This window comes from Periplaneta americana, chromosome 17, assembly GCF_040183065.1.
Source record: "Periplaneta americana isolate PAMFEO1 chromosome 17, P.americana_PAMFEO1_priV1, whole genome shotgun sequence".
NCBI classification, from domain to species: Eukaryota; Metazoa; Arthropoda; class Insecta; order Blattodea; family Blattidae; genus Periplaneta; species Periplaneta americana.
This window is the reverse complement of record NC_091133.1, coordinates 11,847,588-11,969,172: the sequence shown is the minus strand read 5'-3', so window position 1 is coordinate 11,969,172 and position 121,585 is coordinate 11,847,588. Positions and strand designations below refer to the sequence as shown.

The 121,585-nt window shown below is 37.1% G+C and overlaps 2 protein-coding genes and 1 long non-coding RNA gene across 4 annotated transcripts; all 3 read left to right on the top strand.

Moving 5' to 3' along the window:
* The first annotated feature begins 10,729 nt into the window (after positions 1–10,729).
* LOC138692668 (zinc finger protein 235-like) lies at positions 10,730–60,720 on the top strand. 2 transcript variants are annotated; one of them, XM_069815785.1, is made up of 6 exons: positions 10,731–10,971; positions 22,115–22,212; positions 34,378–34,515; positions 52,964–53,101; positions 55,644–55,726; positions 57,784–60,720. In XM_069815785.1, the coding sequence occupies exons 2-6, from the start codon at positions 22,120–22,122 to the stop codon at positions 59,168–59,170; spliced, it is 1,839 nt and encodes a 612-aa protein (XP_069671886.1). In that variant the 5' UTR covers positions 10,731–10,971; positions 22,115–22,119; the 3' UTR covers positions 59,171–60,720. The 2 variants fall into 2 exon arrangements, with proteins under 2 accessions (XP_069671887.1, XP_069671886.1); XM_069815786.1 differs by lacking the exon at positions 52,964–53,101 and having other exon boundaries at positions 10,730–10,971.
* Positions 60,721–62,832: 2,112 nt separating this feature from the next.
* On the top strand, positions 62,833–81,933 carry LOC138693246 (uncharacterized). The gene is made up of 3 exons (XR_011330262.1): positions 62,833–72,049; positions 72,222–72,401; positions 72,691–81,933. It is a non-coding gene; the product is annotated as an uncharacterized lncRNA (long non-coding RNA).
* A 6,417-nt stretch (positions 81,934–88,350) lies between these two features.
* On the top strand, positions 88,351–117,705 carry LOC138693255 (zinc finger protein ZFP2-like). The gene is made up of 4 exons (XM_069817091.1): positions 88,351–88,653; positions 90,713–90,850; positions 100,415–100,497; positions 110,523–117,705. The coding sequence occupies exons 1-4, from the start codon at positions 88,537–88,539 to the stop codon at positions 111,676–111,678; spliced, it is 1,494 nt and encodes a 497-aa protein (XP_069673192.1). The 5' UTR covers positions 88,351–88,536; the 3' UTR covers positions 111,679–117,705.
* Positions 117,706–121,585: the final 3,880 nt, after the last annotated feature.

Genomic DNA, 121,585 nt, shown 5'->3' with positions numbered 1-121,585 from the left:
CCCCGAAGTTCATTAGTATTACTTTGACAGGAACGGAAAAAAAAAAACAGTGGAAAACATCAGCCCGTTTTATATCAGACGTGCACTCGATGGGGAAAGTCAAGAATGCCACTAGACTCCGCAACGTTAGCCAGCTCGTTGAAACTTTGTCTCCCAAACAAAGTGAGACGCTGCTGAAGGCGAAATTTCTGGGGTCATATCTTACAAAGACAGAACGGCACTCCTCGCTGAACACCACGCGTGGAGTGGTTCATACGGATTCTTTGGATGGAATGAGTGATGAGGAGATACAACTCGAGCTTGCAGACCAGTGTTTCCAAGGCCTACCGTTTGTTGCGTAAGCGGGACGGACGTTTTCTTCACTTTCGAGAAATCCCTCCTACCTGAATACATTTTTGTCGGATACGAGTGTGCCCCTTTGCGTGCGTATGTGCCAAACCCAATGCGCTGCTTTAGCTGCCAAAGGTTTGGACATACGCAGAAACGTTGCACACACGAAATCGCATGAGCAAAGTGCGGCGGTGGTGACCATGGCGACTCTCCATGTCCCAACACCGCGCACTATGTGAATTGTGAAAGGGACCAGCCGCAAATTCCAAGGACTGTCCGAAGTATCAGGTAGAGAAGGCAATACAAGAGCTCCGAGTCAAAGAGAATGTAACTTTCTTTGAGGCACTTAAACGTTATTTCGGTCTCGATAAGAAACAGAAAGGAAAGAAATCCTAAGCTGCTGTTTTACAAGAAGGAACGGAGGGTACCGATTAGTCAACTCAAATTTCACCTCTTGAGTGTATATCTGGGAAGCGAGCTGAGACCGCAACCCAGACGTACGTGTACGCCGGCACCCAGACTGATGACTCAGACGACAGCTGTGGCCTTGATATCACGCCCTATGTACCAAAAAAAGACGGTTGCTCAGACGTCACAGATAAGTTCTGAGCATGAGAGAATATCACGACGTCGCACTCCTGGTACGGAAGAGAAATCGAGAACTCGTTCTCGATCCCGTACCCGATCACGGTCACGATCCGGAGCGCGCCGTACTGCAAGTGAGTCGCCACCGTCAAAAACTAAGCTGCCGCAGTCGGAGGGACAGAGTCATAGGAAAGAACAGAAGAGAAAACCCCCTGTAAAACCACCACCATGATTTAGCTCCTCGTGATGACTGATATTATACAATGGAATGTGAACGCTGTACGCATTTGATACGCAGAACTACAACAATTGATCTATCAAGAGAATCCTGCTACTTTACATCTTCAGGAGACCCGCCTCCAACCTGAAAACTCCCTGAGTATCTCGAGGTACCTTGTTCAACGGTACCATCGTCTTGCCAGTATTCGTGCCGGACATTGTGCTGTACTCAGCCAAAGTATCTTTTCCTCCGTCATAAATAGTTATATGACCACTGTACATCAATGCATAGCTGCCACAATAATATTACACAACATTCAGTTTTGTATAATTTGTACGTATATACCCCCTCGTACAACTTTCACAGTAAATGAAATTGAAGATATTCTGACGCAGGTACTGCTCCATATCTGTTAGTGGGGGATTTCAACGCATCCCACCACTCTTGGGGCTCCAATTCTGATGATGACAGAGGAAATAAAATAGCAGAGGTATGTGCCCGTTTTAATCTGATTATCCTGAATTCAGGGGAAGCAACACATCTATCTTTGGCTTACGGTACTTTTTCTATGATAGATATCTCCATTTGTAGCCCAGTTTTGTCCACGCATTTCGAATGGTCTGTCATTCACGACCTCCATGGTAGTGACCACTATTCCATTCGAATGCGTATGTCCGCTTTACGTCCTGCGGAATCTCGCTCTCCAAACTGGTTATTAAAAAGGCGGACTGGGTCGGATTTTCGGAGTCCATATCATTCGTTGATACCGGACATGAAAGTGTGGACTCCGTAGTAGAACATTTCTCAAATGTCGTTATAAAGTGAGCGGAATTATCTGGACCTCGTCCAGCATGCCAAAGCGCTTCTCTGTCCCCTGGTGGACGGACGCTTGCAGAGATGGCATCCGAGACTGCAAACGTGCTTTACGCCAATTTGAGCGGCATCCGACCCAAGCAAATTGTATCCAGTTTAAACGTCTTCCAGCCAAAGCTCGTCGCACTGTATGCGATGCTAAGAAGACGTCCTGGACTAACTACGTCAATTCATTGAAAAACAACGTCCCAGCTAACACCGTATGGGACAAAGTCCGTCGAATAAAGGGGAAACGTAGTTCTGTAATTCCGGGTCTTCTGAACAATGGAGTAACGACTACCAGTCCCATAGAAATTGCTGAAATATTCGCTAGCTCATTTGCACAGATAAGCAGCTCAAATAGTTATGACCCGGAATTTAAAAAATCAAGGGTACTGCAGAAAAACGAACCCTGAACTTAATATCTGTTAACACTGGACACTACAATGCACCATTCACATCCTAGGAGCTGGAGGCGGCAATAGACATCCCCTGACACCTTCCCTGGCCCAGATAACATCCGTAACCGCATGCTTTGCCATCTTCCGCCAGCTGGATATTCATTTCTTCTGTCTACTAACATTTCTATATTGCAATAAAACAATGGAAGTTAATTGTAACAAAATATCTTGTATGTTTATGAAAAAAAAATATATTGTTACCAAAAGAACTTTAATGCATTCTAACCACAACAGATTTGGTTGGTCATGTCTAATTCATTTCATATTTCACAGCCCTTTTCCTACATTCACTTCCTGGGATATCACGTTCTGAATATCCTGATGAAGTTGGATCAAGATCTTTGGTCCAAAAGAATAAATAAATAATTTTAATAGGGATGGTTACATTTCAAACAATGATATAAATAGTAATATAACGGAGAGAATTTGTAAATAATTCACGTGGAGGTGTAAGTAATTATCGGCGGAAGTCTTGAAATTGTAAATAATAATATTACTACTACAGAGGGGAATGATTAGAAATTTTTTTTTCCCGCAATTTTTTGCTTGCTTGTGGTGCTCCTCTGGTAGGTACGAGAAGCTTCATGACAGATTACACTTAATCCGGCTTATGAACCCCTCTCATATATTACAGTCTTCTTGATACCTGGGAAGCAATTTGAGCCCGCAACCCAGACGTATATGGTCTCTGCCACTCAGACTGACGAATCAGACGACAGCTGTGACCTTCATATCAGGCCCTAAGTAGCATGAAATATCATTGCTATAACTGCACAGACCGATTCTGGGCCTCATAGAATGTCACGACGTCGCTCTCCTCGTTCGGGAGACAAATTGAGAACACGTTCTCGATCAAGAGCGCGATGAGGTATGCGACAAGCTCCAAGTGAGTCGCCACAGTCGATAATTTAGACTTCTGTCTCGGGAGCACAAAATCGGTGCAATTTTCGTGAGACGTCGGAAACCTTCGGCAATATTCGTTTGTAGCAGAAAGTCAACGCGCGCGGACACGCGGGATCGGAAGCAAGAGGGAAGCTTGGCCAATTTTCGTGAGACGTCGGGGACTTTCGGGGGTGTTCGTTAATGTCAACTCTTCAGCTGTTACTTGTGAAGCGCATGTGAGGGTACTTTTTACTATTTACTCATATCGTTATATCCTATTAGCTACAAATCTAACCAACATTACACTTAAACTTAAGTCTATTGTGTAAATATTTGTTTAAAAACATGTCCCCTACCTACTTTTATTTAGTTTAAAAACAATTAATCGTATGCAGTTGAAAAATTTAGGGTAGAATATCGAACTAATTTACTTAGGTTTAAAGTAACAGGGCTATAATATCTAGTCCTCTTGGGTTGAAGCAAGGTCAATGGAAGAGAGGAAGAAGTGGTTAGAGTTAAATTCTACTGTTATAAAGAGTCTGGTGCTGGAAACATAGGCTACATTTTTTATATCTATTATAAGAACAGTATAGAGTGTAGGACGTAAAATCGTACTCACGAAATATGTTGGTCTTGAGAATTAAACATGCACTTGACGTCATCTAGATGGCTTTTTCTTTATGTTAACTATGCCGTCCATGAGTTAGATTTTATAATCCGGTACTCAAAATCACTAGTTTGTAATGTCATAATATAACAGCAAAAAAAAAAAAAAAAAAAGAATAAATCGCGCTCTTAAGTAGTCATAGTATTAAAATGAGTAACACATTGTCTTAGTTAAGAAATAATATCACTGAATACACTAAAACACAAGGAAAATATGAAACGAAGTCATTAATTGAGGAGTAAATTGACGGCAATGTTCTGTTGTTCATTAATAGTACGTTTTACTATTGCTGATGTTGGTTTGTTGTGGCGCCTTTTTGTTGAAAATAACTTCCTTTGAGGTTCAAATTTTGTTGCTTTGACTGATGCAGCTGATTCTGAAAGTAATGTTGACTTACGCTTCAGGGCCTGGATTGTTGGTAATATTGGATTGAGATGTTTTTCTATTATTTCAAAATCCTCCTCAGACTTTGCCTTGTTAAGAATGTACATGGATTTAGTCATTAGCTGTGCTTTCTTTGCTTCTTTATTCAGATTCGTGTGCGTCTTTTTTCTTAGTTCATTAACGATAATGTCCTGATTTTACATTGTTCTGGGCTCTGCAATCACGAGTTGGATATTGTTTTCTGTGTCATCAATTTGCGCTCTCTCTGTTTCAGACCTTACTTTTTTCGCCAGATGGATGTGCTTGCACATATTAAATAATGCATGAATCTGGGCATGTACAGGGAAATGAATGAGTGCATGTGTTACATTCTGTGCACTTAAGATCACAATTGCAGTTTTGTCCCAAATTTCTCACTTTATATATTTCATTACTATTTTGAGATGGTATTTTCCATACGTCTTCTTCGCCTACAACATTCTCGGAGGGCATTGTAAGTGAATGATTGTGTCTCTGACGTATTAGATGAAGTTTGGACGTTACTTTTCCTTTGTAGTGAGTAATCAGTTTCTCAAACAGCTTATCTCTTACAAAACGCAAAATGGTATGGATAGCAATATCAAGCCTCTTGGGTTTCTTTCCCTTGAAATACAAGTGTTTGATTATCCCATGCATTCGTTCTAAATGCATGTTGGTGTTTATACCAGCATGAAGGCGGTAGTAGTAAGCCCAGCTATGAACACGTGACTTATATTCATTTTCGAAGTAAAGTCCGAATTGTTCAGTGTCAGGATCATTCTTAACCCTAGATGGACCAAGCTTTTTTTGGTAACACGCTGGACCAAGGGAGGGTTAATTAATGTCCACCATTATATTTTACTTTTACGGTTATATTTACAATTTTTGCTTAAGTATTATCTCTTTATTGAGTGAATTAAGTAAAAAATAATGTATTTTAAGAAACAAATATTTTTTATATCTTGAAAATTTTGAAATCAAATTAATTATTGCAAGTTAATGCTTGAACAAATTCTTATACATCATTCACATCTTCATTTAAATTCATCCACCTCATTCACACACTCACAGCATATGTTTGTCTTGTGACTGTGTTTTCCACACACACATACAAGTTGCATTTTCCACAAACAATGGTTGTTTTTGCTAATTTGTTTAGTTTTTCACTCTTGGTGCTACACTGTTTGCTACATGTATGGCACCTCCCTTTCCCTGATGGCTGCTGCTGATTCTGGGTTGTTTTGGTGATTTTCTTCTTGAGGATGGCTTCCATTGACATAATAATATTGTTCTGCCGTCCATTTATGTTTGCAGCACGATGTTTCACATTTGGTTTGATTAGTTGTAACCCCAGTTTCTGTAGATGAAAGCGCCGCCTGTTTGTTTTCTTTTTGTACCAGTCTGGGAAAGTCATAATATGCAGTGTATAAGTATTTATGCGCGCAATATCAATTAGGGTGTAAAATACTGATAGCGGCCAATGACGGGTACCTCTCTTAGTAGTATACATCCTGGCCATTTGATCTATGGTGTCAACAGAGCATTTGGTTGAGTTATAGAATAAATTTATATCTGATTTTTTTTTTTCATTTTCAAAACTTTGGCATCTTTATGTGATGGCAGCATGGCTAGGTTCTTCTTAGGTTTAGGAATATACGGCACTAATGTGACAGGTGATTTTCCAGATGCAGCGTCAGTGAATGCGAACTTTCTTGAGTGCAATTCTCTTCCAGTTATGGTTTCAGTTGTTCAGGAATATGTTTGCGATTATTTTTCATGGTACCAACTAAAGCCATTTTACACTCGTACAGATCTTCAGCAAGTTCGACCGATGTATAGAAATGGTCAGTAGTCACATTCCGACCTGTGTCCTTTATAGGAGCAACAAGCCTTTTGACAGCTTCTCTAGGGCCTCTTGATTCAGGAGTTGTTCCTTCTTGTTTGTCAGCATAAACTTCCATACAATGAACATATCAATAGTCACAATCAGCAATAAATCTGATGAGGATCTCATATTTACCCGGTTTTTCTTTCAAAAAGACTTTAAATGGCCATCTGCCTCAAAACAGGTAAGCATATCATCGATGGTAGTGTTTTTACCAGCTGTACAGTACTTCGGAAATATGTCATTCAAAAGTTGAAATATTTCTCGTAAAGGAGCAAATTTGTCATTAGATCTCCAACCTGCCTTGTGTTCTTACCATCAAATCTGATGACAGAAGATCACGAAATCTGTTCCGACTCATGCTGGCTATGTATACTGACCTTCCAAGTTCTTGGGACCATAAGTCATGGTAATCTAGGTTGTTGTAGTTATTTGCGTTCATCAAAATGAGAGTACCTATGAATGCGAGGATTTCAGTTGGACTTGTTTCTTCGACACTCCTTCCCTCTGCTTCCTCGTTGGTGTGTCGCACAATTTTAGACACAACTTCATCAGTAAAGAACTGTCCAAAAGATTCTTGTATTGTAGTTACTTTACCAGTTTGTGGCAGTCCATGCTTTCCACGTATTATATTTACAGCAGTTCTTCGCGTGGGACAAGGCGGATTAGGTACAACCCTTCCACTTTTAGTCACATACTTCCTAATTCTTACACTTTCACTATTGTTGTTATCACTAATATTCTTATCAGTTTCACTGTCACTTGAAGTGCATATAGTAAAATTGGGTTCTGTGTCATCTTCAATATCACCATTATCATAATCACGGTCCATGTCTTCAATTTGATGAACTTCATCTTCAGTTTCACTAACACACTCATAAAAAAATATCATAACTTTCTTCCTCGTGATGTTCTAAAACTGCTTCTGATTCACTTTCCATGTTATATAATTATCTGTTCGTATTTCTGAATCATACCTCGGTCATAGACACAATAACACTCTTTATAAAATGAGTTTTCAATCCATGCAGCAATGCCATCAATGTACGAGGCGCGTCCATAAAGTAACTTTCCCACTCGTCCCACAGGTAGCAAACCATATGTTGCGCGAAGCGCATGGCGCATGCGCAAGTGGAACTTCCCGAGTGCTCTCCGTAGCTTCGTTTCTTTGGTTGAAGATAGACGCTCCTATTCCAGCTCCCGACGCGTGTGAAGTGCGATCAGTGAAAAAGTTTCTGAATGAACAGGGCATAGCGCCGATTGAAATTTATCGTCAGCTGAGCCAGGTCTATGGGCCTAACATCATGAGCAAGCAAATGGTGCGTTGCTCCACAAGATCGTCTGTGATGATGGTCGGCCTCCCACTGCGTTCCTCGTCATGTACATTTTGGCGTCCTGCTGGAAATTGTCTACAGCAGCGACGCACCATATGCTTGCTCATGACCTGGCACAGCTGAGGATCAATTTCAATTAGCGTTATGCCTTGTGCATTCAAAATCTTTATCACTGATCGCACTTCACACGCGGTGGGAGCTGGAATAGGAGCGTCCATATTCAACCAATGAAACGAAGCTACTGAGAGCACTCGGGAAGTTCCGCTAATGCATGCGCCATGTCAGGACATTCTATCACGTACACGCAGTCGCTTCGCGCAACATATGGTTTGCTAGCTGTGGGACCAGTGAGAAAGTTACTTTATGGACGTGCCTCGTAATATAATGTTGGTTTCCAAATAAGGCCATTGTTACAACATATGTTTGCTGTTTCGAATAATAAGTTCATTGTTGTAGTCCCTAACATAGTCCCGCGCCGTGGCGTCGTGGTCTAAGGCATCGTGCCTAGGATTCGCGTTACGGAATGCGCGCTAGTTCCGAGTTCTCATGGGGGAAGAAATTTTCTCATGAAATTTCGGCCAGTGTAGGGACCGGTGCCCATCCAGCATCGTGGGATCATCCTGCTCACCACACGATACCTACATTCTGGTTGGATGATCGTCCACCTCTGCTTCGGCATGTGGACGTAAGGCCAGCAGCCAGCTGGTCGGTCTTGGACCATCATGGTCTGTAGCGTCATGGATTAACTTTTTTTGTTGTAACATTCATTTATAATTTCGAAAAAAAGAAATTGTTACAAGTTGGACCAAGGGAGGGTTATTTTGTGACCACTTCGAAATTTGGTCCATATAATTAGGTTTTCAACCAAAAAAACTTGATTGTCTTTATTGGATCATAAACTTTATACTATTTCTGACACAAAATGAGAATACCATGGTCTGAACATGTTCTATACTATAATAGTAATAGTTCTAATAAAGTGTGGACATAAATTGACTCTCCCTTGGTCCGTCTAGGGTTAAATTCTCTGATCGCTTCTTCCAACATTTTACAAAATGCAGATTCGTCCCTTTCTTCCATTAGCGTTCTAAGAATTTGTACACTTCTGTCTGTTTCTCATGCCCTTTCACCTTTGAAAGGTTTTTCCTCCATGCTCTATCCACGTGCCATGTACAAAATAAATGAAATTCTAGAGGAAGCATTATTTTTAGCCAAGCGTTGTAAAATGTTGGCGCCATGTCCGACATAAATACCTTACTTTGAATACATTCTCCTAATGCCCCTCGAATTGTAGATAGAAATAGTTCCATAACTTGGATATCTATTCTGTTAGAAAACATTAAAGCACAGGGAAATCCCTCACAGAGGTTATCTAAAACAAGTAAAGTGGTCATTTCAAATCCATAAGGATTCATGTGTACCATCCATACATATATAATTGGAGCCGAATTGTTTTAGAATTTCTTTCTGTGCCTCATTCATTATTATAAGGACGAAATCTTCACTCTGCAACTGAGGATGGGTTTTCAGCACGACAGATTGCGGCTTATAGAATTGCACAACACCACCAGCTGTCTGCATTTCGTTAATCCACGATTCCATACTCGTACAATCATTACTATGTCTTATAGCTTCTACGTTTAAGTTATAATCACGTGCTATATTGTGCAGATCTTTACGCGTAATAAAGTCGGCACGCTCAATGTCATCATTACACACTGAATCTAGAATGTCGTCAAATGGTACCTTTAGTGCAAGTTTATCAGCAATATCATCTCTCTCATTTTTAGGAAGTCTTAAACGACCCAGTTCTCCCTGGTAACCAACATGAGTTTTACAAAATGAAACTTTCACTCGTCCTGAACTTTCGCGTATAACATCCATTTTCGCTGGACAGTGTCCATTTATTTTATTACTTCTTAATATTTTTATATGTCGAGTTTTACTTTGTGATTCGAATAGTCCATCACGATGACACCTGAACAGCACCCTTATCTCGTCACTTGCCTTCCTATTATATTTGTTTTTGCAAACAAATACACACACTTGTTCTTTTTCTATCTCTTTCTTCCAAAATTTGAAATTCTGATTCATTATCAAACTCTATAATTTCGTTCTCAATCACAATGCCATGAGCGATAACGTAGTGCCCTACAACAGCAGCAATTTTATACTTCTTTTCCGAACATAGAGGACAACGAATTGTAGGTTCCACTTTTTGTGTTGTAGATTCATGTCGACTGTTTATATGTCTGACTAATTCAGACTTCGTGGTTTTAGTTGTACCGTACATGTCACAAGATATTTTAAAGTTGTCTTGTTTTGTTCTTTTATGACGATTCAGACTTCGACTGAATTTGAAAACTGTATCACATAAATTGCAGCTGTATTCGTTCATTATTACTGTATCAAATGATTATGATATTATTATTCCACATTGCTATCACTAGCCTATATAAAAATAGTTACTAAACACCACACTAGACACTATTATCACAGTACTAATATACTAGAATAGAATATCACACTATTACTTACACACAATATTTCGTCCTGACAGTGTGACAGTAAAACGAGAAAATATAATAAAACTCGTGAGAATAAATTGCACAGATTGAAAAAAAAAAAAAAAAAAAAAAAAAAAACACAATTGCACCAAGAGATAAACTGGCTTGCTAGGTGTAAAATCTCGCGTGTCCGCTCTCGTCATTCTTCACTACAGCGTCATGACATTGTTCTGCTAAAAACGAATATCCTCGAAGGTCTCCGACGTCTCACGAAAATTGCACGGACTTTGTGCTCCCGAGACACAAAGTATAATTAAGTAGTGCAGCCGAAGGCAAGGCAAGCGTTGCCACCATGTGGATTTTAAAAACATTATTTTTATCCCTTTAAAGCATGTTTTTTTTTTTCATATCAGTCAACGACATAGGTTACTGAGTCTAAAAACGAACGAATTAACTTTTAATTTAATTTTATTATAGACTAACATTACAAGTTTCAAAATGATTTTCTCCCTTCAGTAAAATAGTCGTACAAAATTGCGTATATAGGCTTCCATACACAACCAAAAACAAGGAGTCCCACAGCCTTATTGATGATCGGTGTTTATCCTACGATCTAGAAGGGTTTATCATTATGGCGTTAGATGTTCCTTTTGCACTATTTTAGGTGGTAGGCTTAGGCTTATTTGTTTTCTCGTACGGTTTAGAGCATCTTCATATCTTTCAAATAATTAATTCTGTAGCATTTAATATGGTGCACATTTAACGTATCCAGTATTCTGGCATTCTTTCATCGTCATTGTAGACTGAAGAACTGAAATATTACAAGATTCGACTTCATTACCAGAGGTGCGTATGATACGAGTGTGGAATTTTTTCTTTATTGGGAATGCTCATTGATCTGCCACTCCTATGCAAACCGAGACATCTCATGTTATGTTTAATTTTTGCACTTGTGTATTAAAATGTTACTGCAATGCAAGTTTGAAACGAATTATGTCGACAGATTGTATCTCATATGGAATAGTTCACTTTTTCCTCCAATAAATTCACAATGATGTGCGTGTGTTTGTCACTGTGCAAATAACGAAAGCTTTGAAATATTCTCAATTTGGAGCCAATTATTGCATTTGACAATTATGATTACCATTCAAACTTTGGCGTAATAAATGTAAGGTAATGAACTTTTTTTTTATATCGCATACGTTTCCTATGGAAGTTAACCATAATACGACGTTGTGCTGCATTAAATTTTTGTCCCCCTTTCTCTTTCATCTGCTTTCCCCCCTCCTCTCTTTCGTTTTACTTTCTATTACTACAGGTTTGTTCCAACAAGCAATTCAGAACGCATTCCGACTAATGCCGACTCGTGCCTCAGTTGACTGTGGTGTCAGAACTGGTTCGGGATTTTACGTTGTTGAAACGTTTCTTGAACTATTTTTTCACAGTCTTCGGAGTTTCCTCTCAGCTCAATTCTTCGCAGAATGTAACGCCATCACCTTCCAAATCACTAACTGCCTAGTTTGGAAGCATTTTAACCATAACTTCAGACTAAACCATCTCCGCATGCGTCAACAGTTCAGAATTCCCAGTTCCTGCTCTCAATCGAGAGCCAATTTCGGCAATCTCACACTATATGCTGCGAGGTGTCATGGCGGACGAGCGCAAGACTATTACGTCCAACTCGTTGATTACGTCATACAAATTATGCATGTGATTTATGGCAGCCAACACTACACTATAGTCCCGTCGCTCTAATTTCCGGCAGCCAATCACGTTGCAGGTCGGCTACATTTAAACGTGTGCGTCTTGTGATTCGGTGATGAAGATGTGAAGTATTTCCTAAGGCTGGATAAATACTTAATATAATCGCCCGCCATTTTGGCTCTTTCGCTGGCGTTCGCAGAAAGCACACGAGGACATTATTTGCCGCTGAATTATTTGCTGAATTACAGTGCGTTTGATTTATTATCATAGGAGCTACGACATGATAATGTTTAACGGTGTGGCAAGTAGATCCCTCGTCTGGTAGCTAAGCAACGAAAGAAAAAAATGGCGAACGATATTAGCTACCTAGACTTTATAGAGCCTTGACTTCCTAAGACGTAAGCAAAGAGGAGGAGTCACGTCGGGAATAACAGCGTCGCGACTATAATAAACGATGAGAGAAAGGCAGCTATCATGTATTTATAAAGCCATTAAGTTGAAGACCTCCCTCAAAGAACGTTGTATATCAACGGCTTTTGCATATGATATACAACATTCTTTGAGGGAGGTCTTCAGTTATAACTCTATGACATCGTGGACGTAGTTTATAGACAAAACACCAGAGTTGCATTGATACGATGCCTCCAGCTCAGGAAACCCGTGCGTCAAAGGAACTGTTAACCAAGCACATTATTACCGGGGTTCGATTCCCGTATAGACGTAATTCCTTGGAAAATGTATAGGAGAATTGTAAATTATCGTAAAATTAGGAATTATGAAGATTCAATGAAGCGACAGGGAATGAATTGAGAAGACAGGGACTGGACTGAGAGGACATAGAGTGGACTTCGAGGACAGAGACTCGACTGATAGCACGGAGAGTGTAGTGACAGGACAGAGATTGGACTGAGAGTACACAGAGTGGACTGAGAAGACAAAGAGTCGACTGGGGGAGAGAGAGTAGATTGGTAGGACAGAGAGTGTAGTGACAGCACAGAGATTGAACTAAGAGTACACAGAGTGGAATAAGAAGACACAGAGTGGACTCAGAGGACATACAGTGGACTGAAAAGACAGAGAGTGGTCTGGTAGAGCAGAGGGTGTAGTGACAAGACAGAGATTGGACTGAGAACACATAGAGTGGACTGAGACAACATAGAGTCGACTGAGAGCACTAGAATGGACTGTAAGGATAGAGAGTTTAGTGACAAGACAGAGTTTGAACTAAGAGCACATAGAATGTACTGAGAAGAACGAGAGTAGACTGGTAGGACAGAGTATAGTGGCAGGATAGAAATTGGACAGACAGTGGACTAAGAAGAAAGAGAGAGAGGACATAGAGTTGACTGAGAGGACAGATACTGAACTGGTAGGACAGAGAGTAGTGACAGGACAGAGATAGGACTGAGAGCATATAGAGTGGACTTAGAAGACAGAGAGTGGACTGAGAGGACAGATACTAGACTGGTAGCACAGAAAGTTTAGTGACAGAACAGAGGTTGAACTGAGAGCACTTACAGTGGACTGATGAGACACAGAGTGGACTAAGAGGACATAGATTGGACGCAGGTGACATAGAATGGACTGAGAGGACAGAGGGTGTAGGGAAAGATCAGAGATTGGACTGAGAGCACATAGAGTGGGCTGAAGAGAGAGTGGACTGAGAGCACATAGAGCGGACTGAGGGGACAGAGAGTTGACTGAGACGACAAGAAGTGGACTCAGATGACATAGAGTGGACTCAGAGTGTGGTGAAAGTGCATGGTTTGGACTGAGAGCTTAGAGAGTGTAGTGGCGGAACAGGGACTCGACTGAGAGCACATAGAGACGACCGAGAGCACAGAGATTGGAGTGAGAGGACATAGAGTTGTCTCAGATGACATGGAGTGAACTGAGAGGACAAAGAGTAGACTAAGAGGACAAAATTGTAGTGATAGAACAGAGATTGGACTGAAAGCACATAGAGTGTACTGAGGGGACAGAGAGTAGATTCAGATAACATGGAGTGGACTGTGAGAACAGAGAGTTGACTGACAGAGAGTGTAGTGAGAGTACAGGTATTGGATTCATATGACAGAGAGTGAACTGAGACATCATAGACTGGACTGAGAGCACTGAGAGTGGACTGATACAGTAGGACAGAGAGTGTAGTGCCAGAACAGAGATTGGACTGAGACCACATAGAGTAGACAGAGGGGACAGAGAGTGGATTCAGATGACTTAGAATGGACTGAGAGGACAGAGCGTAGTGAATGCATAGATTGGATTGAGAGAACATAGAGTGCAGTGAGGAGGAGGGAACAGTGAAGACATAAGGTGGACTGATAGGACATAGAGTGGACTCAGAATACATAGAGGGGACTTTGAGGACAGAGAGTGGAGTCAGAGCACAGAGAGTGTAGTGAGAAAACAGAGATTGGACTTAGGGCACATAGAGAGGACTGACAGGACAGAGAGTGGGCTGAAAGACATAGAAAGGACTCAGATGATATACAGTGGACTGAAAGAATAGAGAGTGGACTGAGCTCGCAGAGAGTGTAGTGACAACAGAGATTGGACTGAGGGCACATAGAGTGGGTTGTGACCATAGAGTGTGGACTGAGAGAACAGAGATTGGACATAGAGTGAACTGATAGGACAGAGATTGGACTAAGAGAGCACATAGAGTGGACTGAGAAGATAGAAAGAAGACTGAGAGGACAGCTGAGAGGGTATAGGCTGGACTGAGAGGACAAAGAGTGGATTCAGATGACAGAGTGGACTGAGAGGACATATACTGAACTGGTAGGGCAAAGAGTGCAGTGACCGGACAGACATTGGACTGAGAGGAGGTAAAGGAGACTGAGAGAATAGAGAGTGAACTGAGAGGACATAGAATGGACTGAGAAGACATAGAGTGGAAACAGGTGACTTGGATTGGAGTGAGAGAACTGGGAGTGGACTGAGAGACAGAGGGTGTAGTGACAGAACAGAGATTGGACTGTGAGCACATAGAGTGGACAGAGGCGACAGAGAGTGGATTCAGATGACATAGAGTGGATTGAGAGGACATTGAGTAGACTGAGAGGACAAAGTGTAGTGAAAGTGCATGGAATGGACATAGAGAATATAGAGTGCACTGAGGGGACAGGAAGTGGACCGATACGACATGGAGTGGACTGAGATGACACAGAGAGGACTGAGAGTGGACTGATGGGCAGAGAGTGAGGTGATAGGCCAGAGATTGGACTAGGAGCACATAAAGTGGACTGAGAAGAAGGAGAGTAGACTGGTAGGAGAGAGTATAGTGACAGGACAGAAATTGGACTTAGAGCACATAGAGTAGACTGAGAAGAGAGAGTGGACTGAGATAGCAGATAGTGGACTAGTAGGAAAGAACGTGTGGTATCAAGACAGATACTGCACTAGGAGATTATAGAGTGCACTTAGAAGACAGAGAGTGGACTGAAGACAGATAATGGACTGGTAGGATAGAGAGAGTAGTGAGAACAGAGTTTCGACTGAGAGCATATTGAGTGGACAGCGAGGACATAAAGTGGACTGAGAGGACAGAGAGTGCACTGAGACGGCAGAAAGTGCAGTGACAGAACGGAGATTGGACTGAGAGCACATAGAATGGACTGAGGTGACAGAGAGTGAATTGAGATGACAATGAGTGGTCTGTGCACATAGAGGGGACTGAGAAGATAAAGAGTGGATTGAGAGGACATACATTAGACTGAGAGGACATAGAATAGACTCAGATGATATGGAGTGGACTGAGAGTACAGAGAGTGGACTGAGAGAACAGAGTCTAGTGACAGAACAGAGATTGGACCGAGAGCACATAGAGTGGACGGAGGGAACAGAGAGTGATTTCAGATGACATAGAGTGGTCTGAGAGGACAAAGAGTGCAGTGAAAGTACAGAGATTGAACTGAGGGCACGTAGGTTGGACTGATAGGTTATAGAGGGGACTTAGAGGATATAGAATGGGCTGAGAGGACATAGTGTGGACTAATATGACATGGAGTGGACTGAGAAGACAGAGATAGTAGTGACAAAACAGAGATTGGACTGACAGCACATAGAGTGAACTGAGGGGGCAGAGAGTGGATTCAGATGACATAGAGTGGACTCAGAGGACAGGGAGTGGACTGAGAGTACAGAGAGTATAGTGAAAGTACAGAGATTGGACTGAGGGCACATAAAGTGGGCTGAGATGACATAGTGGACTGAGAGGACATAGAGTGGACTGAAAAGAGATAGAGTGGAATCAGGTGACATGGAGTGGAGTGAGAGGACTGAGAGTGGACTGAGAGGACAGAGGGTGTAGAACAGAACAGAGATTGGACTGTGAGCACATAGAGTAGACAGAGGCGACAGAGAGTGGATTCAGATGACTTAGAGTGGACTCAGAGGACATTGAATAGACTGAGAGGACAGAGTGTGGTGAAAGTGCATGGTTTGGACAGAGATAACATAGAGTGCACTGAGGGGACAGGAAGTGGACTGATACGACATAGGGTGGACTGAGAGGACTGAGAGTGGACTGTTGGGCAGAGAGTGAGGCGATAGGCCAGAGATTGGACTGGGAGCACATAGAGTGGACAGAGAAGAAGGAGAGTGGACTGGTAGGACAGAGAGTATAGTGACAGGACAGAGATTGGACTGAGAGCACATAGAGTAGACTGAAAAGAGAGAGTGGACTGAGATAACAGAAACTGGTAGGACAGAGTGTGGTGACAAGAAAGATACTTCACTGGGATGTTATAGAGTGGACATAGAAGACAGAGTGGACTGAAGACATACTGGACTGGTAGGACAGAGAGTGTAGTGAGAACAGAGTTTGGACTGAGAGAACAGAGTGGACTGAGAAGACAGATTGAACTGAGAGGACATATAGTGTACTGAGTGGACATAGAGTGTACTGAGAAGACAGAGAGTGGACTGTGAGGACGTAGAGTGAATTGAGAGGACAGCGACAGGACCGAAATAGCAGAGAATGTACTGAATTGGACTGGGACACTGAGAATGGATTGAGTACATATATCGGGCTAAGAGAGGAGATTGGGTATAGAGCAGAGAGAGTGAACTGAGACTACAGAGAAAGGACTGAGAGTACAGAGAGTGGACTGAGATTATTGAAAGTGGACTGAGTACAGAGCTTGGACTGAGTGTAGAGAGAATGGACTAATAAGAAAGAAAGTGGACTAAGAGTACGCAAAGTGGACTGAGAGGACAAAAATTTGATTTAGAAGACAGATGGAGTGTAGACTGAGAGAACATTAGGTCCTGTTTATATTAATTTCATTACTTCCGAAACCTATTTTCATTTGTTGTGCCTTATTTTGCTTTGTTTCCCTTTTTTTGTCATTTGAGTGATAGGTTATGCTAATACATACAAATTTAATAATCGGCATAGAAAATTAGTTGGTGAGTATAGTATTAAAGGCATAAATAGAAACCATTTTTAATTTCATAAATGTAGCATCTGATATGATAGTCAGTCGATATTATCGCATAATTGGATTCTTTAATGGGAACTCACCCATTAATACTTTCAGTTACTAATGGCGCAAGTCTACATATCAGCTCTAGCTAATCAGTCGGCTGAGAGACTATTGTATCTCACAACCCATGGTGTTGGATTTCATTTCTCAGAGGTTCAGGATCTTTAGATTCCAAGAAAACAGTGCAGAGAGGAAAAAATAATAAAATGCCAGATAGCCTGATTGATGTAATCGTATTGTAAGGAAAACGTAAGGTTGACACATTAGTTTGAGCAATTGTCATTAATATAAGTCCTTACACACAGCATCATGTTTTAAATATTAAGTAAGCTGTAGTCACTTCGGAGGAAGTATATCTACATTTCTCCATGATGAGAAATATTCTCTCTGACAGGCGTCTGACTATGACAGTTGAGAACTTGGGGAAAACATCTTTTGGCATGTAACCAGGAAAGTGAAAGTACTGAAATATGATAGATAGCTTTAGTCAAAGAGCCTATATTAAATTACTAATTTCATAATTTTATTGTAGGCTATATCCTCGTAATATTTAAATGTCTATTTTCTAAATTTTAAGTATCTATTCACTGCCAATTTTAGCCAAATTAAATGCCTGAAAAACCGGACTTCAGCCACTCGCGTGCAACGGGCCTAAGACTGCGATGAAGTAATATTGAGAAAGTTATAGAAAATTATTATTGTAACATTAATGGGTTACTATCAAGAAATGTAACAATACGAAAACAAAATTAACAAAGTCATAAAATTTCAATTGCGCTAAATTTATAGGTTTTTAATCATTCAAGACATTTTGCAGCGCCTGGGCCCTACGGATCCAGGATGTCGGGATGAGGAGTGAAATGTAACCTTTCAATGTTAAACGCCGGCAATATAAGCAAATCTTCTGTGGCTACGTTAACACGTGAATTTCCAACAGTAATTCTGGCTAATAATTAACAATTATTTTTTTTGTTGCTTATTTAAGGACGCTATAGCAACTACGAGGTTGTTTAGCGTCGATGAGATTGGTGGGAGTGAGAAGGTATCTCTGTCCTGTCACTACACTCTCCGTCCTACAAGTCCACTATCTAATCTCTCAGTCCTCTCTATATCATCTCAATCCACTCTCTGTCCCCTTAGTCCACTCTATGTGCTCTCAGATCACTCTCTGTCCTGTCATTACACTTTCTGCCCTCTCAGATCACCCTCTGTTCTCTAAGTCCACTCCATGAGTTCAATCTATGTCCTCTCAGTCCACTCTATGTCATCTCAGTCCACTCTATGTGCCCTCAGTCCAATCTCTGTACTTTCACTACACTCTGTACTCAGTCCACTCTCTGTCCTCTCAGATCACTCTATGTCATCTCAGGTCACTCTGTCCTCTCAGTCCACTGTCTGTGCTCTCAGTCCAATCTCTGTTCCGTCTCTGCTCGCTCTGTGCTCTCCGTCCACTCTCTGTGCTCTAGGTCCACTCTTTGTCATATCAGTCCACTCTATGTCGTCTCAGTTCATTCTCTGTGCCCTCAGTCCTCTCTATGTGCTGTGAGTCCAATCTCTGTTCTTTCACTACACCGTCTGTCTTCTCAATACAGTCTCTGTCCTCTCAGTCCACTCTAAGTCTTCTGATTCCACTCTATGCCGTCTCAGTCCACTCTATCCCCTCAGTCTACTCTATGTGCTCTCAGTCCAATCTCTGTTTTGTCACAACACTATCTGTCCTCTCAGAACACTCTATGTACTCACATCCACTCTCTGTCTTCTTAGTCCACTCTAAGTGCTCTCAATCCAATCTCTTTCCTGTCACTACACTCTCTCTTTCCAGTCCAGTATTTGTGTTCTCAATCGACTCCATATTCTCTCAGTCGTCTCTGTCTTCTCAGTCTACCCTGTATGCTCTCAGTGCACTCTGTGTGCCTGCAGTCCAGTCTATGTTCTATCACTACACTCTCTGTGCTCTCAGCCCACGCTATCCCCTCAGTCCACACTATGTCATCTGAGTCTACTATGTGTGCTTTCAGTCCACTCTGTCCTGTCAGTCCTCTCTATGTGCCCTCAGTCCAATCTCTGTTTTGTCACTACACTCTCTGTGCGCTCTGTCCAGACTCTCTCCTCTCAGTCCACTCTATGTATACTGAGTCTACTCTGTCTTTTGAGACTACTCTCTGTCCTCTCAGTCCACTCTATGTCCTCACTGTCCGCTCTCTGTCTTCTCAGTCCACTCTATGTGCTCTCAATCCAATATTTGTCCTACCAGTCCAGTATGTGTCCTCTGAGTGTAGTCTCTATCCTCTCTGCCTTCTCTATGTCATCTCTGTCTACTCTCTGTCCTCTCAGTCCACTCTATGTGCTCTCAGTCCAATCCCTGTTTTGTCACTACACTCTCTATCCTAACAGTCCAGTATCTGTTCTCTCAGTCCACTCTGTGTCCTCTCAGCCCACTCTCTGTGCTCTCGGTCCACTCTATGTGCTCTCTGTCGAATCTCTGTTGTGCCACTACACTGTGCTCTCAGTGCACTCTCTTTCCACTGAGTCCACTCAATGTCATCTGATGTCACTTATGTCGTCTCAGTCAACTCTCTGTCCCCTTAGTACACTCTAGTTGCTCTCAGTCCACTTTCTGTTCCCTCAGTCCACTCTATGTTCTCTCAGTCCAATCTCTGTTGTTTCACCATACCCTCTGTCCTCTCAGTCCACTCTATGTCTTCACAGTCCACTCTGTGTGTCCTTAGTCTCCTATCTCTATTCTGTCACTAAACTCTGTCCTGCCAGTCCAGTATCTCATCTCAGTCCACTTTATGTCCTCTCAGTCCACTCTCTGTCTTCTAAGTCCACTCTGTATGCTCTCAGTCCAATCTCTGTCCTGTCACTACTCTGTCCTCTCAGTCCATTCTATGATCTCTCTCTCTCTCTTCCCAGTCCACTCTATGTTCTCTCTGTCCTACCAGTCCACTCTCGTTCTTCTCAGTCCATTCTGTGTGTTCTCAGTCCAATCTCTGTCCTGTCACTAAACTCTCCTTTCAGACCACTCTATGTCTAAGTCAAGTGTCGGTCTTCTCAGTCCACTCTATGTGCTCTCAGTCCACTCTCTGTCTTGTCACTACACCCTCTGCCCTACCAGTCCACTCTCTGTCCTCTCAGTCGACTGTATGTCCTCTGAGTGTACTCTGTGTCTTCTCAGTCCACTCTATGTGCTCTCAGTGCAATCTCTGTGCTGTCAGTGCACTCTCTGTCCTACCAGACCACTCTCTCTCCTGCAGTCCACTCTTTGTCTTCTCAGTCCACTCTGTTTGCTCTCAGTCCACTCTGTTTGCTCTCACTCCATGTCCTGTCACTACACTCTCCGTGCTGCCAGTCGAGTCTCTGACCTCTGAGTCCATTCTCTGTCCTCGAAGTCCACTCTATGTCCTCTCAGTACACTGTCTTCTCAGTCCATTCCCTGTCGCGTCATTGAATTTAGTGGTGTTTAAAAAGGGCGCGTTGGCTACTATGGCTATTTGCGCCTCGCTTCATTGGATCTTTATATATTCTAATTTTACAATAATTTGCAATTCTCTCATACATGATCCAAGGAATTACGTCTATATGGGAATCGAACCCCGGTAATAATGTGTTTGTTTAACAGTTCCTTTGCCGCACGGGTTTCCTGAGCTGGAGGCTTCGTATAAATGCGACTCTGGTGTTCTGTCTATAAACTACGTCCACGATTTCATATACAGTAGTTACAACTTATTGGCAGCGTTTCTCTCATCGCTAATTAGTGTAGTGTCGGCTGCCATACATACATGCATAATTTGTATGACGTAATAGCCTTGCGCTCGTACGCCATGACACCTCGCAGCATATACAGTAGTTTGAGATTGCCCCAATTTCACTCGTTCCGAAGGAGTTCTAAAGCACTATGGAACAGGAAACTGGGTGTTCAGTATCGGTTCGGAATCAGTTCTAGTCTTGTTGGAATGCATATTGTGCTACTGCACATGAGCAGGCAGTTCAGAATCGATTCTGAATCGTGCTGGAACAAACCTAATCATTGCACTTCAGTATGAATAGACGCAGACACATATTTTTTGTTATTTTACTTATATTGGAACCACCGAAAATCGATTCAGGAACCTTCTTCTTTGTAGTTGTGCAACTTAGACCATCACTCTATTGAAACTTCTCCGTTAAAATAATTTAGAATACATATTTTAGATAATGTTTTTAAAAAATCGACACAAATTAATTGATTCGTGTGATACTGAAATTATCTGAAACTAAATTTTACTAACGATATCCATATAGGTTATTATTATACTTCAAAACTTCGCATTGGCATTGACCCATTGATTAGATGGGAGTACAGTAACGTTGGTGAACTGTTGCTACAAGACATTCACATAGGTACTATCATAGACAAATTTCTTAGATATGACCAAACCAGTTTAAAACGATTTTTTATTTATTTAATAATAACCCTCTTCCAATGAAAAATAGTGCGAGTGAAAGTATTGAATGAGATAAGGAGAATACTGAAATCATATATAATTTATATACTGTAAATGTGTATTAATACTTACTCTACCTCCAAGCCCCTGCAACCCCATTATATTTTCACCATAACCTTTGTATGTCATGCCTAAACCGTAAACATCGATACGAGTGTTAACACAAAAATCTGTCATTTCAATGGAAATCCAGTTGTGAATACAAAAGCGACGTATGTGATTCAATGGCGCATTATGGTTACTATGCTAATAAATAGCTCATATACAGTATAGCAAACAGGTAATTTTCTGACATTGTGCTTTCAGTTGTAATGGATGTTATCAAGACAGAGACCAAGGTAGACCCTTTGACAGTACACTCATGTAATGACGCAGTTAAAGAAGAGGGAAGTCTATCACCAGATGTAAGGCAATTTTTATTACAATGTTTATTCTCTGATTTCTGTGTTACTAATTACTATGCCAGTGTCTAAAATTACATTGCCACCACAGTCTACTATATACAGTCACGAAGCTTGGGATGATTTTTTGCCAACGAGTTGCATTTCTCGCAATAGTTGCTAGGCACTTGGAGCGCTGTCAGTACTAGGAACAATAGACTGTGTCACTGCCATCGTGACTCGCTTAACCCGATCATGAAGGGCGGCGTTTCAACCATATAAATTAATTGGAATGCATAAAGAGTAACATATATTTCTCTAAAATGTAGTGTAATTCCATTAATAAAATTTAAAACAATGATTAGGAGACACTTCAGACATAATTCCTTGCGAGTTAAGATGTAATATTATTTTTGGTGTGAAAAGTACGTTATTCGTATGTGTAATACCTGCCTTTATTTCGATTAAATATTGCGAAATTTTTGTACATTCATTTATGCACGAGTCAATAATTTTCAGTTGCACCGCACGAATATTTAGATAATATGTTGAAATTATAGGTTATGTTTTCTGTACCAGTTGCCCCTTTCCGTCTATTTTAGTGGTCTCCAAAGCCCTGTCTACAATTAAGGAAGATAGATGTGCTAATTTAAAATTACAATATAAATTCGTTTTTATTGAACCTCAAAATAGCTTCCATTCTAAACTTAATATGTTGATGCGAACAGAATATGTTAACACGTAAAATTCTTTTCACATTAAAATAGCACAGTTTTGTAATTATTTCTGCAACATATTATTCAACAAGAAGTAAACGGAGCTTACGGACACATTACACTAAATAAAGCTTAGCAATGATAAGCAATAAAGTTATAATATAATATATCACTGAGCTACATACACTGAAATAGAAAACTCGATTACGGCCTGGTCTAGATCGAAAAGACATTGACTGTGCCATATTTCGCTTTGTTGTGAAAAATAATTGTGTAAACTGTGAAATGTTCGTTATCGGTTGTAATAACTGTAAATGGCTAAAATGCAATAATTTGAATAATAATATGGGACAAGGAGACGTTTGTGGTTCTATAAATATTGTAAGAAAAAGAGGTCAGAGTTATCCTTCTTCCGAAAGATCCAGGGAGATGAGTTTCTAAAATATAATATATACTGTACTTTATGAAAATAATATATAAACCTTATGTATTTCATATTTAAATAGTGGAAGGAAGGTGTTAATTTTTAATTTTATCAAAAGAATACGATATCGCAAGTACAATACATTTTATCGTCTGCTGGGGAAAATGTCTGTGATGAGGCGATAGTAGTGATCCTGGAGGTTAGCAACTATCTATGGATGCGTATTTCAACTGACTATTTTTGCATATTTATTAAGTATTGAGCTTCGTGACTGTATATAGTAGACTGTGCTGCCACTATAATTTAAATTTTCCAGATTTTTTACCTGAAATCAGGGAAACCTGTAACTGCACAGTATTATCACTGTATTACCACAGTCTAGTATATACAGTAGTAGTAGTAGTGGTGGTGGTGGTGGTGGTGGTGGTGGTGGTGGCGGCGGCGGCGGTGGTGGTGGCAGCGACGGTTAAAAAGGGCGCGTCAGCTACTATGGCTATTTGCGCCTCTATCTAAAATTCTTCATACAACAATGACAATACAATAATGAGAGAGCTAAGAGAACTAACAAGCGTTGTCACTGTAAAACAAGGTACACAAATGCAGTATACACAAGGTGATTTCTAAAGTCATAAAAGTGAGCAGTCCTATGACCCTAGGTAGTATTCAAAACGAACCAATAAAATGATAAAACCAAGGCCACTAGAGATAAATTGTGTATCACATTTCAAAAACAATAATATTTTATAAAATATTCGGATGTATAAGGCTCGAAATGTCAACTATGTAAAATCAAATATAAAATAACAAATGTAACCTCCAGATGTGAAGGGTCCGGAGGATAAGTAAAATGGGCCAATAAAAAACTAAATCACTTCCTCCAGTCCTGTATTCGATAAAAATCTCAGAACTGCATTTGTAGGCTACTAATTAAAATCATTTCCAAGAGCGTCACGTAGAGTTGGCCGAATTCCATATTGCCGATGGACACGGTCATATTTTCTGCAATGCAATAAAAAAGTTCCACCATAAGTGGAACACAGCACATATCATACTCCGGCTGAGGCTCGCAAGTACGAGATGGCCAATGGCCATGTGTCAGATGACAGTGGCCAATCCTCAACTGGGTGAGTAAAACCTCCTCGTGTCGTGACGCTCTTGTGGACGAATCCTAAATTCGAATACTATTCTTTATACTTCGTAATTTGTTTCCCTCTTGTGCAGACCATTCTCCTTCCCATTACCAACATACCTGTATTTTATATTTCAAGTAGTTTCGAATGTCCTGCCACCTCTTGCGCCAATATACCAGAGAGCCATTCAGTGCATCAGCCCTGGCTGCAGCATCTGCAGCCTCATTTCCTGGAATTCCTATGACCAGGAATACACAATACTCCAATCTCATAATCAGAGATAAGGAGAGTGTGGAAGATATCCTGAGTTCTTAACATAAGCGGATCATCACAATTTAAAGACTGCAAGGACTGAATGGCACTGAAAGAGTTGGAACAGATTAGGAATCTGCCCCAGAGTTGTCTGATTAAACGCAATAAAGCTCTGTAAAAAGCATAGAGTTGGGCGGTAAAAACACTAGTATATTGGCTCAGTCTGTATTTAAATATCTCTTCATTTGTAATGAAGGATCCGTCCGTAAACAACTAATCAATAATTTGGATATCATGCTAAAGTTCACTAAAACGAAATCTATAAACAAAAGCTGGTATAAAATTCTTAAAACATCGCCTCAGACTTACATCAAACATAGGACGTCGCATAATCCACAGTTTGCTGAGCCATAAATAAAAGAGCCATAATCCAGCTTTGATCGTATAAGAGCTCGGTAAACGTGGAAAAGCACTGTATGGTCTGTACCCCAGCGAACCCCTGACAAAAGGCTAAAATGTTTAAGAATTTCTCGCAACGCCTTCTCAAATTACGTTTATGGGCCTCCCACGTTAATTTATAATCAAAGATAAGGCCCAAAAATCCCGCGGTGTCTGTATATTGCAACTCCACTCCATTAAGACGCAGTTCAGGATGTGGATGCAGTCCACGTTGGATGTAAATGTGGACACACTGCGTTCTTAGAGTGCAGAATTTAAAGCCATTGCGAACAGCCCATTCTGATAGTACGTTGATGACCAGTTGCAACTGTCGACTGATGGATGGAAGATATCGGGAGCTGTAATATAAACTGAAGTCATCAATGTACAACAGAGAAGATACTCGGTCACCCACACAGTGGGCAATTCCATTGATCAAAATACAGAAAAGAAGAACGCTTATTACAGACCCCTGTGGAACGCCGTTATCTTGGAGATGTTCATTAGAAAGTGTGTGCCTACTCGAACTCGGAAATACCGCTCTGCCATGAACATCGCAATAAACATTGGTAGACTACCACGAAGTCCCCATTCATGCAGAGTTTGCAGAATTCCATAACGTCATGTGGTATCGTAAGCCTTCTCCAGATCAAAGAAGACCGCCACAAGATGTTCCTTCTTGAGGGAAGCATCTCTAATGGCGGTCTCCAGCCGAACAAGATGGTCTGCGGCTGATCTGTGCTTACGAAAACCAGATTGGATATTAGATAATCGGTTTTCCGATTCGAGTACCCACATCAGGCGTTTGCTTATCATTTTTTCCATAACCTTGCAAAAGCACCTGGTGAGACAGCCTATACCTGCCAGGTAAAGAAGGATCCTTTTGCGGTTTCTGGACAGGGATTACAATGGCGGAACGCCAAACAGATGGAAGTACACCCTCAGTCTAGATTACCTTGTATATTGACAGAAGAAAGGATTTTCCAGCTGACGGAATATGGCGAAGCATGCTGTAATTGATGTTGTCAGGGCCAGGGGAGGTGTAAGGGGATGCGTCTAGTGCCACCTCCAGCTCCTCGGATGTGAATGGTGCATTGTAGTTTTCAGTGTTATCAGATATAAAGTTCAGGGTTCGTTTTCCCGCAGCATCCTTGATTTTTAGAAATTCCGGGTCGTAATTATTTGAGCTGCTTATATGTGCAAATGAGCTAGCGAATATTTCTGCAATTTCTATGTGACTGGTGGTCGATACGGAATTGTTCAGAAGGCCTGGAATTACAGAAATACGTTTCCCCATTACTCGACGGACTTTGTCCCATACAATGGTGGCTGGGACGTTTTTTTTCAATGAATTGACGTAGTTTGTCCAGGACGTCTTCTTAGCATCGCACACAATGCGACGAACTTTTGGCTCGAAGACCTTTAAACTGGACAAATTTATCTTGGTTCGGATGGCGATCAAATTGGCATAAGGCACGTTTGCGGTCTCGGGTTGGATCTCTGCAGGCATCCGTCCACCAAGGGACAGGGAAGCGTTTTCGCCTGTAGGACGACCGGGGGATAGATAATTCTGCACACTTAATAACCACATTTCAAAAGTGCTCTACTACGGAGTCCACACTTTCATGTCCGTTCTCCTCGAATGATATGGACTCCGAAAATCCGACCCAACCTGCCTTCTTAATGACCCAGTTTGGAGAGCGAGATTCCGAAGGACGTAGATCGAACATATGCTTTCGGATGGGGTAGTAGTCACTACCATGTAGGTCGTGAATCACAGAACATTTGAAATGCGTGGACAAAACTGGGTTACAAATGGAGATATCTATCATGGAATATATACTGTAAGCAAAGGATAGATGTGTTGGTTCCCCAGAATTCAGGGTACTGAGATTTAGATGGGTACATACCTCTGCCATTTTATTTCCTCTGTCATCATCGGAATTTGAGCCCCAAGAGTGATGGGATGCCTTCAAATCCCCCACTAACAGATAAGGAGCAGGTACCTGTGACAGGATATGTTCTATTTCATTCACTGTGAAAGGAGTTTCTGGGGGCATATAGACAGACTTTGAAAACTGAATGGTTGGTAAAGTTATTGTACTGGCTATGCATTGTTGAGAAGTGTTAATATTAATGACAGAGGAAAAAATACTTTGGCGGAGTAAGATGGCGCAACCTTCGTTGGCCCGAATACCTGCAAGATGATCATACAGGTGAACATAGTATCCTGATATATTCAGGGAGTGTTCAGGTTGGAGGTGTGTCTCCTGAAGACATAAAATAGCAGGTTTCTCATGATAGATCAGGTGTCGTAGTTCTGTATATCTGCTGTGTACACCATTCACATTCCATTGTGTAATATCTGTCATCACGAGGAACTAAATAATGAATGTTCTTTCTGTTCTTTCTTATGACTCTGTCCCTTCGACAGCGACAGCTTATTTTTCGGCTGTGGCGACTCACTTGTATTACGTCGCGCTCCTGATCGTGACCGTGATCCGGTACGGGATCGAGAACGTGTTCTCGATTTCCCTTCTGTACGAGGAGTACGACGTAATATTCTCTCGGGTTCAGACGTCGCAGCACCTGTCTCTTTTCATATATAGGGCCTGATATCGAGGCCACAGCTGTCGTCTGACTCGTCGGTCTGAGTACCAGCGTCCACATACGTCTGGGTTGCGATCTCAACTCGCTTCCCAGGTATACACTGAAGAGGTGGCGTTTGAGTTGACACATCGATTCCTCCCGTTGCTTTTTGTAAAACAGCAGCATAGGACTTTTCTTTCTGTTTCTTTTCTGAATCACAATAACGCTTACGTGCCTCAAAGAATGTAACATTGTCCCAGACTCGGAGCTCTTGTATTGCCTTCTCTACCTGGTACTTCGGACAATCCTTGGAATTTGCGGCATGGTCCCTTTCACAATTCACACAGTGCGCGGTGTTCGGACATGATGAATCCCCTTGATCACCACCGCAGCACTTTGCTCATGTGATTTCATTCGTGAAACGTTTCTGCGTATGTCCGAACTGTTGGCATCTAAACGAGCACATTGGGTTCGGCACATACTCACGCACAGGGACACGGTCATAGCCGACAAATATGTACTCAGGTAGGAGGGATTTCTCGAAAGTCAAGAAAACGGTGCTCACTGGATAAGTCCGTCCGTCCCACTTACGCAATAAATGGTAGGCCTTGGATACGGACTTATGTGGGAGTTCTAGCTGTATTTCCTCGTCATTCATTCCATCCAGAGCATCCGTATGAACCACTCTCCTCATGGTGTTCAGTGAGGAGTGTCTTCAATAGCGTCGCGCTTTGATTGGGATTCAAAGTTTCGACGAGGAGGCTGCCTTTGCAGAGTCTAGTGTCATTCTTGTCTTTCCCCACGAGTCCATCAAGTGCACGTCTGATGTAAAATGGGCTAATATCTTTCATTTTTTTCCGTGCCTGACAGTGTAATACTTATGAACTTTGGAGGCGGCATATTAACATTCATATTCTCGGGAATCAGATCCATAGCTGTGTTTGTCATACGGCCACCAGTATCTGTACCTTTCTTTGGTTCTTCTTTTTTAGATTTTTTATGAGGGGTGGGGGAAGAAGAGCGCGAGGACATTTAAACTGGCTCCCCCTACGGAACCGTCGGTGTCAGCCTGCCACCGGGGTGGGGGGGGGAGGGCAGAAGAAAAAGACACCTAAAAATTCTTCGCAGTCTGTGCCTGCTATGAGGACCCCCCCACAGCGCGATCCCAAGCAACCCAACTCACGCAAGTTACCCTTCAAACTGGACATTACACACCTAAAGGCAAGTTTTACACCAGAGGCATGTCGCAGTTTTATGCTCCTACCACGGGAATAACCACCCGTGGCTCCCCACTCTACACTGAACACAACCGCTGAACTACTTGGCTAACTCTGACCCACCCACCAAAGCTGGAGCAATCCGAGACCGCAAGCAGCTTCAGGAGGCTTGTGGTTGATTACACTGCGACACCCATAATTCAGCGGAGCGATATATCTGCCCCGGCGAGCCGAGTCGGTCACCGGGGCGCCTTATCACCTTGGGCCCCCATTGGGGCTCTACGTGAGTGTACTTGACCTCTGGTCTGGGCTCGGCACGTAAACTTGCATATAGAGGCAGTATGAGGGGTCCACTATTGCTTCATTGCTGGACACCTTGTTGGGCTACACAATCCTGAAGTCGCGCTCGAAACCGTGGGACAGGACCACGGAGATAGGAAAGATCCCTTCTGGTGAGACAGGAGTTATAAGCATAAGAACCTTAACCTAAGAATGGATATAATAACTAGAGGGGGAAGGAGAATGAAGCCCTATCAGGCTCCCTTAACAAATCCCCTCTTAGTGGCGGACGTGGCAAAAACAGCAGGGATAAGGAGGTGAAAATGGCTGTGAAATAGAGCGATGAAAAGTACGAGAGAACGAAAAGGGCTGGGTGGTGATAAGTCGATTAATGTTCGAAAAGAAAAGCACGAGAGCCACCATTGCATCCCCCAGTAACCAACATGGCAGAACCCACCTCGACCAGAGTACAATGTGCGGCAGAGGAATCGGACGATTTTCGAATGGAAATAACTCAGTAGTTATGTCCATTAGAACAAATCTATAACTGCCAAAAAAAAAAAAAAAAACTGGCTATGTATGCCATTTTGTTGACATACATTTAGATTGTCTTGAAAATTATTTCTTTCAAATGGTGTTCGTCTCTCTCTCTATGCACTCTTCAAGTATTTCCCTGCAGTTGCGTGTCGCTCTTTTCAACATTTCACCATCAATGTTGGCATTTCCTAGGCAATGGTAATCTTCAGATCATCAGTTGTTTGGGGCCTGTTTACGTACACTTTGCACTTCCGTTAACCCCACAGAAAGTAGTCGCAGACGGTGAGGTCAAGCAAGCGGGGAGGCCAGGGAATGTCGTCACGCCAAGAAATGATATGCTCTGGAAATATGTGGCGCAGAACTGTCATTGAATTTTCTGCCGTATGAGCTGTGGCACCATCTTGCTGAAACCATACAATCCCAGGTAGATGCCTACGCAGTTCTGGTTGAAGAAATGTCCTCAGCATTTCGACGTAACATTCACTATTCACTGTCACCAGTGGTCCCATTCTCCTCAAGGAAATACGGGCCTATGACGCAGTATCTAGACACCAAACTGTAACCTTTGCACAGTGGAGTGGATGCTCGTGTAGTTCGTAACGATTTTCGGGGGCCCAGTATCTAAAGTTCTGCTTATTAGCATAACCATTTAAATGGAAAATGCCTCGTCACTCATGAACATAACAACTTCGTCAGCCAAAATTTCCACCGTTCTCTCGGCGAATGTCCTGTGTTGGACATAGTTTCCCTCATTCAATTGCTGAACAATCGTAAGTTTATATGGATGAAACTTAAGATCTGAATGCAATATTCGATGCACAGAACGTTCTGAAAGTCGCAGTGTGCTATAGCCTGCCATCTAGCTGATCGCTGTGGACTTGTTGTAACAACCACTCTTACTCGCTCAAAGTTATCTGGCGTTCGTACACTCCGAACGTGTTCTGGTGGTTTGTTCTTGCAAGCTGATGCTGATAATCGAAAGTTTTGTACCAATCTCAGTAAGGTATTGTGAGCAGGAACGGCTCTGTGGCGGCCAACATTAAATAGGAGATGAAGGGTACGCTGGGTTTTCACAACTGAATCACCATTCTTGAAAAATGTCTCGATAACGAAAGTATGATGCTCCGAGCTCCATACTTCCGTGATTACACAAAATAGCATCAGAAATGCTAACAAATGACAGTCGATCGATATCCATAAGCCCTCATGTTGCTCAGTAAATGGCCTTCTAAAACCGTCCGATTCCTTTGCCGCACAGTCGCGAAGCTTGAGTTGTAAGGGTACTAGGAACAATAGACTGTGCAGGTACTATTTTGTATTGTCTGTAATGAGGTAATAGTAGCGATCCTAGTGGTTAGCAACTATCTATGGATGCATATTTACTATGTATTGAGCTTCGTGACTGTATATACTAGACTGTGGTATTACTGTGACCGTTGTCTCTGCTGTTCTTGTTCTTGTTTTGCTATTATTGTATATTATTACTTACTTACAAATGGCTTTTAAGGAACCCGAAGGTTCAGTGCCGCCCTCACATAAGCCCGCCATCAGTCCCTATCCTGTGCAAGATTAATCCAGTCTCTATCATCATACCCCACCTCCCTCAAATCCATTTTAATATTATCCTCCCATCTACGTCTCGGCCTCCCTAAAGGTCTTTTCCCCTCCGGTATATTATTACTAGATTAAATTAAATTACTACAAGATTGAAACACTAATATCTAACTCTTCAGACATAAAGTCACACACATCTATTTTCCTGATGAATGTATCTTTTGTAACATATGTTTTGTCTTGATCATATCAAGGGAAAATTTGTAATGCAATGAACATGGATTGAACAGTTTTACACACAATTTTGAATGTTAAGAAGTCCACATCTGGTTCATAGCTGATAAAATCAATTACTTTCACTTTCGCCCTGGAACACGTGAACTTTTGTACATAGAACTCCTTCACTAGTCCAGATGTACAGTCCATAGACTTGAAACTCTGATGGTGTTATGGTGTGGAAGGCAAATGTATGTTCTTGTAGTACAGTTGATATGTCATTCTTGTATGGCACAACATTTTTTAAATGAATGAACAAGGACAACACTACACAAAACTATTCTTCTTTAGCAACAGAGTTTGCTACAGAGTACATGCAACGTGTTGCAGTAGGAGGAAAATGTCGCGTGCACTGTTTTTCCGCTCAGGTATTCAATTGCAATCATGTATTTCAATTATACATGAACGATACGGTATGCTAAAGATCTTGTAACTATACTTAAACTAGATTATAGCGACCACAGTTGTGCAACATCTGCAGTCTTTGGGAAGTATGGCTTTTATTTATATTAAACAAATGTGGTTCTTAATTCTAGTGTGATTCATTTTTAATAAGGTTCTCGCGTCTAGAGAAGCTAACAAAAGTGTAAATTCTTCAAATATTAATGTTCTATTGCATTAAACGGAGACTGTTATTGTGAGTAATTCGCAGTAGCCAGTAATGTCAGTGGCCAATACTGTTTTCAGTTACTGTGAAAAAAACATTTCACGTGCAAAGAATAGGAAATCTAAGACAAGATTGTAGGGTAGGCCAGACTCGTCCTTCTATCGTGCCAACAACCCCTTGTAAGCAATAGCAGGCCAAGTTGTATGCTGTATTATAGCCCTGACTTTCAGTTTCCGAAGAGGTGTTATATACAGTAGGCTAGAGTGAAGCAAATTGCAAAGAAATGAAAGTGTTTACTTGTCAAAGATTTAGTTGATGTTAAAGTCAAAACAAGAGTGGTAAAAAGAAAGGTCATGTATGCCGTGAATTTAGTTTGGTTAAGGAAAATATTAAGAATGATTTACAAATGCACTATATTGTAAAATGATAACAGAAACAAATTACAGAAGTTTTCATCTCACATTCTTAATTCGAGTACATATGCATTTTACTTATTGTACATTATAATATTTTACTCCGTATTTCACAATTTCTGTAGCCTGGCACAGTATTCTTATGTTTCAAATTAATAATAAAAATAGGCTACATGAATTATGTAAAATTTTAAAATGTTGCAGTAGGCCTATTCTCGGCCTATATGAGATTAGTAATGAAATTACACTAGGGTACGTATAAAGTACGTAATATTGTATATGTATATCTTCTTTGAATGTTACATAATCTATCTCCCTGCCTGTCTGCCTACCTACCTATCTGCCTAATCTAAACTAATCTAATGTAATATTATTTAATATAATGTAATCAGTCTATCCTATCTGGGTGTCTCTCTACTTACCTACCTACATACCCACCCATCTACCTATCTCAGATTGTACTCGAGCGCCAAAAACACTGGTTGGAATTTTTTTCAGTCGGAATGTACTTTATAAATTCACTTCTGGGGTAGTGCTGAGTGCCAAAGTAAAATATCCAAATTGAATACTTACTTACTTACTGGCTATTAAGGAACCCGGAGGATCATTGCCGCCCTCACATAAGCCCGCCATAGGTTCCTGTCCTGAGCAAGATTAATCCATTCTCTATCATCATATCCCACCTCCCTTAAATCCATTTTAATATTATCTTCCCATCTACGTCTCGGTCTCCCTAGAGGTCTTTTTCCCTCTGGCCTCCCAACTAACACTCTATATGCATTTCTGGATTCACCCATACGTGCTACATGCCCTGCCCATCTCAAACGTCGGGATTTAATGTTCCTAATTATATCAGGTGAAGAATACAATGCGTGCAGTTCTGTGTTGTGTAACTTTTTCTCCATTCTCCTGTAACTTCATCCCTCTTAGCCCCAAATATTTTCTTGAGAACCTTATTCTCAAACACCCTTAACCTATGTTCTCTCAAAGTGAGAGTCCAAGTTTCACAACCATAAAGAACGACCGGTAATATAACTGTTTTATCAACTCTAACTTTCAGATTTTTTGACAGCAGACTGGATGATAAAAGCTTCTCAACCGAATAATAACAGCCATTTCCCATATTTATTCTGTGTTTAATTTTCTCCCGAATATCATTTATATCTGTTACTGTTGCTTCAAGATATTTTAACTTCTCCACCTCTTCGAAAGATAAATTTCCAATTTTTGTATTTCCATTTCGTACAATATTATTCTCGTCACGAGACATAATCATATACTTTGTCTTTCCAGGATTTACTTCCAAACCTATCTCTTACTTGCTTCCAGTAAAATCCCCGTGGTTTCCCTAATCGAAATCCAAATTTAATAGGAAAAAAAAAATATCCTCTGCATAGAAATCATTGTCATCATCATTCTTACAAGTATTGGGCCTAATGACGGTCTCGAGCCATCTTTTTAAAGGTCTTCCTAGGGTTCTCTTTATTATTGTATAATGTTAATTGGACGCCACTACAGATTTGGACGTATTTTATTCAATCTCACAGGTGAAATATTACCTTTCCTCTGACATACGTTGCTTTTAAAAACTTTTCCACATTTTCCCTTCAATTCTTTCAATAATTATTTTCCTGTGCTGCAAGTGGTATTGAAGCTCTGGCATTCAGGCCCAGAGTGGAACCTGCAACAATTGTGATCAGCTTCTATCACATTGTAATAGGTATATTACTTATTCATTATGCCTCTTTGTTCTGCAGGAAGATAAGTTATTGGATCTGCACGTGACTAAGATAAAGCAGGAATGTGTGGACGAGAGCTACGGTGACACATCAGAGATGAAATTTGAAGAAATTATACTGCCCAATAATTTTCCCGTGGTGAAGTGTGAAGCCGAGGTGAGTGGAGCTCAAAGGGGGTGTACTGGCTTTTCTTTACAGCGTTTAACATATATTCTGTTCGTCACAGAACCCTTCTCTGTAGAGCTATGGTGACAGCGAACTTTGGCATTCATTGGGGACAATAAAACTATCTGCATGCTATTTATTACTTATCTTTCTCCAAGAATAGCCTAAATTTAAACTGCGGTATGACTCTTTTGTTTAAGTTTACAAGATAATTCTTTCAATGATTATACAGATATTTTTGGCAAGTTACGAGATCTTGCTATATAGAGTGAAGCACCTAATATTACCCTCTGGAATAGGTGCTGATTACTTTTATCTCTACCGCAGAATAAAAATCTGGATTTAGACCCACACATGTAGCATACACAAGATTTGTGAGATTTATAGCAAGGTGTGTTTCCTTCACAATAGTTATTTATGATACAATTTTATTTCGTGAGAAAAAATATATTAATTTTAACATATGTCATAACTGTCTTTTAGACAGTCATTCGTCTATGTTTGTAGGCTATAGAAATAATTCCCCATCTTATCCAATGCTCTTTTTCCCCCTTATTGTATTAGTGAAACTTTATAATATTAAAAGCAAGCAGTGATATAACTCATTGATGGAGCATTTGACTAGAGATTTAGAGGTTTCCGGTTGAAATTTGGGTGTTCCCAAAATTTTTGTAATTACATTTAATTCTTAATTGTTTCATGTATACTATTTTCGCTGTAAGAAATATCCTAATGTAAACATAAGCATGTTGCTGTCATACCCGTAATTGGTTCCCAGTCGAAACACTCACATGACACAGGAAAATATAGTTCGTATTTGGAAACCACAATCTTGTGTTATTTGAAAACAAAAAATTGAATACTAGTTGTTAAATACGATGAAACATATAACTTCACTCATATGTAAAGCGCTATGTAAAAGAAAACCTACTTTTATATATTGTTATGTACTATGAACGCGGATGAACACCAACAATAATGCCGCGGTAGTCTGTTCCTGTAACAAGCTGGCGTCACTTGAGTCCGTAGTTGTTCACGTAAGCATGCGGTACTGAAGTATGGCTTCTGCATCCTCGGTGTGTGTGGTTATTAAACATAAGAGTGGAAACCCTCTCAAAAGCGGAGAAAAACAAATAGTCTTAAATATATACAGTATAATAAGTTAAGTGAGTTGAATCCAACGTTATCTATTCTGAGCAAGTCAATCAGACGGCATGTTCCAGCTGTTGTGGACCGTCTCGTCATAAATCCTGCCGACGATAGTACTGACGACTCGATTTGGTAGGAATAACTCCTTTGTCAGCGATTGACCTTACACCTAAGTTTAAAATAATTTAATTAAAGTAATTATAAAGTAAATGTTTTCTAAGCAAACGAATGCATAGTAGTGAGGTTAGGCCTACTTGATGAGTAATGGGAAATGTTTAACATGAAACAGAATGTACAACAGTAGGCGGGAATGTGTACTGAGAATCTATGGCGCCAAACAGCTGCCAATGAAGCTTCACTTGTCACGTGCTATTGTTTACATTAGGATTTTTCTTACAGCGAAAAGGTTATATTTAGTTAGTGAAATAGTTGTTGAAGCAATTCATTAATTAATTTATGTACATTTGTTAACCAAAAACAGTTTTAACATGCATGTCTAGCATTAAAAGTTCTACTTTTATGAATGGTTGCCTAAAAAGTTATTTTGTTTAGATGCAACAATAGGCCTATATATGTTCATTACAAAAATTAAACTAGATAATATGAGAATGACAATGATTCTTGTTGCACTCACACAGTGCTGGTAGTTCTTGAGATGCTCATGATGAGGTTCTTTTACAAAAGACGTTTAATAGCAATATCTGCTTTATGATAAGTTGTGGCCTCTCCACATGCGCGTCTATGGCTCTCGTGCTAGTACTTTGGTTCTTAGTCCTACCGGTCTGGATTCGATCCCTCAGCAGGTCATGGTGAAATTAGTGGTTGACAAAACAGTCTTTGCAGAGGATACTTTAAAGATACTTCCGTTTCCCATTGTCATTTCACCAACACTTTATCTTCATCTATCCTTTACATTAGTTAAAAATAGGTTGTTATGAAATCTGGTGGTAGTACCCACTTCTGATGCTGATTGACGGTGTCAACGGTGTCGCATCGGAGCCATCTCCCTCTAACGTCATCTTTCTCGATAAAAATCTAAAACATTTTGTTATATACTGATTTGAAAGTAAAATCTTACGTCGCATTGGTACCTTAATTTCTTTTAAAACATATTTTTTTTTATTCCTGTTGTGAAGAAGATTAAAACTCAGACGTAAAAGTTATATGCTTTATTTCATTTAATTCAATAATAAACTCAACAAAATGCGATGTTTGACTCAGATTGACCATTCAAGCACTTGAGTTTGCAATTTAACAAGCTGTTAGATTTTACATTCTCTTTGAACTGTGGACGTAGTGGTCAGCCTGATGGTAAAACTGTTGCTGATCTGCTGTCATCTGCTTGCTCAAGACAAGTCGAGGAAAACTAAGTTACATAAAGGTTATAATAGAAAATACTTTAGCTATCGGAAAGTGGTGTTTACTTGTAAGGGGACATGACGAATCCATTACATCAGGAAATATTTAAAGGCAACTTTTAGAACTAAGAATAAAACACGAAGGAAAGGAAGTGGGCGAAATATGATATCCACTCCATTCTCACGAAAGTGCTCGAATTCAAAATGAATTTTGATAGAAGCAGTGAAACATGAAATGATGAAAGAAGGTGTGCGAAAAGTAAATGCAGTTTCTGCTTTTTCTGTTGTTTGTGATGAGAACTGATATTTCCACTGAAGACAAACTAAGTATTTGTGTTAGATATGAGTTGAAAACATCAGACTATTTCTTTATTCTGTGTGCATTTCAATGGTTTTCAGTTTTATCTCCATATTAGATACTCAGTGCTCTAGTTCCTCAGCTGCAGGTGCGCCATGTCTCTTATTTCCCTCTTTGCAGGAAGAGTCATGTGACGTGGGCATAGTGGAAGAAGATGTGATGCCGCAGCCATTCAAATGCTCTGACTGTGGAAACTGTTTTTCGGAGTTGGAAGAGCTGAATATTCATGTGCGCGTGCATACATACGAGAAGCTATTTAAGTGCACTATTTGTGAAGAGTGTTTCCCGAGTTCTTCAGAACTAAATAAACATTCTCGCAAACATACACGTGAGAAAACATTTAAATGCGACGTCTGCCAAAAGAATTTCTCGCAATATTCTAATCTAAAAAGCCATGCACGCATACATACCGGCGAGAAACCATTCAAATGCGATGAATGTGACGTGAGGTTTTCTAGGTCCGATCATTTAAAAAAGCATGCACGTGTGCACACAGGGGACAAACCATTTAAATGCGACATCTGCGAAAAGAATTTCTCACAATTTTATCTTCTGAAATTGCATGGACGCATACATACGGGTGAGAAACCATTCGTGTGCGATGAATGTAACATGAGCTTTTCTAGGTCGGATCATTTAAAACAGCATGCACGCGTGCACACAGGGGACAAACCTATTAAATGCGGCATCTGTGAAAAGAAATTCTCACAGTACTCACATCTTACAATGCATGCGCGGGTACATACGGGCGAAAAACCGTTCAAATGCGGTGAATGTGAAATGTGTTTTTCGAGGTCGGATCATTTAAAGAAGCATGCACGCGTGCATACAGGTGACAAACCATTTAAATGCGACATCTGCGAAAAGAGTTTCGCTCAGCATTATCGTTTAAGAGTGCATCTACGCGTACATACGGGCGAGAAACCATTCAAGTGCGATGAATGTGAAATGTGCTTTTCGAGGTCGGATCATTTAAAATTGCATGCACGCGTGCATATAAGGGAGAAACCATTTAATTAGGACGTGTGTAAAAAAGACAGGACTATTACGCAGTATTCTAAAATAAACGTGCATGCACGTGTACATAAAGGAGAAAAATTCGATAAAACCGTCGAATCCAAAAATGTGAGGTGTGTTTTTCGAGTTCTTATCATTTGAAAAGGCATGCATGCGTGTACTTCCAGCGAGAAGTCATAAGCGAGATGTGTATCAAAAGTATTTCATGTCTAAGAAGGCATACTGTAGTGCACACTAATAAGTCTTGGAAATGTGATGTGTGAGGTAAATGTTTCAGGGAATCACGATCCTTAAGGAACAGATCCACGGAAACACACAGGAGAGGAACCTTTCAAATTCGATGATTGTGGTAAATGTCTCTCGCAATCGCGACAGTTGAGAATATATTCACGCAAGCACACATGCGAGAATTCATTAATGTGTGATCATTTTGGTTAATATTTCTCGCAGTCGTGACACTTAGGTATACATTGCATCAGCAAACAGGCGAGAATTCGTTCAACTCCGATATTTGAACATTGTTTGTAAAGTTCGTCATAACTAAATGTATATGCAAGCAAACATCACACGACATTACTTTAAAATGCAATGTCTGTGATTAGCGTGCCCGGCAGTTTTCAAACCTAGCTACTTCTGAACGCGTACATAGAGGGGAAAATAATTTGAAATGCGATGTTTGTGGCAAGTGGTTTTTTTGTCGGTAGCATTTGAAAGCAATGCAAGAATGCCAACTGGCGAAATGCCATGAAGTGCGAAGTTAAAAAAGAAAGTTTTTCTCAAATTCTTCTGATGAGTGTTTGTACTCTTGAAATTTAAAAGTGCTTAATTTTGTGCACAAAACCGTGAAGACTGTGAAATACGATATCTATTATAACTTTCTTTCTCAACTGAGATATTTACCCCGGTACATTGGTTACAAGCTATTCAAGTATGGTATTTGTGAAGTGTTTTTTGTTTTCCTCAAATTACAAAATGAATGTGATCCTTCACACTGGCGAGAACATTTCAAATGCGATATTTGTAGTGAATGTGTATCGCTTTCTAAATATTTAGCTACACATTAATGCAAGCATATTAGTAAAAACCTACTGAAGTGTGGTGTTCGTGAACAGTTTTTCTCGTCGTCAGAATGTGTGAGGCGCCAGGCGTATTTATTTACATAGGACGAGAAGTCATTCATATGGAGTAGCAATGCTGTGGAACTTTCAAGAAGAACAATTTTATACATTGACCACAAAAGTTAATAAAACACCGAACATGTTTGTTATAACAATGTAATGCTTTCCAAAAATACGTTATTTGCCATTAGTTCCAAGTTATTAAAATGTATAATTCGTGTTCTTATATTTGATATTCCCATACTTCTACATATGAGCCCGGGTCACATATTAACAGATTGATCAGCCATATGGACTTCGAAGACAACGATTTGCACTCGACTTCACTATGTTGCCATCTAGCGATTGCAGAAGCAGTCACGTTATAACTTTTATTTGAATTTCAAAGAGCAACTGTACTTGCGGTGGTTACGAATCGATATTGCCGATCCTGTTAGTTGTTTTCTTCCACATGTTATCGTTTTTAACACGGAGATGACCAGTCTGTTATAATATATGTTCAGGAATATAAGGGAAAAGTGTATATGATACAGAGTGCACTGAACAACGTAAGATCCTAAGCGACATGTACCTATATTGTTCTGAGAAAATTCGGTTTGATATTTTCCTCAAGAACTAACTTTGTCTTGTACATAACTCTTCACCGCTTTCCTTTAAAAAATTGCACTGTATATTGCTAGAGGATATTCTTTAAATGATATGATTTAAATTTTGGAAGTTTAATTTAAAAATAAATATTGTTGCTTAGGTCACTTTGTCATATGACGTGTTCTACTGGGTCATCCATATTTCGTGGCACCGCAGCTGAATTGGGGTCCTGCTCGGCCAATACGCTATCGCTTCCTGCAGGTCGGGCAAGCTGGTGTTAGCAAGCTAGAGTGACTCTAATAAATTCTAATGTACTTCAAAAGTTATGTACGCACCCATGTCACTAACAGAGGTGCTGGAAATGCCTGTCTTCATTTTCAACACATTTCTGGCATTATCTTATGAAATTACCCATTACTTTTCTTAGTTCTCTTTGAGAAAATAGAATTGATTTCTTGGCTAATGTTATTCTTAAGTTCGTCTACGTTCCCTCTAAGTTAATTCAGCAAAGGAGGATTGCAAAATGTTGTTCGCATATCTATCACTGTTAATTGTGTCCTTAAAAAAAATTAGCCTATTATTCTCTCACCGAAAACTGTGCACCACACCCCTAACTTCTCGTCATGAAGAGGTTCCTCATGAAGCAGATTAGGTTTTTCGGCACTTCAATGTCGGCAGTTTTGAGAATTTACATACCCCCATAAATGAAACCACTCTTCGTTTGAAAAGAGAATGAGATTAGGATCAATTTTTCCGTCATGCATTTTATTCAAAATCCATCCACAAAATGTAATCCTACATACAGGACCACGGTTTTTAAGTTCTTGCTCCATTAACATTTGTAGGTTTTAACTTAAGTAACTTCGTAGCCCTTTGTACGCAAACATAAGAAATTCTCGCTTTCTGAGGAAGACAGCTAAGAGATTTCTTAGGGGAATTTGCCAAGTATTTTCCAATGTTATCAAGAGTTTCTTCTGTGAGCACTGTACGTCGCCTTCTTCTCTTCTTATCAAGAATACTTCCCGTTTCACGAAATTTATTAACTAATCTATGAATCATCCCACGAATTGGGAATCGAACACCTGGGAAATTCTCTTGAAATAATCCCCTGACAGCACGAGCGGATTCTGTACGGACATACGAATGTAAAATAAATACCCGATGTGGAATAAAATAAGTAGGCTCATCTCACTTCACTTCACGTGTTGCTCTCACTGAAACCCAGAACAAACTGCGTTGGGAGACCTTGTATAAGCCATTATTCCTGCAGACCGCTCCTCTCCCGCCTGCACAAACGTGTTGCTGTTGTAGACTGAGTGCTTCACGCAGCTCCGGTTCCGAGATATGTGAATGACCCAGTACTTCTAAAATTTTCATGGAAATAAGGTTTTCATGTTATTTTTCCCTAAAAAGAACACAAAGAAAATATGTTAAGGTACGATAATTAAGAATTAGACATGGTGATCAAAGTAGTATAAAGGCTGGTTCACAATAAACCGAGAACGGAAACGACAACGAAAACGGAAATATTGTTAAAATAAATGTATTTAAATGTGAGCATTCACAACTAACTATTGTGAATGCTCGTATTTAAATGCATTTATTTTAACATTCTTTCCGTTCCCGTTCTCGTTATCGTTTCATTCATTCATTTATTTCATTCCATAGATCTTACATGAACATTGAAGCTTTAAGATGTGGAACAAGTCAAAATTTTACAATATTGCAATCACAATTTTTACAAATTTTTATAGTTTTACAATTTAGTAATTTTCTACAATTTTTACAATTTTGTGCAATTTTTTACAATATTTTGGCAAGATGTAGTGAGATGAGGTGAGGTCCGAGGATTCGCCAAAATATTATCCAGCATTTGCCTTTTGGTTGGGGAAAACCTCGGAAAAACCCAACCAGGTAATCAAATCAAAGGGGTTGATGCCGAGGACTCGCCATAGACCATCCGGCTTCAGTCCCATGGCTGTGGAAAACCTCGGAAGAGACCAAAGACCAAAGGGGGATCCAACCCAAGCCTGAACGCAGCTCCGGATCAGCAGCCCAGCGAGTCTGCCGACTGAGCTACATTGATGGCCCTACTATAGTATACAATACATAGCCGATCAGATTATTAAATTTACAAACGCAAATGATCATTCATAAATTGAGCTGTATGTATAATACAAAACAAGTAAGTTAATTAAATTTAAGGCATAAACAATTCAACCAGTTGTGATATACAGAAATTGATAATACTTATCATGCAAACTACTTCAAATTACAAACACAAACAATTTATCAATAGAGCTATACAGATTACTATTCAATTTAAAGCATATGCAATTCATTGGCCAAAACTATACAAATATATACAATACAAAGTAAGCAGAATAATTTAATTTACAAGCATATTTTCATTAAGCTATACAAATTTGTACAATTAATATCAAGTAGATTAATTCAATTTATAATCATAAACAATTTATTAGTTGAGCTATACAGACTACTATACAATTTACAGCATATACAATTCATCAATTGAGCTATACAGACTACCATTCAATTTACAGTAGGCCTACATACAATTCATCAGTAGAGCTACACAGACTAGTTTCCATTCTCGGTTTATTGTGAACCAGCCTTAAATCTTCTTGGATTTGCAGAAAGCTTTTCATACTTTTAATTATAAGATATTTTTAGAAAAATTTATGTAATAACAATTAGAGGTATGGTTTATAAGCTATGGGAATCTTATTTAAGTAATAGAACTATGATTACGAAGATTTATGATTATATAAGTGAAAAATGAATGTGGCTATTGGGATTGATTATTCTAATGTAGTTAATGATTTATTAAATCGTGATTTGAAATTAGTACTGACTCCATACATTAACATGGAGATGATACAGTGCTATATTTAATGGTTATTTCTGTGATGAAATTTATAAAAATACTAACCTAGGTTTAAATATGTCAAAGTTTGACTAGATTTTAATTTTTTATTAAATATTTAAAAGACAACACAATCCCTTTTTCTTTAAGATGTATTGGTCAACAATCTTTAACGAAACATTGATCACTTTCTGTTGGACATCAACTAGTCAAGAAATGTTTAATCATCTTAGTGATATAACTTAAGTAACATATAATTGAATACTCCCCGGAATTAGAGTATATATGAATAGGGAAACAATGTACCACAGACCCTTAAGTAAACAGGGGATAAGTGATACACGTATCACTTATCCCCTGTTCACTTGTATAACGCATCCCCATGCAACACACAACATTATACTCTTACTCGAAAAAGGATTAGGAGAATCAAGGTATCATGGTTGCCAGGCATAATTACTTGAAAGGTATATAGATTCTAATCGCACAAAATGATTATCGATAAATCTTATCCATACCCTTATTCAATTGTAGCTCTTCTGTTTTTAATTGTAAATATAATCCTTTGAAAGAAGTTGCAGTTGTGTGGGCATCATCATTAATGAGCATCTAAAATGATATTCTCGTATTTCATACCTATGCAGCAGGTTACATAAGACAATAAAATTTATAAATGTATCACTGTTAGTAATTTTTTTTACCTATCATTGCTTTAAGTATAGTTTATTTGTAGCCCATTTTGTTAACAATCTAATATGACATTATTGAGTGAGGTGGAACTTAAAAATTTCTCCACATTCTCTAATTTTTTACAAAAAAAAAAAAAAAGAATAATGAAAATAAGCTTCAGAACTTATTGATTGCTCTTCTAAAGTCATCTGTTCTGAATTTCAAGTATATTATACAAATTCTCACAATGCTGGGTAGCTTAAGGTGCTGGACCCCAGACTCATTTCACCAGCATTGTCACCTTCATCTCATTCAGACGCTAAATAACCTAAGATGTTGATACAGCGTCGTAAAATAACTTACTAAAACCAATTCTCATTATTTAAGTGTTATCACAAAAATTTGTAAAGGTTATATAAGCTTAATTTTTTTAGTAGGTTATTTTACGACGCTTTATCAACATCTTAGGTTATTTAGAGTCTGAATGAGATTAAGGTGATAATGCCGGTGAAATGAATCCGGGGTCCAGAACGGAAAGTTACCCAGCATTTGCTCATACTGGGTTGAGGGAAAACCCCGGAAAAAATCTCAACTAGGTAACTTGTCCCGACCAGGAAACGAACCCGGGCCACCTGGTTTCGCTGCCAGACGCGCTAACCGTTACTCCACAAGTGACTATATAAGCCTATCTACCATTGTTCTTATATTTACAATACTACATGGAACAGTAACTTACCCCAAAGAGTGCAAATATTTTTCGCGTTTAAAACTCAGTATTGGTCTAGGGCCAAGATTATAAAGGATCTTCCAATAGGATTGTCATACTTTTGAAGTGAAACAAAATGTATTAATGAAGGAGGTTTATTTATCATTATTTTGAAGGACATTTAATGTCATTAGATATGGAAGAGAATGTCAGTTAAATGGCTTTGTTGGGTTGCACGTATATGGGTCTTGCAATTTTCAGTGGCAGACATAAACCAGGCTTAGTTTCATGACTAACTTGCATTATATTGTTCTTTAGGTCATTAACTGTTTTGGCTGTTAGCATAAACCCGTAACTTAACATAACCACATAAGAAGTGATTCAGCGACGTTAAATCACATGATTTTGGGGGTGAGTTAACATCATGACCACGCGAAATGATGAAGTCTCTGTACTTTTCCCTCAGAAGGTCGACTGTTTCGTGAACAGTATGACATGTGGCGCCATCATGCTGAAACCAGACGTTTCTGAGATCCATACCTTCCAATTGAGGCCGAAAATAAAGCCTTATCATAGCCGAGTATCTTACGCACACTGTACACTTTACTTAATGCATGGAATGCTTGACAAATAGATGAGCTATTTTGATAATAAGTTTTAACGATTTCTTCACGTTGTGGAATGGTGTAACGTTGCATAATTATTTGTCAATAACTGTAACCACGAGGAAAATATGACTGCTATAGCTTCGTAAACTCAGTAGCTATTATACAGTGTGTTAAATGTAGGACACTCTTTTTGGAAGATCGTTTATAACTCCATAATGAAATGAAGTCTGAATTTTCAAGATATCTGTATATGTTCAATAAAAAAATTAATCAACTGCTTATAAATGATACTTAAATTCTTTCCAGGTACCAGTATAGATTTCTTCATACCTTCTTTTTTTCTTTATGTAATATTTCTGTGTATTAACATTTGTATATCTTGTATTAAATGGAACTACACTAAATCACGAGGTTTGCTCATACAGGTGTTAATGATTTTTCGTTTTCAGTAATTAATTTAGCATAAGTAATATCAAAACATTAAATATCAAATATATGGTGTGTATTGTTATTATACCTGAAAGATATACGTTCTCTCTAGTCTTTAGCATAGATCTCCCTTCTACGCGTTTATATTTCAGTATATCCCTTTCACGACTCTGGTACTCTCACTGACCATGTCAGAGACTGCCTGATGATATCAAAATTCAAGTGCGAATGAAGGAATTATGTATGTATTTATTTACACTGCAAGTGGGCAAGCACCCGGTGGCAGTGGTGTACACAATATAAACAATACACAAAAAAAATGATAAGCAATACACAATAAATTTACAATACACAATACAATTATACAATGCACAATACAATTTTATACACAGTAGTACAATTTTATACACAATGATACAATTGTATACACAATAATACAATTTTATACACAATATATACTGGGTGTTCAGTTTAAAATGTGTCATGGCTCGCTGTATGCCGTCATGTGGCTAGCCGATGAGCCTAGAGAATTCAATCTTCCTACACTTCCGCAGAGGTGTATAACCTAAGAGGCAGAGAAGTTGCCTAGCAAGTACGGCGTTCATTCTGAAGAGTACGTACCGATACGTACGGTAACGCCGGTAGTGGCAGGAATGTGAACTGTTTGGAAATACGTACTGTCGGGATATGGGGAGAGGGTTAAGACGATTACTTACGTCTTTGTTGACATTAACTTCGACGGTCAACATGGACACGGAGCATTTGATTTGTGTTGTGGAATGTTACTGTACACAACCGATGATAACAAATACCCTGCGTACGACTTGCCGGCGCAAAACACAGTTCGAAAGAGGTTATGGTAGCACACAGATCGTACAGACCGCCATCTGTTGCTACGACGTTCAAGTTATACCGTACACATTCTCAAGTTCAGATTGAAGAACGCCTTAAATAATAGGCAACTTCTCTAACATATAAGTTGAAACTCGCTTCAAATCGGTGACCCAACAACAGTGACGTCATGACACACTTTGAAATGAACACCCAGTATAGCTATATTTTTGTTCTTGGAATTACTGCTTAAATATTTGTCGAATTGTACAATTAAGGTTTAAGAGCCCATTCATAATGAAAACGTTAACACTAACACAATGACATAAACGTATGACATGACCATAAGATTCGCCATGCGATTCAAAATGGCAACAGAAGCTAACGTCAAAACAAAACTGGACGATTGTTGCGAATAAAAATGGATGCTTCGACAACGAATGAAGATGTAGTAATGCAGTTATATTCCTAGGAACTATTAGCTTTGTGCCGTATGATATATAGGGGAGACTGAGAATGCTTGATACACATGGATAAAAAATGAATATTGTGGTCTTAAATATGCTTCCTGTAGCTTTCTTTACGAAACTAGACTACTTAGTTATGTAGACTTATTTATAACAATAACAAAATATATAATATAAAAACTATTTTTTATCATACAAAAAACAATCAAAATTTTTACCTGTATGTAAAATGTATCAATCCCTGCTATCATTGGGATATGTGATACACTCCTTGGGAATATACACTATCTACCAAAAAGTAATTGGGCACCCAGGATTTTACGTGTTAGATGGCATGTTTTGGTGCCTACTATGCAATGGTATGCAGACAATAATGTTCACCTGTTGGACTGGCCTGCACAGAGTCCTGATCTCAATCCCATTGAGCACCTTTGAGACGAATTGGACCGGCGATTGAAGTTTCGGGAAATTCGGCCAACTTCCATTGTCCAACTGAGTGCCATATTGCAAGAGGAATGGCGACGCATTCCAGTGGATATCCTACACAAACTAGTGGGGAACATGCCTGATGGGGTGGCTGCTGTTATAGCAACAAGAGGTGGTACCACGAGGTTCTAAAGGGGCAAAAATCAGTGCACAATACTTTTTGGTAGATAGTGTATGATACAGTTATTTTATATTCAGAATTTAAGTAAGGATTTGTTTACAATGCTAATGGTGCATTTTGAAAAGCTATTTCAAAGTTATGCATTGGATTTTCAATAACATTTTTGCTAAGACTATTCACAATACATTTTAACATCTTAATGTATTCTATAGACAGTCCTTCAAAATTTTTATTAAAATAAAAACAAATTAAACGTTCATTTTTATCTATACCTAAATGTAGGTTGTGAAAGTATAGTATCATCTTTTGTGATCATTTAAATTTTCTGCCACTTATATCTCGTGAATATTCTTCTACAGGCCCTGACTCTAAAAATGCAGCCAACAAATCTATAGATCATTTTTTTACCTTTGCATGAAACTACGACCCAATCAACTACTCCCACCTTTTCTTTAAATGGTTCTTCGGTTTCTTCCAAAATGTCATCATCACTCGTATCGACCTCTTCCTGTTCAGTTTCAGCATCATTCTTTCTTCATTCTTTCCAACACAGCATTTCTTACTTTGTCCATTTCGCATGTTCCAGTCTTCTCCATATACTCATTTCCTCTACAGTAGTCACGTCTTTTCACTTCGTCGTAATGTCATGTCTCTGCTCCTTATAATGCCATACTCCACACAAAGCACTTCACTGGTCTCATTTATTTTCCCATAGGTCCCTAAAAAAAAGGACCTTTTTCTTTTAAAAGCTTCATTTGCCATTCCTATTCTCCTTTTGACTTCCTGGCAGCAGCTCATGTTACTTCTTATAGTATAGGTATCCCAAGTGTTTGAAGCTGTCCACTTGTTCTACTGCCTCATTTGGTATTCGCACGTTTACCTTCTTATTTTTCTTCCGACAACCATGGTCTTCGTCTGTTTCTAGGAGGGGTAATTAATGCAAATGCAGTTTCCACACAGGAATGACTGATACACATATCACTTATTCCCTGTTCACTTGTATAATGCATCCCCATGCAACACACTAACATTATACTCTTACTCGAAAAAGGATTAGGACAATCAAGGTGTCATGTTTGCTGGACATAATTATTTAAAGGTATGTAGATTCTAATCGCACAATATGATTATCGATAAATCTTATCCATATTATTGAAAAATGATGAATATTTTACATAATATTTACTTTGATCGGTCAAGATTGCAATTCTAGCTCTAGATCAAATTCTTCAACTTCACACTTACCAGCCAAACTTTATCATGTATCATGATATCCCTGTGTATCGAATTTCTCCAGTCTCCTCTATATATAAACATAAAGAAAAGAAACTTAAATATTTAAATAGTACATAACCTATAAATTTTGATGTGTAATAACGGGGAAGGATAGTATTAATAACATAATAAGCCTACCGTCAGATTTCATTTCATATCTAATGTAATCACTCCAGTGAGGTATATTTAGCCAACATTTTTGTAACTAAATAACAGATATGCAAAGCAGTGCAATAATCTTAAAATGTTATTGGTTTAAAGAAATTTTAAAGAACATTTAACTTAGCCTAGTAGGATTTTCGAACATCTGGTAATCATAGGTCAGAATGGAGGGAATAACTTATCACGTAATATTCCAATTCCCACCAGTTTGTGGGTGCCTAATTCGCACTGGTGCGATATGAGAGCTGCAATTCCAATGATTTTTTTTCTGTTTATATATTCAGTAAAAAAATTGGAATAGCTAAACTCGTGTATGGAAAATGGAACCCTGAAGATTGTGTAAAACTCGAGAGGAATTTCGGAAACAGAAATGAAAACTAAATGGGTGCTCCCATAAATATATTGGCATGCTGAAGATGAGATTCCCATTCTGCTTTGAAGAGGTGATGACCTTTATATTCATGTTTGACTAAAGCATATTGTCAGTTATGTCCGTTGGGAGGTGTAGAATTTGTTTCAGGATAGGGTGACCAGATTTTCAAAATAAAAGACGAGACACTCATTAAAGTTGACATAAATTAATATTTTATCTAAACATTCATTATTAAAAGTGTTTATATAATATCAGTAAGCAATAAGGTCCAGTTTTATTTATTGTAATTTAATAAATACTACTCTGTTAATAATAACTAGGCTATAGGCCTAATAATAATTATACATAATAGAATAGCATGGATATTTGACTTACAGTACTTGGCCACACTATTGTAATCACTCACATTTTCCTTTATAATTACTTATTTGTTCCTCATTTCACCTCTGTAATGGATTTTTTTCAGAATTCGCATGATATATTTTATTTATAAACAATATTAAGCAAAATTACAAAGTTTAACGATGTTAATTCAAGATTATTATCTAATAACCACTCTTTACACATATTTACAGAAATTTCAGTATTTCGTACGTCCACCTTTAGCATCAATTACGACTTGAATTATCTTTGGTATGCTTGCAATACAGGTCTATATTACTTTCTGGATCCTCTCATTGTGATACCACACATTTTATCAGCCTTTCAATAAGTCAAGCTTTGGTGGTTATGGTTACCGGTACTTTTGCTATTTCTCTTTTTACGAGGTTCCAAACGTTCTCAATAGGATTTAAATCAGGTGAATTTCCAGGCCATAGCGAAATTGGTCTGTTTTTGAAGCCAGAAATGCTTTGACACTCCTAGCAGTATAGCAATGTGCGCGATCTTGCATAAAAAATACTTATCTCCATCTGGAATCATTCGTTTAGTTGTGGGATAAGCCTGTTTTTCAGTATCTGAATAAATTGGTCTTGTCTCATTGTTCCCTGTACAATGTACAGTCGTCCTGAACCTTTGCCTGATATCACAGACCATACCATGATTGATAGTGAGTGTTTGACTGTGCTAACCAAGCATCCAGGGGCAAACTTTTCGCCCTTTCTTCGACGGACAAACATTGCTTTGTCCAACAGACACTCAAATGTCGATTCATCGGAGAAGCAAACCTGAAAATGATTAAAAAACTGTTAAAACTCATAATTTTGTCTTTAAGTATTAAATTTTACTGTAAAGAAATGCCATACTCTTTTCCAATCGTCTACAGTGAAATGTTGGTGCTGCTTTGCCCAGAGAAAGCGTTTCTTCTTCATAGCATCAGTCAGTAAGAGCTTCAAAGAAGGCCGATGACTCTTGTAACCCATTTCATACAATCTCCGACGCACTGTTCTTTCAGATACATAAATAAATCAACAGGGTACTTTCGATTTCCGAGGGATCATAAAACGTAGTCAACAACATTCTTTAGTAGGGCTAATGTCTTCGTCTCTGTGTTGATAGAACAATAAAAATTAGCTTTTTTTTTTATTTAGACCTAATAAATGAACAGAATTTGAAATGTATTGGAAATTTTAAGGTTTTAGCAAATTAAATTTTATTGTTGTCCACATGCCTTTACTAAATTATTACAAACATATTACTATCAAATTTATCTTTGCAGCTGTCAGCAATGGGTATATAATGCGTTATTGTAAATTCATCCTTAATGTCAGAATTAATTTTATCTCACTAAAGCAAAGAAAAAAATATGTAACAATTAATTACGAAAAGTCACTAAAGCAAAGAAAAAAATATGTAACAATTAATTACGAAAAGTAATACGAAGTATGCAATATTTCTCATAATATCCAGCTTTGATACAAAATGATAATGTTGCATTAAATACTATTCAACATTTCTTAAGTGTCTCATATATTATTCCACATTAGTACCTCAAGTTTTAAACAATAGCTCGATTCCCGCTATGTTAATATTTGTATTTGTGGATGTAATTTCACACTTCTCCGCTAGATGTCAGGTCCGTGATATTTCGCACTCACGTCAATGCTGCTAGTATACAGCTGTCCAGTATTATTATAGTGAGGTATTTGGTGACATCTGATGAAAACAGTATAGAATTAATCAATGTTTTACGTGATTATTAAATAAATAAAAGAAAAAGAATTATCTTGAAAATAATTTAGGAAAACGGGACGCCATTAAAAAAAATGGGACATTCGACGTCCCGGGCATACATGTCTTGGGACAGGGGACAAGAGGGACAAACCCTTTAAAAACGGGACGTTTGCTCACCTTTTTTTTAGCGTTTTTTATTAGGTTATTTTACGACGCTTTATCAACTTCATAGGTTATTTAGCGTCTGAATGAGATGAAGGTGATAATGCCAGTGAAATGAGTCCGGGGTCCAGCACCGAAAGTTACCCAGCATTTGCTCATATTGGGTTGAGGGAAAACCCCGGAGAAAACCTCAACCACGTAACTTGCCCCGACCGGGAATCGAACCCGGGCCATCTGGTTTCGCGGCCAAACTTTTTTTAGCGTACTTTTGATAAGTCTGTCACTAGGGTGACCAGATTCACATCGATAAAAAAAGAGGACACAAAGCTTCAAAAAGGAGAACACTGTTCGAAAAGAGAGGACAGAAAATATGTAGCCAACTTTGATTTAGGCTTAGGCCTATATTATACTTTAAATTACGTCTATATACAGTACAGATTTAGACTTATATCATACTTAAAAGTATGTTAATGTCTTTTTTTTTTACAAAATAATTATGATGAAACTTAATAATAATTTAATAACAATTTTATTTATCAACTTCTAATGAGAAAGGGAAGAAATAATTAAGTTAACCCCGGAAAAAGCATAAATTAGCCATTTATTGAATAGCATGCATCAGCTTATTTACAGAGATAAACTTATAGATATTCGTGTTAATGTACCAAAATGTAAACTTTATGCAAAATTACAAATATTAAAATGTTCCAAGGTCGAATTTAATGTGAAAATAATAAATCGTAAAATAATGTTTCACCAGGTACCCAATGATTCAGTAAAAGAATATAAGAATTAGACAGGAAATAGAGGATGTCCTACTGAATGTTTTTTGATAATGTGGAACGTGAGGACTGTAAACCCAGATTAAGGCGATGGAGTCAGTTTCACTGTAAATATCTGGGTTGGTATTGCAGACTACAAGACCATATCATTGGATCATAACTCCTACCAGCCCGTCTGGATGGCCACATATATCCATTTAATTGTGGTTTCGTTAAAGAGTTTTCCCTTAGTTGATGGAAGATGTACCCTTAGCTGCTAGGGATGTTTGGGATTGTTTCTTCTTTTGCAGCAGTGCAATGGAACTAAAGCAGAAAGTGGTTTTGGTTTTTCCACAGCTACCCTTTCTACACAACTGTCCAGCCATCCATTACTGTCAAGGAAAAAATGTTATTTGGTGTCAGCAGGAGAATCCAAAAGCTTATCATTCTTTTTTTTTTTACAGAACGATGTAAATTTTTTAAGGTAATGCAACGAAATCTTGAAAATATATTACATTATATCAACAGTAGTATACTATATGCAGGAATGGACGAAATATGCAAAAAATATGTAGGGTCAACTTTTCGTATTCATCATCACAGACGTCCGTAACTCATCTAAAAATGTTTTTGCATGAAAAATTTCCATTTGCATATGAATTCTGGCCGTAATTAACATATTGTTGCGGTTTATAGTCAAGCTGTTGTATGAAGACACATAGAGAGCAGCTTGTAATGTTAGAAGTCGTCTTCTAACACCCTGTAATAAATTGCTCATTTAAGACGTCTCTTTGTACTGCAGGAACGGAATATCATGGATCAGCATGTGACTGATATAAAGGAGGAATATGTGAACCAGAACCAAGATCTCACATCTGAAATAAAATTTGAGGAAGATCTGGTGCCAATTGCGTACACTATGGTGAAACGTGACCCAGAGGTGGGTGTAGGACAAGGAATGCATTCCTTGTTCTTCGTGTGTTTAGCTTGTATTTTGATTGTAACATACTACTTCTGTACAACAGTATTTATAGTGTCTTTCCCTCTATGATAGAGACAAGAAAATCTCATCACTATTTACTATTACAAGTTATATCATGTTGCAGAGAACTCTAATGTTGAACTGTTGTCTCGTTTGAAAGGAAATTTTTTGTTACAGTTACTCCTAGCGGTTGCCAAGCTACACATTCTTACAGTGTATCTAATAATATGTCGTACCTAAGGTCACGACTTCTTTTTATTTTCTCTGTGTCTTTGTCTAAAATTCTCAATTCTTTTCACAGTTTCTAAATAGTTGATTTTTCTTTATCACCTGCCTACATTTATTTTTCACCCATTGTTTTTTACTATTTGCATAGAACATTATGTGGTCTATAGAGAAAAGATATTTTGTAACTTTGGAATAAATTATAAGGCTGATTTTGTTTATTTTATTTACTCTTATTTTGTCAATCTAGTAGATTTAATTTTAATACATGTAGAGAAACGTACTACTAAAAACTTTAATTTGTCAATCTTAAAATTACTAGGAATATACATAAAGTGTTTGAATGATCTTAAAATTACTGTGGGGAGACTCCAACTAAGTTAAAATTGTCGGGAAATTTCATCTAGTAGACGAGATGGTTGAACGAAATTTCTAACCAATTTTTATCTCTAGACTATAATGATCCTTATGTTCATTGCAAAGGAATCCCTGTGTACTAGAGCTTCAGTACAATAGTACAGTTCATGATATTGCCTGGCGTCGGCCTCGGTAGCGTAGTTGATATAGCGCTGGCCTTCTGTGCTCGAGGTGTGGGTTCGATTCCGGTCCAGGTCGATGGCATTTAAGTGTGCTTAAATGCGACAGACTCGTGTCAGTAGATTTACTGGCATATAAAAGAACCCCTGCAGGACAAAATTTCGGCACACTGGCAACACTGATATGACCTCGGTAGTTGCGAGCGTCGTTAAACAAACCATAATTTTTTATTACCTTGCAGAAATTATGGAATTGAACTGGAGTAAAATAGTTAGTATTAACATTGTTATCCGAATATGCGGAAAATTGCATTATCAATTGAATATATTTGTTAGCTGCTTTAGTTATGAGCGTGAGTATACTATCAAAATCCAACTAAATAAGAGTAATATATACCCGGTAATGTTAAAATATACGATCACAGAATGATATGTTACTACATACGGTATTGTTTGAATAAGGTGGATGCCATCAAATTCGTCCACCACTGTGCAGTAACTGTTAGCATGTCTGGCCGTGAACGATTGTATTAGGGTTCAAATATTGATTGGAATAAGTTATCTGTTCGAGATTTTTTTGCAGGGTTATTTCTCAACCCATTAAGAGTATATGAGGAGCATCGTTTCAAAACGTATTAAGTCCCCCAGCAGACGAAATTAAATTTGTTACATTCTATTTATTTATCTTTCATGCTGTGAAGTCTGAGGGTTCCAAGTCGTCATATTTGTAAACTATGAAACCAGTACTTAAAAATGGTTTTGTGTAGTGTTTTGAAAATTTCCCCGGTTTACGAGTAATCCAGTTTTTCGTCGTTCGTGTAAAAAAATTTGTAAGAGGCACATAATACGATTTGAAATGATGCTCCTCAAATACTGAGTAACGTTTGATATTGATCTCTGGATTCATTTTGCGAGCATTATCATCTTCATATCACTTATACGCTAGATAAACTTGCAGTTGATAAAGCAGCGTAAAATAAACGAATTAAAAGTATCCACCAAATTCTTGAATATAAATTGAATAAATCTTTCATTGATAAATCCTGCTACAGTATAGTAGTTAAATTTTCCATTACGCATTCATGTAGTTCATTTAGTAACTCTGCTATTTGGGAAGTTTCGAAACAGTACGATTTTTTTTCTCTATCTGTAAGATTTTTAGAACAAGATAACTTTTTTTTTTTTAAATTGGATTTGCGTTTGACCAAGGATATACAGAATGTTTATAACATGTTACGAGTTTGACAAAATAGTTAAAATATGATATTTCAGTTATTTTGTAATTATTTTCTTTAAACATCTCAAAACTAATTAAATATATAAAAGGAAACAAATGCAATCACAAAATTTTACTGTTTGATTTTACTTTGGAAATTAATCATATTCAAACTAAACTCTGTCTTTTCAACTCTTGAATGTTTCAATTATTTTTAAACTATGGCAGAATCTTTCTTCATACGAGTAGATACAGTACATCTTTTTTCTTAGGCCAAATTCACGAATTTCTACTTTAACCAACATAAAAAGAAAACCACGATTGAAATGATCAATCAGGTAACAAAGTTTAACTATGCTATATTGGCAACATGTAGATATTTATTTTAAAATGTCTCCTGCACTGTGTTGAATATTGTAGCATACAGATATATACTCTTTGTAGAAAATAATTATTGTACCTATGAGACTGTTAATATGGCGTGACCCTAATGTAAATTGTGCTGTTTGGTCTCTATTTTTAGAAAGAGCACAGTGACTTGGTCACAGTGAATAAGGAGCAAAGACTAGAAGAGACGGCAGAGTGGAACAAAGTTTCTGTCGAAAGGTGAGTATTGTGTGCAAATCTACACGTAGAGAGTTCATTGTGTTAGAAATTTCAATTTTCTTGACTGTCTAGAGCACCTTCTGAAGGACGTCTGTGTAAATCATCCAGCAATAATCATCCATCATATTCAGACTCCATGTTCCAGTCTATCGCAAAAAAAGTTTCTGTAGATGTGGAACGAAACAGATCAGTTAACCACAGCCGTAGCCCCATCGGCTAAGACACTTGTCTGCCAATTCGGATTTGCGCTCAGGTGCGGCTTCGATTCCCATTTGGGCTGACTACCTCATAGGGTTTTTTTTCGATGTTTTCCCCAACTGTAAGGTAATTACCATCTCGCTATCACCAGTCCCTTTGACGCCAAATACCCTAGTAGTTCATACAGCATCGTTAAATAATCAAACAATAAAAAGGATTAAAACAGAATTTCAACTGCTTTTAATGACCTTAAATTTTTTAACATTGATTTTAATATACAGGCTGCGTCAGAAAGAACGGATGGATTTCACAGAGCAAGAAAATTGTAAGGATTCATCAAATCAAAAATTTATTGTTAACAACAGACCCACCAATACATGCAGTTTATTTATGGAATACAACATCATCCATATGATGTCCTTGGCTTTCAATACAGGCATCGAGGCGTTTTCAGAAGTTCGCCATCACTTTCACAGTCATAGCTGGTCGGATTGCCGCGATTTCTTCACGAATCGCCGTCTTCAGTTCGTCCAGTGTATGTGGTCGATGTTTATAAATTTCCGCCTTCAAATGGCCCCAAAGAAAGAAGTCGCAGAGGGCGAGATCTAGCGAACATGCGGCCAAGGATGCAAAATGATATACCCCGGAAAGAGCTCTTGCAGGAGATTTATTGTTAGACGCGCGGTGTGAGAAGTAGTCCCATTTTGTTGAAATCAAATAATGTCCTCAGCATCAACAGCAAGCTTGTTCAACCTCGGTTGCAGGAAAGTTTGTAACATTTGAATGGAACGAGCACCTGTAATGCTTACTGCACGGCCGTCGTCATCTTAAAAAAAAGTAAGACCCCCAAACACCAAATACTGCTACAGCACACCAAACCGTAACTCTGTCACTGCGAAAAGATTTCTTGTGGAATTCATTAGGATTGGTTCCTGTCCAATAACAAAAATTCTGTTTATTGACACAGCTGGAGAGGTGAAAATGGGCTTCGTCACTGGCCAACAGAACGGTGGTAGGAGCCACGTCCATTATAATACGCAAACAATAATTAACACTATTCTTCCAATCTCCTGTATTAAGTTGTTGCAAAATTGCCATCTTGTATGAGTGGAATTTGATGTCTAAATGCAAAATGCGTCTTACCGTAGCATCGGACAATCTCAGTGCAATAGGATGTTGGCTGATCATTGAGGTGACCGGACAACCGATTGTCTCCACATTTCCAGGTGTACACGCGCTTCGTGGTTGTCCAGGTGATTTATTCTTCAATGTTGAATCTGTGGTACGAAATGAAGCCATTCAGTGCAAAATTGTATTCCAAGTTGGAATCCTAGTGTGACGTCCGATCGCGAAATGAGTCGTGAGTGGCGATCACAGGCTCTTCATTTTCCAAAAATGTCTACGATGAATGCACGTTGTACGCCAGACCACTACATGTTTTCAATTGAAACTTCATTCTCTCGCTGACCCAACAGTCATGGTCCCCCTCATTCTATCCCTCCTCTCGCTGCGTATCGATAGTTTGAAATCCATCCGTTCTTTCTGACGCACCCTTTACTATGTTTGAAAAATGATTATGCCTATAGTCTCTGAAATGACAGCTGGACAAAGAGGTTTCTTAAGGAAAAAAGACAACTAATATTTGACAGACATCATGTTTACTGATAAATATTGTTACACAGATGAAGACAAAAAAAAAATATGCAAACTTTTTTAAACTGCCAACCTTACATTATCTATGAGGACGTATCTGTAATGACAATGTACCTCTGAGTGAAATAGGTTTGTTTCGGTTAGAATATTAAAGAACTGAATGTATATTTCTTGTAACTATTTTATAATCTGAATATTTCCGTCAGGATTGCAGCTACCAGTGAAAGGGCAGTATCAGAATTCGACGGTATTGCACATGAAGAAAACGAGACTATGTGCGAGAATCCCAAGAATTTAGTGTCATCGGGATTACCTATGCGGACTCATGAAGATCAGAAGGAATTGCAATTCGAAGCGTCTAAAATGTGTTTCTCGAATTCGACAGAAATCAAAAGTCACACAGGCAAGAAACCTTTCAAATGCGATCTTTGTGGTAAGTGTTTCTCGAGTAGTCTAAAAAGACATGAACGCTTTCATACTGGCGAGAAACCGTTCAAATGTGATGTTTGTGGTAAATGTTTTTCGCAGTCCTACAGCCTAAAGATTCATGAACGCGTGCACACAGGCGAGACACGTTTCAAATGTGCTGTTTGTGACAAATGTTTCAAGAAGTTATGTAGCCTAAAAAAACATGAACGCCTGCATACAGGCGAGAAACCTTTCAAATGTGATGTTTGTGGTAAATGTTTCATGGACTCGATTAATCTAAAAGTCCATGAACGCCTGCACACCGGCGAGAACCCTTTCAAATGCAGTGATTGTGGTAAGTGTTTCTCGCAGTCGTATAACCTGAAAAGACATCTACGTCTGCATACCAACGAGAAACCTTTCAAATGCGTTGTTTGTGGTAAGTGTTTCAAAAAGTCGTGTAGCCTAAAAAAACATGAACGCCGCCACACAGGCGAAAAAATTTTCGAATGTAATGTTTGTGGTAAGTTTTTCTCAAAGTCGATTAGCCTGGAAAGACATGAACGCCGGCACACAGGCGAGAAACCTTTCAAATGTGATGTTTGTGGTAAGTGTTTCATGAAGTCTTGTACCCTAAAAGGGCATAAACGCCGGCATACAGGCGAGAAACCTTTCAAATGTGATGTTTGTGGTAAATGTTTCTCTGTGTCGAGTAGCCTAAAAAGGCATGAACGCCTGCACACAGGCGAGAAACATTTCAAATGTGATGTTTGTGGTAAATGTTTCTCAGATTCGAGTAATCTAAAAGTCCATGAACGCTGGCACACAGGTGAGAAACCTTTCAAATGCGGTGTTTGTGGTAAGTTTTTCTCGCAGTCGAGGAGCCTAAAAGTGCATGAACGTCTGCATACGGGCCAGAACCCTTTCAAGTGCGATGTTTGTAAGAAGTGTTTCTCCCATTCATTTACCTTAAAAATTCACCAACGCCTGCACACAGGCGAGAAGCCTTTCCATTGCAATGTTTGTGGTAGGCGTTTCTCGTATTCAGATAACTTAAGGAAACATAAACGTTTGCACACAGACGAGAAACCTTTCAAATGTGATCTCTGTGGCAAGCGTTTCTCGCAGTTGAAAAGCCTACAAGGCCATGAACGCCGGCACACTGTCGACAAACCTTTTAAATGAGATATTTGTTGCGAGTGTTTCCCAGAGCTTACCCTTCTAAAAATACTCTACTCCTTGCACGTAATGGAGAATATATGGTGGAGCGATGGTTGTAAATATTTATCATTGTCACGTATCCCAAAAGATCATGAACGCCTGTACACAGGCGATAAGCCTTACTAATACCCTATTTGTGATTAGTGTTTCTCACTGATATTCAACCTAAAAAGACAGTCAACCTGTCACAGAGCCGAAATACTTTTCAAATGTGATGATTATGGTGTTTCCTACAGTTAAATTATTTAACACGCCATTATCGCTTGTACACAGACGAGAAGCCTTTCAAACGTAGTTGTTAAAATGTTTTGCCGATAAACATTGCTTAACTAATCATCTATTGAAACGTGTTGGTAACAAACGACCTTAATATACTGAGGATAAAATTTTGTAATGCGATGCGTACGGTTACGTTTTTTGCAGTCCTGTTATCTAGAAGTTCAGGAACGCGAGCACAGACGAGAAACTTTACGAAGTCTGTCTGTTAAACTTTTTCTCGCGTAAGTTATGTTCGATATGTTATGCAATCAAACGATACTGACTGTACTGTGATACTCGTGGTAATTCTTTTTCATAAAAATCTAATCTGAAAATGAAGGGCTCCCTACAAAAACGAGATATCTCTGCTTTTACAAAGTTGTTGAAAACAAAAAAGACATTCTAAAATATTTAAATTTTCAATGTGCTTCTTTTCTTGCCTTCAGAATGTGTCCTAGGTACCTAAAAGTTTCATTTTTCACTACACAGTTATTACAATCAGTAATATATGAGGCTAAATATAAATAAATACTCAGTGCAGCTACTCCCTTTTTTTTTAATAATAAAATTGGATGTAATAAGCCACATTGTGCACTCAACACATATGTGTGAATGTTAAACTGTAACAGAAGACATAGGGGATATATCAATACATATGCAAGGTAAACCGTAAGTGATGTAATTAATTTCAGGGTGTTATCCTTTGAGATATTAAAAAAAAAATGATTAATGTAATTTAGTTCCTTTTCGCTTTCTTTTCGAGAAAAAATTGTTTTACGTGAAATATTTCATACCGTTTTTTGAGAAAGCTATTGATTTAATTCCAAATATGCTCAGTCAATTAAAGAGCTCAGTGTATTATGATGATAAATAATTGAAAGGATTTTAGTTTTGTCTTTTAACCTTTCGTCTCTCGCACTGTTGGACTTTATCCAACACATTTTTATCTTTGATTATTATTCCTCTCATAGGTCATATTTTGACTAACACCCCAATTGTATTCCATTATTGACATTTCTCGATATGTTTACGAAACATTTCATATATATTAATTGCTTAAAACAGTCAGTACTGTTTGAAAGGTACTGGAGTGTGCACCGTTTGACTATATCCAACGCGCTAGCGGCCGTGTAAGCAAATTTGTGCTCTTGCTATTTCTATTTTTCTTAGCAATTTCATTGCCAAAAAGAGATATTGTACGCATGTATGTATGTATGTATGTATGTATGCCAGCATGTATGCGTGTATGTATGAATGTCTGAATGTGTGTATGTATATATGTATGCATGTATGTATGTAATTATGCGTGTATTTGTGTATGTGTGTATGTATGTTTGTATGTATGCATGCATGTATGTATGTGTGTATGTATGTATAAGAATAGTCTCGTTTACGTATTCTAGCTATGTCAAAGTTGAAGACATCCCTGGAATTCTGCAAAAAATGGAAGAAGCAGAAGAAGAAGAAGAGCACAAAAAGAATGCAGCTACTAAGAACAATGAACGTGATAGCGAATTTAGTGACGAAGAATGTGAACACAGTGAGCATGAATCTGAATCAGAACTGGAGGTAGATGAAGTATACAGAGGAGTGTTGAAATTCCAGGTTGTGAACACAGTGAACATGAATCTGAATCAGAACTGGGGGAAGATGAAGATACACAAAGGAGTGTTGAAATTCCAGGTCTTGAACACAGTGAACATGAATCTGAGTCAGAACTGGAGGGAGATGAACGTACACAGTGGAGTGTTGAAATTCCAGGTTGTGAACGCAGAGAACATGAATCTGAATCATAACTGGAGGAAGTTGAAGGTGCACAGAGGATTGTTGAAATTCCAGGTTTTGAACACAGTGAACATGAATCTAAATCACAACAGGAGGAAGTTAAAGATGCACAGAGCATTGTTGAAATTCCAGGTTGTGAACACAGTGAACATGAATCTGAATCAGAACTGGGGGAAGATGAAGATGCACAAAGGAGTGTTGAAATTCCAGGTTTTGAACACAGTGAACATGAATCTGAGTCAGAGCTGGAGGGAGATGAACGTACAGAGTGGAATGTTGAAATTCCAGGTTATGAACACAGTGAACATGAATCTGAATCATAACTGGAGGAAGTTGAAGGTGCACAGAGCATTGTTGAAATTCCAGGTTGTGAACACAGTGAACATGAATCTAAATCACAACTAGAGGAAGTTGAAGATGCACAGAGCATTGTTGAAATTCCAGGTTGTGAACATAGTGAACGTGAATCTAAATCACAACTGGAGGAAGTTGAAGGTGCACAGAGCATTGTTGAAATTCCAGGTTGAGAACACAGTGAACATGAATCTGAATCATAACTGGAGGAAGTTGAAGGTGCACAGAGCATTGTTGAAATTCCAGGTTGTGAACACAGTGAACATGAATCTAAATCACAACTGGAGGAAGTTGAAGGTGCACAGAGCATTGTTGAAATTCCAGGTTGTGAACACAGTGAACATGAATCTGAGTCAGAATTGGAGGAAGTTGAAGGTGCACAGAGCATTGTTGAAATTCCAGGTTGTGAACACAGTGAACATGAATCTAAATCACAACTGGAGGAAGTTGGAGGTGCACAGAGCATTGTTGAAATTCCAGGTTGTGAACACAGTGAAAATGAATCTGAATCAGAACTGGGGGAAGATGAAGGTGCACAGAGGAGTGTAGAAATTCCAGGTTGTGAACACAGTGAACATGAATCTCAATCAGAATTGGAGGGAGATGGAGGTACAAAGGGGAGTGTTGAAATTCCAGATTGTTAATACAGTGACATGAATGTGAATCATAACTGGAGGAATTTGAAGATGCACAGAGGAGTGTTGAAATTCCTGGTTGTGAACACAGTGAACATGAATCTAATTTGGAACTCGAGGAAGATGAAGATATACAGGGGAGTGTTGAAATTCCAGGTTGTGAACACAGTGAACATGAATCTGAATCAGATCTGGAGGAAGATCAAGGTACACAAGGGAGTGTTGAATGATTACAAAGTAAGCATATGAAAGTCACATCGATTTGTGTTGGGATTAGTGCACACAAAACTTTTAACTATGTCAGCTGTTACATTTGTGACTGCTTGTAGCTGTATATATATATATATAAATTGTATTATTATAATTATTATTATTATCATCATCATTATTCTTGTCTCGAAAAGAACAGGGCTCAAATATATATATATATATATATATATATATATATATATATATATATATATATATATATATATATATATACTAGGTTCAAAAAGTTCCCGGAATTTTACTACCATTTTTCGTATTAATGTATAACAAGGGATATTATACATTTGTTTTGTTGGTAACATTCATGATGTCATTTCCTTAAAGTTTGTTGATAATGGCAATTATTGGTTTTGAGTTGTAGGCAATTGTTTATCATAGTGTTTTGTTTGTTCGTCGCATTTTGTAATTATGTCCACAGAGCAAAGTACAAACATCAAGTTCTGTGTTTTGCTGGGGACATGATCAGTATGGCTGATGAAGATGGTGATTTCTTAAACAAAATGAAACTGGTGCTACTTGTACGACCCAGTCCCTAAACGACAGTCATCTGAGTGGAAATCGAAAACATCTCCTCGGAAGCAAAAATTTCCTAGGGACACTTCCAAAGGCAAAGTTATTTTAAATGTTATGTTTTATTTAACGACGCTCGCAACTGCAGAGGTTATATCAGCATCGCCGGATGTGCCGGAATTTTGTCCCGCAGGAGTTCTTTCACATGCCAGTAAATCTACTGACATGAGCCTGTCGCATTTAAGCACACTTAAAGCAAAGTTATGTTGGAAGTTTTCTTCGACTCTCAGGGTCTCATGCACCATGAGTTCATTCCAGAAGGTCGTACTGTAACGAAAGAATTGTACGTAGAAACCCTCCGTCGCCTCTGGGACGCAGTGAGAAGGAAACGTCCAGAAAAGTGGGTAGAAAACAACTGGTTCCTTATGCATGACAATGCACCTGCTCATCGCGCAATTATTGTAAAGAATTTTCTTGCCAGGCACAACATAACTGCTTTGGATCACCCACCATACTCTCCTGATCTCTCACCACCTGATTACTTTCTGTTTCCCCGTCTGAAAAGTCATCTGAAAGGACGGAGATTCAATGCTGAAGAGGTTATCGCAAACGCGACGAGAGCACTAAGACGGGTTTCACAAAATGGCTTCCAGGCCTGCTTCCAGGAACTCTACACGCGTTGGCAAAAGTGTGTTGTTGCGGAAGGCAACTGTTTTGAAGGGAATGCTGTAGAATAGTGTTTAAGGTACGTTGTTTCTATGATGCTAGCAAATTCCGGGAACTTTTTGAACCTAGTATGTATATATATATATAGTCTGTATTTATTAATATGTAATATATACATATTAATATATAATATAGCAAAGAATTCGCATATTTAGATAAAAAAAACTGATTTCTTGAATAATTAATTGTAGGTTGGACGAAATCCAATGTGCGAGTGATTGTGTAATAATTGGGCATGCGAGTGATGAAAGGTTAAATTGGAGAACTTTGATCCGAACAAATGTAACATTTGAAAATCCCTTTGGAGAATGAGAAGTTACATTTGTTCGGATAAAATTTCTGCACATTTAAAGGACAAAGCTAAAATTCTTTCACACATTTATTATGACTATTACACTCTTACTACGTCATACTACTTTTGACCAATATAACGGTACGAAAGGACGTATTTCAACCAATCATGGCTGCTTATCGCACAATTTTATCGCGTCCCTAGCATTTGTTTAATTTTATCGCGTCCCTAGCATTTGTTTAATTTTATCGCAACGAGCACAGAATACATAGAGTAGACACTAGCATATTAATACCATTGGACGGAGTGAAGCCGGTTTGATGGGCCTGACGCCATGTTGTTGCTACCAAAACATTGCAAAATAGCTATTACGTTATAAAAGAACTTATGATAATAGGAATTCCATATGTCGCTAATTTCCTGGAGGACTCACACTTCCTTGTTTGTTTCGTAATACAGAATCCCTAGGCACGTATTTTTAACAAAAATTGCAAAACTGTAATCGATAAATCACATATATACATATTTAAATTGACAGCTCTTCAAATTGCAGTATGGTATTTAATAGGTACTCTGGAAAGTTAAACAAACAATAATGATAAAAAAAGGAAGATAACAGTTTGACCTTATTTTGCTACTAGTCCAAATAAAAATGCTGGCCTATAATAAGTACTTTCATAGATTGAACCATTTGCTTCGATTTAATAATGAAACTTGCTTCTTTACGCAAATTATCATTCTCTTCCTTTTGCCAGTATTTCGTATAGATGTCCCGATTTTTGTTTAGAGAAAAAGTGGAATGCTCTTAACCATATAATATTTGATAGGCTCTTCGTTTATAGTATATAATTAGATTATAACGGCGAACAAAACTGAAGTTTTATTACCAAGTGGGTCAAGTTAGATCACGATGGAGTTAATGCAGCTACTAAATCTGCAAAGCATAAGTCTGATTTCGTGATTATAAAAATTAATTATAATAATATTAATACACTATTTCTTTTTCTTCATAAAACGAATACGTGCATTCGGTTGAAGAGAAACCTCGGTACACCTATTTTCTATAGCACGCGACACAAACTTCCAACACGGGTTGTTAGGTTAGCTTCGCTCGTAAATGCGAAGTGTACAAAGCGTAAGTCTGATTTAGTGATTATAAAAATTAATTACAATAATATCAATACACTAATCCTTTATCTTAATCAAACTAATACGTAAACAATACGAATCTAACCGACTAACTTAGGCTAAATCATTCATTACCGTATCTAGCCTACCGGCAATAAGTACATTTCACACATGCATATTTACCTGTGAAAAGTTATTCCAAGAATTTTTTTTTTGAAAACCTGTTTGTGCAGCCATACGCAGAACATGTAGGCATATTGAAATTAGTTAATTTATTAATTAAAACAACGATGCAACATCACAATCAACTGCCCATGTGCTAACCGGGAGCTCAATGTTTTGGTAGCATCATAATGGCGACTGTCCACAAAAGCGGCTTCACCTCCAAGCTGTTTATATCTACTCTATGCATTCTGTGCTCCTTGTATTCTGTGCTCGTTGCCTTGTTTTATCCAAAGAGTTTGTAATACTTACTAGAGACACATACCCGTGAGTGGCAGGCAAGGAAAATGTCACAAATTGAATCGGCTAGCATCCGCCATTAAAGGGAGTGTTTGCGGCGCGAAATTCGGAAACAGTACCACAATACATTGATGTAGCCTGGTGATAGACACTGTTTTAAACATCTTTTACCAAAGATGGATCGTGATTAAATAAATATGAATGGTAGAGGAGAGCTGTATTTATTGAAATATTATATGATTCATCTATGGCGATGTTAAAAAATAAATTATATGACCCATATATACTCGGGATAAGTAAGTGAAATATTGAACAATGGAAATGCCAACATGAATTTTCAATATTACTAGTATTGTGTAAGACCATAATAATAGATATCTACTGTAATAAAATAATCTATACTTTTGTCCTTTCATGCAAAGGAAGAGGAAGGTATATGGTGCTTAGAAAATGTTTAGTGGTGAAATATGAGATCATCATAATTCTGGAAACAATGATTTAAAACAAAATAAGGATAAATTTTTATCGTCATAAAACAATCTATTAATTCTACAGTTGACGACCATAGATTAGAGGTCAGTACAGGCTTTTTAATGCAACAGTAGTAATAGGCCTAGTAGTAGTAGTAATAGTAGTAGTAGTAGGCCTATAGTAACAGTAGGCCTAGTAGTAGAAGTAATAGTAGGCTTAGTATTAGTGATATTAGTAGGTCTAGTAGTAGTAACATAATAGAGGCCTAGTAGTAGTAGTAGTAGTAGTAGTAGTAGTAGTAGTAGTAGTAGTAGTAGTAGTAGTAGTAGAAGTAGTAGGCCTATTAGTAGTAGTAACAGTAGGTCTAGAAATAGTGGTAACAGTAGGCTTAGTAGGTAGTAGTAGTAGTAACAGTAGGCCTAGTAGTAGTGGTAATAGTAGGCTTATGAATAGTGGTAATAGTAGGCCTATGAATAGTGGTAACAGTAGGCTTAGTAGATAGTAGTAGTAACAGTAGGCCTAGTTGTATAGTAGCAGTACGCCTAATAGCAGTAACAGTAGACCTAGTAGTAGTGATAATAGTAGACCTAGTACTAGTGATATAATAAAGGCCTAGTAGTAGTAGTAGCAGTAGTAGTAGTAGTAGTAGTAGTAGTAGTAGTAGTAGTAGTAACAGTAGGCTTAGTAGGTAGTAATAGTAACAGTAGGCCTAGTAGTAGTGGTAATAGGCCTAGGAATAGTGGTAACAGTAGGCTTAGGTAGTAGTAATAACAGTAGGCCTAGTAGTATTAGTAGCAGTAGGCCTAGCAGCCTATTTGTAGCAGTAGGCCCAGCGGTAGTGGTAATAGTGCCTAGTATTAATGATGTTAGTAGGCCTAGTAGCAGTAGTAGTAATAGTAATACTAGTCCTAGTAGTAGTAGTAACAGTAGGCTTAGGAATAGTGGTAACAGTAGGCTTAGTAGGTAGTAGTAACAGTAGGCCTAGTATTGGTGCCATTAATAGTGGTAGTGGTGGTACTAGGCCTAGTAGTGGTGGTAATAGTAAGCCTAGTATTAGTGGTAATAGTAGCCCAAGTATTGGTGGTATTAGTATGCCTACTAGTAGTGGTGGTGGTAATAAATTGGTTGCCGTCGGCTATACTTTCAACAATAAACTAGAAGTACATACTGTACTAAACGGGAACATAAATTATTCCATTTATTCTGAAACAAAACAGTTTTATACAGATGCTGTCTGAGGATTTTCTTGTGCACTTTGCTATTACAATCTATTGTAATATGATGGCACCTAACCAATACATACATTGTTGAAATAAACCGTATAAACCTGATTAATGTGTTTCTGGAAAAGCTTTATCCAAGAAATGTTCCGACATTCTGTAAACACATTCAAAGGTGGAACTGCATTTAGAATATTCTTTCAATGCTTTCCTGGGCATCCTACAATAGTAAGCTATGTTAGAACAATTATTTGCGGCGCAGTATTTCACCATTTTCTTATTATTTCCCTTCATGTGTACTTATATACACTCATACTCCTCAAATTAGCATGAACTGCTCGCAATCCCGGCGAAGTATCAACTCCCTTTAATGGCGGCCGAACAGCGGTTCAAATTTGTACGCTACACTAGCGCCGTTGGTGTCTCTAGTTATATATTACAAACTCTTTGGTTTTATCGCGTCCCTAGCATTTGTTTCTTTGTTTGTTGCCAACATTTGAAACTGCGCTGGTCTGGACGTCAAAAAAAAAAAAAAGTATATATATAAAATTACAAACCACTCCAGTTGATGCACAGCAGTTTCAAATATGACTCGCATTGGCATTCAAGAACAAGAATTAATAAAAATCACTGATCATACCTATGCATCTTCTGAAATCCGATTTACAAATAAATGAAGAGCACCATTCGGAAATCCTGAATAAGTTGAATACATCATGTAGGCCTAAATCAACGAGTTTCACTTCTATTACGCACACGTCCAATATAGCATCAATTGAACCACCAACCATATTCAAATTTGAAAATTGTACATTCAATAATTATTCCTTTTAAAATTATTCATTCAGAAATCCTGAATAAGTTGAATACACCATGTAGGCCTAAATCAACGAGTTCCACTTCTATTACGCACACGTCCAATATAACATCAATTGAACCACCAACCACATTCAAATTTGAAAATTGTACATTCAATAATTATTCCTTTTAAAATTATTCATGTTTATTTTTATGTCATCGTCGTTAATTAAAACTTTTCTAACACTTGTGTATATTAGGTTATGTTACAGCTTCTGCTCTGAGAGGATAAAAAGAACTTCTGCTATATGATATTATGGATAGTCACGTATCAGAGATTGTTTAATATTAAGATTTATTGAATAGAAATCATTACAGTGTCTGTATAAAGACACTACTGCCATCTAGCATGCATCTAGCGTAATATTTGTAATGTTGAGATGGTACAATAATACATTTGAAGACAGTTTTATTTTCGTAAGTCAATATTTTATTGTATTGGAGTACTTCGTTACTTCTAATCTTTATATGCTTTCTTCTAATCGTGTAATAGTCAATTAAATCCCACTCGAGTTTTGATTTTCTCTAGGTAAATCAAAACGTCTAGTGAGATTACTGTTGATAAATCTCTTAATTCTCTGCTTTCTAAAATTGGCTTAGCATATTGGAAATTAATTTTCTTTCTCAAACCAGGCCATGAAATGTTTTCTATATAAATATTTTTATCTCCAAATGGAAGCAAAAAGGAGCAAAATTTTATTTTACTTATTTGTTTGAATTATCTCAAAGAATACCATCCTGAAATTAATGACACCACGTACGGTTCACTCTGTGTAGCTCATTTTGCAACAAAACGATTGGGAGCTCAGTTCTAATGCCACTCTAAATTACTACCAAATGCTCGGCATGACACTGTTCTTGCACTGAAAGATCGGGCATATTTTATAACATATGAAATAAGCAAAAAATTAATTTGACTAAAAAAAGAGGAGTCTGCCCCTTTTTGCAGGAAGCCCTTCAAATATGTAACTCTACCATACAAGCCGAAAAACTATGGTTCTGTTATGGTGATCATCGCCGAACGAATGTTGGCAGTGATAGCTCAACGTTGAACGTTATCCGAGTTGTTTTTCTTTCAGCGAACATCGTTCCATTTGCCATCGAAATTATTATACCCTTAGAATATTTGATTGTTCGAACTAAGTTTGGAGTCAATAACTCTGCTTCATCATTTAGCAATGGAGACCATTTTAGAGGTTATTTTTCTAGTACAGAAGGAAGGGCTAAATGGTATGAATCAGATACTTTGTTCTACTTAAGTCGCCCTGAGTGGCGCAGTTGGTATAGCCCTGGCTTCTGTGTCCGAGGTTGCGGGTTCGATCTCGGCTCAGGTCGACATTTAAGTGTGCTTAAATGCTACAGACTCATGTCAGTAGATTTAATGGCATGTAAAAGGACTCCTGCAGGACAAAATTCAGGCAAACGGGCAACGCTGATATAATGTCGGTAGTTGCGAGAGTCATAAAATAAACCATAATTTAATATTTTTTTTTTTGTTCTCCTTAAATGCCAGTTTAAATAGAGAGGCATTTAAATTATTGTCCGAGTGAGTGGTCTCTGTCACCAAATTAATTTCAACATTCGTTATAAATATTACCGGTTACTATATTCTATCTCTTCAATTTAAAACTAGTTACAAGACACACTTCATTACGATTTTAAAAAACTCTCATGAAAATTATTACATCATAGCAATCATAAAAATTGGAATTTCGGGGAATATGTCCCTTCATATCCTACATATACTTCCCTGTTCTATTCGTTTTTTTTTTTGTATAGACTTAAGGAAACGGTAATATTTAATTATTGTTCCTATAATGTATTGGAATATACATACAATTAGTCTACGTTCAAATACAGACACTTCACCATTCTAGCCTAAAACTTTCCCTCATTTCATTTTTATGAGTAACTGTATAGGCTAGTTATAGGAAGTCATTTCGTACAGGGCAGGATGACTGGAAACACGATTAATTGCAGTTTCATCATCTATTTGTGAGAAATTGCCAAATACACGATATTTTACTGCCATATTGTATTATCGTCTTTCGTTTGTTTTCTAAACGAACGACGATCATCTCTGTCAGTTTGAAGTCAATACAATTCAGAGTGATGAACACAAATGCAGATCGCCTTAGCCCGCGCTGAACCGTGATGAGTTTATAGTAGTGGTGAAGGCAGATGATCGACAAGTTCCATGCAGTGACGTCACCTTGATTACAGGAGTGCCAGGGAGCATGTGGCAATATGCAACAATAATAGGCCTGGTTACATTTTTTAAAGTTTCGTAAAGCATAGCAATAAAAATGATCAAGAGATCATCAAGGCACGGAAGAAATCACACAATAATAATAATAATAATAATAATAATAATAATAATAATAATTCGTTGAATTGTTACACCCAGCATACAATCAGGTTGCCAATGTACGATAGTATAAGGGAGGTGAGGAACCTCCTGGTCTCATAATAGCAGCAGTTCATGTTAAGAGTTGTGACCGGTCCAAATAGATGGAGCAGCTACAGCTAATGTATAACTATGTAAGCACTTGTTTTTGCATTACTGTGGTTGGAATAGTCAAAGCTTCACATTTGTTCAGTGCAGAGAAAAATTCAATCAAACATGCCACGATATAATACTTCAGAATTGCGTGTGCTTATAGAGGAGTTTGGTACTAAGTATTTTAGTATTAAAGAACAAACCATTTTTTGTAAAATATGCAAACAATCTTTAAGAGTGAGTAGACAGTGTGATATAAAGAGACATTGTGACAGCAGAAAACACAACGACAGTTTGAAACGATTGGAGATATCTCCGTATTCGGACACAACTTTGTGCGACCAATCGGAATTTCTGAGTGATTTATGAAATGTGATGGCGAGTGCAAATATCTCTTTAAGCAAAACATTTATTGAAAAATAAACCAACGGAAAACTTCCTTGCTAATCTACAATGTGGCAACACTATATGCCACTTTGTTATGACCGGATGTTAAAATGCATACAAAGCATGTAGGAGATAACAAAATTTGGGTTTCTGTTGATGAATCTACAGATTTTAAGGGCAGATATGTGGCAAATGTAATGGTTGGGATATTGCCACGTGATGAACCTGGTGAAACAATTCTATTGACATGTGAAGAGTTACAAAAAGTGAACGAAACCATAGCTGCTTTGTTTGAAAATGCATTGCATCTTTTATGGCCCAGTGGCATCAAGCGGGAAAATGTTCTTTTCGTTGCTGACACCGCTCCATACATGGTGAAAGCAGCAAAGGCGATACAAACTCTGTACCCGAAATTGATTCACTTGACATGTCTGGCTCATGGTCTACACAGAGTTGCGGAGAAGATTCGATTATTCTACAAGAATGTTGACAGTTTCATCTCGCATGTAAAGAAAATATTTTTAAAACCCCTTATAGTGTGTTGCTGTTCCAAACAATTGTCCCTGGAATACCCTTACCCCCGCAGCCAGTCTTGACCTGTTGGAAAACGTGATTTGATGCTGTTAATTATTATGCAGATTATTACGGTAAAATAATGGAGGTAATTGATGCATTGGATAACACAGACAGTTCCACTGTTGCAACTGTAAAATCATTAGGGGAGATCGGGGCTAGTTGTTATATTACGATTTTAAATCAACCGCTGGTTGTTATTCCTTTGTTCTCCACCAGGAGGTAGCACATATTGGGCTTACTCTTCCCTCCATCACTGGTCTGGCTACATTGAGTCTCGAGGCGTTGGTGTGAGCAGATGTGTTTTCTTTCCCTACGAGTAATTTTTTTGTTCTCTGAATATTCTTTCGTAGCTACAAGTATTTTGAAGAGTTCGATTCAAGATTTATACCAAATAAAACCTCTGGCATTCAGGTACGTAACAATGGCATGAAATCTTCAAACGAATATATTAGGTTATTCTTACTTAATATGAAATAAAATGGCGTAACACGGGACAAATTGTTACATTGAGCAAGGGGCAAGTTGTTACACTGTAACAACTTTCCCCGAAATATTTTTAGTCATCTATAATTAAAACTTGCAGGAATTATGAGAAATTATAAAAAGAAGACAGACAGAGGCAATACGCCTAAGGAAACATACATTGAAGCGGCAAAGGAAGTGCTAATTGGTTCATGCTCTCTACGGAAAGCGGCTCAGAAATACAATATAAACTTCATGACGCTACAGAGATTCTGTAAAAGATTTGAAAAAGGAAACAGTGGTGAGTAGATGATTTCAAACTATTACGCCTAAGCATAATAGAGTAAATTAATATATGATTCATTAGTTGAATGAATTAATTAAAAATAATATAATATTCATTGGTTGAATGAATGAATTAAAAATAGATAAGTAGATAAATTGAAAAATAAGTAAATATGTTTTCACGTTTTAAATAACGGAACCAATATTAAAATATACTTTATTTTATATTTACTCAACATAACGTGATTTTATTGCAATTAAATTAATATTCAAATTAATAAAATTAAATGTTCTTTTATTTTCAGAATCAGAACAGACATTTGTTCCAACTGTTGGTTATAAGCGACCACGTCAAGTTTTCTCTGATGAACAGGAGACGGAGCTTCAACAATACATCGAGAAAGCTTCGAAATTATATTATGGTCTGTCAACAAAAGAGGTGAGAAGTCTGGCATATCAGTATGCGGTTATGAATAATATTAATTTCCCAAGTGGTTGGAGTGATAACAGAACGTGCATCTACTGACTGGCTATCAGGATTTCTCAAAAGAAAGAACACTCTTTCTATCCGGACACCGGAAGCCACAAGTCTAAGCAGAGCGACGAGCTTCAACAGGCACAATGTGGAAACATTTTTCTCTAATCTGAGTGAAGTGTACGACAGATTTAAATTCCAGTGTCAAGACGTGTATAATGTGGACGAGACTACGGTTACAACAGTGCAAACTCCTACCAAAATTATAGCGAGGAAAGGCGTGAAACAGGTTGGTGCTGTAACCTCTGCGGAGAGGGGAACGCTAGTAACTATGGCAGTGGCTGTAAGTGCGAGTGGAAACTCAATACCGCCGTTTTTTGTGTTTCCTAGAAAAAATTTCAGGGATTACTTTATTGCAAATGGGCCAGAAGGGAGTGCAGGGTCTGCAAACAAATCAGGATGGATGACAGGTCAAGATTTCCAATCCTTCATGAAACATTTCATTCGCCATTCTAGGGCTACTAGAGAAAGACCAGTTCTCCTCCTTCTAGATAATCATCAGTCACACCTTGACATCCAGGTATTGAATCTAGCCAAAGAAAGTGGTGTAGTGTTTCTGTCTTTCCCACCACACACGTCCCACAAATTACAACCCTTGGACAGATCTGTGTTTGGCCCCTTTAAGAAATTTGTTAACAGTTCTTCTGATGCCTGGATGAAAAACAATGCCGGAAAAACCATGACCATTTATGACATTCCATCCATAGTGCGTCAGGCATTACCTAACGCAGTCACGCCAAAAAAACATCAAAGCTGGATTTCTAGTGACTGGAATATGGCCATTTAATAGAGACATCTTCACAGAAGAAGATTTCATGCCTTCTGCTGTAACTGATCGTCCATACAGAGAAGAAGAAGCTGCATGTTCTGCGGGAACTGAACTTCTAGAAACAACTTCATGTAATGACACGTGCAGCAGACCTTCAACTTCAAGACATTCCGATGAAACAGAGCCACTAGAGTCCTTTACCGACACAGAAGTTTGCAGTGCACCTTCTACATCAAATGTTGCTGAAGGTCAAACAACTCCGAAGAAAAACATTCATGTGAGTCCGGAAATATTGAGACCTTTTCCACACGCCTCTGCTCGTAAGACTACTCAAAAAAGGAAGACGAGGGTGAGTGCTGTACTAAGTGACACTCCCGTCAAAGCAGCGTTAGAAGCTGAGGCAGATAGGCGTAAGAAACCTGCAAAACGGTGTCAATTATTGCCTCAGGGACGTAGTAGAAGTAAGAAAACAAGAAAAGCCAAAGAGGACGATTCATCTGAGGAAGATGATGACTGTTTTTGTATTGAGTGTGCTGAGCCCTACTCCGATTCCAGACCACCAACTAAATGGCTTCAATGTACTAGATGTCGCGAATGGGCTCACGATCGCTGTGCCAAGTATAACAAATTTTATGTCTGCACAAACTGTAACTCCGATGATGAATACCATGATTCCTCATCAGAGTAGATCTAGATGCCAGAATTGCATCATTAATGTATCACTACTCAATAAATATCCATAAAATGACCATATCTGTAGTGTATTATTGTACTGCAAACCATGTAACAACTAACCCCATAGAGTGTAACAACGTGCCCCACGTTGGGGTAAGTTGTTACACTATACACATTGAAATATAAACTAACGTATTCATTAATTATATGATTTCACATCTAGGATAAAATTATGTTGTTGTACCTTAAACGTAACAATAACTTTTGACGTATGTATCTATAGAAAACTTGCAATGTGTTAAGAAATAAAAAATGTGTAAAAAATATGTAACAACTAGCCCCGATCTCCCCTACCTTCTGAACAGCTATTGGTAGATATTCTGTTCATTGATTCTAATTTTAAGCTCGTGTCCAGAAGCATCACTCTGTTAGAATCGTCTAAACTACAACTCTCAGAAGGCCTTAATATAGTGGATAAAGTAACACAAACCGTTATCAAAAATAACAATTCACGAATTTCAGAAAAAATGAAATGTAAGTTGTGAAACATTATTGCTAAAAATTCTGCCTATTCACAACTTCGTATTATAAATCATTTACTATCAGCTCAGTTGGTATAGCGTTGGTACGTTTAACCAAAGGTCCTGGGTTCGATACCCGGCCCCGGAACAATTTTTCCCTCGAAATTATTCAAATCAACTTTACAAGGAGTTATACCTCAAAGCTTGATTTGCATAACACACGTCACTGTTCGTTAACAGAAAAAAAAAACAATTTAAGTCACACAGAGTTACTGTGTACTCAGTGTTGGTTGCTTGAAGGTTGTCAGCCCACTTTGAGGTTAGTGGATATAGAGGGAAGAATTGGATCAGTGTCTGGTAGAGTTCCCGGGTAGCTCAGTTGGTAGAGCATTGGTACGTTTAATCAAAGGTCCTGGGTTGGATACCTGGCCCCGGAACAATTTTTCCCTGCAAATTATTCAAATCAATTTTACAGGGAGGTGTACCTGAAAGCTTGATTTGTATAATACACGTCACTGTTCGTTAACAGAAAAAACCACAATTTAAGTCACACAGAATTAGTGTGCACTCATTGTTGGTTGCTTGACTGTTGTCAGCCCACTTTCAGGTCTGTGGATATAGAGGAAAAATTTGGATCGGTGTCTGGTAGAGTTCCCGGATAGCTCAGTTGGTAGAGCATTGGTACGTTTAACCAAAGGTCCTGGGTTCGATACCCGGCCCCGGAACAATTTTTCCCTCCTAATTATTCAAATCAATTTTACAGGGAGTTAAACTTAAAAGCTTGATTTGCATAATACACGTCACTGTTCGTTAACAGAAAAAAAAACACAATTTAACTCACACAGAGTTGGTGTACACTCAGTGATGGTTGCTTGATGGTTGTCAGCTCACTTTGAGGTCTGTGGATATAGAGGGAAAATTTGGATCAGTGTCTGGTAGAGTTCACGGGTAGCTCAGTAGGTAGAGCGTTGGTACGTTTAACCAAAGGTCCCGGGTTCGATACCCGGCGCCACAACAATTTTTCTCTTGAAATTATTCAAATTAACTTTACAGGGAGTTACACCTGAAAGTTTGATATGCATAATACACATGACTGTTCGTTTGTTCGTTAACAGAAAAAACCACAATGTAAGTCACACATAGTTATCGTGCACTCAATTTTGGTTGCTTGACGGTTGTCAGCCCACTTTGAGGTCTGTGGATATAGAGGGAAAAATTGGATCGGTGTCTGGTAGAGTTCCTGGGTAGCTCAGTTGGTAGAACATTGCTAAATTAAACCAAAGTTCCCGGGTTGGATACCCTGCCCCGGAACAATTTTTCCCTCGAAATCATTCAAATCAACTTTACAGGGAGTTATACCTGAAAGCGTGATTTGCATAATACACGTCACTGTTCGTTAACAGAAAAAAACCACAATTTAAGTCACACAGAGTTAATGTGCACTGAATGTTGGTTGCTTCACGGTTGTCAACTCACTTTGGGGTCTGTGGATATAGAGGGAAAAATTGGATCGGTGTCTGGTAGTGTTCCCGAGTAGCTCAGTTGGTAGAGCGTTGGTACGTTTAACCATAGGTCCCGGGTTCGATACCCGGCCCTGGAACAATTTTTCCCTAGAAATTATTCAAATAAACTTTAGAGGGAGTTATACCTGAAAGCATAATTTGCGTTTTATGTACATTACTTACAAAGTAATAAGGTGTTAAATATTTCGGACTTCTTTTTGAAGAAGGGTATGAGCTTCCTGTCGATATGTCGTTTTTTATTTTGTAAAACATTTATCAGATTCAGTTATTCTTCACACGTGTTTGAAGCTTGTAACAACCTGTTTCAAATTGTTGGGACGCGGAGAATGTCCAGGTAGCCGAATAATTACACATTACCATTCGTTTATTTCTACTGATTCTTGAAATTGTCAATTAATAAATGAATCGCCCCATGCAGAAAGGGCCTCAGTCCATTAGACCTAGTTTTAAGAAAACTAAAGAAAACATTCTGTACACTGTACTCCTTTCTGCATAGAACCACAATCTACTATATACAGTCACGAAGCTTGAGTTTTGAGGGTGCTAGAAACAATAGACTGTGACGGTTCTATTTTGCATTGCCTGTAATGAGGCGATATTAGCGATCCTAGTGTTGAGCAACTACCTAATGTTTGCAATTTTTACTACGTATTGAGCTTCGCGACTGTATATACTAGACTGTGATGAAACTCTGAGCCTGACGCTTCAATTTCTATCTTTCCAAGCATTGGACTTAATTCCGTTCTGCACAGGCCGATGGAGCCACTCATAAAGGTATGATTTTCATCGATATCTCGTTTTTCAAAATTTGTGAATGAAGCCCTTTCTGCATTGGGCGATTCAAATGTTCATAAGTTTTGCTTCTGCTTATTGTTAACTCTTTTCGTATTATCAATGAGGCTAAATCAAATTTTGAAAGATAAAAATATTACACACTTTATTCGTTGTATAAGCATTTATACTTTTGTGTTGTGTAATATGCATGGCCGGACTTTATCGTTGACGGCGCGAATGTTTTTGTAATGTACGGTATGTTTGGTTAATGTAATGTAGTCGCTGTTTTATTAAGAACCTTTATGAAACCACAGGATTTTCTTTTTCTGTCATATATTGTTTTTTTATATTGTGTTATATATGATGTGTGGAAGTTTTATTGGTAGAGTGAATATTTGGACGCTTAAAGTTAGAGGGCCTAGATTTTTTTCACCATTTGTTTAGATATTCAATGCAAATTTCATAGGAATGGATTACATTTTCATGAAAATTTTTACATTCTGTATGGAACCCATTATCATAAATAAAAATTTAATGACTCTTTTACTTTTAGTGGCAAGAAATCATTTTTCAGCCTATTATACAAAGAAACGAGAACTGACATGAGCAAGTCATAGACTTCCACTATAGAATTATGTTCCCTTTCAGCACTTGAATTTTAGTGTGGAAGATGTATATTATCGAATGAAGAAACCAAAGAGAACTTATTTAAAAAAAAAAAAAGACCTTATCATCACTGGCACAGTTTTAAATGGCTGGGACATGAAATATGGTTTCACAGTTGTGAACATTTTAATTAGCCTTTCGAAAGGAGGAAATAAGCTTAACCATCTTGTTTTAGATGAACTCAGAAGTTATTGATAGTTTCTATCAATAAATTCACAAAGTCCTTCAGTTCCTCTGTACAAACTGTATAGATACTGAAATAATTGAAAACTTTTAGTAACTTACTGTATAATACTCTCCACATCGATTGGAAAACTGTCAGCACCATGTTGGAGTTGTGGAATATGTGAGTGCGACAGCCTAAATCAAGTTGCTGTTCCAGTTATGTAAGTTCGGTAAAAAAATTATTTTATTTATTTATTTTTTTTGGGTGGTTGACACCCCCGAAATTGACATTATCATTGTCTCCAGAGAAGGCTATGCATTTGGAGGAAATTTTGTGTTTTGCCAAGCTCTCTGTAATATATATGTGAATATAGTTTGAGATTTTTCATTACTACAGATGTCTAACTCAATAAATTTGTTTGTATACCATTCTTCTCCCAATCAAAATATTTTATGTCTATTGGAAACAATTTGGGGGTTTTCCCTCAACCCAATACGAGCAAATGCTGGGTAACTTTCGGTGCTGGACCCCAGACTCATTTCACCAGCATTATCACCATTTCATTCAGACGCTAAATAACCTAGATGTTGATAAAGCGTCGTAAAATAACCCAATAGGCCATGGAAACAATTTGAAGGCACTGTGATTGCTAGTATCAGTCGAAATACCGAAATATGGTATTTTTTCATCCAAAGCTTCAATAACAGTAGAAACAGAATAAGGTGCGAGAATGTTATTTACAGTAGCTTCCGTCTTGGTTCTGTCTCAGCTAGTGTTTTTTTTTTTTTCTTCCAGAGTCTGAAAACAAAACTTTAGTTAATTTCATGGTGCAGTCCATGGATTTTTATGACTGATGGTGGTGTACTGTGTGAAACGTCATTGTCGCTTCTACTGGACGAGCATTCTTTTGAGCGGAACTTATGGTGGTTGCCATAAAAGTTTCGACATTTCGTGAAGTACTAATTATTCTAACAAATTTTCTGTGTTCTTAACTACCAATATAGGTGTCAAGATTCCTTCCCCCTTAGGCCTATTTCCTATGTACACAAAACTGTCTCACACATTACACTTTGCTTCGTTTCCTTTAAAACGCGGATATTTCACCGCCAGTTTTTTTTTTTTCGGAAAATTTGCACTCTATTCTTTTTAGCAATACAACCACCTACTGATAACATTTTATATTTCAAGTTTCTACACTAGACACTAATACGTTGAACTAATCCAGTAACATAATAGTTTTAGTGGTACGGATATTAGGATTACTTATCACATTCACAGCAAGCTGTTCTGTGCTCACATGACTGAGTTCTGTAATTCCAAATTCCCGATTCTCCCACTCGTCACAGTACAACAGAATCAAGCATCAATGAGAAACCTACTTGATTCAAGGTGTATTGCATCATCAGAAGGGCAGCTGGCTTTTGGCAGGTCAAAGGTCTCAAAGTCTCATGACTCAAGCTTCGACAGGATAGATGTTATTCCCCGTCATTTGTGTCACTGGCAGTGAGTCACTACTCTATTTTTCGCTCTTCCGATAAACTCTAACAATAATATTCGTCACAATATCTCACATTATTCAATATTAGATTAGAAGATTAGATTAGAAGTTTAGATCTTTATTAGCTGATAGAATTACGATTCTTGGCGTCGTCAATACACAAGAAAAATAACAATATAATACAAATAATATAATACAATATAATACAATACAACATAATACAATATAATATAATATAATACAATACAATATAATACAATATAATATAAATAAACTTAATTCTAAAGAAGCTTAACAAATTGATACTAAATGATATGCAAAAAAAATTCTTAAATATATATGCTCAGCTCGATCTTCAGTCTCCACTGTTCCATCCAGTCTCTTCTCTGTTTAATTTTCCTTCTCTTGTCTTCAACTTTGGTTACCTGGATCATAAAATCAAGGGCAGTATCAAGGAGAGAACGTGAATTACTAAGATTTTAAATTTAGATATTCATTTGTGCACAACGGCATATGTGTTAATAAAATGTTATTTACCTCCTTTTTTTTTTTTTAATTTTCTTATGTTAAGTTCTTTGATTTTTTGTGAAAGTTTATTATATAAATTGCTGCCTCTATGTGATACGCTGTTAAGACATCTGGTAAGCCTGTGGTAATTGAAATCTATGTTTTGGGATGTTATGGTGTTATACTCATGATAGGTTGAACTTGTTTTAAAGGAATCTATGTGTTGATGAATAAAGCACACTATTTCTAAAATATATACGCAGGGTACAGGTAAAATTTTTTGTTCTCTGAAAATTGTTATACTTTCAGTTGAAATAGGAACATTTTAAATTATTTTAAGTATTTTTTTTCTGCAATTTGAGGACTTGTGCCACTTTTGGTGAAGATCCCCAAGTAATAACGCCATATGATAATACTGAATGAACATATCTAAAATAGATTGATATTAAAAGTTCCATGGGGAATATCTTCGCAACGACTCGAAAAGCATAACATAAGCGATTCAGCTTTTCAGTTAGATGTTGTAGACCTATATGCTTTTCCCATGTCAGACTGGAATCTATCCATATACCTAAAAATTTAGTACATTCTACTTTCTTAATTGTGGTATTATTAAGTACTATGTGAATCTGATCAGATGGATATTGCAGAAATAATATCCATTTAAGCCTATTACTTTTGCTAGCCATTGTTCTAGTTTTGTTGAGCCCTGCCCGACATCGTAGCTGTTCGTTTAGTATGTCACTTCGTCCGACAGAGTGCTCTCAGACGTCATATTATAGATAGCGCTATGAATCCCTTCATTTTCTTATCCAAACTATCCTATGGGCCGGTTGATTACGTCAGACGAGGAGAAAAGGAAAGCGAGTTTACTTGCTTATGTGCAGTCATATGTTACTTCACTCTGGACCCGGAGGCCGTAGGGGTAACATCACTCAGGGGTTGGAGTCGGTATTGATAACATCACTCAGGGGTCGGAGCCCGTATTGACATCACTCAGGAGCTGCAGGCCGTAGGGATAACATCACTTAGGAGCCGGAGCCCGTATCGACAGTTTCATTCAGGCACTCGACTTGCACTCGAGAAATAGAGCTCGAACTGTATTCTACTTTGGTAACTTAAGTTCATCCTGGTAGATTGTTCGAGAATAGTATGTCATTATATTTCACTTGAGTATTTACGGACTTTATGGAACCTTGTTTGAAATGAATATATATTTTGGGATTTAGCGCGGTATTAGTTGTATCAGATGTGTAATTATTGGAGCAGGCAAATTTGGGTTGTGATATTCTCATTTTTTGGTTATGTGTTTGAGATATTGTGCGGGATCGTGTATTGGAAATCACTCGCTGATGATACGTCTTTAGTTAAGTAATTGCGATTACGTGAAGTGATGTATTGTGATATTGTAGGCTATATTGTATTAGGGGATTACGTGAGGAAATATGATTTGATATGTGAGGTTTTGATCTTCCAAGACGGTTTGGGTGATAGTGTAGTGATTACGATCTCTTGGCTTACATCGTATTAGACGCTGTAATGAACTAGAATAGTATGGGCCTCATTTGTCTATTCTAGTACTTGCTACTCCATTTTGGTTATTATTGGTTTCCACGCCGGTATTCAGGAATCGAGTGCATTGACTTTCCGTTGCTATTCAAACGATCATTGGTATTTGAAATTATCGTCGCTTACTTATCACCAGGGAACGGATTTATATGGACTAAAAATATATGAAATATGTAAATATATATGTAGTTATTTTTACCAAAATATGGAATTAAATATGGATTTTTACCAAAATATGGAATTAAATATGGACTTAAAATTATAAAAAAATGACTATGTACGTTAAATATTGGTACATTTTAATCAAACTAAACAAAAAATATAATGGACGTACCTTATCTTCCAATGTAGTTTCAACAAAACACAATTTTTATTGTCTGTTACCATAACAATAGGTTACAAACATTTCTTTCAAGTGCTGAAAAGTGAATCTTCTTCTATTGTCTCTGAGGATAGATTTATACTGACTAAAAGAGCGTTCGACGTCACAAGAAGTAACTGGTACATAATTCAATTTCACAATGTCTGCTGGGGATAAGTCCAAGTTAATCTTCACTGTTGATTCACCACTCATCACAGCAACAACCTTTTGTAGTTCTTCATATCCAGGGTTTTTTGAAAGTACAGTGTCCACCTTAGCTCTTACTGCATCTGCAACTTTACCTCTACCACGATTCAGTTGTTCCACAGTACTATTTATAATTTCAAAACTTTCAGATAGTGAAAGGTGCCTATTTTGGAGACTTTTGAGCGTTTTTATGATGCATGAAAATGTATGCTGAATGTGAGCTAAGTCATTCTTCACACTTATGTCACAGGTAACTGTTTTCGCAGTATCAATTGAGACTGCATCTTCAGAGTCCAATGCAAGGAGAACATTGTTAATAGAGTCTATATGTTCGGCATAATATTCAACTGCTTCTAGCCATGTACCCCATCTAGTTAAAATTGGCTTTGGTGGCAATGGAATTTCAGGGTACATTTCTTTCAACACGTTAACTCTACTGGGAGCTTTGAGAAATACTTTTTTCACTGATGAAATCAACAAATCTACTTTAGGGAAATTGTCTCTGACCACTTCTGCCACACGATGAAATGCATGCGCCACACAAGTAAAATGAGTCAATTTAGGATATACAACAGATAATGCTTGTCCAGCTTTGACCATATAAGGGGCAGCATCGCTAATAAAGAATAACACATTATCGTACATAATACCCTTTGGCCACAGGATACCCATAGCTTCGTTGAACAGTTTAACTATAGTTTTGTTATTGCACTTTTCTAGAACATCACAATGTAAAAGAATTCGTTCAGAATATTGTTCACTTAACAAACCGATAACTACATTACCAACAAGTCTACCTTCTTTGTCGGGAGTCTCATCAATGGAAACCCAAATTGAACTATCTTTAATTTCATCTCTTATCTTCTGTATTGTCTCATCGTAGATGGATGGAGCATACGTCTTCCTAAGTGTTGACTCATCCGGGATTGTATGTTGAGTATATTTTTCAAGGAATTCCCTGAAGACCTTATTCTTTAGTTTGTAGAGAGGAATATCAGCAGAGATGAGAGAACGGCACAGGTCGATGTTAAACTCAGATCTTACATTCGATGTTGTTGGTTGTGTTAAAAACAATTGTCTCTGCTTGGAATTTAGTTGTTTGTTGGCCTGATGTTTACTAGTTGTAATGTGTTGTTGCACCAGGAACTTTTGTGTAGATGATACTGCACACTGACACAAATTACAAAATAATATTTTATTGTCAGTTGATAAACCATCTTCTTTAAATTCTGAAATGTAACTTGTTAGTTTTGATTTTAAATTGACTGAATGACGTACTTTTGGCATATTTACCGTCTTTATAGTATGATTTACAAAACTGAACCTATGTGTACTCTGACTGGCATTTAACTGTTGAGCTGCACAACTGAAGTCTGTTAAAAATTTTAAATTAAATTAATACAGTTTTGTAACTTACTTTCCCATTGTTGATAGGACTGCTAATTTTCAAATAACTCTGATGTTAAAGGGATTACTGAACATGTGTTTAAATCTCTATTGTTGAAATGTATTTTTAAAAGTTAATGGAATTTTGTTTTGTTTTATTGTTAAACCTAATATAATATGGACTGTTTTATATGAAATATGGAAAATATATGGAAATTAACGAAAATATGTACTAAACTCTAAAATATGGAAAAATATGGAAAATAAAAGTAGGATTTTTCAACCCTACACATTGTGAAACATAAAGATAATGCAAAATATAAATTATATTAGCTTTATAAGTAAATATGTATTTACATATAAATCCTTTCCCTGCTTATCACATATCGTATCTCTCTCTCTCTCTTGGGCATTGTTTAATTGTAAAGTACAGAGATTGTTGTTAGTGCTATCTGCACAGTTTATGTGAGACGGGTGTGGAATTGGTAATGTATATAGTGATCAGTCATGTGACGGTCCGTACTGGGTAAATTCTTTGTGTCATACTGAGTTCATGTGTATGTTGAGTTTGGTTAATGAGATGTTATGTTATCTATGAGTGAATGGGCCATGTGTTATGAGTTAGTGTACTGACTGGGCGTTCATGTTGAGGTTTATATCTAGTTGGATATATATATATATATATATATATATATATATATATATATATATATATTGAGAGAATATTTTAATGACTAAATGATTAATGGGTCAGAATTGATTATTGAGAGATGGGCGTATTAGATTGTATTACGACTCATAAGTATGTTTGTCCCAGTGTAGTTAAACTCTCCACGATTCAGTCATTGCTTTGGTACTTATTCAGATTAACTTGTTATATTTACATTCATTTAATTTCATACTTATATGTTATTTCATGTATCATTCATGTATATTGTTATCTATTATTTTTAATTATATCTGTTATACAAATTCACACTATTTATTTCTAAAAGTCTTCCACTGCGCACATCTAATCTTCCAATGTACCATCCACCTGGCGAATAACAGCCACTATAAGAAGTAGTAGAGGAGGAGAGGATGATCGTACACCACCTACCTCCTCCTCCTCATTGTTGATGTTGCATTAATTTTTATTTGCAAGTTCTCTTTCTTAATATCACTCAGTAGCTATTAGCCTATATTTGTGTCATCTGCAAATAAGACAGCTTTTCCTTCAGTTATATTTAACGAGAGATCATTTATGTGTAGAAGAAATAATATTGGACTAAGAATTTAACCGTAAGGGACATCATGGGGCATAGGAACGGATTTTGATTTTACTGAGTCATTTTGTACAACCTATTTCCTATTGCTTAAATACAGTGAACCAGTTTCTTGCTAATCCCCTTATGCGAAATTGATGTAATTCCCAGATTAGAATTTCGTGATAAACCATGTCAAATGCTTTGCTAAGGTCCCGAAAAATTCCAGCAGTTTGTTCTTTATTGTTCTTAGCATTGAGGATTGATTCCATAAACGATATTATAGCATTATTGATTCCTTTACCTTTTCTAAAACCAAACTGAGAATTTGACAGTATATTATTATATTCTAGGAATGAGACTAATCTGTTGTACATAACCTTTTCAAGGACTTTCGAGAGACCTGATAATAGGGATATAGACCTATAGTTCTCTATGTTTTTGTTTACCTCCCTTCTTAAAAATTGGGCAAATTTTTTGCTACTTTAAAGATCTCAGGAAATTTACCAGCAACTAAAGGTAAATTACAAATGTCTGCCATTGGCAGTGCTAGAAGATGAGTACAAGCTCTCATTACTGCATCTGAGATTTCGTCAATTCCAGATGCCAGGCTATGTTTCAGGTTTCCCATTATTTTGTGAATTTCTTTTGTGGTTACTGGTTTTAAAAGAATTGTGTTTCTGTTTCCTATATGTTGAAAGGTTGGCTCCTAAAGTTTGTGTACCATTTGCTAAGTAGTTATTAAATGCTTCAGCTAATTTATGTAGACTCTTAATTAAACTACCGTTATTTAATAATTCAATATTGACTTTTGCTTTGTTTGATTTTTTCCCGTGTTCCCTTTTTATCACATCCCAAATTTCTTTATTTTTTTTTTATTATCTGCTCTCAAAATGAAGTCCTGATTGAATAATTTCAAGGAAAAATTCTTCTGGGGCCGATTGTCGATCCCGGGAGCCTTTGCTTAGCGCATGAATGTTCTACTGACTGAGCTACCCCTCAGCTACCCTTAGGGATAGATTAGTTGGAAGAACATTCATGCGCTAAGCAAAGGGTCCCGGATCGATACCTGGCCCCAGAACAATTTTTCCTTGAAATTATTCAAACCTGCTTTGCAGGGATCTACTACCTGAAAGCCAGATTTGCATAAAGTCCTGATTGAATTTTAATTTTGCTTTATGTATTGCTTTTTTTTTAAGAATGTTACAGTATGTTTCATAATACAGTTTGAGATTTAAATCTTTTGTATATTGACATATATTATGTAATTGTCTTTTCCTTTTACAAGAAATTATGATTCCTTTCATTATCCAGTTTTTTTTATTTATTCTTTTGGTTTGCAGAAATAACTTTTTTTTAATTGGAAATGCGATATTGAAGTAATGTGTTATGGTACAGTGTTAATGAATTCCACTGATTTTTCTTATAGCCTACATCGGTTTTGTTAAACACGTAAAACCAGTTTTCTGTTAGAAGCATAGATGTGAAGTATTGTATATCTGACTCATTAAATGATCTCTTATAGCTGATAGACTTATTACTAGCTTTAAGTGTAGCATTTGCTTCTAATTTTATATGTAAAAGTGTAGCATTAATGTCTGAGATTCATTTCCTATTTTTATATTTTCTGCTGAAAATGAGTAAAAAGCATTATGGTACCGGTATCAATAACTATTTGATCCATACATTTCCATGATGTAGGGGTTATACGTGTGGAAGAATCTATCAATCAATCTATCAATATTCCCATCATTCCTAGGTAGAACATAGGGCTCTCAGAAAGCTTCTCCATCTGACTCTATTCCTGGCCAACCCCTTAATCTCACTCCATGTCTTCCCCATCGTTTTTACTTCTGTGAGAACAGTTCGTTTCCATGTTATCTTGGGTCTGCCAATTCCTCTGCTGCCCTGCGGATTCCAATCCAATGCCTTCCTGGCGGGGTCATCTGGAGGTCGGCGAAGTGTATGTCCCAGCCATCCCCACTTCCTATGCCGAATTTCAAATTCAACTGGTTTTTGTTTAGTTTTTAACCATAGGTTTTCGTTGGATATCTGGACCGGCCAAAATATTTTTAATATGTTTCTCAAACATCTCTTAATAAAAACTTATAGTTGATTGATAATAGTTTTAGTTATTTTCCAGGTTTCACAGCCATATAAAAGCACGGATTTGACATTTGTGTTAAAAATTCTCAGTTTAGTATTTATTGTATAGGCAGCACTCTTCCATATAGGGTTTAGCAGCCCAAAGGCATATCTTGTCTTTAGTCTTACTCTCACATCGCTATCTGTACCACCATTGTGGGAGACTATACTGCCTAAATATGAGAATTCCTTCACATTTTCAATTACGCCGCTGCTTAGAGTTAGAAGAGTAGGTTGATTGGTACCTATGCGCAATTCTTTGGTTTTATTAATATTGATTTGAAGACCCACCTTCTGTGCTTCCTTTTCCAATTGTTGCAGTTTGGCTTTCATATCTTTAAAGGAATGAGCTAAGAGACAGATATCATCCGCATAGTCTAGATCTTCCAGTCTACCGGAGAGCCCCCAACGGATTCCTCTAGGGGAAACATTCACTCTTCTTAGAGTTGCATCTAAGACCAGGTTAAAGAGGAGCGGTGATAACACACAGCCTTGCCTTACACCTATGCCGACATGAATGACTTGGAAGAATCTATAGTCTCCATTATGGTAAATGAATGAATCGGTGATCTGAAATTAGAAGCTGCACTATTGTTTTCTGAAAAATCTATATTCAAATTGCCACATAAAATTACTGACTTATCATTGTTAGTGAGTGCAATAGAATTTCAAGATTCTCAAGGAATGTTTTCAAAGATCCACTTGGTGATCTATAAATGCAGGTTACTACTGTGAAACAATAATTTGAGTATTTTATTTCTGTTACTACATGCTCAAAATCCTTTTCTTGGTTAAGGTGGTATGCTTGCCTTTTCTCAGTATGAGATGTTACTGGTATCTTTTATAAATCTTACCGAGCCTCCATATTAATTCTAGTTGAAATGCAAAATGCGAGACATTTCAAAATTTTTTTAAATGCCTGGCAGACAGGATAAAATGATTAAGAAAGAGGACATGTCCTCCTTTTGCCAGATGGATAGTAACCCTAGGTTAGGTGAGATTAGATTAGGTATGTATTATGTACAGCTTTGGTTATGTTAAGTGTGTAGTACTTTGTGATACGTTAGATTAGATGTATTGTTAGAGGTTGGGTTAGATTAGATTAGGTGTGTAGTATTATGTGAGAGGTGTTGGTGACTCCTTTATTGCCTTTCTCAAATTGCGTCACATTAAGGAAATATAGCAGAGTTCTTCATTCATGCCCGACGAATGTAGTATATATAAGTATGGTGCGAGCTAGGTAGGCGTACAGCTCTGAATGTGATGCACTAATCCATTCTATAATAATTATTGCTATGCATTTTATTTCACATTGGCACTATAAAATTGTGCAATATTCGTTTACAGTGGCGGGTGAACGCTCTACCTTCAATCTGTTAATCAGCAATATTAGCAGAAAACTAATAATACAGTACTAAAAATAGTAAAAATTAATAACAACAATGAACGATAAAACTAAAGCCGTTTTAAATTTCGATTGTCTCTCTGGTCACGGCCATCTGGAAGAAACTTCCTTAAGGACAGCCCTGACCTGACCCAGTAACCTAATGATGTAGTGCATGAAACAATATAACGATTCAGTATTGTCACACATAGTGCTACGCAATGATGTCTTATTATTCCGATGAATATACGGATCAGGGTCATGCTCTCACATCTGAGGTGAAGTCTGAGGAAGATCCGGTGCCAATTTGTCCCGCTGTAGTGAAACGTGAACCTGAGGTGAGTGGAGCACAAGGAATGCACTGTGTGTTCTTCCAGTATTTATCTCATATTTTGATTTTAACGGACATTACTCCTGTACAGCAACACTTACAGTGCCTTTCACTCTATGATGGAGATAGAAAAAGTATCGTAAGTGTTTATTATTACAAGTTCTGTCATTGCAGAGAAATTGAATGTTGAATTATCTGGTTTTAGGTTTGGAAAAACGAGCGTTGAGGTAGTTTCGGTTATTTTGGACGTGAAAATGGTTGAATTTATAAGGGATTTCTTGCAGGGACGAATTTTAAAAGTTTAGGATTTTAGAGGGAGATATTTCAATGAAAGAAAATTGTCTGTAAATGTAATACCTACATTACGTGTGAAGTGAGAGTTGTGTGGTAATGCAAGTGCAAACGTTGTGATTTTCAGTAAAGGAAGGACACGTAGGGACATAAAACACACGATACGATGTAATGTGAAGAACGCAAAACTTGTATTAATTCATAACCACTGGAATACAGTGAAGCACAGCAAATAATAATGAAATATACACAAAATTAGGTAATTATGCAGAACAACTACAGAAGCGATTTTGTTATTTTTGGTGGTCTGGTAGTGTTTAGTATTGAATTTCGTTTATTAGTATGTGTATATTATGCATAGGTCACTTACGGTTGAGGTAGAGTAGATTTTTTTAATTATGAAGTAGAATTGAACTTTGTTTTTTTTTTCTCGTGTTTAGAAGACTATGTTGTGAGTGCATTACTTTTAATGTATTGTGATTTGATTGGCTGAAGTGTTGTGTGTTCTTATTGGGTGATGTGTCTTCCGGTATGATTGGATGGTTGTAGTTAATTCATAAAGCGTTATGTGTTGTTATTGGGTGATGATTTTTCCGGTATGATTGGATGGTTGTGGTTAAGTGATAGCTGTATGTTACGAGCTAGAATTTCTCTAAGTCGTTGGCTGTATGATTGTAGTTTTTCGTAGTTGGTGCGTGTATCGCTGTGAGTTGTAATGGCTGTAGAATTTCTTTTTTTGTGTCTGTATAGAGTTGAGAGAGGAGGATATTGTAGACTATTTCGTGAATCACGGTATTATTAAGGATTGCATGATTTTCGAAATGTGTTGCCATGAATTGAGAGTAAGTAAGACGGATTTGAACTTCCGTTGCGGGAGATTATACCGGAAGTATGCGAAACGGAAGAAAGTTGGTCGTTCTGGTACCTTTCTGGCACGTAGTAAACTTAGTGTTGTGGACGTTTTTCGTTTGGTTGCGTCATTGGATATTTGGGAGAATATAATGTTAAAGTGTAAATATCTAATGGAAGAGAGAATGTGTGCATTCATTAGAGCAGCTGCAGCCCTGTATCCTACGAATTATTAAGGTAAGGTTCATCATGTTTGACATTGTTTGACGAATTTGTGAAATTGATTCAGTCTTTGTGTGGCTATTTTGGTTAGGTTAGTTTAGATTATTGCTGCTTATATTTGTCCTCTTGACAAGGAGTGAAAATTAAGGTTTTTGATAAAAAAAATATTACATTCAGTTTTTGCAGTTTACGTTGTTTTCCTACTTTTGTTATCAAGTGTTTTTGAAAAAGGGGGTAAAAATGTAGGGTTTTGTGAAAGAATAAAATTTAAAATCGCTTCTGTAGTTGTTATGCATAATTACCCAAAATTTATATAGGGCCTACTGTAACGGTAGGTAGGGTGGGTGGGTGGGTGGTTAGGTAGGTAGGTAGGTCCCTGCCTGCCTGCCAGCTTATGGTCCTTTTCTTGTGGAGATTATCTGCATTTCCAAGGTAAAGTGATGCAGTTCCTTCATTGACTCAGTTTCTCTTTAATGATAACTGTTATCTGCTATTTCTTTCGCTGTAGCGTCTTTCCTATTGTGGCTCAGATGTTTTTGCATGGAAAAGTTGCTTTTTTCATTTGAACCCTGCCTCTTCATCATAATGTTGCAGTTTTTATTCAAGCTTTTGCGTGGACACACATACGAGCAGCTTGTAACGTTAGAAGTCGTCTTCTCACAGTGTAATAAATTTCTCATTTAAGACATCGCTTTGTGTTTCAGGAACGGAAGTTTTTGGATCCGCATGTGACTGGCATAAAGGAGGAATATGAGGGGCAGAGCCATGATCTCATATCTGAGATAAAATTTGAGGAAGATCCTGTGCCAATTTCATTCCCTATGGTGAAACGTGAATCAGAGGTGAGTGGAGCACAAGAAATTCACAGTGTGTTCTTCTTCCAATGTTTATCTTGTATTTTGATTGTCGCAGACACTACCTCTTTACAACAGTGCTTGCAGTGCCTTTCACTCTATGACAAAGACAACAAAATCTCATCATTATTTACAATTACAAGCCATGTCATGTTGCAAGAAACTCTAATGTTCAAGTGTTATCTCGTTTTATGTTTTAAATATGAAAACGATGTTTCTTGCTACATTTACTCTTAATGGTTTCCAAACATTCCCGCAATGTATTTGATATGTCGTACTTAAGAACGTGCCTTCTTTTTGTTTTCTCTGTGTCTCTTTCTGAAGTTCTCAATACTCTTTACAGTTTCCAAATAATTAAATTTGATTTAGCTGCAGGTACCGGTACAAACATTATCATCGTTCTTCATTTCTTTTTTGACACATTGTTTTTAAGTATTTTAGCCTATTTATTTGCAATATGTCCTTTCTAGAATACTATGTTGCCTTAGAGAAAATATATTTTGTAACTTCACGATAAATTATGGGACTTATTTTGAATGGATTCCAGAAGAGGTTCTAAATTTTGGAAAATGTTCTGTTGCGTTCGACAGGTACAGCATGCATGAAGCTATTAATACTTTTATTTACTCTTATTCTGCTAGTGAAGTGCATTTGATTTTAATAAAGTTTGGAGAAACGTAAAATTATAAACTTCTATTTGCCAGTCTACAAATTACTAGAAAGGGACATAAAGTGTTTGAATTATCTAAAACTTATTATGAGTAGACTCCAGCTTACAAGTAAGGATGGCGAGCCTCAACCGGATTGTAATATATGCTGTGTTCCACGTATGGTGGAACATTTTTCATTGCATTGTAGAAAATATGATCGTGTCCATTGACAATATGGAATTCGGCTGACTCTACATGACTCTCTTGGAAATGATTTTAATTGTACAAATGCGGTTCTGAGATTTTTATCAAATACAAGACTTGACAAGGTGATTTAGTTTTTTATTGACCTGTTTTACTTATCCTCCAGACCCTTTACATCTGGAGGTTACATTTGTTGTCTTATATTTGATTTTACATAGTTGACGTTTCGGACCTTATACATCCGAATATTTTATAAAATTTTATTGTTTTGAAATATGCTTAACAACTTATCTTTGGTGGCCTTAGTTTTATTATTTTATTGGTTCGTTTTGAACACTACCTAGGGTCGGAGAGCTGCTAACTTTTATGAATCTTTACAAATCACCTTGTGTGTACTGCATTTGTGTATCTCGTTTTTACCGTGACGACGCTTTTTAGTTTCTTTTAGCATTCTGATTATTGTATTATTTGTGTCTTTGTTTATGAAGAATTTTAGGTAAGGGTGCAAATAGCCATAGTAGCTGACGCACCCCTTTTTTTAAACCCCACTAGCTAACTACAAGGAAGGCTCACCAAGTGCTAATGGATTTTCACAACGATTGTTACCATCACATGTTCTATTTGAAATAAGAAACCTCTCTATGGATTTCTACATCTGGAGAAAGTCTAGTTTTCGAGTTATGATTTTTTCAAATTCTTCAATTCAGAGTTATAACGTTCAGCTAAGGTAAACAGTGCTATGTGCTAGACATATCAGGCAATAAATCTCATCTAACAGCATTACATACTGTCAAAGTCTCCTTAAATACTATAGGTTATAGAAATGACATACCAGATACATAATATTCATGAAATTTACTACAGAATAGTCCATGAAGAAATGATAAGGAAATGTAAGTATACCTGAAATTACTCACTGTACTGATCACAGCAATGGAAATCGTTGTAAAAATGCTGCAAACGCAATGGAACTTTACACTACGAAATTTTCAATAAAACCCTCAGATTTCCCCTGCTGCTTTGTAACAACAGCTTTAGATTATGATGTGCCACGGGAGTTTAAATTAGACCCGACTGTGTGCAGAATAAATTTCTACCTGTTTTAAAGCACTGGACTGCACGCGACGGTGAGTTTTGAGTATAGGTCAACTGTGCACGGTGATTATTCCTCCATTTTCCTTCCCATTTTTTTTTGGAGTATTAGGACTCTCCAGGACTCGCCATGAATGCTAGCCTATTTGCCATTCATAGGTATGGTTAAAAATGCAGTGTCATATGCATTCCGAAATTAGTGTAGGGTGTTTGTCAAAAAGTTACAATATGCATATCTGTATTAGAACAGGGCATTTATCAAGAAGATAAAATATGAACTTCAATTACAGAGGGTCGTACTGAAAGTCATGAGCAACCCATTACTATAATTCCAATTTCAACAATGTAACAAAAACAACTATATGATCATAATCAACAGACTTTACAATGTATTGACATATTGTGACGTCATTAGCTTCCAACACGTGATTACAGGCAGTGTTTGCAAAATGGTCGACAATGATGATTCGTTTCGACAGCGTACTGTCACTGAATTCCTTATTAAAGAGAAAAAATCTTCTGCTGAAATTCAGCTCAGGCTTCAGTATGCCTACGGAGATGTGTGCATGGGCGCCAGCAGTGTTAGAAGATGGGCGAAACATTTCAAAGACGGCAACAAGAGCATCCAAGATGAGCTTGATAGTGGTCGTCCTCGAACTGCTTTCACGGAACGCAACAAGGAAAGAGTTGATGAGTTCTGGGATGCATTCTGGTTGAATTTCCTGAACCTGGAGAGACCATAAATGCTGTCCGCTATATCCAAACACTTTTGAAGCTCTGTCGTGCATTGCGCGAGAAACGACCTGAAAAGAAGATAATCCTGCAACACGATAACGCGCAGCCTCACATTGCTCGTGTCATCATGGAGAAAATCAGGACAGTTGGGTGGGAAACTCTTCTGCATCCTCCCTAGAGTCTCGGCTTGGCCCCTCCTACTACCATCTTTTCAGTTGTCTAAAGGAACAGCTGGGAGGCCAACGCTACGTCAATGTCTTCAGGAAGCTGGAATAGACTTCTACCCCAAGGAAATTTTCGGACTTACATAACGGTGGGAAAAATGTATGTAAAGAAATGGAGTCTATGTTGAAAAGTGATAGAAAAGTCTATAGATTAAGGTGATACACTTGGTTTGTCTAAAAAATAAAAATTAAGATTTATAATAATGAGTTGTCCGTGACTTTCAGTACGACCCTCGTACATAGCTTTCTTGTAATAATAACAGGCACTCTTTAGGAAATGCAATCGTGAGATAATTCCTTGCCCGTATTTGAAAAATTAATTTCTCTATGTACTGCCTACACTTTTCGTAGGCAGATGTAGATTTGTAAGTACATGTATCATTCATTTTTATGTAAGTGCTTGTCTGCTTTTGAATGATAACATCAAGAAAGTTGTATATATGTGGATGTGCACCGTTAAAGTTAAGTCCGAAATCCCTATGGAATGCCTCATAAGCATTGGTTTTTCTTTCTGTTCTGATGGCGTCAGAAGCCCAAATTTCTGTAGTAAATGCAGAATCAGAATCTATGAAACTTGTTGTTAAATAATCTGCATAACTTGTAACATTAGGATTGTTGGGTTTTATGCTAATTAAATCTTCTACAAATGCATCTCCTACTTCCTCGGGAGAGAGCAAAGTTAAACCGAACACCTAGTGCAACCATTTACCGGTATCAGTACTGTTTTGTTTATATTCGGAAGGCAGCCCTAAAGTTTGAATTTTTCGCCACAAAGCCTGTGTGAAATGAAATCTACAACCTACTATACATGATGATGGCTAGTTCAAGCTCAGCCACAGTTACTGACAGTTCAAACTTAATATTAACACAGTGTGTTCGCTTCCCCCTGCGGCCAGCCAGCAAGTGCAGAGCATTAGTTAGCGACGTGTATCAATCCTCAAGCTTATCCTACTCATTTATTGTTATCACTTGAGTACTAACCTTGTTACAAAAGATGCTGAAAGTGGTGTCCTTCTGCATTGATTCATTTTTGACATCTTCTGATAAAATTTACATTCACACACTGAAGTTCTGGCTGCTCACAGAAACCACCACACGTGGCCTTGAGCGTTTTTTTAAAGGACTTCAGTAAAGCAAACTGACTGTTGAAACAGAACGCAATTAAGCCTGCTGACCGCAAAATGATGGACAAATGTTGAGTGATTCTTAAGCACGGGTGGCAGCATGTTGGTAGGCTATATTATTGCTGCTCTGCGTGCTTGCTGTTCATCGCCCGGCCGCAGGGGGAAGCGAACACACTGTATTATCACAGGCATTTACGATTTCAGTCGACACCTTCTCGTACGTGACTGTTGTTTGTTTGGCCAATAAGAAAAAACTAATTGAAAATACTGATCATTATTGGATACATGAATTGTGAAGAATTGGTGGAAAAATTTACAACAGAACTTGAAAATACCATATAAAAAAATGGGAACAAGTGCACAATACCGGAGCAACGAATATTTCCAATACCGCTACTCCTGACGTCATTATTTACTCGGAAATATAAAGGAAATTACACTCCTGTTCTCTTCTCTTACTCTCATTCTCTTCTCTTTCTCCTCCTTTTCTGTCATATCTTATCATCTATTTTATATCTTATATCACTCACGATGTCACTTATTTCACACATTACTTATATATAACCTACATTAAACTGACTACAATGCATATAATATTTTTAAATTGCTTACCTCTCGTAAGCAGGATTCGATCCTCGAACCTCCAACGCGACAGACTAGTAACTTAATCACTATGCTACAAAGTCAAGTTGAAAGAACAACCTCTAAATCTCAAACGTAAATACACTTTCATTAATAGAAACTCCACGCTACATGGCATCAACAACGATCTTAATTCAGTGTATCGAAAACAGGGTTTAAGTAGACGTTCCCTTAACACGACAGAGTTAACCAGCATTGAGTGAAATCAACAGTAAACAGTGGGCAGTGAAACATCTATAACTTCAATTCTACGAAAGATATCCGTATAGATGCGTGAGAGGTGGCAAGATATTAAAAATTATTTGAAACATACATTATGGTGGCAATGGGAAGGCGTATGGTCTGCACAAGAGGGAAATAAATTATGAAGAATAAAGAATACTGTTCGCGTTTGGGATTCGTCCACAAGAGCGTCACGACATGAAGAAGTTTTACTCACCCGGTTGAGGATTGGCCACTGTCATCTGATGCATGGCCATCTCCTACGTGGAAATGATTTTAATTGTACAAGTGCAGTTCTGAGATTTTTATCGAATACAGGACTTGACACGGTGATGTAGCTTTTAATGACCTGTTTTACCTATCCTCCAGACTCTTTACATCCAGAGGTTACATTTTTTAGTGTACGACTTTAACAAATTTGACATTCGGACCTTTCACATTCGGACCTTTCACATCCGGACATTTTATAAATGCACTAGATAATTTATCTCTGGTGGAATTTGTTTTATTGTTTTGTTGTTTCTTTTTAAATACTACACAGGATCTAAGAACTCACTTTTATGGATTTTATGCTTCACCTTGTTGAAACTGCATTTGTTTGCCTCGTTTTAACCGTGACAACGCTTTTAGTTCTTTTAAGCATTCTGGTTATTGTATTGTGTTTGTGTTTAGTGAAAGATTTTAGATAAGGGCGCAAATAGCCATAGTAGCTGACGCGCCCTTTTTTAAACCCCACTAACTAACTCCGTATAGGTTAATGTTAATAGTGTTTTATTGCTTCAAAACATTACATTGACAATTCAAAAGTGCAAATGAAGATGCGAATTAGACATAAGGTGAGCACTAAAATGACATTATATATATTTGTGTGTCAGTGCTTCCTCTACCCGCAAAGATGATGTTCATTGCATTTACGATACAGCTGGAGACTTATATCTCCCCACTGCCCCCCAAGATACCTTTGCCAGAACCCTTCTATATTATTCCTGAACCGTCAAAAACCAACATAGTGCATGACATAGATAAAAGTATCAGAGTGACCAGTAATGCTTACGAGATGTAAGAGTAATTCAAAAGTGGCATATGTAAACAGCAATTACCATATGCCCGCTCCGGTATTGTAAACTTAAGCGAAACGTCGTCCTCTTTGACTTTTCCTAATTTGCAGAGAAGCGTTAGAATCCATTGCTCTATAGAAACCACAGATATATAGTAAAAAGATCAGCAATGCCGTATCTTTAACCACAGGTGGCACTGAAGCCTCGTCAGGGGGGGTAGTGCGGCAAGGGAAGCAGTGCCTGTGCCATATTGTGATCACTGATCACTCAACACCTGAAGTTGAGCTGAGCTTATGAATCTGTGATTTCAGAAAGTTGTTATGTATTCGAAATTTTCTCATATTTTGTAGTGAAAAAAAAAAAAGTAAAATGATGAACCACTATGTCGTTTTGGGGACGTAATTTCAAATACACTACACGAGAAAGACTCAAGAGGCGCAAAAGATATCTTTACATAGGTGAGTAAAATGCCACTATTGTAAATTGTAACGAATATTGCAACCCATTGCCAGATTTTTAGCTTTAAATTAGGTTTAGTTGCTAATATTTTAAAATTATTATGTGTATTCTAGGATAAATTCCGAAACTGTCAGGGTTCATACAATTATACTCTGAGCTAACAACTGAAATAACAATAGGGCTACATAACCTCTTTGAAAGTGGTGGCCTAAGAGAAAATGTATAAATATATTGAATGTAATTTAATTTGGTTATTCCCAATTTAATTTCCAGATTTCCAAATGAAACGTCAAAATAAATTTAAGGAAAGCATGGATTAGGCAGTAAGAAGAGAAGGATGGCAGCGAACGAAATATTCAGCAGTCTGCTCCCAGCATTTTCGTTCTGGAGACATGGATTACACAGGACAAACTCGAAGACTGTGAGATGGAGTAATTCCCTCAGTGTTTCTGTCATTTCCTAAATACTTGCAAAGTAGTCTCGAAAACCTGCAAAATATTGTGCACATTCAACCAATACAATGGAAGAAACACCTAGTACAAGTAGGGATGATTCTAATGAGTCATTAGAACACAATACACATTTGGAGCAAACAGTGCATTTCTCAGATAATTGTGACAATGATGTGTTGAATAACACTGACTTCACGCCTTGTAAAAGAATGTAAGAACATAAATTAAACGGAAGTAATGAAAGTTTAATTACTGCTAAGAAAGAAATTGAAGTGTTGCAACAGAAATGAGGAGGCAGAATAATACAATTAAAAGTAATACTGAAATAAGCTTAATTGATTATCTATTGGAGAGGAAACTTCTAACAGAAAATGCCATATACATCTTGGAAATAAATTTACTACCTGGTCCTTACAGTCTTGTGAAGAGAGCAGTTCAGGAACATGAAAATCAAAGTAATGCAAGTAATGTGTATGATGTTGAATTGCGTTCATTTTCATTAATTTTACTTTATTAATTACTCGCCTAAAGCTTATTAATATGTTAGGTTTACCTTCAACAATGCTTTATCAAGTCCACGGACAATACAAGCGTGGTACATGAAAGTTCACTGTGAATATGTTTCAGTCTAGAGTGTTTTTGTGCTATTGAAATGAAATTTAAGAGGCATTGTTCCTTGTGTTTTTATTTCAATAGATGATATGAGTCTAAGTGAACATATAGAGTTTGATGGGTTAAAGTAATTAGATATGTTGATATAGGAACAGAAATTGAAGATGACAGTTTGCCAACAGCAAAATTGTCATGTGTTGTTTTGCGTACTTGTGTTAATGTGTCATGGAAAATTCCATATGGATATTTTTTTATTCATTGTCTCTTTGGTAATTAACGAGCCAATACATGGTACATTCATTAAGTTCTGAGACTGAGGGCATAGTGGTGGTGTGGTGCACTAGAACGGATAGGTGGCGCCATGATATGGTACCTTGTCAGTTAGTCTCTCGTCCCAGCATTATACAGTTACTTGCATATAGTGTAAGCAGAACTACGGTCATTGTTGTGACGGTGATTTGAATGCGCGCGTCGGAACTCGAGTACGTTGCAGTTTGAGTAACGGGCAAATGTCACGTTCTGTCAGAAATTAGGCGAAACTGCTATAACCGATCATAACTGGAGACGAAACATGGTGTTTCCTTTACGATCCGCAACTGAAGCGACAATCCACCACCTGGAAAACGCCATTATTTTCACAACAGAAAAATCCGCAACAAGACAGGTCAAAAGGCAAGGTGATGCTTTAACAGTTTTTTTTTTTTATTCAAATGGAATTGTTCACATAGAATTCATCCCACAAGGTGAAACTGTAGACAAGATCCTCTACAAAGAGATTCTTGGCCGTTTACGCAATTCAATTCGTCGTAAGCGTCCTGAGCTTTGGCATAGGAAGAATTGGCTGTTGCTACACGACAACGCCCCTGCACATCGCTCCATCCTTGTCCAAGAGGAACTTGCGAGGCAACAGGTCGCTGTTTTGCCACATCCTCTGTACTCACCTGATCTCCCACCATGCGATTTTTTTTCTCTTTCCCCTCATGAAATCAATCCTACGTGGGCGTAATTTTTATGCGGCCGAAAAGGTCATGACTGCCACAAGAGAAGCCATACGGCATCTTCCTGCCAACATCTTTCAGCAGTGCTTCCAGCAGCTACACCAACGTTGGCAGACGTGCATAGTGGCCAACAGCGACTACATTGAGGGAGGATGTCGATCTGTTTAAGTGTACACCGTATCGCGCGGCATCTTCTGAGACATACAGATTCTTGTGGGTGCCTACCCTTCAGGCGTCAGTATCAGAACTTAATGACTGTACCACGTATTATTATTACACATGCTATCGAAAAGTTCAGTGAGTTGGGAGTAGATATAGTAGCTATTATATTTTATGGGTTACCTAGTAATGTTGCAATGGCAAATGCTTCTTGGTTATCATCACATGTTTTTGTGTATATAATAGCATTATTGCATTGCATTGCCAAATTTAGTTTTTAATTAAAACTGCTTCAAAGGTTATATGTTGTGTTTCATTGCCACGCCTACCTTCTTTCCTCTCATACAAGGCATCGTAATCTAGGTGATCGCAATATGGGGCAAAGCGTGCTTTTTGGCTTCAATCCCTCCTCTAACCTTTCCGATCTAAGAGACACACAAAAGGAGTACATCATTGTATACACGGCATGCATTGGAACAATCGATAGTCATTAACAGTGCTACCATCCCTATAGCCGCAACTATTCTCGAAACAAATGACCAACATTATTTACTACTACTACTGTTACACTTCTGTCACATGAGAAATACTCGCAAGCGTTGACGTATTTATGGTACACCCACTCGTGCGCAGTTGACTTGTTTACACTTCAGTTGCTCGCGCGCATTTGGGAAAAATTTGACCCTTTCGCGCGCAGTCGACACTCACCCATTGTGCCACATGTTGAAAAAGGTTGAAAAACGCTGTTGTATAACGAAAAGAAGTAGCTCATGAAAAATCTGCCCCAAGAATTGTCTTGTGTTAACTAAAATTCTACTACGCCTAATATGACTTAAATGCATTTCTGTGGCATCTAAAATCATTGCGCTTTTGTTATGTAAATTGTGCTATATTTGTGTTTTATTTGCTCTGTATTATTAGGAAGAGCAGACTGACTTGGTTACAGTGAAGAAGGAGCCAAGGGTGGAAGGAACAGCAAAGGACAACGAGGTTTTGACCGAAAGGTGAGTGTGGTGTGCGAATTTTCACGCAGAGAGTTCATTGTGTTTGAAATTTCCGTTTTCTTGTGTGTTTAGAAGCATCTTTAGAAGAGCTGTCTCTCTGAATCATCGAGCAATAGGGATACCCTGAACTAGCATGAATAGATATTGAGCGTGTACTGTGAGGAGTCCACACCTGTGGAGTAACGGTCAGTGCGTCTGGCCGCCAAACCAGGTGGCCCGGGTTCGAATCCCGGTCGGGGCAAGTTACCTGGTTGAGGTTTTTTCCGGGGTTTTCCCTCAACCCAATATGAGCAAATGCTGGGTAACTTTCTGTGCTGGACCCTGGACTCATTTCACCGGCATTATCACCTTCATTCATATCATTCAGACGCTAAATAACCTAGATGTTGATACAGCGTCGTAAAATAACCCAATACAACTACTTTGAGGAATGTGTTTTGCATGTGCATTTGTTTTCTAGTATGTAAACATTGTGGATTTACATAGTGTATTGGTATATGGAATGCTCTAAAAAACAGTTTTATATTCCAAATTGTTGTGTTCCTCTATGTAAAAACCACGGAAAGATTTTTGCCTGCAATCAATTTCTGAAAAATGCTTACAGCTAGCTCAGACCTGCTCCCGCCACACATTCACATGCTGCTGCATCGATGCCATTGTCGCTTAGTGTCACTTTGACAAGATATTGCTTGTTCTTCGAATATTCTGATTTACAACAGACAGCACGTTTTATATATAAAACAAATCATTTTCAAGTAATTTGAAGCCTCCATTGCAGACTTATTTTTACATTTTTAATTAAATCCCATTGATTTCACACTTCCCAACACAAAATTGTCCATGGGGTTTATGTGATAGTTTCACGAGTTGCTGAAATGAAGCAGAGAGATCTTTCAAACATCCATCATTATTAAGAAACGACTTGAAGTCTCGTGGTTTCCCCAATATTGGGTGATGCATCTTTATTTCCATCTGAATATATGCTTTGTGTGTACAGTATGTATTTATTTACACTGCAAGTGGGCAAGCATCCGGTGGCAATGGAATACAAAATATAAACAATACACAATAAAATTACAATACACAATACAATTATATACACAATGCAATAAAAATACACAATACAATTTAACACAGTAATTACATATGTATAGGCCCTACATAAGTTTCAATAGTCTTTCACTTTACCCTCATCACACTCACTGTAGTGGCACTATGACGCATTTCACTGACACTCTATAACACATTTCACTGACACTCTATAATACATTTCATTGACACTATAGAACACATTTCACTGATGCTATAAATTATCACTGATCGGAACTATTCACTGCACTGTAAAACCATAACTTCACTGACTCACCTCGCTTCACTGATACAACAGTTCATATAAGACAGATAATTACACCCTTATGCATACTTATAAACAGAACTGCATTTAAGTTAAACATTTCTAGTCTTACACGCTATTTTTAAATAATTTACAATTCAAAGTAAGGGAGTAACTCGTCAGGCTAAATAAATACATGTCAACTTAGAGAAATTAAATGTTAAATGTCACCTTAATTTTAATTTGCACTTTATACACAACTTTTTAAGTTATTCTTGAATCTCCTTAAGGAAGGACAGCCCTCAAAGACTGCTGCAGGTAGGTCATTCCAATCATTTATAGTTCTATTTAAAAATGAGAATTTACCTACCCATTTTCTGTTTCCTACATTTGATTTTAAAATCATGATTATTGAACCTTAAAAAAGTATAACTAATTAAATAGCACCCAAAATTTTAGCTATTAAACAAAAAGAACTTCTTCTAAGGAATTGCTGGCTATAGTTTCATTTTGGGAGAAGGCAATAAAAAATTATTGTAACGAAAACATATGCAACCTCGACAGCAAGGTATGTTAGCTTATATTGAGTACTTGTATGAGTTTCCGGAGTTTACTCCTACATTCTATACTTGAATGTTACTAATTGTACAGTGAACTCTCGATTAACTGGGATGTTGACTGTCTGGAATAATCCATAGTGAAAAATATGTAATATGTATAAATAATATAGTAGGGGAACCTTGACTCCAAAAATCCAATTCGTGAATAATGCCTTTAATGTAGACTAATTTATTGAAACCATGTTTTAACTTCAAATTATCAAAATCATCCTACATATTGAAAACTGCATGTCCTTAACCTACAAAACCCAGAAATAGTCGTGAGACTATTGGGATCATATTTCTTCCTATTAAAAATTGCACTTGATCTTCCTGCAGTTACAGAAATACGAGGAATTCAAGCCCAATAGTCTGTCCCCTATATTGAAATTCAGAAATCTTCTCATCATCCATGAGCTGCCACAAGGGACAAAGAGTACTTAACCATATAAATGTTTTTTAAGTTCATTGAACCATTGGTGGCTGCATATCCTGTTTTTCGCATATTTCTTCAATACGAATGAATAAAGGCAGTATTCATCTTCGACAAGTTCCTTTATGTTTTGGTCCACCTCGCTTTCAAAGTTCTCGTTTAGGTTAATGAACCTTCATTTTACTCTTATCTATATTCTGCATACTTCAGATTTCCTCATCCATCTCTTAAAGGAACTCACTTAATATTATACACATTTATGCTGTTATTTATTCTAAATTAAATTAAGATATGAGGTAAGAAGATAATGAATTATATTAAATTATACTATATTACAAAAAATAATTATAAATATAATTTCGTGACGCACAGAAAACCAACAAGCCAGAGAACGTAATCAGCTGTAGTATATAGCCTTACAATATACTGTGCTGCATGGAACGCTCCTGTCATCTAACGATTAAATTTCGCATAATATATCTCTATAATCAGTCATCATATTTACACTCCATTTCCTTTGGTATCTAGTTTTCATTTGCTTAATGTCCTGCTGAAACCTTTCTCCATGTCCTTCACTAAAAACGCTTAGATTTTCAGGAAAATAATCTAGATAGGCATGCAAGAAGTGAACCTTTACGCTAATATTGCGGCCCAGAACTTTAAAATCTCCAACTTATTTTTTACATTTCCTTTATAATTTGGGGCTTTGTAATTCCCCAGGAAATTATCGATTATCATTTTGAATCCATTCCAAGCATTTTTATCCAAGCATTCATCACATTTACAAATTCATTATCTAACAGTAATTTCCCTATTTATTTATTTACTCGTTCATTCGTCCATTCGATCTGTTCTGGTATAGTTAAAGCCATCGATAAGCCCTTCACTTCCACACCACTATACAAGGGTACTTGAACAGTGCTCTTTTCACTAGGTGTTGATTTCTTTTTCTTTTGGCATTGTTTTCTCTTCCTGTGCGTAGACGTAGCCCTACTGTCCCACTCACACAGGAAACATGTTGGTGTTGTTATTAGCTAATGCTGAGTTCTTGACAATAAAGCCATTAAGTTTGTTGCTCTCCAATATATTTTCGCATATAGCGAGCTCAGAGGAAAGGAGTTAAATACATTTACCTTTTTTGTTCATATATTTGTTTTTGTTTACATATATAATAATACTTGTTTGTTTATATATATATATATATATATATATATATATATATATATAATACTTGTTTCACTTCCTAAAGATATCAGAAACACTTTATATATACAGGGTGTTTAAAAAATACGGGGCATAATTTCAGGTATGTATTTCCCACATGTAGACAATCAAAATAGTTCATTACAACATGTGTCCGGAAATGCTTTATTTCCGAGTTATGGCCTTTACAACAAATTTCCACAATCAGCATGTATGGGCGTATGAAAACCCACGTGCAACTGTTCCATCTCATCAACAGGTGCGGTTCTCCCTCAACATGTGGGCCGGTATCATTGGTGATCGATTACTTGGACCCCATGTACTTGTAAACAGACTTATGGGGCAGGCGTACACAAACTTCCTGGAAAACACCAAACCTCATGTTTTAGAAGACACTCCACTGATCAATCGTCAACACGTTCATTTCTTGCATGATGGCGCTCCTGCACACTTCAGTCGTACGGCTCGCCGGTACTTGGATCGAAGGTTTCCTGATCGATGGATAGGTAGAGGTGGCCCAATTGCTTGGCCTCCACGCTCACCTGATCTGAACCCTCTCGATATCTACTTGAGGGGCATATAAAATCATTGGTTTATTCGTCTCCGGTGCCTGATTTGGAATCCCTTTGGAATGGAATTGTGGCATGTTCTGAGGACATACGCAATACTCCTGGAGTTTGGGATCGTGTTCGCAGGTCAATGAGACATCGATGTGAGGTCTGTATTCAAGCAGGAGGTGAACATTTTGAACATCTTCTGTAATGACAACGACCTGCGGAAAGAAAAACGTTCCTGTGAATTTCAATGTTGTGAAGGCCATAACTCGGAAATGAAGCATTCCCGGACACATGTTGTAATGAACTATTTTGATTGTCTACATGTGGGAAATACATACCTGAAATTATGCCATGTATTTTTAAACACACTGTATATATATATATATATATATATAAAGTGTTTCTGATATCTTTAGGAAGTGAAACAAGTATTATTTTCATTTTTTTACTGAAAAATGTTACGAGTTAGTCATGTGACATCAATTTAATGTAATCTGTAACATAGTTTACATTACATACATTTGTTGTTTTTTTTTTTTATTTAACGTTTTCGCCTGAAGTCTGGCATCTTCAGACAAATGAAACGAATTTAGATATCATATGACATCCATATACAGTAGTGCGTGCAAAAGATTAAATGAGCAAATATACTTACTAGTATATATAGTTATAAAGTGTCAAAATTAAAATTACATTGATTAAAATACATATAAAACAAGTTAAAAATATGGTGCAAACAGGTTAAAACAATGTTATTTGTATAATCTGTAAATAATTTTAATTTTACACCTTGCGTTTTATATTAATGTGATTAGTTACACTGAATGTATTGTATATTGCGTTAACAAGTCTTCAAATTTTTGACAGTGAGTATACTGACTTTAATCTGTAAAATTACGAAATAAGACATGATATGTATTGACAATTGTAATCAATGTACATATGTTACAAGACATGTGGCTTTAACTATCTATTTCACATATACATAGATGTTACGATGTATATGGCTCACATGTTTGTTTCACAAAGTTATTATACAAAAAGAATGTGTGAATATCAATCACAATTATAATCCATATGAATGTAAAGATATATGTCGAACGATGAAGTGAAATGTAGTTATGTAGTACTGTGGTTTAACTAACTGCCTTGCTGTCGTTTGTGTAGGTAGTTACGACGTATTTCGTTGACAAATATATGAATCAAATAGCATGGAATTATTAATAATTAAAAGAAAGTTTGAAAAGTCTAAAATGCAGAGTGGAAATTTGTTTAATGCGTATACTTATGTGTCAAGTAGTGTGTATTCTGTATGTATCCCGTGTGTTGGCCCTGGTTAGACTGAACGAGAAAGCAGAATTTTGCATGTACAAGTGATGCGTAATGATATGCAAGGGACTATTTTACGTATCAATATGAATGTGGTATAATGGATTGTTTGTATGAATTAGGTTTTCATTGAGTATCTGCTTTTCTTATTGGTAGAATCTATTTGTATAAGACTCTCCTGCATTGTTTATGGATTTATTATTGATACTAGTCGTACCCTTGTGCTCCGCTGCACCCGTTAGAAATAAATATAAAGTAATTACATAATTAAATTAGTACATTTGATCCAGGGAACATTCGTGTTTGATAGAAAAATAAATCGTTTAATATGTTACTTAATTTAAATTGTATTTAAAATATTAAAATGCGATCATTTTGATCCAGAGACCACTCATTTGGTGCAATGACAATTCCTTTAACATGTTTCTTAATTGTTATTACCAATTATTTTTGGAAAAGCGAAAATGAGCAGAAAAATTTTGGCAACAGATTTATTATTATGTTTATATTATATTATATTATATTATATTATATTATATTATATTATATTATATTATATTATACTATATTATATTATGTAAAAAGTGTGTTGATAACGGATGTACTCGAATTAGAAAGTTTCTAATTTGTTGTGGGAGCTCTTGAATCTCAGGAGGAACAGCTTTTACAACAGCGCAACATAATCTGCTTGGCTCAGTACCCAATTTTTTTGCATTGCATTTATTGCATATATATTTTATGTATTTTAACACGATTCAATTGAGCATAGTCAAAATTTGAATTATAAAATTATGGATTGCTAAGCTAACGTACTATTACTGCATACTAAATCAATACACTTTCGTTGTTCGTTAATTCTCTGAGATAAAAATGAATGTGTTCATAAACATTATTTTAAGAAATACAGGAAATGAATGTACAGAATAACCTATCAAGTTTTCTGTGCATAAGAAGCTATTTTAATCTTACCTGTCCTCAATTCACTCACAAGTTACTGTAATAACATTATAGCATTATGTCCGTCCAGCGACACTACATTTTCCAATGATGAAATAATAATTAATTATACAAATCGGTTAATTTTTCTTCCGATATTACTTCATACAAACACAGAAACATTGTCTGTAGGCTATGTTTCATAGCTTTCGATTGTTGTGTCCAAGGCCCCTTATAGACGAAGTCATTTGTTTTTTATTTCAATACACCACCTTAGATGGCAGTTATTTTAATTTTAAAACTCATTTATCTCATTAAATATCAGTCCTATCAAACTTTTTCAAAGAATAAAACCTATCAGAAATCAGTTTTAAAGAAACTTTTATCATGTAACATTTTTCACAAAAGTCAATAATAAGCGAGATATTTCGATTTATTTAATTCAGGTCCCCTTATAACCCCCCTTTTAAATAACGTATTTTGAATGCCATATAGCCTAAAATCTAAGTTACATCGAACTTAATTTATATTCCAATTTTCATCGAAATCCATTCAGCCATTATCGCGTTAAAAGGTAACAAACATACAGACAGACATACAAACAAAAATTTCAAAAAAGCGATTTTCGGTTTCAGGATGGTTAATTATACATCTTAGGACCAATTATTTTTGGAAAATCGAAATTTACCAGAAAAATTTTGGCTACAGTTTTATTATTAGTATAGATTATGTTTCAAAATCATTAACGTATCTTTCATATTGCCTACACTAAGTCCGGTTTCTATCAAGTGTTTTGCATAACTGGATTTTTTGTGATTATATTTGAAGTCTATTGTTTGTTTTCTATATCTTTGTTTTAAGTTCCTTCTACTCTGTCCTATATTTTTGGTTACATGGGATGTATTCTATACCATAAATTCCATTACTATGTAACATATCTGCGTTGTGTAATTTATTGTAGATTATATTATTTAATTTATTATTGGTTTTATGAGCTATGTGTATGTTGTCTTTTTTTTTTAAGTTGTGCAATTTGTTAGAAATGTATTTATTAAATGTTATTGATCCATCAACTTTTATCTGCTGATTTTTATGGTCCATTAAGGTACTTTTTGGTTTTAATTTTGCTTTTCTTTACGTATTAGCTTTTTAATGTCTGTTCTGTTGTATCCATTCTCTAATGTAGTGTCTATAATTATTTTTTTGTTTCCTTTTTATATTTATTTTTGTTTGATGGAATGTTTATCATTCTATCAGTTAAGTAATTAAATCTTCTAACTTTATGAGCAGAATTTACAGGTATGCAGTGATCGGTGTGCCCTGGTTATAAGTTAATGTACGGTGATTATGTTCGGTGATTCTGATATCTAAAAAATCTTATTGAATTGTTCTTCTCTAGTTCAATGGTGAATTTCAAGCTATTGTGTAATTGATTGAATATATATGTAATTTTGTTATCTGTAGTAATATCATTGTATGTTATCGAAGTGTCGTCTACATATTGGTTATACATTATTATATTATTATTCTGTATGATTTTATAAATTTCTTTATCTTCTATATCTTGAAAAAAGAGCTCGGCTAATATTCCTAAACCTTTATTTTGTTTGTACAATTTATCATTGCATGTGAAGTAATTTTGTTTTGTGACTGTGTTGACAAGGGTTATTATTTGTTCTGTTTCATCTATTAGTATTTGATTATCAATTAATTTAATCTTAATTATGTCTGTGGTTTCTTGTATAGGAATGTTCGTATAAAGATTTAGTAAGTGAAGTGATAACATCTTAGTATCTTAGAATGTAGGCTTTCACGGCTGCCGTCATTAGAATTGGAATTTTCCGGGCTAGAAGGCCGTGGTGTGTCGGTAATACAACCAAACGTTTCGTCCACTATCCAGTGGACATCTTCAGTGACATGGTACACATGAGCAGAGAGATCTGCTGTATCAAGAACAACTGGTACTGAGACTTGTAGAACGTCAATATTTTAGATGTGGGAGGGTTGTGGCTTGTCGTTGTCGCCGCGGTCCGCACCAGTGGCTTCGGTGTTCTGATTGGCTGTCATAGTGTCCAATTGTCAGAGAAAGGGTTTGGTGTCTGTGCTTCTCAGGGCCAGGTGCCAAGCTTTGTTGACCTTGAGTCCTTCTTCTTTACGAAGAAGAATCATTCTCCCTTCTCCAACGCAGTTAGGAGATCGCCTAATTTCTCGTGGAACTCCATTCCCCCAGTCTTCCTGCTCCCCGGATATCACGGTTCCAGATTCCTTCACATGGGGCATGTTGAAAGAGTGAATTTTCAAGACAGATGACCCACCTACAAATATTCTCGAATTACACAAGAAGATAACGCCATTTATTGTGTCCTTACAGCAACTATTGTTGAATAATCTTCAGAAATGTTATGGTACACATTTTGAACACATACTATACAAACTCAATCAAATAACATTTCAGTGTCGTTTGTTTTGCCTCATTATAGTTCGCTCAGTGGACCAATTTATCATCTTCTAGCCGTTCAGTGCCAGTATTCTTATCACCGTAGTGCAGAAACAAATTTTATTCAGCAGGCCTGTATATTTTTATTATTGAGGTGGTCAGCACACAGATGAACAGATGGCGAAGCTCACAAAATTATATTTTCACTTTACCTCTTCGTAAAAGTGCGCGAAATACGATGCACTAACGAAACTTGTGCTGAATTCTCATGGAAAAACTGGGGATGATGCTTAGGCCGATTTGCGCTACGAAAAGAACAATTTGAGGACCTCTTTAAAGCAATAAACTCAAATTGCAAATTTTATTAGTTGGGCGATTTATCACTGAGAGTCTTAATTGTAAATTACATTGTTGCAGGACTTCGAAACCATTGTTTTCAGTTTAATATTTGCAAAACAACAAACACCAAGTTAGAGATTATGCCAATACAAATTTTGTCATGATAATGCTTACTACCAAATCGAATCAATAATGTTTCACTACCAAATTTTTCAAAATTTAAAGTGTCAAAATAAAGAAACTACAAATATGTTTTATGTAATTGGAATATGACACAGAAAAAGTTATAGCATATTTTCAATATCGAATTTGGAAACAATCGCAGGAAGTATCACGCTCTGGTCCAAAAACGTATAGCAAAAGTTAATGTTTTTTATGCTTAGCATATTCTTCGACTAATGACAATGCTTATAAAAATACATACACTTGTTTTTCTGTTGCTAATGTTGAGAATGTAATTTTAAGATCAAAACTTATTTTCCTTTGCTTCCAAGGACCTTCAAGTATCAACTATCTTAACCTATTTGTACTGTTTTTTTTTTAATTATTATTGTATCCAAAGTCACCATAACAAGCAGGTGACTTTGGACAGTAATATTTCTTAAGAAAGAAACAGCTGACTAAGTTGACAAACGGGATGTTTTTCGCATAAAATTTGTTGTATTCGTTGAGGCTAAAAATCTTGAGACAGTTGTGATACTTCCAGCATTACCTATTAATTATACAAAAGGATATATATCTGATGGTAATCTTCTTCCTGGTGAAATAGATTTGTTTAGGTTTGAATATTCAGTAATTGAATGTAGCCTATTTGTATTTGTTGCGACTATTTTATAGACTGGTTATATATTTTCCTCAGGATTGCAGCCAGCAATGAAAGGACTGTATCATCAGAATTGAACGATATTGCACAAGAAGAGACTGAGACTGTGTGCGAGATTCCCAAGTATTCAGATTCCTCAGAAAAACCTGTGTGGTCTCGTGAAGATGAGAAACAGTTGGAATTAGAAGTGTCTAAAATATGTTCGTCGAATTCGGCAAAACTGAACGGACATTTACTCAAGCACGCAGACAAGAAACCTTTCAAGTGCGATGTTTGTGGTAAGTGTTTCTCGAAGTCTAGTTGCTTAAAAAGGCATCACCTCTTGCACAGAGGTGAGAAACCTTTCAAATGCGATGTTTGTGGTAAGTGTCTCTCGAAGTTGAGTAGTCTAAAAAGTCATCAAGTCTTGCATAGAAGTGAGAAACCTTTCCGATGTGATGTTTGTGGTAAGCGTTTCTGTCATTCGAGTAGCCTAAAATTCCATGAACGCCTTCACGCAGGGGACAAATCTTTCAAATGTGATGTTTGTGGTCAATGTTTCTTGCAGTCTTGTAGGCTAAAAGCCCATGAACGCCGTCATAGAGGTGAGAAACTTTTCAAATGTGATGTTTGTGGTAAGTGTTTCTGGGATTTTAGTAATTTAAAAAGTCATGAACGTCTCCACACAGGTGAGAAACCTTTCAAATGCGATGTGTGTGGGATGTGTTTCTCGTATTTGACTAGCCTAAAATGCCACGAACGTCTTCACAATGGCGACAAATCTTTCGAATGTAATGTTTGTGGAAAGTGTTTCTCGCAGTCGTGTAACCTTAAAGTCCATGAACGCCGTCACACAGGCGAGAAACCTTTCAAATGTGATGTTTGTGGCAAGTGTTTCTGGGATTGTAGTAATCTAAAAAGCCATGCACGCCTGCACACAGGTGAGAAACCTTTCAAATGTGATATTTGTGGGAAGTTCTTTTCGCATTCGAGTAGTCTCAAATGCCATGAACGCCTTCACACAGGCGACAAACCTTTCGAATGTGATATTTGTGGGAAGTGTTTCTCACAGTCAAGTCACCTAAAAGGCCATGAACGCCTGCACACAGGCGAAAAGCCTTTCAAATGTCACGTTTGCTGTAAATATTTCTCTAATTCGAGTAACTTGAAAGCCCACGAACGCCTGCACACAGGACAGAAACCTATCAAATGAGTTTGTGGTTTTTCTCGAAGTCGAGTGGCATAAAAAACCAGAGGAGGTTCAAAACGCAATACACAATACCAAAAACAAGAAAAGCCGCAGGCCCTGACCACCCATACAATGAGAACATCAAAGACACAGCCCAAATAATGGCACCACTCTGGACAAAACTATGTAATAAATGTTTAGAGACATCCTTACCAGAGTAATGGAGGCAATCGTTAATAAAGGTGATGATCAGAGGATCGGGAGACCATAACGACTCTGCTAAATATAAAGGAATAGAAAATGCCCCCTTAAAAATGTTTACAAGAATAATCACGAACGACATAACTGAAATAATAGAACACCTGCCCGATAATCAACTAGGTTTCAGAAAAGGGAAATCAACACTACAAGCAATAGAAGGATTACTAAAGAACGTATGGGATGCCTTGGAAGAGAAGGAAGAGTTCGGTGTGATTTTCATAGACTTCACCAAAGCTTTCGACTTCATATATAGGGAGATAGTAAAGAAAAAAACTTGAAGAGACTCTAGGCAAAAACAACATATGGACAAAAATCATAAACGTGATACTAATATACGTTGCGATTCAACGTGCTCATAATTTGTGTGTACGTTTTGTAAGCAATGTTCGTAAATATGATGATATTACCCCATCCCTGGAAACAATAGGTTGGTTTAAACTAGATAAGAAAAGAAATTTACATTCACTTCTCCTTCTCTTCGAAATCTTGAACTCTTCTATTCCTTTGTACCTGTCGTCTCGCTTCACTTACCTTTCTTCCCACCACAATCTGAACACACGCTCTCGCCATGAAACAATACTAACAATACCGTCCCTCGCACATCCTCATAGTCATCCTCTTTCTCAATAGCCCTGCCAAGACTCTGGAATTCTTTACCTGCTAGCATCAGGGACTGTCGAAATAAAATTGATTGAAACGCAAACTTACTAGGCACTTGGTCAGTAATTGAGACTCATTCAGACATGGTTTTTTGTAAATAGTTCTCTTAATGTGTCATAAAATATTTCAATATCCGGTAATTTCATCACTATAGAATTTTGTTATTGTAGGTTTAATTTGTAAGTCAGTAAATACAAAAATATTCTTTCTTCTTAACTTCTATGATAAAATGTCTAGCTTTCATTAATCAGGTAATCTTGTCGTACTTCAATTTTTATTGTAATTGTAATTGTAAATTTAATATTAATTGTAATTTTATTCTTCATATTATAGTTGTAATCCCCTGGTAGAGGGGCAGAGAAGGCCTGACGGCCTTATCTCTACCAGGTTAAATAAATAAATACTAATACTAATATAGAATGAAATAATATCAGAAGGCCACTCAACATCAGAACCGATCCTCCAAATGAATGGAGTACTGCAAGGGGACCCACTAAGCCACCTATTGTTTATCCTGGCAGCGGAAGAAATAAGATTAACTAGGAGAGGGGGAATAATCTCATATGCATATGCGGACGACATAGTAGTAGAGTCTAAAGACCTTACAAAGTTACAAGAAACAATAAACATCGTGGTAGAATGGTGCAGTAACAATATATTTGAGATAAATGTGGACAAGACAGAAATGATGATACTCAGAAACGGCGGAAGATCACCAGAAACAGCACAAATTGTCATGAAGAATAGAAAACTAAAAATTGTACCAGACTACAAATATTTAGGCTTAACAATACAAACCAGCGCAAAATGCTACACAAAGAACATAACAGAAAAAGCAACACAAGCAGTGATAGCGATGCATGATATAGAATTTATTAAATCTCTCAGCCTAGAAACAGCACTACTTAAAGTCAAGATAATTTCATTACTAACGAACGGCATAGAAAAATCTGGGACCACCTAACAACTACAATCCTACAAACAACAGAAAAAGTAAAAGCAACATACATAAAGAAAGGAGTTGGAGTCTCCAAGTACACACGATCGAGACTCGTCTATATACTAGAAAGAGAGAACTTCCTGACTGAAGATCTAAAGACGAACATGATGCTGCCCAGGACCATTGCAACGGAACAACTGCTAACAATGCTAAGAGAGAAGTCATCCCACCAGAATTCTACAGCACAGGGGTCATGATAGATCGATAATGGACAAAGGAAAACTTTGGAATTTGGAACGTATTGTATTCTATTTATTAACATTCCATGGTATTCATACATTGTTTACAGCTAGATGAAATATATACAGACGAGATTTACAATATAGTCTACTAGTACAACACAAAGTTTTAGTATCAATTTCATGAAGTGTTATTGAATGTCAAGAATTCACCTACAGAATAGAAGACGTGAGAAATTAGGTACGTCTATAATTTGGCCCTAAATAATCTTATGTTTTGAGTTTCATTTTTTATATCGATAGGGAGGCTATTAAAAATTGTTACTGCCATATAACGCACTCCTTTTTGATAGCACGATAGACTTGCCAATGGAGTATGAAAGTCATTTTTGTGACGTGTATTTATGCTATGAACTGTTGAATTAGTTAGAAAGTTTTCACGATTACATACGAGGAAGATTATTAATGAAAATATATACTGACAAGCCATGGGCATTATTTGTAGTTTTTTTTAAATTGTCCTACACGATTCCCTAGATTTGGCACCTACTATTATTGTAATTACTCTTTTTTGTAATAGAAATATACTGTTACTATCTGTGGAATTTCCCCAGAATATTATTCCAAAACTCATTATCGAATGGAAGTATGCAGAGTATTTTTTTTTTTTTTAAGCTATTGATATTTACTATCTTTTGCATAGATCTAATAGCAAAACAAGCTGAATTTAGTTTGGGGGTAATCTATATTAATAATAAATCTGTAGCCGAAATTTTTCTGGTAATTTTCGATTTTCCAAAAATAATTGGTCCTAACATATATAATTAACCACCCTGAAACCGAAAATCGCTTTCTTTTAATTTTTGTTTGTATGTCTGTCTGTCTGTATGTTTGTTACCTTTTCACGCGATAATGGCTGAACGGATTTCGATGAAAATTGGAATATAAATTAAGTTCGTTGTAACTTACATTTTAGGCTATATGGCATTCAAATTACATTATTTAAAAGGGGGGTTATAAGAGGGCCTGAATTAAATCGAAATATCTCGCTCATTACTGATTTTTGTGAAAAATGTTACATAACAGAAGTTTCTTTAAAAATAATTTGCGATAAGTTTTATTTCTTGAAAAATTTTGATAGGATTGATATTTAATGAGATAAATGAGTTTTAAAATTAAAATAACTGCCATCTAAGGCCGTGTAATGAATTAAAATACAAATGACTTCGTCTATAAGGGGCCTTGGACAGCAACAATCGAAAGCTATGAAAGATAGCCTACAGAGAATGTTTATATGTTTGTATGAAGTAATATCGGAAGCTAAATTAACCGATTTGTATAATTAATCATTATTTCACCATTGGAAAGTGTAGTTTCTCTAGATGGACATAATGCTATAATGTTATTACAGTAATATAATATAATAATATAATATGTAATATTATATAATATAATTTAAGTTATTTGAAGGGTTCAGAACCATAGTGGGCCAAGCACCATTTACTGAATACGTAGAAAACAAGGGTTAAAATTAAGTTATTACCATAATTCAATGGAAACCTATAACAAGTAAAATAAAATATACACATTAAATCTAAATGATGTCAATCTTCATTAAACTATGGTTGCATGTAATAAAAATTAAGAAACAGGTTAAAGGAATTGTCATTGCACCAAATGAGTGTCTGGACCAAAATGATCGCATTTTAATTATTTGGGAGCAATTTAAATTAAGTAACATATTAAACGATTTATCCTTCTATCAAACACGAATGTTCCCTGGTTCAAACGTCCTATTTTAATTATGTAATTACTTCATATTATTTCTAACTGGTGTAGCGGAGCGCACAGGTACGGCTAGTTTCTTTAATATGATTTTTCCAATTTAACACATTATCGATTTTTAAGCCAAGAAATTTGGTGGTTGTTGTTTCTAATAGGGATCTATTGTTAATTATTGCGCTAGAAATTTGCGACGTTGAATTTGGGCGGGATTTAAATAAGATTGGCAGTCCACGAGTATCACTACCTGAAATGCAAGAATACGGCATATCACGAACCAATGAAGCGCGTGAGTGTAAATTGTGCTACAAAAAATGTGAACTATGTACAAAAAGGATAAAATCAATAGGTTAATATGCAAAACACAACTTGTAAATACCTGTTATTATGAACTAAATGGCCATTCAACTGCAATAAATATATTATAAAAAAAACATGAATGCCTGGCCACAGTGAGAAGCCTTTCAAATATGATGTTTGTCAAAAGTGTTTAACTTCTAGGTCTAGCTTATGTAATCATGTATTCAAACATATCGATAAGAAACTTTTCTGATGCGAGGTTTCTGTTTGTTGTTTCTCGTGGTCGGGTAGCCTAACAAGCCTTGAAGGCTTGCACAGTGGTATTTTTTTAATGTGTAACTTGTGAAAGTCTCTCGTGTTCTTGAGCATATTGTCGAGAAACATTTTTGTAATGCGGTTTCGGTTGTATGTTTCTCGCAGTCCTGTGACCTAAAACTTCATGGACGCCAGCACAAGCGAGAAACCTTTTAAAGTGGTGTCTGTCAAACGTTTTATCTCTCGTAACTTACAAAACTATAAAAACTCGTAGCTTAAATGTTTTCGCTTCTTCCGAAAACATTTGAGTCATGGGAAACAAAAAGCGGAAACAAATCAGTCTTGCGGGCGCAATGAAGAGTGGTGTAGTTGTAGCATTACGATATTGGATGGAAACTTTTTGTGCAGAGGACCCAGCGACGTTTTAGACGCAGTCAATTAATAGAAAATGAAGTAAAGAAAATACCTTTGGGTACTTTATTAATAAATTATGTAGGAAGGGTAACAAATTCCGTAATTTTACAAACATTTCTATAAACACATATGATTATGTGTCTAATGTGTTTAGTAACAAAATTAAAAACGTGGCTCTAGGATTCGTTAAAGAATTCCACCAACACCAATTCCGTAATTTCACAAAAACTTCTATTAAATATATGTCAAATGCGGGTCTAGAAAATTCTCTTCACCGGAGATGTCGTCATTATATCTTCTCGTCACCGATTACAGTTAATACTGTATTAATGTTGTATTGAAAACATTTAATGAGATTTAAATGTTATTGTAAGATTGTTACCATGGTTACGCATAGTTAGTTAAGTATTTGGCAAAAAAATTTTAGGAGTAAGGTTACGTTCTTACTTAGTTTAGTTATTATCAAATTTATTGTATTGATGGAGCATCACGAAGGGAAATTTCGATTCTCTCGAAGTATTAGGAGCTTTAGGGTTATTGCGAAGGTCACTCACCACCCCGTGAAAAGAAGAAATTAAAGGATTAACACAGAACTATTAGTAAGATCGCAGAATGATACCCTGATTATAAAGAAGACGGTGATGTTCTCCCATACCTCAGAACCATCGGACACAGTTTTGGTGGCAGTTTTGAAACATTAATCACATAACATTTTATACAGTATACCTATGGATATTTTACTTGTCAAAATAAATTATTTATAAGAAAATATGTACTGGTAACCAACATATCGGGTGACCAAAAAGTCGAAATGACCAAAACACCAGGTGACAAAATTACAGTGACTAGGTGGTACAATGAAGAAAGTTCCAATGACGAGAATTCGGCTTCCCGTCAAATGCCATTACTGACAAAATTACAGACGTGACTGTAGGATTCATTAAAGAATTCCACCAACACCAAATTCCGTAATTTTACTTACATTTGGTTGTGTGTCAAATACGATTAGTAATATTACAAATATTTATATTAATACCGTACTTCGATTATGTGTCAAATGCAATTAGTGAGGCATTCCATATCAAATAGAACAGACTTGTGACCTTGATGTTTCTAAACAATTCTAAAATGTTTGCATTTCGGGGGGTAAAAGAAGAAACCCAGTATATTTTTATTTCAGCCGAAAACAAAAATTATATATATATATATATATATATATATATATATATATATATATATACACATACACACATAAATAAACGCTTATAACTTCCGTTCTATGAATCGCACAGAGCTCTCATCTTGGCCCCAGTTGAAAGTTTAAGAATTTTAATTTTATTTCAAATCACTAATATCGTTTTTTGAATAATTTATTTTAAATGTAACACTAATATATTTTTAAAGTTTAATTTTTAACAACTTCGCGAGAATTAAAAAAAAAAGTAAATAATATTTTATTCCCCGTTCAATTTTCTGAATGTAATTAAAAAAAGAAAATAAATAATATTTTATTCCCGGTTCAATTTTCTGAATATGTGTGTGTATAATTTGAAGGTGAAACTGCGGAAACTGAATTGTTGAGAAATATTTTAGAAAGTGCGTGTGCTGCCTGGACTCGTAGGACGTAGAGCCAATGTTGCCACTTTTGGTACAATTGTACGGATCTGGTACAATTTTAAGTGATCTTTAAGTAAGTACGTATCACCACTTTTTTGTTACAATATTCAATTATTTGTTACAATCTGTACTATATTTTATTTTTTTTGTATGAAAAATTATTATAACATTATTATATTTGCTACCAAGTTGGTAGTACTAACGCTGTTATTATCGGCAGCTGACACTCAGATTTATAGCTCACTTTAAGGTCAACACATTAACCGAGAATGTAAGTAATTAGAAATGATACTGAAGTTTTATTTTCTCTCAATCGCCTCTTGACCCTTTAGGCATTGTTGGCATAGAATACTACGGTAACTGCTATTGCTGCAAAAAGCAGTTCTGGACGGGTTATTATGATGTCATTTATCTGTAATTCTATTAATTATATTAAATTTTTCACTGTAACTAGTTATTATTTTGTCTTTTTCTTTTTTTCTTGCTGCAATTCGCAATACTGTATTTGTTGCAATGTATAAGCCCGAATATTATTTAGTCTATGACTTAGTTATTCTTGTGTCCTAAATATTTTACAAATTTTGATAACGTTAGTATGATACCAATCTATTCCAATTATGTATTGTTCAGCAATTTGTTATCATCAATATTATAAGATTAAAATAAAGTTTCTGTGTTTTTAAAATTTAATGTTTATGATTTTATTTGTTAATATGAAACATGTTTGCAGATACATGTATTCCTTATTTTCTTAGTCTTCCTCGTCTATGTAAATGTGTTCATGCTCTTTTTTCTGTGTTTGTAATTTGTACAGGTGTCTTCACGAGAAAATTTGGCTGGTACAAATTTGGTACATTATAGAAAAAAATCTGTACGATCTGGTACAATTTTTACAGAAATCTGGTATATTTTATTTTCGGCCAGTGGTAAAACTGCGCATTTCTCCACTCAGCGATAAGAATCTGACAGATATATTTTGACCGTCATAAAGGAATTTATCAATGTTGAGTAAGCAATTTCTTGTGGAAAATTACACTAATCCTCATTCCATAGGTTCATAAAGACTCCGCATATCAACAACATACTTCAAAATCCTTTCGCGCCCTAACCAATGATTGGTTCTGTGTTCGCGCCGGTAAATGAGGCATGCATTGGCATGTGCGGAGCAATGACACATGACGTGACATAACAGAGAATTATTTTAAACTAACAACATAACATCAAACGCCGAATGCATGCGGAATTTTTACAAAAATGTACTTACATTATGAAATGTCCACATCACGTAACACACTGTATATAAATGTTGTCTCCTTATGATCCTATGATGTTTCAGGCCTGAATTACTTTTAGGCGTAACTGGCTAGCACTTATAGCTTGCACTAGTAGTGTACATGTCGCAGGTCGTTAACAATACGCAATTTAACACTGTACAGCACCGACAAAGTACCTACGCGTGTTATAATACAGAACAAACAACTAATAGTAATAAACTGACTGATCGGCCATTGTTTCTACATCTTTCTTCCTCTGTCGATTTTTATATTGTTTTCTTACCTTCGCGTCAATTGTCAATGAATGTTTTAACGTCAGCCATCTTAACGACAATTGCTAGCTTCCATCTGCTGGCAGTGTGGTAGTCCATATTGGCAACATGGCACTGTAGTTCCAAGCTCGACCGTTGAACTGTCATGTCCCATCTTTAAAAAAAAAAACAAGTATAGGGACTGGATCTGTAGATTTTTACCTATTTTCTTCCTTGCTCTGAATTGCTAATTTCTTCAATACTTTTCCGAATCATAATCATAGCAGTTGTATATGTGAATTCTGTTGAACCCAAAACAAAACAAAAAAAAAAAAGAGCGAGAAAACTAAATTGCATCTTAGTACCTGAAAAAAAAAAACTAAATCATTGTTGATAAGCGTTATCCTGTATTTATTGCGTTATATATTGATTTTTTTTTATTTTGAGAGAAATATGAATACATTTCGAGAAAGAGGAAAGAACACTCTCGACGTGAAGGAGGCTGCCTCAATCCCTAAAGAAAAACTATGCTTAGCAGTGACATCTATGGCTCCCTTGCTTTTTTCAAAACATTTCAGTGATCTTCCAAAATATATTGAGTACTTGGAATCTTCCTCACTATGACTGAAAGATGCAATTGGTGTCAGTGATTGGCTTCTATAGAAACAAGTGCCAGGACCCAGGGGTGAAGCCATCACATTAAAACTGAAGAAAGTATTGCAGAGGAATCCGGGGTTTGAAAAAATGAAAAATGTGTGCTCCATTCTCCAGGGGGAAAGCAATTGTCAGTTACCATGAATACATGCTGCAGTGGTAGCGATGAAATTTGCACCTATGATGTCATTTGCTGTCAAAAGAACCTTTTCGTCCTTCAAATGTATTTCGAGAGACACTAGAAAAACCTTCTCAGTCGAGAATCTTGAAAAGTTTTTGATCATTATATTGCAACCAGGAACAGTACCAGTAAATAATGTTTTGTTTGTTTGTTACCTTTTAAAATATTTCTTTATCAAGTTTGAAGAAATTTAATTCAAAAGTTGTGTGTGTACTGCACCTTTTATCTATTGAAAATTGAAATTTATGTACTTATACCGAAGTAAATTATATTAGATAAAATGTTAATTGTTACAATAATTTATTTAAACTACAAATAATGTTAAAGGGGAAGGAGCGAAAATTTCGAATCTTATAAATTTTGATAAATAGTTTGGTTCTTGAAAAGGTCAGTTTCTTATTTAACAACTTGCAAGATTTTTATGGAGAAAACATTGTTGAGAAAATAACCTATACACAAGTTGATGTAACACATTTAGACGTTATAGAGTCACAAGATGAGGATTTTTTTTAGAAAAATTGTCCAGAAAATTAGAACCCCTTTCAGTCCATGCATATATTTGAAAGCTGCAAGCAAAATTTCTCAGAGAATGTAAATGTACAGAAAGGAGAATGCTTAGTCATATGGAATATTATGCCTTCGTCATTCCAGATTCTGTGTAGGGTTGTTGTTCAGTCAACTGTCCGAAGACAGGTCTGAACTTCACAAGTGATACCAAGAAGGCACCACTTGTGAGGCAACTAGGCCAGGAGATAGTTGGATAGGACGGCCAGTTCCTTTCCCCATCCATTGCATACATTGCCGCCTAGCTAAAATGTTACACTTGTCAGACTTCAGATGCATACAAACAATTGTTTCGCCTCTGACACATGTCAAGCGAGACATGCTGCCTGATAAGAGATGTACAAATCTGACAGAACCTCAATCAGAGGTAGCAGAGTGTTCACTGCAATAACGATCAGGCCACAGACCACGGTGCATCCATTTGTATCTCTTACACACATTTACCTACATGAGGTGAAACACAAGAATCTAGTGATATCTGAGGCCCTTAAATACAGTATGAGACCAAAGCAGAACACCTTTTTTAACATTATTTATCA

What these genes read in the sequence shown, in the direction of transcription:
- LOC138693255 (XM_069817091.1), top strand. Translation starts at nt 88,537, where the DNA reads ATGATGTCTTATTATTCCGATGAATATACGGATCAGGGTCATGCTCTC. An exon ending in TAGTGAAACGTGAACCTGAG is followed by an intron (nt 88,654 to 90,712) that starts GTGAGTGGAGCA and finishes TTTGTGTTTCAG; the next exon opens with GAACGGAAGTTTTTGGATCC. An exon ending in AACGAGGTTTTGACCGAAAG is followed by an intron (nt 100,498 to 110,522) that starts GTGAGTGTGGTG and finishes TATTTTCCTCAG; the next exon opens with GATTGCAGCCAGCAATGAAA.
- LOC138692668 (XM_069815785.1), top strand. Translation starts at nt 22,120, where the DNA reads ATGGATGTTATCAAGACAGAGACCAAGGTAGACCCTTTGACAGTACAC. An exon ending in TGGTGAAACGTGACCCAGAG is followed by an intron (nt 53,102 to 55,643) that starts GTGGGTGTAGGA and finishes CTCTATTTTTAG; the next exon opens with AAAGAGCACAGTGACTTGGT. An exon ending in AACAAAGTTTCTGTCGAAAG is followed by an intron (nt 55,727 to 57,783) that starts GTGAGTATTGTG and finishes TATTTCCGTCAG; the next exon opens with GATTGCAGCTACCAGTGAAA.